The sequence below is a fragment of the Salvia hispanica genome, chromosome 3 (assembly GCF_023119035.1).
Source record: "Salvia hispanica cultivar TCC Black 2014 chromosome 3, UniMelb_Shisp_WGS_1.0, whole genome shotgun sequence".
NCBI lineage: Eukaryota > Viridiplantae > Streptophyta > Magnoliopsida > Lamiales > Lamiaceae > Salvia > Salvia hispanica.
Genome location: NC_062967.1, coordinates 6,317,576 through 6,444,644, shown reverse-complemented (window position 1 = coordinate 6,444,644; position 127,069 = coordinate 6,317,576). Strand labels below are relative to the sequence as shown.

Sequence of the window (127,069 nt, the reverse complement as noted above, 5' to 3'; positions counted from 1 at the left end):
AATAATAATAATAATAATAATAATAATAATAATAATAATAATAATAATAATGTTAGTATTAGTAATAGGTTTAAGCGTGAGATCTTCATTCTAAATTGGATTAGTTTTAAAACTAAACTAGTACTTTCTCATTGTGAAATTTTCAAAAGGGTACGTTCGCAAGTCGAGTTGGAACGAAAGATTCAAGTAAGGAAACTAAACGACCAAGGTGAGCTTTCTTATACTAAAAATACAAATTATATTTTATGAAAACTCGAACACATGTTCGTGATTTGATGTTGTCTTGCCATAAATGTTTTGTGTATGATGCCTATCTGTTGGCTAAGGCCAAGTGAATTATGAATGATGACATATAAGTCGAATTCGGGTCCTAGTGAGGGTGGTGTCCCCGCTCGGACTAGTGTACACGGGATACCTCTGGCCGTGAACGGACGGCAGAGAAGGTGATCGTGGAAGGTGGCCACCTTCTCGGCACAAGGATACCTCTGTCATGATGGGCAGGGAAGGTGACCGTATGAGAACACCATCCCAGCGGCACAAGATGATCAGATATGGCAAAGTACAGGAAAATGGGCCCAAATGTTAATATTTTAGTAAGCTCAGGTCTTTTAATAAAATCCCTGAGTGTTACTGTAGTAATGGCTTGACAATATTTTTTTTTTTAAATGTATATGTGTATTTTTTCGGCAATATGTTCACTGAGTACCTTCGTACTCAGCCCTGCATATATTTCTAAATGTGCAGGTTGATCGTGGAAGGGTGGATCAAGTGCTGTGGAGGGCAGACTAGTAGCTATATAAGAATAAAACTCTCGGAGGTTCATGTCTCCACACATGAACCACGTTCTTTTGTTTCCGTTGTGCCGTTGATAAGGGCTCGCTTATTGTTAAATTTCTAAACTCTGATAAGTCGAACTTGTAAGAACAGTCTCTCGAGTCCCCTTGATCGAATATATTTTGTTATAAGTAATATCCTTTAATATTATAATTGTGTATCTCCTTATGTCTCGACTTTAATCTCCCCTAATTTCTATCCCCGCTTCTTATAATCCCTCCTTACGCGATAAACCGAGTTATGCTATCCTTAGCTAACTGCGGTCGTGACAGGCTATCTCCTTGAAACACCTGACTCTCCTTCCCTTTACTTGCCTGTGCGTCGATCTCCAGTGACGGTCCTTCATAGCCCCTCCCGGATCTCAAGGTGATATGACTAGTGTTTGCTCGGTCGGGTGGCTTGACCGTGGCAGGAAGTTTTCCTTCATTTCCCCGCATCTCATTCAAAGAAACCGCGATCTGGGACAGCTGTTTTGCCATCATTTCCATGGCGGCTTTATGTTCAGACTGAGCGTCTTGCAATTTGTGCACCACGTCGTTGTTGGAATGCAAGTTATTCTGCATGAACTGCTGTGAATTCACTAGGTCGTGGACCATGTCATCCAAACTCATTTGTGGCCTAGAGTTGAATTGATTAGAATTTGATCATTGACCTTGATTCTGTCCTTGGGTTTGCCGATAGTTCCCCTGATTTCCTTGGTGGTTATTGTACTGGTTGCTAGACCCTTGATTCCCTTGGTGATTTGGCTGGGAACTCTAATAGTTCCCTTGGTTATTCCTCTGGTGAGGAGGCACATAGGAGCTCCCCTGGATTGTTCTGATTCCTGCTTCCCCAATTAGTATGGTCCTGATTCCTGTATCCCCAGTTGCAGTTGCCCCTCTTGATTTCTCACGACCAGTTGGACTGCCTCTCGGAGGGTGTGCATAATTTGTGAGCTGCAGTGGGGGCGGCTGACTTTGATCATTGTCAGTCCATCTAAAATTGGGGCGAGTCCTCCATGGGGCTTCCTTTTGTCTTCCTTGGTTCCAACTTCCATCCGGATTCCAGCTTCCCATTGAATTTGTCTGGGCTTGGCATTCCCCTTCACAAGGTTGACCGTAATAAGGTTAAAGTTGTCTTTCCTCTAGACCAGGGGGTTTCTCATTTTCCGATGGAGCATGAGGGTTGTACTTCTCAATTGCATTCAACAGTGCTTTCTCTAATTTATCTATCCTGTCCTCCACCTTCTTGTCATCTTGTTTTGTTACTGCATTGGCCGATCCCCTTCTCAAAATGCTCTGGGGGTTATCATAGGCCTTCTTCGCCTCGATCAATCTTCCCAAAGTTTCTCTGGCTTCACTTGCTTTATTCTTGGTAAAATTTTCCCCACTCGAGGAATTCATCAAGTCTTTTGATTCAGGGTTTGCACCTTCGTAAAATAGATAGTAAGTCTCTGCTTCAATCATCCTATGGTTCGGACAAGCATCCAACAGTCCCTTGAACCGGGACCAATAAGAGCTCAGAGACTCATCATATTCTTGCTTGCACTCCTGGATCTCCTTCTTCAAGGCATTCGTCTTGTTGGACGGGAAAAAAATAATCCAAGAACTCCAGCTTGAAGTCCTTCCATGTGTTGATCGAGTCTGGTGGGAGCCTCAGCAGCCAAGTATTAGTCTCCCCTTTAAGGGCAAACGGGACTGCACGCAAACGGTAGTCCTCCTCAGTCGCCTCGTTGGGTCACTTTTGAATGCTGCACAGCTTACTAAACTCTTTTAGGAATTCGTAAGGACATTCGTTCCTTCGTCCAGAGAATGTGGGCAAAACTCCGAGCACATTTGTCTTGATATAGATAGACCTCCAGCGCGGGTTTGAGACTATGGCATGGGCGGGCTCACCGTCTAGATGCGCGGTGAGTGAACCTATCTCCGGATCGGGATCCACTAAATGTGCCATATTTGGGTCTTCCTCCTCCTCAGTCTCGGAATGCTCTGTTTCTGTGGACGACTTCGGGTCCTCTTCTCCTGACGAGTTCCACTCCTTCTCACTTTCTGATTCGAACGGAAATAGGTCTACTGTCCTTAACCCTGATCTGGTAGTGACAGTGGACGTAGACTCCTTGACTTGCCACTTGTATCGGGCGTTTCCTGACCCAGATGAACTAGCCCAACTTCCAGAATGGAAGCCCGTGTTCATAAACTGTCAAGAAAAATAAAATAACATAAATTAAAGTATTAAACTATTTACACCAAATCCTCAAACGCATAAACAATTAACGTCATCCATCCCCGGAAACAGCGCCATTTGAAGCTCAACTTTTGGTTTAGACTGTGTGCTCAGTAAGGAATATCAAGCTTCCTAGGTCCAGCGAATCCACTAGATCACAGGGTTTAGGAACTCATGGATTGTTGGAAGATCTCGGTCGTCGGACACACGAGAATACCTCTTCAAAACCCTCAACCACGTATACTAAAATTAGCACAGGGAAGTAGGGATCGATCCCACAGATATGAATGCGCAATTAAACATGTTCAAGGATTGGGGACTATTTTTGGGTTGGCTGCTGCCACGCAATTTGGGTTGAGGAAATTAAACTAAACTTGGAGTTGAAATCTCCTACGCTAACACTAGATCTAGGGCAGCTTAAACAGAAATCATGCATATAACTGGAACGAGCGAGGCAGTTACTAGATCTAAAAAAAACTATTCCCTAAATTACCTAGACCTGGGAAATAAACTGACGGTGGGGACCATTTGTTGAAAAGGTAAAGTACGGATGAAAAGTTGAAAAACAACTAACTAAAGTACTAACCAAAGCGACATCATCTTCTCCAATAATTTGCATAAAACTTTCAGTAAAAACAGAGGTAGGACGTAAATCGAAACGAAGCGGAGACTGAATTTAAAGCAATTAAACGAAGAACAATTAAAACTAAACAGATATGCGACTACTAGACGGAGTAAAATGAAAAGAGAGCAGAAAATTCATGATCCATACACAACTCGGTTTCCCCTGTTCAGATCCACACTTCAGATGCTAAATCCACTCCGGATCCAAGCATCCGAAACAAACTCCGTCCAAATTTATGTCCATAGCTACAAATTCGCCGATCAACCACCGATCAACAACAACAACACAGATCCACAACCTATTTCCCAGATCAAGCACAGAAACATCCAAAACAGAGAATAACATTCAACTTCTGAAATTAAACCTCAAAAACTCAGAATCAACGTAAATCAACACAAGATAAACATCATTATGACATAAACTAAATGCATAGATAATCGGTAAGTAGCCAGCAACTAATCGACTTTGGAAACGTTGAAGTTCGACAGAATAAAAGTGCAAAAACTAAATGTAAGCTGATTGTATCTTCGCCCTCCGTGAGGACGGTGTTACCACTAACTTTCTCCGAAGATAAACCCTTAACTACCCCAGAATTCCCATTTTTCCCAAGTGTGTGTAAGTGTGTGAGCTGAGAGCAAAATCATGTGTGTATCGTGTGCTGCATGCTCCTCTTTATATAGGCGTAGAAGTGGGTCCAGCAGGGTGTGAATAGTCTTCGTTACCCTCGACTTTGGACTCCCTTCGTCTAGCCATTTTTCTCTTCAACTCTGCTCACTTTCCTTCGCTAGTCCATTGCCTCCGGCTCTTCCTGGATCTAGCGATTTCCTTCACACACCTGGCTTAAAAATTGCGTTACACCCAGTAAAATAAAGTGTTTTCCACCACATAACCGATGCATGAAATTAGTCTTATCACCACACATAAACAACTTTCTATGATTTTGATTCCGCCACTTTTGTTAGGTATTTCCTTCACAATTTTTAGGATTCTTACGTATTTAGATATTTAAAATATAATTTTAATTCTTTTATACAATTGATACAATTATTATTATATTATAAATCATTAATTAATATTTTAAAAATAACAAAATTATGATTTGTACTTAATTATAATAAATAATAATAAATAACTATAATTATAATAATTATTATTATACTAACGCTTAATAATTATTATTACTTTATTTCATCTCTTACTTTATTTTCTCTACTTTTATCTCTTTCCTATACTTTATTATCTCTTCATTTAATATATTTTAATATATCTTTCTTAATTTCTGTATCGAAAAGGAGTGACTCTACTACTATGGAATAGAGGGATTAATAATATTATTATTGTTATTATTTATTAAAATTTAAAATCGTGAATTACATACCATTACTAATAAATAACTATATTTATAATATCATTTTTTATTATGTTACATAACTTATTATAATAAAATCTTAATCTAATAATTTAAATGATGCATTGTAATAATATAAATAATATTATAATTATCACTAATGTTTTTAATAAATTAATTAGTAGTACTATTTTCATTTCAGTGTTTAAATTAAAAAATAAAATTTAAAATCTTGGTTTTTCTTTCAAACACCAGAAATTAAAACCGTTTGGAATCATATTTTTTCATAATCCTGCTTTATTTTATTTGCCAATTTTACTTTTCCATCAAACAAACATGACTAAAGAAAATAAATTACTTACTTATCCATATTACCATTAATTGAAAAAAAGGCAAATTAGAATAAATTGAAAATTCCAGGATTTCAAGAATCAATAGCTTATAAATAGGGCTCTCCCTTATTTTAGATAATATATTCATACAAACATTGTATAATCTTTTACAAATTACATCAATATAATGGGAATAGCTAAGCTCTTGCCATCTCTCTTGCTAGGACTACTGCTTTGTGCAGTTGTTGTATCAGCTGGTATGCACATATTTTTTATTTCTCACATTATTATTCTATCTTTTCAAAGATATACATCGAATAAAATAGTTTTTTAAATTTATATTCGTCTCAAAATTACTTTTCTTATATTTTTGTGATGATTTATTGAAATATGATATTTACAGGTTCAATAGGGGTAGAGAAAGACCAAGCAATTTGCCAATTAAACATTAATTTTGCATGTCTGGTGGGAACACGTGGATTTTGTCAAGATGAATGCACCGGGGCGTTACTAGGGCGTCGTGTAAGCCTCCTTGATGCCCATTGTTTATCTACTGGAAAAAATGACGACACTTATTGTGTATGTTACTACACATGCGAATAATAATAGTATTAGCATAGTAAACTTGAATAATAATATTGGCCAATCATGCTGCATTTTTCACTACATCTCTTTGATATCGTCAGTATTACTATTCCTTAATACTTAACATCATGAAAAAGAAAGGGTGCTTCATTTTTTGACTCGCCTTTCTTTTTTATTCTGACGTCAAGATTTTACTGAGAAATGTACGTTCCAATCCTTACCTTTTAGTATATGGTTATTTCCAAGTTACTGTATTTTTATTTTTTATTTTTTGATAGTAATTTATTAGATACAAATATAAGGAATAATCAATAAATCAATGATGAGAGGCATAAGATTAAAAAAGGTTTGTCAAACAAGCTGGATAATTGATACATAGAACATAAATAGAAAGATAAAAGCAAGCAAACAAACGGCTAGAGCAAAACCTAGCAAAAAACAAAAACAAAGCAACAAAAGAAAATGTCCCAAACAAAAATCCACACTAAATGAACTATCAAAACAACACCAACACAAAAATAAACCGCTCACTCAAAGATAAAACTGACAAGCCTGACGACCATTCTTCAGTTAGTTCGAAAGAACCGAACAAGCCCTCAGAACGTCACGACCAACTTCTCAAGAGCTTGTTCTGGAGAGAAAGGAAAATCATGGCACCAACGTAACCTTGAGTCCACAGGAAGACCACCTATTAAAACCGATATTAACTCTACTAACAATGTTTCACTTTAATCACTTATTTTATTGATATATCTTATATTTTATCAATTTCTCAATATATATTGTTACACTTCAATTACTTATTTTATTGGTTTATATTATATTTTACTAAATTTTTAATAAAACTCATGGCGTTTAATATGTAAATGCCTATTCATGTGATTGTCGAGATGAGCCATTTAGTATGTACCATATAGTAATTATGTGTCTTTTAAAATACAAGAAAAATATGATATTTAATGAAAATTTATTTTGTCTAAGAATTAAATTACTTTCCTTATTTTTCTATAATTAAATCAAGTAGGGAAATTTAATAATTGAAAATCGAATTACTTGTCGTATTTTCTCTAAACACGTTAACTCTACAATTTAGGATCAAATACTTTCAAAACACACTCTTTATCAAACAATAAATAGATGTACATAATTTGATAGTTTGATTTTATAGAGTCTGAACTCTGAACTCTCAATCTGAACGGGATAATTTAATTTGTCCTATTATAATTGGACTCATGTAAGTATATTGTCAATTAAGCCCATTTAAATTTTCTACAATATCCGTTACTTCATCACAATGTTCTTGGTTCTGCACTTCTGTGTTGTGAGTATATTTTTAAAAAGGTATATATGGGATAAATATATTTAATTCACAAAGTTTTGTCAGGATTTGAAAATATTATTTTTCTTAGTTGTCTTTATTTAAACAACACGTTTTGAGTACTATTAAAAATATTATTATGTGCACAGATGTTATGGTTCAGAAAATTGAAGCTTTAAAATTTAATATGTTGCACCTGGGCCCGGCCCACGGCCTCGCGCTTTGGAGGAGGAAGATTCGCGGTCTGAGCCGCGCCTGGGACGGTACTGGAGCACGCCCGAGGCTGCGCTCCGTTGCGTCCCGGCTCGGCGTTGGAGCCCCCAGGGCCGCGCCGTGTCCCGGCCCGGTGATACGGGTTGTTCGGGCCGGACCCTATCCCCCTAATTTTTTTTTTAAATTCAATTTTTGACTAATTTATATCTCATTTCTTCAACATTCTTCCACTAATTTCTCACTTCTATCCTTTATTTATTTCAATATTTTTTAGGATTTATAATTTTTATTTCAATATCCTCTCATTTTTCTAGGACTTGTGACTTTTAGATTCTAGGGTTTTGTAATTTTTATTTTTTAGAGTTTGTAGTCTTTTATTTTCGACTGAACAATGAATTTTTAGGAATAAAATAGCTAGTAGAATAGTGTAATTTAATAGTTTAGACTATATTGAAATATGATTTCCAAAATGACATATTCTTCTTTTCGTGGTTTTATAGAAATATGATTTCCAAAATGATTTCGATATTCGGAAACATCATAAATTTTGAGACTATAATATTGTTAATGTTAAATAAATAAAAGAAAGGCAAAAGGAGAATGATGGTACAAGTAGTAAATGGGTTGAATCAGAAACAGCGGTGTTTAAGGAAAAAGAATTAAATAACTTTTTTATTCTTTTATAATTACATAATTCAACTGAATTTAAATGGCCAAATATTAATAATTCAATAGATTTAATTACAGCATAACGTGTTAAGCAAATTGACACTTTTAGTGATATACTCCATTTTTTTATTTAGAGGTGTATCTTAACATAATCAAATACTGTATTAGATTATGATGAACATCATGATTTTATTCTAATTTTGAAGATCACATATAAAAAAGTGAAGAGCATAATAGTGATGTGTATTTGATTAAATGTGGACACAGTATATATACAATTATACTGTCAGTCCCATAACTGAATCAATCCATTTATTCCTCTTCCCATTATTCTGATCACAATCGCCCCATGGCCGCCTCAATCCGCCTCCGACGTCTCGCCGCCGTCGCCGCCGTGGCTGGCGGTGCGTACTTCACCGTCCTCGGCAACCCCCCAATCGCCGCCAGCGACCGCGGCGCCGCCCTCGCCAATGTCAAGCACAGAATTGCGGACCCCTCCGCCGCCGTGCCGTCGCGCGCCGTCCAGGAGTCCGCCCTCATCGGCTCCAGCGCCTCAAACCCCCTCGATGTCCTCGTCATCGGCGGCGGGGCCACCGGCTGCGGCGTCGCGCTGGATGCCGCCACGCGCGGCCTTCGCGTCGGCCTTGTGGAGAGAGAGGATTTCGCGTCCGGCACTTCCTCGAGGTCTACCAAACTCATCCATGGAGGTCTGCGTTTTTCATGATTTTATTTTCTGCGCTGAGTTGTTGTACCTTGGGCACTGAGAATTGTACCTTGATCACTCATAAAAACTGTCATGGAGCATCTGTGACTGTGTGCTAAAGTTACTCCGTTCTTTCACGTGAGCAAACTCTGAAATTTAGAGATGGTTGGTGTTGATACAAACTTAATAACGTTAAGGTAGAACTGATCACACAATTGGCAATCCATTAGCTAATATCTCAATGAAGGGAAATCCTCTTTATGCCTTCAATTGTTCACCCAATTTTTGAAATGCTTTTATGTTGGTGCGTTGAATCTGTTGCACAATTTTACTTGGGAAAGCTTAAGCATTGGCTGTTTGATTGTGTGGAATCGACAAAAGCTTATGAAATAAATGAGATGTGAAAGTTGAGATAAGCAACTGGAAGGGTTGTGGAATATAGGGTTTACTTCCATATACTGTAAGAATTAAGCCAATTATAATTGAATGTAATCGTGTTGGAATTACCAAGCCAAGCCATTGTGTGTTGAAGAGACTATCAAGAGTTGTCCTTTTCTTTTGTTCTGGTACTTAGTTGCCTATTTATTGCACTTGGTTTATGCTTGTAAAGTGATAGAGGAATATTGTCCTAATGAGAAGATTTCTTACAGAAGTTGCCTCTTTAATTACTTCTTAGTTTAGTTTTTAAACTATCGAAACCCACAATTTATCCTTTCTTGCTGAAGTGGCATCAAATTTAATGTATGTTTTACATTTTGTTTATGACTTACTTTTAAATCCCTGATTTCCATTATTTTCTATGACAATCTTTTAAATTTTGGCCTTCCTTGTTTATGTCCTTTATTGACTACTACGAGTCTACGACTTCAGAGAAGGACCTATAATATGTTTTAAAACAATCATTTATTACAGGAGTCCGTTATTTGGAGAAAGCTGTTTTTAACTTGGATTATGGGCAGTTAAAGCTGGTCTTCCATGCTTTAGAGGAACGCAAACAAGTTATTGAGAATGCCCCACACCTTTGCAATGCCTTACCTTGTATGACCCCGTGTTTTAGCTGGTTTGAGGCAGTGTACTACTGGATGGGTTTGAAAATGTATGATCTGGTAGCTGGTAGGCATTTGCTCCACTTGTCAAGATACTATTCAGCTCAGGAGTCTGTCGAACTCTTTCCTACTTTAGCAAGAAAGGGAAAAGATCGGAGTTTGAAAGGAACCGTTGTTTATTATGATGGACAAATGAATGATTCACGTTTAAATGTTGCATTAGCGTGTACTGCTGCTTTAGCAGGAGCAGCTGTAGTAAATCATGCTGAAGTTATATCCTTTCTTAGGGATGATGGTAATGGACGGATAATAGGAGCTCGGATTAGAAATAATATATCAGGTATGTATATCACTTTCACTTAACTATTACTAGCATTTATTTCAAGATTGTAGGATTCTCTTAATTTTATCTATTTATTTTATGACATGTTCAAACATGATCAATTCCCTGATAAAGTGTTTAGCATATTTTACTTGATCTGTGGCGCACTGCCTTTTGTGGACTTCACACATCATTGTGCCATTTTTCTTTATTATTATTTCCACACAAGACTCTGCATGAATATCAGGGTAGAAAGCTATAGCATATTTTTCACTGCAGTTTTGATGCATATGCATCCAAGAGTAAGTGGAAAGTGATTTTTTCTATCTCCTTGGGATGTTTGATTCATGTTGTTCTGTTTCTCATTGCGCAGATGCATTTCTAAGTGGGACCTTAATGTTGTTTCTGCATCTGAAGTCTCATTGCTATTTCATTTGTTGATCTTGGGGCCTTTGGTGCAATTGATTTGGCGTTTTATATTTTGCTTTGTCAACCTGTGCAGGCAATGAGTTTGATACTTATGCCAAAGTTGTAGTAAATGCTGCTGGTCCCTTCTGCGATTCTGTGAGGTTGATGGCAGACAAAGAAGCAAAGCAAATGATCAGTCCCAGCAGCGGTGTCCATATAGTGCTTCCTGATTACTATTCTCCAGAAGGAATGGGGTTGATTGTTCCCAAGACCAAGGATGGACGTGTTGTCTTCATGCTTCCCTGGTTGGGAAGAACAGTTGCTGGCACCACTGACTCAAATACCTCTATTACGATGCTACCAGAGCCGCATGAGGATGAGATTGAATTCATATTGGATGCCATTTCTGATTATCTTAATGTTAAGGTTTGTGAATCACCATATACTTAAATGTCACTTCCCAATTAACCTCAACTTACTTTTTTAACTTCATGTTTTTTTTCTGTTTATCGTTCATCCTTTGTGTTTACTCATCCAACAGGTCAGTCCTTCCTTTGTTTACCAAGAAATTCAACCCCTCTGCTTTCGCAAATTTTGGTTTCTCCAGAAATGGTTGCTAGTTTGCCAATTATTATTTTTTTCTTTCACCGACAATCAGTTTTGTCTTCTTTTTTATTTTGGTTCAGCTATGGAAACTTAAAGGTTAACTATATCGAGTGTAACAAATGCCAATATATTTCACATTAGAACTTAACATCCTCATATCATATGCCACTTTGCCTATTTTGCTGCTCTTGTGACTAAATGCACTGGCATTAATGTAGATACTGTGCTCTGGTAGCTTAGCCACAGTTTCCTAATAGAGTGCCGCATTTTACAGTGGTGATGAATGTTTAACTTTTTTTTACTTATTTGAGTAGGTTTAATTTCACTCGATTTACATTTTGACTTCTTTTATTCTCATGTTCGAGCTTTTTGATATATTTTGAAATTTGTAAGATCCAGAGGTAAGTGCCAGATGATCAAGTTAAAATTCTTCTTCATGCGCACGAGAGCTGTGGTTCTGTTATTTTGATAATCTAGTTCATAAGAGATTACATTTTGATAATTCATGAAGAGTCTTTAGCCAACGGCCTTATTCACATCCCCAGAGTAAAAGGAAAAAACAATATTATATATTCCTGTTGAAGCTTGAATTACTTTTAGTCTGGGTGGAATTGGTTATTGAAAGGTGCATGGATGATGACTCTCCTTTTATTTTGCTCTCTCCCAAACCTTAATTTTTACAATCATTATTTTTCAAGGGGAGGCTGGAGGTGTAAGTAATATTTAAGAATGATTATTAGGTAAGGCGCACGGATGTCTTGTCTGCTTGGAGTGGCATTCGACCATTGGCTGTTGATCCTAGAGCCAAGAGCACTGAGAGCATTTCCAGGGATCACGTAGTGTGCGAAGATTTGCCTGGTTTAGTCACAATTACTGGTGGAAAGTGGACTACATATAGAAGGTAAATCAGTCAGTTGCATAATAAATTAACTGAACATATGAATATTTCCACCTTTTTTGGTATTTTATCATGTATATCTAGCCTGTTTACAAGCAGAACAAGTGGCACTCTCTCTTCAGACATCCATCTATGCTTAATCCTTCAATCATCAGATTTTTCCAGTAATCAGTTGTTTACTTAATCAATTCCAGTATGGCAGAGGATGCTGTTGATCTAGCAATTAAATCGGGAAACTTGAGCTCAGCAAGCAAGTGTGTGACTTACAACCTACAACTTATAGGTGCCGATGGATGGGATCCTGCTTCTTTTACCATACTAGCCCAGCAGTATAAGCGCATGAAGACATCATATGGTGGGAAGGTTGTTCCTGGTGCAATGGACACCGCTGCAGCAAAGCATTTATCACATGCTTATGGCATTTTTGCTGAGCGAGTAGCTGCCATCGCTCAGGTTTAGTAGTCGTCTATGATTTTGCTTCTTATTGCCTTGGTTCCTACTAACATCCTGAAGAATATGCGTGTTGCATAGTTTTCGAAACATGAATAGGCATATTTGCTCTATATCCTAAACAGTTATTTTTATGTGCATCAGAATGAAAATCTGGGCAAGCGACTAGCCCATGGGTACCCAGTCCTGGAGGCTGAAGTTGCATACTGTGCTCGGCATGAATATTGTGAATCAGCTGTTGACTTCATAGCCAGAAGGTCTCGCCTTGCCTTTCTCGACACTGATGCTGCCAGGAGGGCAGTGTCCCGTGTCATCGAGATATTGGCTTCAGAACACCAATGGGATAAATCGAGGCAAAAGCAGGAACTGCAAAAGGCTCAAGAATTTTTGGAGACCTTCAAGTCATCAAGAAATGCTCAATTTCACGATGGAAAACATAAATAAATATGTAGGATTTGATTGTTTTTCTTACTTTAAATTATGACAGATATATCTAATATCAGAAATTGTTGTTTGAGCTGATAGTCTTCTTTGTCACAGGTACACAATCTGGAAAACCTCTTCGACAATTTTCAATACTCAAAGGTCCATAATTTCTTTTAAATTTTTAATTCATAGTTTGTCTCGGTATTTAATCTGCTACATCACTGGAGTGCTAGTGTTGCTGTGAAATGCAGTATGGGCTGCTCTCTTTCAACTTTTGCCCCCAGGCACAAGATTAAAATAAAAACAACACATCATTCTACCAAAAACACTGAGAATAAAAATGTGGATTTTGACCTTCTCATTATCAATGTTCTTAATTTCGTTAGTTTACGATGCTATGAATTGTAAATTACATGTATCCCAATCAAGTGAAGTTGTGGTCTCGAGTTTCTCTTTCATTAAAAAGGTGTGTAAACATATTGCGTTCATTTTTGTACTATCAAAGTAGTGTGATTTATATAGCATTAATTAATTAGATTTTTTTTGAATAATTAAAAATATTCAGAGCCATTAAAATTTGAAAGACGAATAACCACAAACCTACTAGTCCACTACTTTATGAGCTATAATAGAAATTTAACAAATTGTACTACCTACAGTTTTGTCAACTCTGTAAATTATCGTTGACCAATTCTGGAAAGGGAGTATCACTAAACTAGGGATATACTATTGATAAAAAAAATGTTTAAAAAATTGAATGAGAAATATAATTTAATTTGCAAATAAAAAAATATAATGTAGCAATTGATAATTACTGAACTAGTAATCTCAAAGAAAAGACGAACATATTCCAAAAAATATGAAAAATGAAGAAAAATAATGTAATTTAATTACATTATGGCTGTATAAATGACTCCGTTTTTGCTTAAAAAGCATCTTTCTTGTTTAAGATATGGTAAATACCGCTTATTGCCACAATCTATGCATATTTTTACCATTAGTATCACATTTTAAAAGAAAAATAAGCTAAAGAAATTATTTAGATCGAACAAAAATTTATTGCGGTGTGCAAAACTGGGCTGTAAGTCAACGCTTCCACCACATGTAATCTGACTACAAAGAAAAAACCCAAAAAAATTAAAGAAAATTCCACCACAGCTCATCGGAGAGCAATAATCAACCCCGGTATATACGCTTTGCTGCCGTCTCCGCCGCAGCTGGTCAAGTAAGATCACTCAAACATTCTTTCTTGCACAATTATTCCATTCATATCTTAGCATTCACTAAACTCTTATATTAGATGTGGGAAAATTTGATTGAAAGGTGACGAAATATACTCGGCAGCAATTCAAGACACAATTTTTCTGGTTTGTGGGTTTCTTGATTTTGTATCAAATGGGTCGCAAGGGGAGTGAAGTGGAGCCGGCGAGGTGGGGGCCTATGTTGCTTCTGTTGATGGGTTCGGTATCTTTCTGTATGGTCTACATTTTCATGTCAACTGTGATGAGACCCTCATCGTCTGGTGATTCAAAGATTGGTGCTTTAGCGGTTGGTGATGGTGGGAAGTCGGAGGTGGAGGTGAGGGGAGATGGAGGTTGTTGTAAAGGGATTCCGGATTTGGAGCTGTGGGGTGCTTCTGTGAAGTGGGGGACTGATTTCAAGGTCAATTCGTCCGAGCAGTGCTGCAACGCTTGCAAGGCGATGTGCACGGGGAAGGATGGGCCTTGTCTATGTGATTCGTGGGTGTTCTGTGGGAATAAGAAGGCTTGTGGGGAGAAATTTGGTGAGGTTAGTAGTTTTTTCTTTTCTTTTCTTCTTTCTCTTTCTTGTTTGTTAGTTCTGCAGCTTATGTCTTGTGATAGTGAATGATAGTTTGGATTGTGTTGATTTTAGATTGATGGCTTTCTTGGGATTGGCTGCTGTTTCAGGAGTTTTTGGTTGACTAATTGTCTTTGTTGTGATGATCAGTTGGATATCTAAGAACTCAAGATCAATTTTGGAATCTTCTTTTGCTTGCTGTTTGTTTCTGTTATATGAGAGTAGTAAGCAAGCAATTATATACTGATATGAAGAAAATTCTTGTTTTGATTCATGGATTTCTTCGTTGGTAGACAAATCTTGTTTTGATTCATGGATTTTCTGTTGTGAAGGAAAGTAGCATGCTCTCATCGCTTATAATATGTGACATGTATGCAACAGTCGAATTGATTGTCTATGAATCACATGTTAGAATATAGAATTACGAGGTTCTGTTAGCTTCTAACTATGTAACTGACATGATTGTTTGCTTTTGCTTTTGTCGTTTAGTGCTGGTTAAAGAAACAAAAGGATGTCCTGCATCCTGAAAAGCAAGATAACGGAAACACGATCATGTGGACATCAGGCATCGTCTTTGGGAAAGGGGAGGTAGGCACGATTGCCTAATGTCATGTAGTGGTTTGATGACAATTGCCCATTACAGATACATATGTATTCTGTGAATCTTTGAACGACCATTATTAAGACCAGTATATTGCCGGTCACAGTGTACACCATTTTTGTTGAAGTCCTTTTGTTTAGCATTGCTGCATTCTTGCTAATGCTGCTATTTGATTTAATCAGTAGTCACCACATAAGTTTTTGATATTTGGTTCCTTAGACTAACAATTCGCTTCGGTTTCTTCTTGAAGGGCATTATTGCGTTACAGACAGAGTATGGAACCCTTCACATCAAGGTAAAATCTTGTGTCCTTTGTATGTGGAATGAATAAACTACACTTGTTTTCATCAAAATATGAATCTCAGATGCTGAGATTATGACACTGTTTGAAGGAAAGTAGGGCCTCCTAATGGTATTTCTCTGCCTACATAATGCTTTACATGAGTTTAAAGAGAATCGTAGTTGGTACTATTTTTCTGTCAAACTATCATTTGCCTGATTTGAGCAACGCCCCACTTTAGACCATAAATTAAGCAGACTGGGACAGCTGGCCTGATATAATCTGTTTTGAAGTCGACCAAATACTATGTTTGAGGAATAGGCGAGTGGAAGTCCTGATTCTAGTTCAAATGCATTATATTCCACTTCCTCCTTTAGTTTTTGATGATTTTTCTATTTTGTTCACAGCTTTTGCCTGAATGTTCCCCACATTCAGTTGCATACATGCTAGAGTTGTTGGCTTTGCGACATTGTGCAGGTTGCCATTTTTATCGAGCAGAAAGCCGGGGCCAGTTCTGGGATATTGACGGAAACCACATAAAAGCTGTAAGACTAAACTCTTTTCTTCTTACATAACTTTTAAAAGAAGTTCAAGTCCTACTTTGCTTTCATAGCCATATTCAGCTATTAAGCCCAACATGGTGCCTTATGGATGCATCTCGTCTCGTATACAAGGCGTATATAAAATCTGTTGGATTATATAAGCTTATTTTTCTCGTTAAGAATCCTCAAATTTTCCTACTCTTAAACTTGCCAGGCTTCATATGGCCCTCCATTTGGTCTTATCCAAGGAACACTAGAAGCCCAAGGAGTGGAATTCGACCCGATTCCATCGGAGCACTGCCCAACCATAAGAAGGGGTTCGGTGGCATGGGTTGAATCCGGCCCTGAATTCTTCGTAAGCCTTGCAAATCATGAAGAGTGGCAAAAAGGGTACACTGTGTTTGGTTCTGTACTTCCTGAAGACATGGCGATTGCCGAGAAAATCGCTCAGCTTCCGACAAAGTCGGATGTTTGGAATAACATCAATGTCTCAGTTTTGGAGAAAACTGTACCTTTGAAGATTCAAAGAATCAAGCTTGGCCAAAGTGACCTGAATCTCAGTGCTGACTAGAAGGTACCTCGAACGTCTTCCAGTCCTGTATATTTCTTGCTGAAAATCAGGTTTTATTGCAACACTTGTCTGCTTCTAATGTTAACAACCCCCAAAAGATCCCACCCCGCTTTGAATGCTGAGTTTTGAAGTCATTGCCTCTCTCTTTAGATCCCTCCCAGTTTGAATGTTGTGTTTTGGATGAATTGTTTCTTAATTGCCTCTCTCTCTTATTATTTGATCAGAGTTGGATACAAGACAAGTGTAGATGAACAATATGAAGACATGTCAGCATGATTTTGAGCATATGAAGGGGCAGCCAAAGACCAACTGTAAAGCTCTGTGGAAGGTGCCTTCTCAAGAACTAGGAAAATGTTTTATTTTTCAAACACCTGTATTTTACTGTCAAAACCCTTCAAAATCATAGAAAAATAAACTAAATAATAATAATATCACAATGATGTCTAGAGTTTGCATATTGATTCATAGCTATACTAAATATATCCAAATAACTATAGCCCTTTCGAAGAATTGATTTTGTACTATTTTTTTTGTTGATCAACAAATTCACAGGCAAGCTAAACTTATTTACTCTTGTTGAGTTAAAAAAACCGAACTTTAGGTTTATTTGTTTTAAGAACTTGTGAATTGTTAACAAACAATAATAATAATGAAGTGATAGTATATTAATTTGAAGATGCTGCTGAATTGAAATGATTGTCCAATTCTCGTGTTGATTGGAATCATGATAACCCAATCTAACAAATCAAAGTAAATCGAAATCATACTACTAGTAGTCTACTACATACTCCCTCCGTCCACAAACAATAGATCACTTTTGCCATTTTAGAACGTCCACAAAAAATAGATCACTTTCTTAAAATATAAAGTTTATCTCTCATACTTTTCCCACTTTTTCTTCCCTCTCTCCTACTTTACTCACTTTTTCTACATATCTCTCTTACTTTAACTACTTTTTCTCTTCATCTCTCTTACTTTACCAATTCTACATTAAAACTCGTGTCATACACAAAGTGATCTATTTTTTTGTGGACGGAGAGAGTAGTAATTACTCCCTCTATCAATAGGAGAGTCCAATTTTTTCATTTTAATTCGTCCGCGAATAGGAGTCTCGGTTCATTTATACTATAAATAGTACTAGGGTCCATCTTCCACTAACTCATCTCACTCACATTTCATTTAAATTAATATACAAGTGGATCCTACTCACATTTCATTTAAATTAATATATACAAATGAGATATCTGTTCCACTCACTTTTCTTAACATTTTTTAAAATTCGTGCTGCTTATAAGTGAGACTATTAATGGCGGACGGAGGGAGTATTTGGTTGCCGTGGCGAATAAAATACTAGGAGTAATTAAAATTTGAAGTGTTGGTGTTGCAATTTGATAGGGCCCTACTTCTCTTGGTGATATAATCAAGTGGGCCATGTTTTTGGTGTGAAATTATGAAAAACTTTTCCATCTCTCAACTCACTTTATCAATTTGACACTGACTTCGATTACAATTATGCTATGATGAGTGAAAGAATATTTTGTGAACGAAATGCAGATATGGTTTTGATCCGACGTGGACTACTATTTCATTTTTTGGGAAGAAATTCAATTTTACGATTTCGTTTTCGTATGAAAAACTATATCATTATCAAGTTAGCAATCGCTTTTCTAAATTCTACTAATATGGATTCCAAATTTTGAAATAATTGCTAAATGTTGCAAAGTAGCAGTGGTGGATGAGTTAACTTAGTAACAATAACAATAATAATATTAGGACAAAAGGTGAATGCACAATAATTGAGTTAATTCGAGTAAAATAAGAATGTTGTTGGGATTTTATGTGGTGCGATAATTTTGATTTTGGTCATTTATTAAAACATTTTTTATTTTTCAAACGAGGAAGATCAAAATTATTCGTGAACATCATTTGTGAGAACTAATGTATAATTCTTTTAAATGAAACACCGCCGAATGAGAAAATTGAAACTCATAATTCAAAGCTGGAAATAATTGAAGGAAAAATTTAATTAAAATGATCATGTCCCACATTATAAAAATCTGAAATCAAACTTGCATTTATTGGTCAAACTTACAGTCAAATTCAAATTTAGTTATCTTTGATCGTTATTTTAATTTTATACATTTATGTTTAGAATTAAGAGTACTTAGTACTTTAGTAGTAGTATTTTTTATACTGACAAAATCTCTGATTATTTTTTGGTTCAACTTAGTTATAACTTATAAAGTTGTTTGCTAAATTGTACACTGGTATTTGATTATTTTTATACAAATCCAACTATCTCTTTAGCACATTAAAATTTAAAACCATCCATATATTGATCTATGAACATGAATGGTTTTAATCATTCAATACGCCATTTCTACCCAATTAGTCAGGTAGATAATTGATCGATTATTTAAAATTTGATAAGGGACATAATTATAGTAGTAATTATATTCAAAATTGAACAAGTGTTTGTAAGGCAACAGCCTGTGTTTCGCCGGCAACCCATGTTGCTTGTCACATGTGTACCAATTCAATAAATTGTAGCACAATAAGACAAAGTTACATAGTTACAATAATTTTCCTATGAATTTCAACTAATTTTAATCTCAAAAGCGTCACGCATCAATCAAATTATTGAGGCACACATTCAAAATTTGGTTATGAATTGTACAATTAAGAACCCTGCCAGATTTATAACTGCGGTCGAAATATTTAAATAGTTGCAAATAATATCTCCTAGGGTATAGGGGTCCAAATATCAATGAGATTGAGTATGAAATTACGAAGTTTTTGATATCTTAGTTTTCTTGACTTGTCACATTTAATTATATTGGAAAGAATATTTGGAAGCATAACATGTCGCTCTTCGTGTCTCCAACGTTTGGCTGCATTCTATACTTTTAAATTTTAAATAATTTATTTCTGACTAAGAAAAGAACAATACAGGTAATCGGAATTCCTTATTTTTTGCACCACTACAACCTTTTCTTTTTATTTAGGGATTAGTTTTATTTTCTAATTTCGATATTAGTATCATTTATCTGATAAATAATTTTAGTAATTTATATCAATAACTATAGGTCATTTAACAAAAAAAACATCTTTAACGACTACAAAAAATTGCGCATTATCTGAAAAATAATAACAACATTCCACATTAATAATAATCATACAAAAAAGTTACAAACTACCATATATTTAATGTAAAGATCTCATTATTGTATTTACAATGAGATATTCCAAGATGCTAAAAAGTAGTAAAAAATTTGGCACTTTTATTTTCTATTAATAAATACTACTTCCTCGAATTAATTGGGACAGTTATTTTGGATGCATGAATTAAGAGAGAGATTTTAAATTGAGAGAGAATCGAGAACATAGTGTGAGACAATAATAGAATAGAGTATAAAAGAGAGTTAATAGTTTGTTAAGAACAATTATTTTGAGATATTTTGAAAAGGAATACAATAATGCATTTGTTAAGCTTATAGTAGGAATATAATCTGGTAATTAAATGGAGTTGTCTTTATAGCATTGAATTGCCGCAGAAAGATAAAGAGCTTTCTTAAAGTGGATTGATAATCTGCTGACACAACTCTGAACAAACAAAAGTCCAAGAAAACGATTTCTCCTTTAAGCAATCAGATGGCAATGATATTTGAAACTCTAAGCCGGATATCATAAAAATGAAATCTTTTATAATTTTTCAAGTAATTTAGTTAGTGGGAAGAGTTGAAGCGATCGTGCCGGCCTCAATGTTGGACTTGAGCATTCAACAAACCAATTTCTCTCTCTCCCTAAAGTTGTTGTCAGCTCCATTTTGAGTTTCACATAGTGGAGGTGCTGGTGCGTGGAAAAGATGGCTTCTTTGGGGAGAACATCTCACAAGCCTGAGAGGCCCCGGCCATTGTCGTCGCCGTCTTCTGCTTCTCTGACCTCTCCTTTGAGAAATAATGGTGGAGGCGTTGCTCAGGCGCAGCCGCATTCTGTCCGCTCCAAAGCAGCGTCGTCGTCCAATTCCAGACGCTCTGTCACGCCAACGTCAAGAACTCCTCGCTCTCTCCCTCTTGATTATGACCAAGGTTTTATCTCTCTCTCTCTCTCACACACACACTAGTATGTGTATGCACACATTCAAATGTAATATATATTCACACATGTGTTTGAGGGTATGTGAATTAGAAATGTAAATGGTATGTCATGTGATTTTCTTACTATTGTTTGAATTTCGACCAAGGGAATTTTGAATTGTGGTTCATTTCAATGAGGGACAGTAATTAGACACAGTTATGAAAGACAAGATTTTGATCAGCTAAAACAGGAATTTGAAAAATGGTGAGAAATTTTAATTGGTTGTGATGTGAAAAACTGATACATTGTCAATAGAAGGTTATGTTGAGAGGTTATGTTGAGAGTGATATCAATTCTGTGATCATGATGTAAGGAGATATATAACTTGGTTGGTATGAATTCTGATGTGCCTCTTTCTCTTTCATACTATTAGAATCTGAAAGAGTGAGAGTTGCTGTCAGAATCCGACCTAAAAATGCCGAGGATCTCTCTGATGTCGATCATGCTGATTGCGTGGAACTTCAGCCTGAGGTACTGTTAGCGTATTACTAAGTCAGTGACTAGTTTTTCATTCTTTCTACTTGAATAGCTTTCATGTCTTATGCTGCAATGCAATCATGGCACCATTGATCTTTTTTTTACCATTATGCAGCTCAAAAGATTGAAGTTGAGGAAAAACAACTGGAGTTCTGAGTCTTACAGATTTGATGAATTATTAACTGAAAGTGCTTCTCAAAAGCGTGTATATGAGGCAGTAGCAAAGCCTGTCGTTGAGGTAACTTGGAAACCCGTATATTATGTACTCACGAGTTGCACTCTATAAGGAGATTTTCATTGGTTTTGGGATGATATAGCTAATTTTTGTTTCTGAGTTGATATTATAGCATGAATCTACTTGTAATTTTTTTCAAACAAAATGTATTATTGTTTGGATTAGATAAGGATAAGATACCTAAAAGCCAGGTTTTGATGATACGATAAGTTGTTAAGGTATTTGATTTGCTTCCTGCAGAGTGTGTTGGATGGATATAACGGCACAGTTATGGCTTATGGCCAGACAGGCACCGGCAAGACTTACACACTTGGCCGGATGGGAAAAGATGATGCATCGGAGCGTGGAATAATGGTTAGAGCTTTGGAGGACATATTGGCGGGAACATCAGCATCAGACACTGTGGAAGTCTCTTATTTGCAGGTAGTGAGATTCGATTTCGAAGTCGGGAACTGTTTGCTAGTTGGTTAATTCTTAAGCTTAGGATAGAGGAACGTATTTATGGAGATACTTTCGATTGTGAAAAGTAACTCAGATTTTCTTTATTTATGCTTCTTAGTTTTTCATCTGTATTTGGCAACAGTTATACATGGAGTCTATTCAAGATTTACTTGCTCCGGAAAAGACAAACATTCCGATTGTTGAGGATGCAAAGACCGGAGAAGTATCGGTGCCTGGAGCCGAAATAGTTAAAATACGGAAACTCGAGCACTTCTTGCAACTAATGCAACTTGGAGAGGCTAACCGTCATGCGGCCAATACAAAGATGAATACAGAATCTTCACGTAGCCACGCAATTCTCATGGTACAGGACAACATTGTTAGCAATATTTTAACTGGATTCTTATATAGTACGTTGTTCTGCAAATTAGTACACCCTTTGTCAATTCATTTTACTATTATCCTTTGCAGGTATATATCCGTAGATCTGCAAATGAGGACGAAGAAACTAACCAAGAAACAGGTATGGCAGCAGGTAGACAAGGCCATCATGTGTTGACTATCCGGAAAAGCAAGCTGCTGATAGTGGATCTTGCAGGATCCGAGCGAATAGGCAAATCAGGTTCGCCTTTTACAACTCGGAGTTGAATAATCAGTTCCTTCTCTTGCATCTCGTCTCCGGACTAAAAATTATTTTGTTTTTTGTCTTAACTATCATCCTTAACACTGTTTTTGGTACTCAAGTGATCATTCATTTTCACTGCGGGTTCACCACCAACCTGTTTATTTATTTGGTTTTTCCTCATTGTAGGGAGTGAAGGCCACGTACTCGAGGAGGCCAAATTCATCAATCTTTCTCTTACTTCACTTGGGAAATGCATAAATGCACTAACTGAAAATAGTCCACATATACCAATTAGAGATTCAAAACTAACAAGATTGCTTCGTGATTCATTTGGAGGTCAATAATCTCATCCTCATATGCCCTGTTATCTTTACAATATCCATGTGAGCTTTAGGCTGCCTTGTTGATTCTGGATATATAGAGATGAAACATATTTAATTTGGCATAATATAAATATATCTATGCTATTGATGTTTTTACTAAACATCTACTCTATCAACTAGAAGAATGCTGCTAGGCTCTATGCTATTGCTGTCTTCTGCTGCAAGTGATTTTGAATGATATTATGCAGCTACAAATCTATATGATAGAAGTTGTTTTTTGTCATTTTCTCATAACATTTATATTAATTTATTACTCGATAAAGCAAACAGGAAAGTTTAACTAGTATACATAAAATCGATGGGATTTCACTCTAGTATGTACAGTTTGAAATGATACAAGTTTAATGCAACAGGTTCTGCAAGAACTTCACTCATTATAACAATCGGACCATCTTCTCGTCATCATGCAGAAACTGCAAGCACTGTAATGTTTGGACAACGGGTGAGTTAGTGTATATTTCTTCTTCCTGGCCACTCAGACCATTTCTTAACTTGTGACATGTGATAACCAATATGTTGGCCTGTTTGTGGATTCCATTGTCCAGTTCAACTTTATCCGCACTTATAAACGTTAAAAATGATTGTTCAGGATGCCTTTATTTGGACCTTTCTTATCTGCATGCTAAAACTATTCTGATAAGCATTATTAGGTACACTTTTGGCACTAGAGAGCAGCAAGGATAGATTAAGAAACTATACATTGAAATGCTAGATAGTTTATTCATGCATCAAACAAACATGGAAATGATCATGCGCATAAAAGAGTGGACATGTATCTATATTGGTGTGATACCTTTTGGTGTGACTGATTTCTGCAGGCCATGAAAGTTGTAAACACAGTGAAGCTGAAAGAAGAATTTGATTACGAAAGCTTATGCAGGAAGCTGGAGACTCAAGTCGATTATCTTTCTGCAGACATTGATCGGCAACAAAGGTTGAGAGAGAACGAAACAAATGAATTGAAGAAGTTGCTAAAAGAGTTCGAAAATTCTTCTGCTGAAGCAGAAAAGAAATTTTCTGTTAGAGCTGAGGTATATGCTTCTAAAAATTCAACTTTTTCTTCGTTTTCTGTGTCATGTTTCCCTCAACAATATGTCTGGCTGCAGTTACTACAGAAGGAAAATACTCATTTAACGTCAAAAATAAAAGAACTGCTCCAAGAACTAGATAATCAGAAGGAAGAAAACAAAGTATTGATCGATGAGGTAGCTCGCTTGGCAACGAGTTTAAAGGATATTAAGGTACCAAAAGTCTAATCCTTGCAGAAATTTCAGCACCATTTTCTTGAATCTCTCTACCTGCTTTCTTATTCAGTGCTTGGAGGAGGAAAACGATCGTCTGGAACATGATTTGACTGATGCTATGAATGATCTGAAACACCAAAAAGATCAAAACATTATCTTGTGTGACAAGGTTGCACGTCTAGAGATGAATTCCCAGCACGACAAGGTACAGACATTGCTGTTATCTGTCCTTTGGCATAATGACACTAATTTTTTACAAAAACTGGTGACCACATAACATATTAGGCAATGCATATTTGATGTGTCTCTTACCTTTACTGAAAAGAAAAAGTTAAAACAAAGAAAAAAACTCCTCTCTCTATGCATAACATTTTCCAAAGATATAATGCTATTTGTTTCTCTGGTAGTAGCAAAAGCAGCTAGAGGATTCAGCATATCAGAGAATACTTGCTGATACAACCCAAATGTATGAGGAGAAAATAGCTGATTTGACTAATAAGATACAAGAAGAGAACGCTCAAAACAGTAGTGCTGAAGAAGAAATAGAGAAGCTGAAGAAGCAAGTAGCTGATTGTCATCGATTGCTTGAGGTGGATTATTACATCTTAATGAATGAATACTTTCTTGATGTTGTTACACTGTTTCACGTACAAAAATTACACAAATACACCTTCACTGCCTAGAATCATGATCTTATCAGATAAAAAAGAATCTGATATTTTGATTTGCTCCACCCTTACAGGAAAGTCAGGTCGAGAACTCCAGATATCGCAAAGCACTTGCGGACACCACGAAGATGTATGAAGAGAGAATAGAGTCATTAAATCAACGGGTTGAAGATGAACGTTTACATGCTGGCGAGCTTAAAGAAGAGTTGAATTCAACGAAAAACCTTCTTCGTGAGCATCAAAATTCATCCAAGGTAAGTGTGCATTAGATCCTTTCTGAATCTTCTATCATATCTTGTTGCCTCTCTATATCAACATGGAATTCAATATTTCCTCCTAATGATTATTAAGTTCGTTTCTTTTCATTGATCAGTTATTTCTTTTGCTATTCTAGGTTGGGGCAGAGAAAGAGATGGGTGAGCTACGAATAAGATTGCAAGAAGTGCACCAGCTGCATGAGGCAACTACCGATGAACTTAGATTATTACACATACAAAATAAGAATCTAGAATCAGAAAAGGTATTTTGGACATTCGACTTTTACCTCATCGACAATGCTAATTCACTCTAGTTACTAATACATGCTTAACAACACTTGGCAGGCGATACTTAAAAATGAACTTTGTGCAGTCAGATTAACACTTCAAGAAGAGGAAAAACTAAGAAAAGAAGCTGAAACAGAGCTAATTCACTTAATAAAGGGTGTACCAGAAAGTGAAGATGGCTTTGAGGTGAATAGGTTTCCTCTTCATAGAACTTGCAAAATTCTCAAAACTATTTCTAACTTGCTTATGAAAGAAGGGCTTAATTCCCATATGGTTTTCTTGGTTAAAGAAAAATGAGGCTTAGTTGTGGCTAAGGAGCTTTTCATGGTAGATTTGGTGGTTTTGATTTGACATTATGATTTTATACCATATTAAATTGCAGGAAAAGGTACCTTACGTGAATGAGAATATAACCAAGTCTTCAGCTTTACGCAGTCCACAAAGCTCACACAAGTCTAGCCGGTCAAGAGAAACTATCCTCAACCAAAGAAATACAATTACTAAAATATGTGAGGAAGGCAAGCTCTTGATTCCTACATCTTTTTAATCTATGTCCTGATTGTCAAGTTAATGTGCTTTTGCGACACGTCTAAAATTTATGATTATATGTTACCAATATTTCGTTTCCTTTTCTTATTACTTGAAACTTGTGTAATCACGCAGTTGGTCTCCAAAAGATAGTGTCACTGTTAGAGTCTGAAGATTTAGATGTTCAAACTCATGCAGTCAAAGTTGTTGCGAACCTTGCAGCTGAAGGTATGTAATGGAACGATTTGCTTGGCCATAAAGACCACATGTCCTTCACCTTTAAAAAATGTGCTTATTAGCAATTAGGCGTTCCGGTTGTACTCTTTAAAATGAGCATAATAAGCCCATATCTTTCTTTGAGATGTCAATTTATCTCTTATAAGCTCATGTGGTTGCCTACATGGAAGAAAGGGACTTTATTTTGACTGAGGGTGCTCAAAAACTGCTGCTAGTGAAATTTTTTGTATACTTACTATATTTTACACTTCCAGTAAATGCTTGAGTGTCTGAGCAGTGGCTTAGGATCGAGTGTCATCTCTGACTAACATTTCAATTTCAGATATCAATCAGGAAAGAATCGTACAGGAAGGTGGTTTAGATGCCTTGCTTAAGTTAGTGGAGTCGTCACAGAACACGACGATACTGAGAGTTGCTTCTGGTGCCATAGCAAATTTAGCAATGAATGGTATCCCACAACTCACTTGCTTTTCAATCAACCTCTATAACATACCTGAAGCTTCCTCTTCTGTCTTCAGAGATGAATCAAGGTTTGATAACAAATAGAGGAGGCGCTAAACTTCTAGCCACTGCAGCTTCCAGAACCGACGATCCTCAAACTCTTCGGATGGTTGCTGGGGCTATTGCAAATCTATGTGGAAATGGTAAGCTGTAACTGGTTTCTTTTCATTAGATTTTCCCACAGGCTATATTTGTTATACCTATATTTACGTTGAGGTGCCTTCTCGAATGCAGAAAAGCTGCACATGGTTTTGAAAGAAGATGGATCCATCAGAGCTCTATTAGGAATGACGAGATTGGGGAACACTGAAGTGGTTGCTCAGGTTGCGAGAGGTTTGGCTAACTTCTCCAAGTGTGAGTCGAGAAGAATCATGAAAGGTATCATAATTCACATGGTTTACTTGACTATGAATTACATTCCTCTAAACATATTTGCACCAGGACATTGGAGGGGTCGTTCGTTACTAATGGAAGATGGAGGTCTGTCGTGGTTGGTTGCCAACTTGAAGACAGCGTCTGCCTTGACCAGACGCCACTTGGAACTTGCCATTTGCCATTTAGCTCAAAATGGTAAGGGCTCCTCCATTTTTCATGCATGGTTAGACTGCAATGTTTGAGCAAGATGAGAACTGGCATTGTGTTCAACTATTTATGCACGAAAGGAATGTAACTTTGCCCCATCATGTTGGTTTTTTTTGCAGAGGACAATGCAAGGGATTTCATAAACTGTGGAGGGGTAAAGGAGTTGGTTGAGATCTCCAACGAGTCGAGCAGAGAAGACATTCGGAGCTTGGCCAAGAAGACGCTTAGGTTGAGTTCATTGTTTCGAGGGGGAGAATGATGGTGCGAAGACTTGCTTGAGCAATTTTTCAACTGGTTGATACTAGTTACGGGCTAATTACTCTGAAAGTTCTGATAAATTTGTAAATAAAATTTTGGATGATTATTTGGTATAGTATATAGCAAAGGACATATATGACGTATACATACGATCACGATTAGTGAAATATTACTCATGTTGAACACATTGTAATTGAAAACAGTATTTGTTCCAATTCTTGCAAACTAAAAAAAAATGTTCACATAATAAAACACTATCCATTTCAAGCTGTTAGATACAAATAAGCAGGGCTAACTCCATATATACTCAGATAAAATCTGCTTTGCTGCCAAACAAATCCGATGATACAAAATTGAATGTACATAAGAAGAAACAAAGACTAGAAATCATTTCATGTTTGTCTGTCTGAAAGAATCACTCACAAAATATACGTAAAATTGCCAATATATATACTAAAACTGCAGATGTGAGCTTGCAAATATTGATTCATGCTGGAAATTTTTGAAACCAGCAATGCAGATAAAGAAAGGTCGGGACCCTCCATATTCCTTCGCATCAGTTTCATCTGCAACCACAAACTTTACGAGTTCCTTGCTCAAGGTGAGAACAGTGTACAAATTTTGCAATCAAATTTTCAACTAGGCAAAATCTCTGCTAGACGATCATGAGCGTCCTCGGGAATTTCCCTGCCCGGGACAAAGACTTTCAGAAGATTCATGTACCTGCCAGCCAAAAAGTTTGGTTACAAATGATGGATAGTAGAATTGGAGATCTATGAATTTCGAACTTGTAAAGATAACTCACTCTGCAGCTGAGAAAAGGTCAACGTGCTCTTGAATAAATGCAAGCAATGCCTAAAGAAAACACAATACAAATAGTCGGCTAAACATGATTGTTTGGGGTCAAGAAGGTAGATACAGATATAAGGTAGAAATTGCAAGCAGTGGTTTCAGATAGTTTACCTCAAAGGGCATGTTTAGTAATTCGTAGTATGTCCGAACACGATCTAATCTCATTTGCACAACTTCACTATCAATTGAAGAGACAGCAGCCAAAGCCTGATGAAGCTCAGAAAAATTATCAGTTGTCCTTTCATGTTAACCCAAGTACTGTGCTTGGAACCGAATATAATCTCTCTTCCATTAACCCCACACCACCGCCTCCAACCACCACAAAAATATAGAAAGTGAAAAGGCAAAACAAGCATGCTAGCTTGAGGCATATCACTTTACTATGACACTGATATTTGTTATTGAAAATCTATTACAGCTATTCAAGTGACAGATTAACATTGAAATTTTGTTTCCCATTGCTTGAGGACTTGTTAACATTCTAGACTATGAGACTTACAAGTTCAGAATCATCTGAAGCATTTTTTTACGAGATCCTAGAAGCGAATGGAAGAGCACGAGGAATAGAGAGAGGAAGAGTGAAGACACTGACCTGTTCCAATGCAATTGAGTTACGGCAAATCTGTTGAACGCCAAAGAGGTTGATAGACTTCATCTCAGCCAAAGCCTAAGTGGGAATATTGATTTTTCTCATAAGCATAATTACGATCAGTCTTTTTCTGTGCAATTTTTCAATACTCAGTACAAATTTTAATAATGAGCAAACCTTTATAGACCAATTGGCAGCAATAGGGCATATCCCACCAAATATGTAATTCCGTTTCACATCCGCAACAAATGGTGTCATTTCCTCGTCTCGACGTGTTATCTGGGTTGCATAAATTAAAACTTCAATATGTGTACGGTTATTTTTCAAGATTAGGCCACATGACAAATAGGCCTGTTTTATTTCACAGTTTTTATGAACAGAAGCCCAAACCATGTACAGATCAAGTGACAAAAGATAAAAAAGAAAAGATACAAAAGCAAGTGTTAGGTAACCCAGTTCCTTTTGACGACTATCCCTTTAAGATTATAATCTGAAACATGATGATCAAGAACAAGGCCATAAACTTAGTAGTGTTTTTTTTCCTTAGGCAGATGAAAAATATAGTATGCTAAAGTCCATAATAAGATACTTTATGATTGGGTGGTAGGGTAGCAGAACATTTATACAGGTCTAAATTTATAAACAAACTCCGCTCATCTTAAGCAGGTCCTTGAACATTCCGGTGATTGACCAATAAGGATATCTCACAGACATCGGCAACTAAATATTGAAAACAATACACTAACTCATCTGAAGATAGTGCAATGTCTAAGACAAGAGAATCCCCATAAAAGAACTCCGTCCCAAAAAATATTTATAGAAAAGGTCAACTCTTTTGACATAAATATATAATAAATGCTACTACCTCAACCTTGTCGAAAATCCAGGAAAGTTACACAAGCCAATTAACTCAAAATAGCTTAGGTATGGAATTATGCGACTTTAGTTATACTATATTCTTTCTTTACAAGAGGATGATGTATAAGAGAAATATATGTTCTCTACAGTTATTGAAACTGCAGGGCGAATGAGATGAACATGAAGAAATGGAACACTAGGTTAGTCCAAACCAATGATTTCCCTATGAATAGACAACAAATAAGGAAGCAAAACTGCCAAGTTTCTAGGTATGCATAGTTGCATACTGGATATGGCATGTTTGAAACAATATTTAACCTAGTGTCTTAAAGATGAGATCTCACCTGGGAAGTTAATGATATAACAAAATCATCTGGCTCCTCTGCATCTTGGTCATCCAAATACTCCCTCTTTGTCATTTCCTATATCGGTTCACATTTTGCAGAAAGAGTTACTCCCTCCGTCCCACAATAACTGTCACTCTTATTGTGGGCACGGGTTCTAAGAAATGTAAAGAAAAGTTGGTTGGAAAAGTTAGTGGAATGTGGGACCCACTTTTTTATATTGGTTTTATAATAAAATGTGAGTGAAGTGAGTTAGTGGAATGTGGGACCTACTTACCATTTGTTGTAAAAATAAAGTGTGACAATTATTGTGGGACGGACCAAAATGGAAAAGAGTGACAATTATTGTGGGACGGAGGGAGTATTTTGTAAGAACAGTTTCCTCATGAAGGACTATAAAAATACATCACCTTATCAACTTTTTTGGTAAGGGAACAGAAATGTCACGTACCTGCAAATGAAAAATTGTCTCCAACTGCATCTCTATTCGAAGAACTTTAAGGCAATCAATAGCCAGTTTCCTATAGTCTTCAGCAAATGATTCAAGATCTTTTGGAGGTAAACTGCTTGTTCTAGCATGATGGGGTTCATTTTCTACCACTTGATTATAAGCTTTTGAAGATGATTTCCCTAGCCTATATGAGAAGAATAATAAATGATAAAAAAGAAAGATACAGAAGTATCCACAGGAAGCTAATTCCATCCATCCCAGTTTCTCCCGACACATTTCACTTTTGCATATACTTTCTAAACATTCCAGAATTTTTTACGATGGAAAACTAGGTCATGGACCGCAATGCAGAAAGTGCATTTAGCATTCTAAAATATTTTAGGAACATATATTAAAATAACAGATAACCACGGGTACCATTTATCCAGACATGTTATGTTAACTGACAATCCAGAAAAATCTAGTTAAAAACACATCTTTTCAATGACTAAAATTTTGAAGGTCTTGTTTTGTTAAAACTAACAATATCCACAAATGACATACATAAATGCATAACTAAAAAAGGCATTCCAGCCTCTTTCTTGAGCAAAGATTCCGTCATGATGTGATAAGTTAACCGAAGATAGCTAAAAGAATCAACCAAATCGACCATGATTCAATGGAACATGAAGCAAGTATAAGCACATGTACAGTGAGAAACAAATAACAAATGGATCACAAATCTGATAGTTAACTCGCAAGTGAAATAAATATAAAAAGTTACCTCTCAATTGAATCTGCGACATATTCCAATGAATCACTCAATGAAGCTAATAAGATAAGTTTGTTATCCTCGCGTATTAGGTTTTCCTGCAGAAATTAACCAAATGGAAAATAAGGTACAAACACCAAGATTTGCTGTGAGTCAAAATGGCTTCTACCTACATATACATCACAATATCAATAAGGGCATGAATACCTGCTTGATAGGTCTCAGATTCAGTAGTATATCACTTAGTTCCATTTCTACTCCATTTGATTCAGCATCCAAATTATTGGTTTCTAAGGTTCCATCATCTATTGAATTTGGCAAGTATGCACTTGCCGGATCAAGTCGCAAGAGATTGTCTACGTCATGTCTCCCAATAAGCATGTAACTTTGCTTCTCAAGAACGGCCTGATATTTCAACCAAATAAGAGGTTAGTATTTTAAAGTGAAAACAAATAGGAGCTGTACCCTGTAGAAGATCAAACATGAAGTATGAACCTCCATAGTACTATAGGTTAACCCTTTTCTGACAAACCTACATCATGCCAATATATCCTTCCAGTTTCCATCATTAAGACGTTCCTAAGTCATAGAACTTCAAATGGTAAATATAGAATTTCCAGGAAAAGGTTAATATAACATCTTTCAATCTCATCTTTTAAATAACTAAGGGGCTCGACAAACAGCGAGTTTTGTGTCTTGATCCGGAAATCGTCCAGCGATTGGATCATGTGCCGCCGAAATTGAGCTGCTAACCTCAGGAATCTGGGCTTTCAGCACCGATATGAAAAGTGCCAGCCGATTAATCGGCTTCGAGAATCTGCAATCACCTTCGCTCGAATTGTCAGCAATCATGTCGATTAGGGAAAACCCGATGGATTTGTTGGCTGTGGCAAAGTCGTGATGGCGGCGGGAGATGTGTGTCGCAGGTTAATGGGTTAGGAAATTGGGGGAGTTTTTGGAGTCGAGAACTGATATGGGGCTCGTAGTTTCTATATCAAGATTGGATTTTAAGAGTAACCCATTGAAGAAAGATTTAATGGGTGAGCAAGAATTCTTGGTGGGAGAGAGAAACAAGGGAGTTTGATATGCACATCGCAGGAGAAAAAAAAGAGTACAACTTTTCCAATCCTCTAAAGAACAGAACAAAAAAGAGAGAACCGTAAATTTAATTATGTTAAAATATTAATTACAACATAATTTAACCTACTACTCCGGTAAAAACGATGTTGACTGTCAATTTTTGACAGTAAGTTAAATATGGACCACATCATATTGTTTAGGACCAAAAGCTATCACATTTATTGTGTAGGAAAACAGTTAATTTGGGCAAATGTACATGACCAGTTTTGGACTTTAGACCTAAATTTGTATTAAGGAATAATCCAAGTTCTTCTAGTATTGGCTCCCAGATTCACGAAGCATACAATTCAAGTGTGATAAAGTTGCAGAAAGCCATACCTCCATATACGATGTCCGGCATCTTTCATAGGTTCTTTCCAAGAATGTCTGCACATAGTTGATTAACTCACCAGCAAACTTTGGCATAGCTTGAGCCCACATAAGCACCTAAATCAATCATGTAAAGGTTGAGAATAAATAATCACTTATTTTTCTTCTTAAATTATGGACGACGACGTGAGGAATACCTCTTTCGCTAAGCAATCTATAGCTAGCAATCCTTGTAAAACAGGTCGTCCCTTTCCAATTGATGGAGTGTACGACACAGCTGCATTAGCTCGTGGCCGGAATGCAGCTGGACCTGTATACAAGAGGGAATCCAAAATTAGTAAATTTAAGGTATGCTAATGAAATTATCAGTACATGATTAGCAAAAATAGCAAATGCACCAGAATAAATATTTAAACCAAGTCAAACAGGAAGAAGATCCAACACCCAATTTCGTAGATATTATCATATCCTTATTCACTTTTTAAAAAAATGTGAGGCTGCATTACCACAGCTTGAATGCTGTTCAGTTAGAGTCGAACAATCCCTAGAGTCATATGCAGCCACTTAGCAGGCAGCCACTAACAGACAATGCATATTGGATCTATTATATTACTACACGGATAAAATCATACTGGAACTCGATTCACATCAATCCATAATACACAAATGAGCATAAGGTGTATGGAAATAATGAAACTAAGCACATTCATCAATAACCAGGAAAAAAACAATAGTTCTTAGACTTGCTTGATATGGCTTGCTGTACGCTTTTCCGATAATCCACAAACATAGTTGGCAAAAAGTGATCCTTCACAAAGTTCTCTGTGAAGGCAAGCAATCCATCATTTCTGCAGAATTTCATTGACCGGTGGATAAATGGTCAACACGAAGATGCATTAGGAAAAGACGGATAGAAATAATAGGATCAGAAACAGAAAAGACAAACACCTTTCCAAAAAATTCACTTGTGCTGAATCATATATGACATAGATAGTGGAATTCAATAAAGGAAAAGGTTACAGGAAACAATTGATGGGAAAAATGTTTCTTAGAAGAGGACAAACCAATGGTGGGAAATAAAATTTCAAGAAATCTCATCATTTTTATAAGAGCGGTGTCTCAACTGAATATCAAGAAGAAGAAACTGTGTTATTCCGATCAACCTATGCTGTTTCAGATGAAAAGCTAAAGTACTAAATCATAAATCATTCCACTTATGTACAAATGAAAGTATCACCAGTTATGTTGTACTTTATCTTTCTTGTGGGAGGAATGCCACCTTGAAGCTGTTACTTTTTGGGAGTCCAGAACTAGACTTTCTTCTCATGATTTTCATTCAACTACATCACCATGTCCTAATCATTCCCCTAAAAAAGCCATAATCATATTGTGACTAATTGTATATATCAGTTTGCTCAACGACTAGCAGCTATCCCATGATAATCTCAATCGTAAGTACCAAAGAATGGTTCGCTAAGCAAACCGATAGGTAGAGATATCAAAGATCTCCTGACAAACATAACTGTTTTTGTGGGAACAGAAAATCTAAGACCTCCAAGGTCTGCCAACAAATACAGAAAATCCCTGATTTTTACTCAATACAACATGTCCTCAGATTTTTTATAATTTCACTTCATCTTATAAATAAGTTCATACGAGCTGATCAACGGCATGTCAATGAAATCTGGAAGGTATCAAGAGTATATTTGAGGCTTATACATGTCAAGGGGTCATTTCTAAGTTCAAATTATTTTAAGCAATTATATACATTACTGTATGCCATACGCTGTCGGTTTAGAAATTGCAGTTGAATGAGCTCACCCAAGTTGAGAGAACTTTTGAGGAAGCATTGATGTAACTTTGTCTGTGAACTGCAGAAAAAGAAAATTAAATAATGCATTTTAGCCATGAGACCCTAGAGAACAGACGAGCATTCAATTTACTTTTTCCTTTGGCTGCACTCTACCCATACCTGAACTACTGGCCTGTATACTGATGCTGCTAAGTATATCCCTTGCTCTGGTAGCACGGCTCCAGTCCCATAACCTTCTTGCACGACATTTGGTCTTCTCCATCCTTGGAAATATAATCAAGCATAAATAATTGCAAGGATCAAAGGCCCCAAGACAGATGTCATTTAATATAAATAAGTCAACAACCAGCCACTGCAATCATGCCCAAGGCCTAAAATTACAGGCAATAATGTGCGTTGTTACTTGTTAACATTGCAATTTTAAAAAACTGTGTTGAATCAGCAAATTTGGGAAAACATGGTGATTCAAAATGCAACTAACCCCTTTCTTTTGGAGGTCTGGGGATAAATTTCAGAAACTGATAATGATCCAACAACACAATATTTAAATCAGGAGGAAAAAAAGTTCATATAAAACTAGGTTCTTTAGGAAGATTCACTGCTGGTTACTTTATTTTCTTCGACAAAATGATTAATATTGTTAATGAGAGAACATGTATTTATATTACTACTTTATATGCAGATCATGATAAACTTCCAACTGATATTTCATCTTATCAAGCCATCAAAAGGTTATGCCAAATCTGACATCCTATGGGTAATCAATAAAGCACCACTTTCTGCTACCAGGGGTGAGGTATGATAAAAAAAGTCTTGAGTGGCATGCATGAAAAAAGTCAAAATAGAAACAACTGCATCAGAACATATTCCTCTTACCCTGGTTAGCAGCGGAGGTACTAGCATCAGTGAACCGGAATGCAAAAGTAAGTCCATCATCTGATCCATCCCTGTAAACAAATTGGCAGAAGATGGGGCGATTACCTTATGTTATAGACAGTTAATCAGAGTTTGAATGTATGATGAATTCAAATAGTTATCAATGGCTGATGTATATCATCTTAATGATGCATGGAAGGCTATCATTCCAGTTCCAGTGTGATAATGTCTTCCCAACCAAAGTACATTTAATTGTCAAATAGAATCTGCGGAAGAGCCATTCTAAGTTCATTATCAGATACCAATATCCTTCATCCATAACCCTTCACAACACTAATCAACGTCACCAAACTTTTCGTGCCAGCAGCAGGGAATATATATGGTAAAAGCAGAATTCCAACATCACCATCCAAATCAGTCACAGCATCAGATGCAAAATATATGCACATTATCGGGAGATGAAAATGAGCGCATTGTGGAAACAAAGAAAATAACACCAAAGCATCAGCGTAAATCACGTAGAGAATGTAGTTGACATGAAACCAAAAGTACAAGGACAGGAAAAATGATACTAAGCACATGAGCAATATGTAAGATGCACAGAAATGAAGGAACATGGCATGTCCTTGCCTCTTGTCTTTAGAAGGGTTTTTGCTGGCAAGTCTAGCTGTTTGCACAGCAGCATCTGCAGATGTAGCTTCAGGGGTTGCTCGTAGGATCTCACATATAAGTTGCTGGCACTCACTCTACAATTATATGAGAATATATTAATGAAAACATCACAACTTTTTGAATAGTGTGAGATTGAAATGCAAAAAGGGACCATTAAGCGACCTGTAGAACATTCAAGGAAAAACCAATACTGAAGCCGCCAGTATCATTAGAAGCATCAGAGTCATTACTCCAACTGACATCAGCAGTCATTGTCTTTGGTGTGTTCATATTAAGTTGCTGTGAAGATTTTGACTCGAGCAACTCTCCAACAATAACATGATTTTCTGAATAATTCTTCCACTATCAAGAATATGGAGATAACAGAGTGCAGAATTTATATAATTTTCAAAAAAAATTTATAGCAATAACATACCGAATATCCGAACAACTGTGTCCAGTACAGAATCAAGTAGGTCCCTTGCTGAAATTTGGGCTGTTCCAGAAGGAGACATTACATGAGAGACAGGGCTCACAGCTAAAGCTCCAGTTGGTGATACCCCATTTTGACGTTTGTGTTTTGCTAAGTGGTGTTCCAGCTGGTCCTTTAGATAGTGTAGACCTACGACTGTAGGCAAGGCAGTGTGGCCGAGACCAGGCCTTGGCCCACTGGCACGTCCTGCCTGTGCTTTGATCTTGGCAGTAATGATATCATGGATTGTAGAACGTAACCGTTGGCTATGACCATGGAAACATGAGAATAGAGCAGAAAATAAGTAAAGCTGACAAAGAGTACTGCTCAAACAAAAAGTGAAATTGATATGAGAATGATTGATACTTAGTAATCCTTTTGGATATGAAAATGATTGATACTGAGTAGTACACTAGTACTCCCTCCGTTCCATAGTAATAGAGTCATTTTGCCATTTTGGTACGTTCCATAGTAATAGAGTTATTTCCCTTTTTAGTAAAAGTCAACATATTTTTCCACACCTACTTTACTCTCTCTTACTTTTTTCTCTCTTCATCTCTCTACCTTTTTCATTTTCCACTTCACTCTCCCTTTACTTAACTCACCTAACACAATTTTTCTTAATCACCGTGCCGAAAAGAAACGCCTCCGTTCCTATGGAACGGAGGGAGTAATATATTACATTGATTCATATTGATAAAAATCTATCTTAAGCTACTGCTTCCTTTTGCAGGTCATGTCTCAAAAGTGTAACTGCATCATGAATAATTAGCATAGTAGAAGGGCATGAACTCCCACATACAGGGAGAAGGTTGCATATAAAACTTCTTATTTTCTTCTGGAGAAAATATGTGTAAATTTTGACTGTTTACTACAGTACCCTGAATAACATCCAGAACTATGCTGAAGCCTGAAGTTTCAAGTCTATTAAGACAAGAGTATATCCAATCCTATGGGAGCCAAACTTGATAGCATACCATATAATAGCACCAGCTGCGGAAACTTTTCCAAGCATGGAAAGACACTCAACCATAGTCTGCAAATATTTCACATGCTCAGGAGCATCACTCTTTCGCATCGCTTCCTGCATCAAATGTCATATGCAATTGAGCTTATAGGTGCAAAGAATCAAATTAAGTTCAAGAACAATTCTACTGTATGAGTAGAAGCATACGACAAATTCATCAGGAGTAGAATCTGATAGCCACACTGGAATATGACGAGAGAACATTCTTGCATCACCACCGTTAGCCTTCATTGTAGGAGTATACCCATTAGGTGCAGCATCATCATGCATATCCAAGGTGCCATCCTCATTGTGGCCATCAAATGATGAACTAACACACAGAAAGAAAGAGACAAAAAGCTCAGAAGGTCTAATTATTGAATAAATTATGATATATGACTTCTGCAAATTCAATTCAGGATCACAAACTAGAATTACTTGGATATAGTAATAAAAAGATGCATCGTCCAATAGGAATTGGAGGTATGGCATTGAACACAGAGAAAAGAGTGAGTCTTACAAACATCCAATGACATCTTACACATAAACTTTTTAGTTTGGAACTTCATCAAGGCAAGAAAGAGGATTGTATGGTTCCTGCTCGATGAATACTCATCTAGTGAAATCTAATGTACGCAAATAATCTGTTATGTGCTTCTTCATTGATTTTATGTGACAACTGAGAATGATGAACAAGAACATAAAGTCAACAAGCACAGAAAATCAATCAATGAGAGAAATGAACGAATATAAAATTTTAACTCCTAAGGGGATTAGGACTCACATCGCCTTAGCTGATAAATTTTTTTATTATCAGAAGAAAAATTCTAACTTGATGCAACATGCAAATTTAGTACTAGTATCTAAAAAAGCTCATTTCTTACCAAAAAAAAAAACTAAATTTGATTCATTTGAAAAGAGAATTATTTTACCACTTCATCCAATTTGAAAGAGAAATCAAACTGAATTCCAGGGCACAAACTAAATAATGTAATAGAAATAAGACATCTCACCCCCCATCAACTGAACTGGGCCTATACACTCCATCACCATCTCCTTTCCTGGTTCTTCGCGAGAGAGAGTGTGAATAATTCATGGAGGACGTCACAGCTGTAGCAGTTGGAATTGCATCATCACTTTCAAGCATACTTGAGACATCTGAGCTGCCACAAGGAAAGGTGGAATTAAAAATAAGATAACCCAACCATATACCAAAAAGAAAAGTAAACTTTTTAAAACAAAGCTTGCATTCCAGGTTCAGAAGCAAAACGAAAAAATGCAACAAAATAAAATGCAAACTCCCTCAAGTTGTGAAGCACATAAAGTTAACCAGAACCACAATCCTCAAAACGATTCTGGCCACGCATCATATATGATATGCTTCAAAGGCTTAAGTGATACGTTCTCAGAGGAAAGGCTCCTTAAACATGTGATGCAATATTTCATCAGCTACCACTCTTAACTTTTGCAAGCATATTAGCATAGTAAGTAAACCAAGCACAAGAAAGACTTTGCATGTCTAGAGGTTTGTAATCTATGAAGAAGATTGAGAATTACCTGTATTCACCCTTATTGTAGAGATGAGAATGTAGGTCTTCCAAAACTTTATAGAAAAAGGCTCCCCGCAGTTTTGTCAATTCTGACCGTACATCTTGAAGAGCACCCACCTAACCCAAGTAGATCATCAGCTATCAGAGACTGCCTGATTAGAGATACTGCCTATTGCTTTCAACTTGAACCAGAAGTTGAAATTTTGGAACTGGAGAACAAATTGTGGTGTTCGCCAAAAAAATAATACTCCCTCTGTCACATTCAAGATGTTCATCTTTCCTTTTTAGTTTGTCCCACTCAAGATGTCCACTTTCTATATATGGAAATAAATTTGTCTACCCTCTCTCTTTATTAAAAATCACCTTTTTCACTCTACTTTTATCACACTCAATTACTCCACCTAAAATCCCTTGCCATTCAAGAAGAATGTGGCCATCGTGAATGGTATGGAGGGAGTAAAATTGTACTTGTTAACAAAACAGTTAGGAGAAAATAAGCTTTTTGGGGCTAAATTGAAACAGAACTGTCAACTTCTGGGGACCTGAAGTAATGTGTGAAAAAGGTGTGAGGATGTATCTGGTTAAAAAAAGTTAGGACAAATTAATCAACTGGTAAAGGCTCATCTGTTTCCATTACTTAGCTTAAACAGAATATATATTTGAAGGATGAATGGTCTGTAATAGATACTAGTGACTGCGAAAATTGGATTTGGACCAAACTAAGCAAACTAAAAATTATTTAACAAACTCACATTTTTTATCCAGAAATGTAAATGTTTAGCATAAATAATAAGTCATAAGCTACAAATCTAAATCAGATACAGGATAGAAAAAGGAACCATGAATACACGAAATCTTATACTCCCTCCATCCTCAAAAAATAGACTAGTTTTACCATTTTGGGCCGTCCCTTATAATTAGACCAAGTCTAAATATAGAAAGTTTTTAAACACACCACTAATAATGTGGACCCCACAATCCACTAACACTACTTTTACTACATTTTCGCTCTTTCTCTTTACTTTTTCTCATCTCTCTCTTACTTTACTAATTACACATTAAAACCCATGTCATTTACAAGTTTGTCTATTTTTTTAGGACGGGTGGAGTATAAACCAATATCAAACAATAAAAGGCTCAACAAATAACAAGTAGGATTACTTCAGTAAGCCTGTTATAATGGGGTAGGATGTATCAACTTGACAAGATCCATATCGAATAATTACTTCTCAACACAATTTCTTTCAAATTCATTACTCCATCCGTCCCACAAGAATATGCACTTTTGGTTGGGCACGAGGTTTAATGCACAATTGGTAAAGTAAGAGAGAAGTAGAAAAAAAAAAGTAATTAAAATATTGTAAGTGGAGAATGGGTCTCACCTCATTAGAGAGAAAAGAATTTCCAAATGTAGAAGTGCATAACATTCTTGTGGACGGACTAAAAAGGAAAGAGTGCATATTCTTGTGGGACAGAGGGAGTATGATTTCTTGGGATGATTGTTGAGTTCAAGCAGAATACTCATGGGAGAAAAAAACTCAAAAAGAAACTAACAAAAGTTGCATAAAAAATAGAACAAAAAACCAACCGCTTGGAGGCCCTCTCTCTCAAGCATTAAACTTGACTGGACATGTAACTGTACTGCCGCATAAAACTGCTTTTCAGCAATAAGCTTTTCAATACGAGCTGGGACCTATATGTTTGCAGAAATAACATTAAAAGCACAAATGACTGAGTTATATGTGTTGCTTGAATGCAGAAAAAAAAAATATAACTAACATAGAAAGCTACTGGCAATATTTATAAAAATCCATGACAAAATTATAACATGAAAAAACATATTGAAAAAAGAAAATCTTTTGTGTTTCTGAATGAAACAAGATCTTTCAACGGAACAGACTGACCTTGGCTATGCCTTCAACTTGATCTAATAACGAGATTATGTGTCGCAAAGTAACTGACCGGTACCACAACTGATGCAATTGTTTATTATGGGCGCCAAGAAGTTTCTTTGCCTGGGCTAAATCAACCTTCAACTCCCCAAGGCTTTCAGCAGATTCACTGAACAACCGCAAAATCTGAAGGACGTAGATATTTACATTATAAACTTTAGGCATACCTATAAAACTAGTATATGGCTAACCATGGGCAGTAATGCCACCGAAGAGAGAAGACAAAAGAGAGAAAGACGGAAAGAAGGATGCAGCGCCTCAAATTCGATAGTGTTAGCAGCTACATTAAGTTCCATAAAAGCAGACTGCATTTCTTACATAAATTTCTTTTGCATGAAATTTTGATACTCCTTTTGTAATGGAATAAGAGTAAATCAAACTGATCTTGTAAAAGATCCCTTATAGCAATATGTCCTACAGCTTTTCATACACTTTTTCTTTTTTTCTTTTTTTTTTTTTATTTCAGGTGGGGATTAAGAACAAGAAAAAAGATCATACAGTTTTACATACTTTAAGTCAACAGAAGTAATACTTACAACATAAAAAGAACATCATCGTATACACAAATAGGCTATATGATCTAAGCTTCCTTACACTATACGACACTCAAAGATTGCTTCATAGATCCTATTTCACAATATTCTCTCTGACCTTTTTTGGCCTATTAAGGTATTTATGCATCCATAAAAGAAGTATAAATGAAAATCAAGTTAGCAAGATTACCCCATAACATGCCACCAAAAAGTAAATAATTAATTAATTAGTTAACAAAATAAAATCAAATAAAAAATAAAAAATATAGATGGAAAGTGCATAAAACAAGCTCTACCAAGCTATTAAAAACGTAGATGGAAAGTAATAGGCAGGAATGAAACCCGAAATAATAACTGTAGACAAACCTGGGAATAATTTTGAATTGCTTTGTTGAAGCCGCCATGATATGCATGAACAACTTCATCAACAACTTCTTCAATGATATCACTTTGCTCCTTTAAGACCTTCACTTCCCCTTCACCATCTTTGGATGTTAAAATGTGCACAACATGAGGTAACGAATCAAAGCGCGCTGCTGCCCAACTTTCATCTATTCTCGAAAGTTCTTCCTTTAAAAACTGTGAATACCACGGCACAATAATAAACATGACTTTCAGCAACCCAAACTTAATTTTGTAAAGCTGATGCTTCATCAATACAGCACGAGATGTCCAAAATGACAAAAACATAGAGAGAGAAACTCCAAAGAGTAGGAACTTAGGGAAAAAAGGGGACAAGCAAACTTAGAATTTTGGGTAGGGTCATTCTGCTATCTAAGACTGGAATGGATAGTAGTGTCAACACAAAGCATATGGAGTTCTGATTTTGCAATATAAATGGGAAATATCCCTCAGTAGTTCAGGGAAACATTGAACATGGAAATTAACAGCGGGGTCCCAACTACTTTAGCCATAAAAGAATCAAGTTTTTATTTAGAGACGGTATATGGTCCAAACTCGGAAAATCATAAATCACCACTACAAAGACTCACTAAAGATCAAAGTAAAACAAACATTTGAAATAAAATTAGAACCTAAAAAAAGCACATTGATCAAAATCCTCAATCAAGAGAGCGCTATCAAACTACCAAACATTTTCCACCATTTTTTCCAAATTAATCCACTTGTCTAAAGAACTAAAAGCATTTTGACCGAAAAAGGCTACCTGCGCATATGAAATGTTCATAAAAAATCAATCCAGCGCTCAATTGATGCAAATTTTACATCACTAAGAAAAGCATTAACGAAATGGCAGCTGCGCTATACTTCAACACACATAAATAAGCTAAACGTACACACGGAAAAAAAAAAAAAAAAAAAAAAAAAAAAAAAAAAAAAAAAAAAAAAAAAAAAAAAAAAAAAAAAAACTCACCGATTTGTCTTTCGGAATGGGGAGCCCGTCGAAGATTGACATCTCAATCCAATCAGCTGAATTACAACTCCTACAAAGCAGAATTATGCACAAAATTGAAGGAAACAGAATATCATATTCCAAATTGTTGAAATTAAACAAATATCGGGAGAATTAGAAGTTAGATACAACTTGGCGGTGTGTGTATACACTCACACACACGCAATCATAGAAGGGAAAACATGTTTACTGGATCTGTCAAATTATGGCTTGAAGAAAAAAATCAGATAATTGATTTAATTTCTGCAAATAAATGATTTCGGACATTTAATTCTGAGTTTTTTCAATAATTTTGATTACTGAAAACGAGTGAGCTGGAAAATGTTGATTGAATCGATTTGCGAGAGTAGGGGTATAGACGTCTATACCTCGCGTCGATGCATTGTGGTGTTGTACCAGCGTGTACTATTTTTGTTTTTTTGTTTTTTTATTTCAAATTTTGTTGCTAAAATAAAATTTCTAAATTCTACTACAATAATAAATGGAAATCAAAGTCAACATCTACAATATTTGGTCCTTTGAGTAAAAATAAGGGTAACGTAATCTCAAAATATTAATATCATCATATATCAATTTGTTGCAGAGATTAAACTTATATATGCTTTGTGTCACTAATCTAAGCTATTTCTACTATAATTCATTTGGTGATATGTTGATCATCTTAAGGAGAGAGGGGGGAGAAATGCATGTAAATTCAATAAGAAATGTTTCACTAAAGCTAGTATTTCCAACATTGGTAGGAGTATATTTTAGTATTTGGTTAGTATTGTGCTCAATATAATTTAGGACTGAAATTAAATAACTAGACATTATCAGATTCACATAATTATTTATCAACCAGAAAATGTGCATTATAGTATTAACTCAAAGTTTCAATCTCATAAGAAAAACAAGAACACGATTTTAAAAAAATGGTGGTCATGGGACCAACTCCTGCTGCTTAACTAAAACTAAACCTTATCTATCCAAATTCTTTCCCCTTCTTTGATCCTCAGCACCACCTGCCCCTCCCAACCATTCTTCTAGTTTCGCTTCCCGATCGGCCTTGAACTCGTCGTAGTTCTCATACAACGACAGAAAATGCTGATGAGACAGGCTCTTACTCAGCTGCGACTCTTCTTGCAGTTCCCTGCCATTCTCATCCGACGACGGTGAATCCAAAGTCTCTTTCTCTGCTACCATTCCAGAAGGCCTACTACCTGATGTGGTGGCGACTGCAGGACCAATATTCGAAGGACGCTTCCTGTTCTTGGACTCAAATGCTTCATCAAAGCCCGACTGTGACCGGTTGAATCTCTGAGCTCGTCGTGTCACCGACTTAAAAGCACTGGACAGGTAACCAGGGCTCCTGCTGCCATCCTGCTGCGGAATACGACCCCACGAGGCTGGAGACCAGGAGCTTGTTCTTGCAAGAAAGCCGGTGTTGGAGCTATACATTAGCCCTCTTTTTGGCTGCTTGGCCGATATGATGGAAAGGGATTTTCTTATATCTCTAAGCATTTCATCTGCAACTGGAATACCACATTCCTTCATCGACTTCAACATTGTCATGGAATCGTCGAGATCTTCTGTATGCAAAGCTGTCTCGCGTGATTTTTCAGAGACTTTGTTCTTGAGATCGAGAACGTTGGGAGTTACATTCTGAGTGTGGTGCTGGATATAATAAAGCCCCACAGAGGGCTCGTTCGCCACGAATTTTAACATGTCTGCCAATTTTTCGTTTATCTCCACAAAGCCATCGATTGAGGAAAAACCATGCATCTTCTTGAAGGCAATTGGCTCCTCATCACTAGATAAAACCATAAGAAACATATAGTTTTAACTACTAGGGGTTCGTTCACTTTGGTTGTAAACTTATCATGGGAAAATGAGAGAAGAAAACCTACTTATCTATAAAAAAAAAAGCCATAAAGGGGTAACGCCCCTCTTATCCCTCATTTTCACTCCATTGACAGAAAATGACAATATTTTCTCTCAATGGAGTGAAAATGAGAAATAAGAAAGGGTGAAATTCTTGTTTATGTATAAGGAGAGAAAGGAAATGAGGAATTTAAAGGATAGAAAATGCACAAATGGATACTCATCCTCCGAATTTCCCCACATGTCAGGACAATTAAATCAGCGTACTACCCACCTCTCCCCACATGCCTTCCACTATCTTAACAATCCAAGATTTGTCTAATTGGGGCCAGTAGCCAGCACACAACAAGAGAAAATAGGAAAGACTAAGAAATTGATAATGTCTATCAAGGGAAAGGTCTATTGTAACGAAGGCATGACCTCTTGACGTTTATTGCTAAAGAAAATTTAGTAATCTCACCATTTGGATCAATGAGCATGTATAAAACTAAACTAATGGTTATACAGAAAATATATAAATGAAAGCAAGTTAAGAGTTTGGAAACATTGATGAGCAAGAGAAGCAAATATCAATAAGTCAAATTCAAAAATAGGAGACGTCTAATATATTGTTCTAAGCTGCAGGCTCATAGCTAATGTGAGATAACTGAATTTTCTAATTGTTTCATTTATATCATATCTGTATAACCTTTACTTTTAATTTTAAACACAACCATTGATCCGAATGGTGAGATTACTGTACTTTTTTTTAGCAATAAATATCAAGAGGTCATACATTCATTAGGGCGGACCTTTTACCTTTATAGGCTTCATCAATATGTCATCAGGTTGCAATCTTCTCCCTAAACTGAACTACAAAGTCAAGTTACATAGATATCAGACAACATGAACAATAAAAAGCTACAGGTGTGTCCAATTACATGAAGATCATGTTTATTGTCTCAACATGTGCAAAAGCATCCATCCAAATTATCAATGAAGTTTCCATTTACGCCTCTTATATCATCATTATGATGCAAAGTAATAACATCTCTTATAACAACATAGGAGTAGTACACATTAACGATGGGGCCAACAGTACGGGAAAGCAGAGCATTTCTACGGTTAATACACTTCTCTAGCAGGATTAGCTAGATACAAGAAGAAGTGAAATCTTACATGCTAAACTAAAGGGTAAATGCTTCTAATATTACATATCTTCAATTAAATCTAGAAACTACAATTGAATAGTACTAGTAGGAAACATGGAAATATGATGACAGTGGAGTCCCAAATGCCAAAGCCATAACAGAATCCAGATTTTATTTAGAAACAGCATATCGCCCAAACTCGGAAACTCATAAATCATCACCCACTAAAGATTGAATTAACATACAATTTGAAATCAAATAAGAAGTTTAAAAAGCACATTGATTCAAACCCCCAATCAAGCGAGCGCTATCAAACCACCAAACAATTTCTCCCCCGATTTTTCCAAATTAACACACTTTTCTAAAGAACTAAAACTTTTTGGCCAAAGAAAGCTACCTGCGCATATGAAATGATCACACAAAATTCAATCCAGCGCCCAATTGACACGATTTTACATCACCGATTCATCTTTTGAAATGGGGAGCCTGTCGAAGATTGGCATCTCGATCCAATCAGCTAAATTGCAACTCCTACCAAATGGAGCTATGCACAAATTGAAGGAAAAAATATATCAAGCACAAAATTCTTGAAATCAAACAAAAAATCGGTAGAAATAGAAATTAGATACAGTTGCGCTATTGTAATTGTTTAAATTTTGAGTGAAGCGCTTTTCTGAAGCGTTTTTTCTTTCCGTAATTGGACGCTGAGTCAGACACCACGTCATCAGGTTAGTTAGTTAGTTAGTTAGTTAAATGTTGAGTCAGACGCCACATCAGCAGGCTGTTAAGTATAGCACAACACAACTTCGAGTCCATAATATTTTGTTCCTTGCCAAGTCATGAACAAAATGTTGCTACAAATTACTTATTATACTTGTAGCTTACAAAATTTCCTCCAGATGATAGATAATGCAGAGATAATTTATTGCACAGTGTGCTTGATTTCTAGAGCACCTACCATATTTCCAAACACCAATTTTCAGGAAAGTACACAATCTTGCAACAAATTGAACAACTGCAACTAACTATTTTGATATTGATTCTGAAGCCAGTTGGAGAAAGATTGGAGGGTGTTCATGTCAGCCCTATAATGTTTTTGAGTGAATTCAAGTAGGGTTGGCCATGTGAAATCTGGATATACTCTTGGATTATCAGAGTCCACTAATTCAGATGGAGGCTTCACAATCTTATCCATTTTCGGACATAGAAAGAATGCAAGAGATTTCCTAGGACACTTGCTGTTCACCACTGCCCTGTGCAAACAGCTCTTGTATCTCCCATTTGATAGTGCCTAATAACAACAATAACAAGAAATTATTATCAATATATATATATATATAGTTTATTTCCACAAAAGAAATAATAATCTGATTTTGATTGTTATACTTATATAGTACCATGAATGTGTCACCAATGTTGACCACAAAGGCATTGGGGTTGGGAGAGATGGCTCGCCATTCATCGTCAACAAACACTTGGAGCCCATCGACGTTGTCTTGGTGAAGGATGGTCAGCGAAGTCGGATCGCAGTGCGGCCCCGTTCCTAGGGTTAGGTCCGGCTTCTGACACGGCGGGTAATAGTTTAGTCTCATTATTGATTCGTTGTCGTTGAAGAACTCCTTGAAGTGAGCACGCGGCACACCTAGGCTAACGGCTAGGAGTTCCATGATCCCCATCGAGAGTGCGCTCATCGCACGACAATACTCTTGATAAATACTCCTGCACATAGTTGAATATGTCATTTTTTCATACTTTATTCTCTTTCGTGCTTTATTGTCGGGGGATGGAGTTATTAATTGTAGAGGTGGTATTTCATTTGTGACCACCTTGTACAGTTGATTAGATTGTCAAATCAAATTAGAGCCGATGACTTTTGTCTATACAACTATTCTATTTCTATATAATAGGAGTACTACTTTTTATAACATATTGTCACCATTAGCCCAACATAACCTCTAAATTCTACATTTTCTTTTTCTTCAAATTTCATCAAATTCATGATCTTGATATGAAGTCAATAAGTCACAAGCCACATATAATAAATATAGAAATATAGAAGAAAATTAAAGTAGTTGAAAAAGTAAAACCAAATAGTAACATGATTGCCATACCCCAAGTGTGCAAAATCTTGACCCACAGTGGTGCGAAAGTAGTGTTCAACACTAGTCGAAGAGCCCTTTTGAGAAGAAGAATACTCAAACGAGAGAGTCTCCTTCCATGGCAGCTTCGAAGAGAATCTCCCAATGAAGCTACTCGCATAGCCACAGTGCTCACCCCTCTTCCTCTCAGCCCTAATCTTCTCTTCAAACGGCCGCTCGAAGAACTCGCCCATGAAACCGTGGGCGTCCGCGATGAGCCCCGCGTCCACACCATGGTTCACCACTAGGAAGAAGCCGTGCTTCGTGCATGCCTGGCCAATTAGCTCTGCCGCTTCCACAGAAGCGGCAGAGTCACCGGCCAGGAAGCCGCCTATGTCGACCACCGGTGCGTGGAGCTGCGGTGGGTTGGGCGAGGGCTTCTCGTCGTCCGGCCATATGAACTGCGGTGGTATGTGGGATTGATGTGGAGAGACTAGATCGTCCAAGGTTAAATTGTTTTTGTGTTTTTTGTTGTGGGAGGTGGAGGTTTGGTTCTTGATCATGCAAGGGATGGTCATATTCCTATGTATTTAATTTTTTTTATTCTTGGCGGAGAATGAGAAGAGGAGGATTGAATGGAAAGAAAAGGTATGCAACTTTACATGGGAACAAGTGTAGGTTTATAGAAGTATATATAGGGAGGATGGATGCTTGGTTCTTCTATTTGTGTGTGTCTAGTTGTTCTACTATCATTTTACTATTTTCTATGTACCTGAAACATTTCTTTTAGATACGATATTTAAGAAAATTGTGGTATTTGTTACAAAAGATCTGTACTAGAAACATTTCTTTTAGACACGAGATTTAAGAAAATTGTGGTATTTGTGACAAAAGAAATGACTCAGCTATAAAGTGACATTTCAAAAAAGAATATGGCTCAGCTATAGACGAGGGAGTATAGTATTTGGAGAAAGTGTTAGGAGAGAGAGGTGTGGGAGCATGCATGGATTGAACGGAAAAAGATTTTGTATGAATTCGAAACAATTTAAAGGTACATCCTTTTTATGCATGAATTGTGATATTTTGATATAGTTAAAATAATATTAAAACAAATAAAATGCAATAATTAATAAATAAAAAAAGTAAGGAATCTTGATAGTAATAGTCGCCTGACCTTCTAATATTGTCTGTAGAAGAAACAACAAAAAGTATTATTTGAATGTGTGGTAATAACAATGGAGGCACACGTGCATGGACCCAGCACTATTAGTAGAATGATAAAACAAGGCTAATAAATCTATTCACCGTGTTTGTTTCTATTTTCAGTATGTTTGGAACCAACTTATATAGTACTACAACTCACTATTTTGCAAGAGCGCACACCATGCTAATTAATATCCAACACTAATTACAGATTAAATTTTACTAGTATAAGTATTTCTCTTCTAACTACTAATAAAATAACCTAAGATGTGTGTGATATGCAAACATGTCCTCATCCTGAGCGACTCAGTCGGATATGAAGGTGGACAAGAAGGAGAGGGGATGATGTGCTTGGGCATCGGGCTGAAGACATGTGGAACGAGTTGGGTGAGCTGCGCCATGCCATGTCTATCAGGCATGGCACTGAGCAAGTGTGTCAATAAGCACGCCATACGAGTGTAGAACGCCCTAGGTCGATTGTGTGTGATCTTACGAGGTAGTTGAGGTACCACTATTGATCCTCTTAAAAAGAAGAAACTGTGCATGATCGGACAAAAATCTAATGACTCACTCTTCCAAAAATAATTCTCAGATGTATAATCTCCGCATCAAACTACCAAATATTTCTATATGCAGTAGAGAATTTGAATTGGTAGCCTATTTCTAAGCTTATTATGTCACTCTGTAATTGAATTTAAATATCCTAATTATATTAATCAGGACTAATCAGTATGTGGATCTTGATTGATGGATAGTCAAGATTGATTTTCAAACAAAATTGGGCATTTAACTTTTTTATATATCCTTTCTTTCTTCTTCAATAATCCTACCCCCTATTTATAGATATCTAACTCTCATACTCATTCACATCCTGCCAGACTAGCCATGGTAAATATGTTGAATTTATTTTATGCAAATTTGTTCCATATAATCGATGTTTGTACCGATAATATACTCATTTATGTTTAACCATAGCATAATTTTTGTTTTGAATCAAGTATATCATATCGTTCTTAACATTAAAAAAACAATTTCAAAGTTAAAAAAAACGCAAAAAATCTCAATTATGAAACAATCAAGATCAACTGATGATATAGGTGATGCTACCTAAAACTTGGGTATACTATATAATCTTATTCTCATAATAATAGTATACTACTACTTAGTAGTAGTAAAAAATAGTATAAAACATCCTTTTTGTATATTCAATAATTAATTTTCTGCTCCAATTATATTGAGACAACAGTAAATGAATATCTAGTGTCCCATTGCATGACAAACAAAAACTTATATCAACATCTCATTTCTAGTTCACTTTTAACTATTATTATCTCAACACCAGCAGTGCGCTTAATTGATAATTTGAATAAACCCACCCTTACCCACGTGATCATGTCTACTTACAGTCATACACATTATAACTGAAGAAGTGATAAATTTATATAAATTTTAATTATATGGAGTACTACTTAATATTTTAAATTTTGAACGGAATCGGAACGATTTCATTTCAATTGATTTTATTATTTCCATCCTAATTTGCCCATATTATATTTTCAAATATGTATATTAATAAGATAGTAAGTATTTTATTTATTGCCATTCGTATGAACCATGAATTACAGTTAGTGTAGAAAAAACTCAATTGCCTATTCTTTTGGGGAAACAAATCTCGAGATTACAATTTCCTAGATGATATGGAATTATATGTTGCATTTTAAAGTAATGTTGATTAACTGGTATTAAATGCAAAATAAATGAAGAGTTCGATTATATAAAAAAATCTTTTATAATACCTAAAATGACCCATAAGTATATCTAATGTATGTCTTATGGTTATACTTGTGTTATTTCAAGTCAAAACCAACTTTTTAGCTCAGCTTCACAATCAAATAAACGTTTAAGTGCGGAAAATAGTAAAAGTGATTGATAATCGCCAAACATATCTAAGTGCTACCCTTAAAAATATAAACATATCTTCGTGCTTCGACTAGTAGATTTGATTGATTGTCAAACCAGATGTATAAAAAGGTTGTAAGAGCATATACAAGTTGGTGGGGTTACCCGGCCCATATAGATCTATCAATAATTATTCGTATAAAACGCATATTAACCAACGATTTTTGAAATAAAAATAAAATTTGAATTCGTGTTTTTATATGTTAAAACGAAAAGTGCAAAGCACCAATAGAATTATATTCAATGTTTTATTTTATTTTTGAATTTTAAAGTTATGATAGAAAAGCACACATATGTGTGTATGATTAAAAAATATATTGATAATATCAACTTTTCATTGACATATTACATCAACAATAGAAAGAAGGCAACAAAAAGCTACTAGTACTAATATAAACGGAATTTTGTTTTGTCGATAGTAAAATTCAGTTCAAATGTTAAAACTGAGGCATCAAAAGTTAATTTGACGTTTGGGTAGTTTGGTTCGATTCTCATTAAATTCACTGATGTATGACCTATATTTTCATTTATTTGAATGAAAAATTAATGAAATATAGTACTCTCTTCGTCCCAAATTACTTGAATCATATTTCTTTTTGGATTATCCCAAGTTATTTGGGTCGTTTCTCTTTTTGGCTAAAAACAAAACATCTAATCACACCACTTTAGTATTTCTTTTACTTTACTTTCTCTCCTTTCTCTTACTTTATTCCTTCTTCTACTTTATTTTACTTTATTTAACTCATTAAACACAACTTTCTTAAATCATGTGCCGAAAAGAAACGCCTCAAGTAACATGGGACGGAGGGAGAATCACTTTTTTATATTGATTTTATAATATTATGTGAGTGAAGTGAGTTATTGTAATTCTAGACTTAATTACCATATATGGTAAAAGTAAATGTGACTTTTATTGTGGGACGGATCGAAATGATTAAATATGACTCCTACTATGGAACATAGGGAGTAATATGTTTTTACAAATTTCATTCAATTTATATATGTATAAGTGGGTATTTATACAAACTAACACGGACAAGTTAGTACTAAGTCACAAACTTGACTCGACACGATGACTATAATTTATAAACAACTTTGGAAGTAATTAACAAATGTATCAAATCAACTGATAAGGCAGCCCAGCTGTTACCACATAAAATGGAAACCGATGCCCCTCATTTGATTTATACAGTTATAGTATAATCATTATTTTGAAATTTGATTACTCTATGATTCCTCAAGTCATCCAAATGGGGAGGCATAATACTTTCAAGGTATAGATGCCTCTTATATGTAAGAAAAATGAATAGGAGAAGGATGTTTGCCGAAGCTATTCAAATTAGAGAAATGAAAAGATCTGTTAAAATTTAGAACAAAGTATATGTATAGAAGGATTAGACTACAATTACGAATCATGAATTCCAAATGAAATATGTATGAATTTGTTGTGAAAATACAATCCAAAATTCGCTCCTTAAGAGACAAGTAGTATTTTTAAAATGAATTCTAATTTAGTCAATACCCGCGTATGCATACACACACGTTATACTTGCACACCATAAGCAAATTGCAAATCGATTCTTTTATTTTGCACGCAATTTATGAGACTACTAGGCATAAATATATCAAATTTATGACAAAGATGAACCAAGATATACTTGAATGCGTATACATATGCTAATTTGTTATAGTTCTATTGTCAAATATCAGAAATATGTGTATAGATATGTTAATTCTTTCATAGTTCCATTGTCAAGTAATATTTGATGGCAATTTATAAAGAGTGATGTTAACACAAACTCACATTATAACTTTTCAAACAAGATAGTACTTTCTCACTCCCAAGGAAAATGACACCTTCATCGGGCAGCATAGGTTTTAAGACAACTTTATTTTGTGTGTTAAGTAAAGAGAGGAAATAAAATAGAGATAAAAGATATTTCCATTTTTAGTAATGAGTTATCTTGGTTAAAACAAATAAAAAGAAAGAGTCATCTTCATGTGAAACGGAGGAAGTATTATTTTTTAGATTTGTAAGTTATATTTATAAATTTAGGTTTTAAACTATAAATATAGATGGAAACAGTTGAATAATATTTAATAATTAAAACCATTACTATATTTATTAAAATTAGTTTATGCGATCAATTATAATATGATTGGATAGTATTATTGATTAATAAAACCACGTTGTGAAAAAAAAAAGTTAAACATGAGAGATACCTTCCTTTCAAAAATGAATTAGGAATCTATAACTAGTCATGCAATTGATTGGGCCCGCCACTTTAACGTTTCTTATTTTCTGCTCAATTATTGAATCCAAGCATTTATAGTATATATAAATAAACTGAAAAGGGGCAAAATTTTAGTGTATATAAATAAAGTGGATTATGATAACACAAGAACACATGGGTCACACGTTAATACTTGATGATGAAATGAAGTCACATTGAATTATAGTAGTGTATATATTAAAACATAAAGTGTGAATGTATGATAAAAGTAAGTAACAAAAGAAATTCCATAAATAGTACTATTATCAACAATTTTTATCATTCGAAACTCTATTATTAGGACAACCAAACAGTGTGTCAATACTAGGCTTTTGCATCTCTATTTATTAACATAGAAGTCGATTGATTGCGACTACATATCGAGCTAGCATAAGCATGCATATTATAGTAGCGTATTGAATGCCTTACCAAAGATATGAAAATATTCTATAAGCAGCAAACTGATGCGGAATCATAGGGCCCTACTAATTTTGTCTCCTTTCTAATTTTTATGAAAGTAATCAAACTTAGGTACTACTTTTCTTTTATTATTCTGGCCAAACAACGAAAAAGCAGATAGATACATAATTGCGCAGCTTCAAATCAATTCCAAGTTCTATTTCACCTTTCAACAATTTTAACCTAATGTATACAGTAGAAAAATGGTCCTATGTATTAAAAGTGATACTACTAAACATGATTATTTATTACTGTATTACGCAAAAACAGTGAAGAGTCAGAAACAAACTGTATAACCAAAGGCGCTAACCATGTGTGTAATATAAATTGAATATACAATACGTGATCCAAGTTTGAAAATTATTTGGTCAAATCAAATGTTAACCTATATTATTTCTATATATTTAATATACTGTATCACCTAAATTTAGCAACACATGGGAACTATTCCTCGTAAATCTTAAACCTTGTCCAAAATTTGACCCAACCCGACCTTTTGGTACATAACAACAGCAAACATACAAGGATGGACACTTAATTTAACAGGCTATGGTAAATTTGATATGCAGTGAGAGAACATATATGGCGATGGGCAAACCCTTGGGAGAAAGAGGTAAAAAAACAAAATATGTATTATGCCAGCTTCATATGTTATATGCTAATTCAACCATGATCGAGCCGAGCCAACAGAATTACCTGGGATACCTTTGCCAGGAATAGAAAGATAAGGTGATGTGGGGGAGAGAGAGGTCCACTGGTAAAGCAACTAACATGGTGGAGGAATGGCACTATATTTCATGCAGACAAAATTGAAGGTGGGACATAATTTCTTAAGATCCCACGAAACCGTCAACAAACAGCTATTTATTTGGGATCTCAACTCAACTCAAGAGAACAATACACAAATTCTACATGATTTGCTTAATACTGTCAATTTTTATCTATAGCCTAGACCATCACAAGTAAATTTCAAAGACCACAAGATTAGCCTCTCCTATAATGAACAAAGATATACTCCGTAGATCATGGATCCACTACAGTATTTCTCAGGTATAGACAAAAAAAGCACATATCTTTAGATTCGATCCATTTGCTTATCACAGAAGACGTATTGCCATGATTTATTTGGTGGGGTTCATGATGAAATGGTTTTTGATGTTATTTTGGAATGGGGAGCAAGCACAATCTGCCCTTGATCTTGGTCTGGGGCTGATTGTAAAGTGGTTTCAAAAGTCTGTGGCTGTTAAGGTAAACTGTTTAGTGAAAGCAAAAGAGGTTTTGTCCGCACAACATAAACAAGGTTTCCCACTAACACGTGAAGCTGTTGGCTAGTGGCTGCTTATTGGATTAAGTACCATCAGATCAACAAATTTTATTAGTTTCTGAATTTACTTCAAAGCTAGTATCATTTTGGGTCCTATAACGTGCAATATAGTCAATAAAATTGAGTTCCTACCTCAACTTGAATCCAGCACACTTTTAACTAAAAACTGACTATAGTACGAAAGAACTAAAATGGCATGTTGGTAGACTTGTGGGTAGAGGTTTTCAAAGCTTTGTTCACTCTGTCTACGATTGAAATTTGTTTCTGGTGGTTTTCAACTCAAGTGCAATATAATCATTACATTAGTTGATGAACCCACCACCCCAAGCTTCGATTATGTGCAATATAGTCATAGTTTATGGCTCTCATGTCAGTATAGTGTCAGGATGTTATGCACTAAGTCCATGTGCATTGTTCGGAATATGACTATTTTCATTGACAGCCCCCACCTCCTCCAGAGTGGTTTACCAAGTAACGAATGCAAGAATAACTAGATCAGTGATAGATTAGAAATTTACCTTCTTAAAAGCCAATCATGCTGAATAAGTGCCAAGGCTCCATCACAAAATAGGTTAGACAGCCCGTTTCAGCTCCATACAGTCCGTGAGTTAACTTGGCATTGTTCATCTGAAAAGAACAAAGACAGATCAAAAGAAAGCATAGAATAAAACAAAATAAAGCTATATTCGAAGATGAAGATGAGAGGTGGGATCATGCTCGTGAACCTTACACAAGATTTCCCGTAGTTAGTGGTCTACATACACCAAGTGCACTTATTTGATGATATAAGGGCAAAACAGCCCAAAGAAAAAAATGAATTTGACTCTTTCGAGTTGAAATGCAGGGCCCAACGACAAGATACTATGCAGCAAACACAAAGCCACACACGCACACAACATACGAATTAATATACAGTACTTACAAGTGACTGTGTCCAACTGATCCTGGTCATCGTTTGCCCATTAAATACCACAACAAAAAACTATAGATATTTTCTGCATTCAAAACCAATTTGTAAAAAAGAAAATGAGAGTGACATCAACTCATAGAGAGCACTAATTAGTGCCAAATTCATAAGGATCATAGGTTTGTTGATGAAGCTAGGGCTCTGTGAGCATCTTTAAAATCATTAATCAAGATTTCAAGTACAATCGGGATCACATTTAAGGGTCAGTATGGCATCTTCACTGGACTAAACTTATAAAACTGAATGAAAGTAATAAAGAAAGGTATATAACTACTCATCCTAGAGAGAGAATTACTAAGAAGGAAAAACAGGTCCATGAAACACTACTTATCAGTTATCATCCAAATAGAAGTAAATGTCAAACATGTTACCATAATAAGCTAAAGATTCATATCAATGACTGAAACCCAATACTATTGATGGGGAATCTATCATTATAGTACATGAAGGCCATAAACTGCTAAGCAAAAGGGCAGTCATGCAACCACAAAACAACACAGGATAAATTTTGTAATCACAGCACATCCAATTTCAACATTTTGCCTTCACCATTACTTATCCTACATAACTGTCATGAGGCTGTAAGATGTCCATAAGTCATCTCTTGTTTACAGACATTTTATAGGTCGAGAAAGCCAAGCTTCGTAATCACATCGAAGAAACCAGATTATCCTGTTCGGCAGTCAGTTGTGAGAGTGACCCCTTCATCCACCTCTTCAGCATCTCTAGTGCGGCTTTAGGCTGATCCATAGGAACCATGTGTCCAGCATCATGTACCTATATTCAGAAAGGAAATTGTATGGACAAATGAAAGAGCAAAATGTAAATCAGCATAGCAGTGAATCTACATATTAAAATCTGAGAAAAATAGGGGAGGAAAGGAGGTAGAAGACCTTTAAGAAACTCAGAGGACCATAACTTGTCAACAATCCTGCATCGGAACCATCAACTTGAAAAGGGACTTCGGGGGATGATTCAAAGTCATTCTGACCACTCCACTGCATTGCATGTACCCATCTTGAATTACCTGTTCATAGAAATGATTCAACACAGTTTTGTCAATGAACTTCAATCTGGATAATGTCACTTCTCCCTGATCAGGAAATAAAGTAGTCTCACCAAGCCAGTTGCAGATCAAATCATATTCTCCAGCATACACCAGCATCTTTATTCCATCCTCAAGAAGAGCAGGGATACCAGTTTCAAGATTTCTCATCCAGTCCATGAGCATTGCCTGGTAAACAGTAGGACTGCACGAGACAAACTCTATATCTCCAACTCCAAGCGCTGTCCTCACAGGTTTTTCATTGAGGAACTTCTCCAAGTTTGAGAAGTCGTAGCATAGACTGCCTATACACTTCTTTCTGATATCATAATACTGCAGGAAGAAAGAGTGAAGCATCATCCAAAAACTTCTAGCTTGAGAAGGTAAAGACCTAATTTTTTGAAAAATTATATGCAATGCACAAAGCCTCTGTCTGAAGAAAGGCAGAAAGCCCATGTCATTTCAAAGCTCAAAGATGCTTTGGGACATGTTTTATGAGTATCATCAATGAGTTCAATTGGTTGATTTAATCCAAGTTCATCCCAAGAATAAATTAATACGATTACAGGTAAATGTTCCTGCTGTTATTATATACTTTATGCACAGCAGTTATAAATCAGGAGATAACCCAGACATAGACGAGTTATGCTTCTTACATTCACATCGCCAGCATGTGAGATAATTGAACTGAATATTGTGTTGCAAACAAAATAGGCCGCCATGCAAGATAAAGTTCCATCAGTGCCTGAAACAAGTGAAGGAAAAATGTTTAAGCTAACCAACAACATAGCTACAGAGTGATAGAGCCACTCCAAGCATATAATAAATATTGTCCTAACTGATTTACAAATAAGGCTTAACAGCTTAAGCAATGACCACTCACAGAAGACAAACAGACCATACTCAGAAAACACAAAAATCATTGTAACATAAAATATCAAAAACAGGAGGATGTATGGTACCACAGAGCTTGATCGCTGCTTCACATAGTGGAAGCACTTTGTTGATACGATCATGCTCAGATTGCGTAAGTATTCCCATATCAAGAGCATAATCAGCATATGCAGCATACTGGATTCCTGGATCCGTTAGACCATTTCCCATTGCAAATCCCTGTTTAGCTTAGATCAGATAAGATATTCAACACAGCCACATAAACAATAAAATTAACAATTCAGTAATACCTTCAGATTCACATGAATTCCTTCCCCTTCTTTGTTTCCACGGTGGACGCGACCAGCAAAAGCAGGAATATAATGTCCAGCATATGACTCTCCAGTAATGAAAAAATCATTATTTGCTAGTTCAGGATGCTCCGTAAAGAATGCCTACAGCAGAACTTAAGAGTGAGAACTCTATTCAATATTTAAGTTTTATTTTAGTCTCTCATCTAATGCAATTCCACATTAATCGTAAAAAGTGGAAACCTGTGTATAGTTATGCACTGTACAAAAGCTTCATAAAGCGTCGCAACACATTATTTCTTCCATCACTCATCAGTAAGTGATATTCAAATATTTGCTTTTGGTTCACACTACCAGAACTTAAATCGCAGAGAGCTTCAAGAATAATTATCATTATACACCTCATTTACATTTTAAGTTATTGAGAGTTGCTATGGACGAACAATCATTTTCTTTGAGATGAAACATATCAAAATCAATGCCAGTATTTACTCCTCCACAATCCACATGCATCATCATCAGGCACAACTAGTGAATCTTTTGAGGGTTAACTTCATAATGAAACAACACTCTAAAAACCTGAATTGCCACATTCTTTGTCAATGAGTGACAGCAGAAAGCTCTTGGTACTAGGCATTTAATGGCACTATTATTTGAATTCTCCTTTGTCAGACAAAAATCTTTCCACTTGCATGACTAATATCAAAATTACTAAGATAGATGTAGATACATTCAAATTCTTTCTGAGAAATAGGAAGCATAACAAAGATCAGATGCTCTTGTATGAGAGGGTGCAAGAGGGAAACAAAGTAACAAAACTAACCTGTATAAAGTCATATAGGTCATCGCTGACATCATGTTCATTATGGCGAATGTCACGTTTATCAGAACTATAGCTAAATCCAGTTCCAATAGGTTGGTCAACAAATATAATATTCGAAACCTGCAAATTCATCAAAGAACTTTATATATCACAAACAAGTGTTTCTGAAGCTAGATATTTAAAAGTGTGAATAGATCCTCGACGTATTAGGAACAATGTAAACCAAATTCAGCAGTTCAAACATGGCACCAAAAAGTTTAGAACACAATACATTAACAATTAGCATAATTCCCCTTTCAAGGAAAAAAACAATTAGCTTAATTCAGATAATATATCTGCATAAGAATTGTAGACATAAGGATTTTATCAAATTAGGTAGGTAATAGTATATTTTTAATCACCAGAATTAACCAAGTATAATACCTGGTCCCACCCATACTCATTTCTCACAAGAGTTAGATTATCAGCAATAGTGAAGGGGCCATTTTCGTAGAAAAGAGCCATCTCACTGCTACAACCTGGCCCACCAGTCAACCAGATGACAACAGGATCTGTGGTGCTATTACGAGACTCAAAGAAGAAGTAAAACATCCTGCAACCATAATGCCAATAGCGCCACAGTTAGAGCATTGGGTATAGTGAGAATATCAGAGGCTGCAGAAAATCAAAACATTTCCATAGGAAAATTTACAAACATTATGTTTGAAATTATAAAATTTAAGGAACATGCTCTTGAATATAGTTAATCAGACAATTGAAAAATGGAATCCCCACTTGACATTGCTCATGAGGTCAACAAAGTTAATCCCAAGACATATGATCACCTGTATTCTAATTATCAGCTAGGTCATGGCAACAGAAAATGTTAAATGTCCAAATTAAGATTCAGGACATAGTAACCTTGCATAAAATATCAAGGCTATGCAAGGCCAGCGCATACAAACCAACTAAACATATCCAAATATCCACATTTAGCGTCATTAGACAGAAATGCAAACAAACATATCCAGTGAGTGTAAAAATATGATACAAAGTGTTCTCGGTAAATAAGTAGCATCAAATACATTCCTAGAAAGTATATGTACAATGTACGAGTAGAACAGTGACTGCACAGAGAAAGCAGCTCTACCTCAATTAACTGCTGGTAAATGCGAATTAATTAAACACATGTATTGAAATGGTCATCGCAACAATGTACAATGATACAATCACGAAACGTAGCAAAATATCAGTCATGGTGCCTTAACTCGATCAATGTGAGCAAACCACGTTTTCCTCACTCGCGAGTCGCGATATAGCACACAATAAAAATATCTATCACACGCGATTAATCGATATAACATGGCGGATAATCGAGGAAAATTTGTCAACCAACCGTCATATTTCTATAAATTGGCTGCTTATGCAAGTCAGTTACTGATTACGAATTAATAAACGTCAACAAAAAAAAGTTCGACAGCAAGGAACTTGTAACTTAAATTCAATTTCTGAATAAGCTAACCTGGCGGCATGAGAATGCTCAATCTTATAGTAACCGGCATGGTGACCTAGTTCCTCAGCTGCGATGGGATCCACCGAATTCGGAAACCTAAATCGCCTCTCCACCAGCCTCGCAGCGTCGGGAGAAGCAACCTCATCGTCGATGATGTTGATCGGATGGTTCGGGAACAAATTGAGGTCGTGAATCAGCCGCTCAACCGAAATCATTGACAGATTCGGCGGCGGACGGAGCAGCCCGACGACGGAGGCGATCGGCGAGAAGAGGACGAGGACGACGACGACGATAGAGAGGAAGCTTTGAGAAGACGAAATCATTTTTTCGTGAGCTTGCGGTTCCTATTTGCTAGACTGAACTCATGCGTTTTTCGTTGCTTTGTTTGATATTTATACTACCAGAATATGTAATCTCCAGTTTCAAGGCGTTGATCTTAGATCGTGGGGTATGATGGGTCCGGCAAAGTGGAAGATCGAAGGGCTATAATCGTGCTCATGCTCTTTGCGATTTATGTGGTCCCACAATTTAGCATTAATATTTAATACTTAGAGGTGCAATGAAAATGATGATATAATTATAAAATAATTCAAATATTCTGTATATATAATAAATGGGGCTAACAAATTAGCAATTTCAAACTAAAACTAAATTTTAGCCATTAGATTAGAAGATCTAGTGGTTAAAATGATGTTACACGTATTATATTTTAATTAAAAAAATTAATAAATAAAATTAGAGGGTATTAATGTCAATTTCCTCTCATTAAAATCATCTTAAAACTTTAAATTTTACGTAACTCTCTCGATTTAAATTACCTTTTCACAAAAAATATATCAAATTAAAAATAATTTTATAAGGATTTCAACGAGATCTCAATTGCATATGTTCCGACGACGTTCGGATGATGAAGTTTGATATTTTTTATTTTATTTTTTGTAAATGTTGATAACCAGATTTTTATCAACAAATACATAAAAAAATCTCAATAAACCATGTAAAAATCTCAATAAATATGTGTTGATATTTTCTTGTACTAGTGTTGATATTCTTATATTAATACATTATGTTGATATAAAAAAACATTCACGAAAATTATCATATGATAACATAATGACGATATTACCTCTTTGTTGATATTTTGTCTACTATTTATTGAAATTCGAAGATTTAATACATCCACTCATTTTAAAATCTAAAAATAGAGATTTGGTCTTAATTTTAGATTATGGTGCTATAAGCATTAGAATATGATACATAACTATAATAAATATATTTAAAGTGTAGTAAGATATGGTTTTGAACCTATTTGAACTGTATTAATGCGACTTCAATGAGAGAAAAAATGGTCATATGTCGTAATTTGTGTTAAACGTACTATGAGATATACTAACGAGTGTACTAAGTGGTATGTTATATTGTTAATTATTTAAATTGTTAACTCTACTAACTCATCAATGTTGTGTATTAAAAATATCAATACGGTGATATTAAAATGTCAATACATTATATTGAATTTCAACAAAATTATGTGTTGACATTTTTAATACACTGCGTTGATGAGTTAGCAAGTTTGCAACTTAAGAAAGTTAGCAATTGATCACCACCCAGTGTACTGGGGTGTGTTATATTGCTAACTATTTAAATTGCTAACTCTATTAACTCATCAATATTGTATATTAAAAATATCAAAACATATAAAAGTATTAAAAATGTAACATATAAAAGTAGTGTAGAAATTTGAAGTCTTAGTGCAGTATTGATTCGTGTCAAATTATTAAAAAGGCATAATTGTAATATTTCATGATCAAAGAAAAAACATCCCTGCTGATTTAAAACATCGTGAATATGAAAAAGTATTATTCTATATATATAGGGGGAGAAAGAACGATAATTGCATATAAGTTCAAAATTCAAAAATAGTAGTATTAGGCATTACACACCAACATCTGCAACATTTCATGTGTTCATACAAATCTAGTTGCTAGCTCTTCTACATTTTGAGAAGAAACTAAACTAACAACTAAGATTGAATTATCTATATATCAAACTCTTACTACACTCTAACAACAACTAAAATTGGAAAAAATAAGCCATGCTCAATCTTCTCACCTAAGCTATGCAACACATGGCACTTAATCGACAACTCGAGATGTAGCACTTTATCCCCCACAGAGTGATTATTGTTGTAGAACAATATATAAGCAGCAGAGCTTATCGACAACGCAATGCATCATTAAGAAGCATAATCAAGCTAAAAGTATGTTCATCACTATTTAACAACAACATCTGATGTGGTAGCAGAAGCTGATGAATTATCGGTGTGAAGCCTCTTCGATAAGATAATCTAATCAAAAAGCCCCTCATCATGCCAGGTATCAACCAAAAAATCTACCATCTCCTGCAAAATTGTAAATGCATCTATATTTATCAACTTGTACTAGAGAGGAGTTCAAATATGGTGTAGCGTAGAGTTTAACTTACAGGTAAAGGAATTGGCTTAGGGAAAGGGTCATTGGTCGAGAGCAAGTCTTCATACGTCGTTGACCAGCTGCAACAGATCTCACGATGAAGAATCAATGCACCATCATAGAATTACTAGAAACCAAATGTAATGCAAAAATCAACTTAACAATGAAAACTAATAGTCCTGAATAACTGATAGGACAGCAATTGAGAATCCAAATTTTATCGGTGATCATCCAGAACAAGATGAAGTCTCTGTCTCTGGATTATATTACCCCAGGTAGCCATAACTGGTTCAACTTCATCTTCAGGCATATAAATTAAAGTATTAAAACGATCAAAATATAACTACTACATTGGATTTTCATGGAGCAGAGAAGAGAAGGAGATCTCAATACCTTATAATTGGATCATTTTGCATTCCACGAGGCCCCTGAGATATATCTCCAGTCCATTTCCTTCTGCTCTCTTCCCATTCAATCGAAGCTGGATTAACATATTTAGGCACAGAAAAACCAAATAAAGTTTATATGCATCGGTTAGTGATACAATAACAAGGACCATTGCGATAAATGGAAGATTCTCTTTTGACCTGACACATTGGTGTAATCATTATTCATTATTTACGAAGAACTAGATATGTGGGGTGCAGATATTGGACCAACAAAAGTACAAGTATGAAATATTGTCGCTCCATTTCCAAAATACGAAGCAATGAAGATGGAGATACCAATAAATAGATACATTTCTCTATTATGTATGCAGATAAAAGAGTGAAGAAAGGCTTACCATGATTAACGAATCGAGAAGTGTCTGGGCTGTTATCTGCTGCCTTTTTCTGTTCATTACGAGACGTTGAAGGTTGCAAACATCTGTTTTCATTGCAATGGGAAGCTCTACCATTAACTTCTGTCATGTCTGGAATAAAGGACCATCAGTTGTTAATGCGTACAGTTTATCTTAAGCGAATTGTATGTTTCAAATGTTTTTCGATGTTGAGTTAAATCAGAATAGGTTTCACAAACACACTCCAATCAAGATGTAAAAAAATTCCTTCTAGTACTAATCATTAGATGCAATATAATTGGAAGGAGAAGATGAATATCAATTCAATTGATACATCCCAAATTTGTTTCACATCAGAAAAGCCACTGTTCAAGCTACCCCATTCGGATCAATCTGATAACGAAGTGAAATGTGGAGGCTATTTGCTTAAATCAGTTCTCACACAGAAAGAACTGAAAATCTAGAGAACTAAGGATTAGCCTAGATAATTACACTTTGACCTTTATAGCAATGGTGCTGCTCAATTTAAAAAGTTATATTCAATTTCATATGTTTGATCACAAATTGCAACTTATCAAATTACCCAAATCAAAAGCATGACTTATTAACCTTTAGAGGGCTTTTACTATTCAAGATTAGCCTAGTAGCTACTCTATTGTTTACTATGATGAGATTGGAACTTTGGGATATCCTAAGAGGCCCCTTGATAATTCCTACAATTTGAGTAACTCACTTGATTCTTATCCAATTGAAAGAGCTACAATTGGAGAAATCGCAGTGATGAAGACAAAAAACACTCAGTCATGTATAATAGTAGTAAACTCCACTGAGAGGCTTTGAATAATACATATAAGAACCAACAAAGAAGATATTGAAATGCGAACAACTCATCAAATGTCCACTAAAAAAGGCCAACAAACAAGAAAACTAACTTATACTCCTAAATAGCATTCAAATATGCTCTGTTTCGACTTTGAGATACAGGAAACATAAAACCTTGAAGGAGAGGGCAAATGGTCAAAATTTCTTTCATATGTACAAACTCCCAAATTCCAAAATAAATTTCAGTTCCTTGATGATAAACATGCAGCAGCATGGCAAATCATAGCAACATGAGAAATTCTAACTCAAAACAAAAAAAACCCATCACTGTTTCAACGTCCTTAACGAAACCACATTCATGTATATTTGACAATTCAAAAAGGAAAAACAAAGACAGCCAACCAGAAGTTGAAAGAAAAAACAAAACAGTAAAAGGAAGGAAACGGAAAAGACGCATAAAAACAAGGAAAGGTAGAAATACGCACCTTTAGTGGAAGGCAAGTAGAAATGGGATAGAAAGGAAGGAATTTGAGAGGGGGGGAATGGCGTATATATAGGCAGAAAAGGGAAGCATTATGTGGGCTCAAGAATATGCAGCGTCGTTTTCTTTGTTTGGTGGCATCCTGTAAACTGTTTCTCCAGTTTCCTGATTCTATTATTCTCCCTATCTATCTTTCTCTATCCATCTCTCTCATCGCCGATGTGGATTTGGTGCCATTCTAGAATAGCACTTGCATGTTTAACACGATTACCAGCGACTGCCCTTTGGCTGCCCCGGAGATTTGCATTACAGGTTTGTACCTTGAGGGCATTACGGTCATTATGTTGGCGCTGAAGATTCTTGTACCTTGTAGATAGTACCAGTGTACCACGAGGAGCACGCCGCACCGGCCTTGGATAAAATGGAGTAGTACAAGTATTAAAGGAAAGGTATATTTGATAAATCATGGAATAATAGCCATTAAAATAACGACGACTATGTTGCATAAACTTTAAAATTGAAATACTAAATTATGAAATTTCAATTTTTTTTTTAATTGTCTCATTCATTCACAATTTTTGATCAAATTGATTTGTACATGGATGAGATAATTGAGAAAATTAAAACTTCGTGATTTAATAATATTCTAATTTCAAAGTTCATAGACAGACTAGAATTTTACTGAACTTTATATTTTAACTGACTATTAACCCATAAATTATACTCCTACTACCTTCGTCCACCTCTAATAATGTGCATAATGGACTAAATGAGTTATGATACAAAATTAATAAAATTAGAGAAAGATATTAAAAAATGCGAGAGATTGGATCCTCTTTATATGAGAGAGGAAACTTACTAAAAATAGAACAATACTGGTTATTACATCAAATCGACGAAGAGAAATAAGACACTTTAAAGGTGAAGTGTTAAAAATATGGAGTGAAGGAAGATCTAAAATCCAATCTAGAATGACCATGAAATAACTAATAAGTATATAGTTCAATCCTCATACTCCATATCTCACCTACTCTCTAGAAGAAAAAGGAAAAAAACTCGTAACTTCATAATTTTATAACTCAAATAATTACAATAAATTGTTCTATAAGCTCGCAAGAAATTAGGTTGATCCTATACATGATTCTTGGGTTTATACATGTTGTTTATAATTAGTACTATAAAATTCAACAATGAAATGGATAAAATAATATTCTATTGCTAAATTTGCTACTATTATAAAGTATGGTTTCTAATATTGTAGTACTAGTAAGTAGTAATTACAACGTGTCCAACAGCAGATATTCATAATTCCAAAGCAGCTTGTAAATGTATTTGCAAAATTTTGAATCATGTTGTAGAAGAAAATTTAGTGAATATTCAATGAAAGTAGTCAACTTCAGAGGCGTTATTTGTTATTATTGTTTTAGTTAGCCTAAATTTTACAACCGACCTTAGCTCAGTTGGTAGAGCGGAGGACTGTAGTGTTATAATAGCTATCCTTAGGTCGCTGGTTCGAATCCGGCAGGTCGGAATTTTTTTTAATTTTGAATTTTTCAGTCTCGAAATTGAATTCTCCATTTGTTGCGTTGTGGGCTTCCTCTGTTAATTATAGCTAAATCATTTCGATCAAGTCCAGTTGAAATACATTTCAGACACATAAGTATAAATGAACTTAATGAAGGTCCACAAACCATATCAAATAACAAAATCCTTATATTAAAATCAATATATGGTCACCACAAGTTTGAGAATTTTGAGCAACTATAAGCTTTAAATTACATTATGCCACACAAACTGACTGTAATAATATTACCTAACTAGGAGGTCATAACGGCTGAAACCATTGTGTTCATCCCACACATACCGTGACCGCGGCATAGCTTGTAGTACCCATGCTCTCCCCACCGCTTCCCCCACGAGTTCTTGATGATCCAGTACGGTTGGTACCCGAATCGCAAGATGGAGTAGCCTTTCGACCCATACCCCACCAGAAGCACACCATGATTGATCCATTTCTTGCCACAAATAAGCGGGCACGACACACCACCAATGTATGTTTGCATGAAAACCGCATTCAGCCCCACTGCATCCCCACATTTCAACTGTAAGAACTAATAAACTCCACATAGTATTTTTCTATACGTTACATCTCCAAATCAACGAAGATACCTGCGAGGGGGCCGTGATGGACCATGTAGGCAGCGATCTGATTCTCATTCATCGGAATTGTGGTGAAATTTGCAACTTTCACAGCTACACTGTTGGGTTGGAATTTGCATTCCCCGCGTTTCCCAGTATAAGGGTACGAAGTCTCTTCCTCTATGCCTCCGGCCTCAATCAAGTACTTGTAGGCATTCGTCATTAAGCCACCCGAGCATCCATTATCACAAGCTTTCTTTTCCTTGGCATCACACTTACACACGAAATGACATACATATATAATCAGCTAAAATGTAAGTACTAGTACTACTATCTAAAATGGAGTTCAAATATCAATCATAAGTGATGATTCCATTTCATTGAGACATATATCTACCGCATGATCGCAGTCAACCAGCTGTTGCTCGCTAAGATTTAAAAGCTTCCCAGTTGCAATGAAATTTGCTCCTTCGATGGCTCCAGTTGTGCTAAATGCCCAACAAGAACCACAACTGCCCTGTATTTGTGAAATTTAATGAGTATTATCTAAATATTAGAAACAATAATTTCTTTTTATAAGACATATCAAACTTTGTATTACTATCTATTGATCCGTGTCCAAAAGAAAAACTTCAATCAACTTGGGATAGAGGGAGTAATACCTTCTAATTAATCCCAGACAAGGTCAAGGAGTACTTCAAATTAATGATAAGGTTCATTAACTTAGTAGGAATCAGGAGAAGAGAAGTACATAGTTAGTACTCCCTCCATTCCACAATAATAACCACAATAATAGAATCATTTTGCCATTTTGGTACGTTCTGTAATAGAGTTATTTCCCTTTTTAATATAAGTAAAAACATTTTTATACACCTACTTTACTCTCTTACTTTTTTCTCAATTCATCACTCTACCTTTTTTTTTTTTCCACTTTATTCTCCATTTACTTAACCCACCCAACACAAATTTTCTTAATCTTCATGTCGAAAAGTTTCGCCTCCATTACTATGGAACGGAGGGAGTATAAAACAAAGTGCTAGTTTGCATTTCTGATTAAATAAAGGTCATTGAGCACAAAAACTAAAATAATAAATTCCGACTAAAAAATTGGAGAAGAAATCAAGGAAAAAAGAAAGAATGACCTGCATCTTAACATCAGTAACAGCCCCTTTCTCTCTCCAATCAAAGCTCTCCGGCAAGTCCTCCGCCTCGATCTCCTCCGCAGCCACTCCATTCTCCGATGGCTGCGCGGAGCCGCCTCTCACCCCCATGTACATGCCCTCGAATTCCTCCGGCGAGAGATCAGAAAACTGCGTGACGCCGTGCTTGGCGGTGGGGTCCAGAACCTGGTGCTCCGCCGCCCTCACCAAGTTCTCGGCGAAGACGCCGAGGCGGTGGAGGTACTCGGCGCGAGTGGAGTACTCCTTCCCGTGCTCCTGGATGAAGCTCTTGAACTGGTGCTCACCCGCCGTGCCGAGGAGGTGGTGGTTGCGGCGGTTCCCGGTGACCTGGAGGATCTTGGGGTCGAAATCGGGGTCGGCGTGGAGGCTGAGTGCGCAGGTTAAGAGTGTGGCTACGGCTGCGAGACACGCTGCGTACGTTAGTCCTCCTCCTTTCATTTATTTTCCTGTGTTTCGGATTATAGGTTCTTTGTTTGGCTGGTTTGCTCTGCAAATACTGCTGTGCATGATATAAGGATAGCGGTGGACTTTTCTTAATTACTTTATTCGATTTTACCCCTTTATTTTCCGATATTTTCATTTTTCGCACTTAGAAGTTAGATAGTCATATAGTAGTATTACAGCGATCCTAAAAAATGATCTTAGTAGTTAGGAGTTAGGACTATATGAATTAGTTAAAAATTGCTAAAATAAAATAAAGTTAGAGAATAAAAGTGGCTATGACTATCTTTAATAAATAAAGTTAGAGAATAAAAGTGGCTATGACTATCTTTAATGGAAAATGAGATTTATTACAAAATTGATTAAAATAAATAGAGACTAATAAAAAAAGATTAATATGATTATTTTTTATTGATGGAGACAGTAGTAAATAATCAATTGAATCGCATACATACATAATGCGTGATCTATTCTATTTTACATTTATAGTGAAGTGAAATGTGAATCTAAAAGGCTAACATGTTAAATTATAACAGTGAAGAAGATTAATGTCATTATTGATATTAAAAGGCATTTATATATGAATAATAAAGCGTGAACGAATGATAAAAGTGAATAACAATTTTGGTGGACTGAGACATTACTATTGCACCGTTTGATAAATAACCTAAAATAAGATCGAATTTAGTAAAGATTTTCATTCTCATAAATTGATCCGGCTCCAACCACACTTTGAATTATTAAGTGGAATATAATAATATAATGTAAATAAAAGGGTATGTGGGCAAATAGTGGAAGTTAAATTGCTCCACTAGTCAGCTCCCATGCACAACTATTCGTTGGTAGCGTGACACGTGTGTGTGGCTTTCTACACGTGGTGCAAATTCATGACGACTTTCAAGAAGGGATGCTGATGTAATATATAGAAAAAATGAGTCAATAGAAAATTTAAAATATGGTTTAAAATTTTAACAATTCTGAGCGAAGAGTGATTTTGGAAGCCGGGCCCATAGTAGAAATTGGGGTACGCTGGCGGCCCCTTTGAACCCAATATGGTTGGCCCAGCCTGCTCCAACTCCTTCGACTCGAATAAACGAAACAAAAATATTTCGCTATAAGAGTGTAAATTTTGGTTAATTATTTGTAAGCGGTACATAAATAAGCTGATAAACGGTAGTAGTTCAAAGTTGTACACCTAAACAAGGTGGAACAGAATTCTAAAAAAGTTACTTCCTTAAAAAAAAAAAATAGTCTCATTTTTTAACGGCACGCCATTAAATAAGAAATTTGATAAAGTAAGTGAGATGTGGAAAAAAAGTAGTTAAAGTATATGTAAAAGATAAGAAAAAGTAGATAAAATATGAGAGAGACCTTCTATTTATAAAAGTGAAACTATATTTTATGGATATTCAAAAATGACAAAATGTGACTATTTTTTATGGACGAAGACAATATTTTATTATACTATTTTATGAAAATAAAATGGTCAAACCAAAGAAGATGAGGAGAAGTTCACCGAGAAATAAGGCTCATCGCAAGTCCTTCCAACCAACCCAACCCCCCCTCCCCCCCAAAAAAAGAAAAGAAAAAAACACCACACAAAAACTCTAATATTTTTATTTCATTGAAGCAAACATAATATTACGTTGTTATTGTATATAATGTAATACACTCTTGATCACCCAGCGTTCAAACTTCGCAAAGGTATTGTAATTTATGTTCAACCTTTAGTTTATGGAGTAGTTGAAGACTTGAAGTTAGCGTTAAAACTTTTTGTACAAATGATAAATTGATTTTTACTTTTATTTTTAGGGTTATCAAAATAGCGTGAAGAATTTTTTTTGCAAATGTATTGTTATTTATTTGTATAGGGATGAAAGATGAGTCATAGCTAAATTAACTCATTCCTCTTTATTGTGTGTTATTTGAGGAATCGATTGCTAACTATGCTTGTCATAAACCCGACATATTATTGCCTTTTGTTTTCATTGTTATGGAAAAGCCTCCCAAATTAGCTAATTGAAACAAAAAAAATTAATTTATCTTTCTTGTTATTCAATTGGTCAACTGTCTTCTTCCCCAATCACTTAAACTCATATTTGAACTGCATTGATGTTGGCTTATCAAAACACCAACTATAGGTGACTAAATTAGTGGAACTGATAATTATGTGGTTGAATTTCAATCGGTGGAAAATTTAGAAACTAATTTCCGGCCGGATTTCACTTTGTGGAAAATAATTTCCGGTCGAATTTCAGTGGGTGGAAAATGTTATGATTCCAATTTTCAACCGTATACAAATTAATATGAAAATTGTTGCAAGATTTGTTATCAATTATCATGCTCTGGCATTAAAAATATTACACAACATGGGATGCTATATTTTTTTCTTCTTCCTTCTAATTAGTAGTGGGAACATAATGGTTGAAATGTACTACTTGTATTATTGCTTACTCAATCGGACTATACATAAGAGTACTCTGTGCATAGTCTATATTTTGACTAAATATCTGTGCAATTTTCTTATGTGAAATTTCTAACTATTTTATTATACGAAGCATAACCTTTTGAAATATTTGACAGTGCCTTAAGTTTTCGGTCATTGACTCTAGATGCGACATTGTAATATTCTTTGGAAATTTGGTGTTTAAATGGAGTAATTAACATCGTCTTATATACTCATGTGACATATTTCCAAGTGGATTTAGTTAATCAATTTTTTAATCATCTTTCTAGACCCATTAAAATGTGATTGATAGATATGTATTAACGTATATCACACGCACGTATATTAGAATCTTCCATGCCTTTGCTTGTTAGTTGGAATCTATTTAAATTTAATTTTTTGATTGGAGTGAGAAGTTTATTTGAAGTTGCTAATGTATAAATATTTGGGTTTGCGTGTATCTATGTATCATTGACTAGGATAGTATAAAAGATGTATGATTAACTGTTATTAATTTGATAAATTATCAATTAGGTTTGGTGATAAAATTACCTAATCTGGATTTGAGAATTTTTATACTTTTGGTTAAGATTTAAAAAGATGTGAAAAACTTATTTTTGAGAAGAAGTCAAGAATATATACGACATCATTTCATAAGAAAACTATGTTAAAAATGAACTAGTAATATCTAATCTATTTATTAATGCTTTGAAATTTTGAATACGCACGTGTGAGTCTATATTTGGTGTCGCATGGTTGAGCTTAATTTCTGTTATGTGTTTGTATGCAGAATTCAGAAATAATGTATAATCACTACTATATTATATATTTTAAATAATTTTTGAATGAAGGGCTCATACAAAAAATAATCTGCAATCGTAAGCTGCAATGTTTCATTCAAATTTGTTTAGTAAATATATGTTGCCGCATAATTTTATATGTAAATCATTTATTGCTACGTACCCACCATGTCATAATCATTAATGGCTCAATATTTTGTTTCAGTTTGAAATTGATACATAGGATTAGGGTTTAATGAGTACTTATTGAGCTCATTAATAACACGATTGTTCAATCTATAGGTATTCGCTGTCACATAGGGAGTAATATATTTCATTCGAATTGTTAATTATCTCAATTTTATATTTTTATCTTTGTGTTGCATGTGGGGGAGATGTATTGGAAAAAATAAGTACTCCTATAGGCTATATGATTTGAAAATGTAGCATAGATAATTTTCTACTCCATCCGTTCAATAATAATATCAATAATAATAGATGCATTTTATTTTGCGCACTCATTTTGAAAAAATAATTATAAATAATTAAAATAGAGAAAAAGTAAAGTAAGAGAGAATATTGTAGATAAGACTATTCTCTACATTATTCTTTTTCTTACTTTACTCTCTCTTCACTTTAACTAATTTAATGGATCGTATTATTTTTTTAAAATGAGTGGAGAAAATGAAATGTCTCTATTACCGTAGAACAAAGTTATATAAAGGTCAGTTATAAAGATTAAAAGTCATCGTTTCGACGTATTAAAACATAATTGTAGATTTAGAATCCACACGCATGTGCTAAGGGCAATGCATTAAGTCAATTAATAATGTTAATTTGACTCGCAATGTTTTAATACTACAAAGTCGGTTAACTTATCATTTTTATTTCCAGTTGTTACAAGCTAAAAAAATGAATAGATTCCAAATGCTTTACCTGCTCATTTTTCACGTAAAATTATATGATCCGTCCCACGTTATTTGAAGTGTTTCTTCTCAGCACGAGATTTAAGAAAGTTGTGTTTAGTGAGTTAAATAAAGTAGAAGAAAGAATAAAGAAAGAGAGATAAGAGATGGTAAAGTAAAATAAGTATGATTAAATGTTTTGTTTTTAGCTAAAAAGAGAAATGACTCAAGTAATTTGGGACAAATCAAAATGGAATACGACTCAAGTAACTTGGGACAGAAGGAGTAAGATACTAACACATTTTTTTATTAGCACAATTATGATTAGACACCGAATATGCAGAATATGATTTATGTTCGCCGATATTATGTTTGGGTTGGTGGCGTCCAATTTCACTCTTGTGTAATTTTTGTTTTTGTTCCTAGTTTCTCTTTTTGGCTCTTTTGTAATTTTCAGATCTCGGTTTGATGAGTTTGTATCGCTTGCCAGTATAGCTTGATTTTGTTATGTGCTGCAAGGGTGATACATCTCGTGGGTACCAGATATTATTGCGTGAAGTTGCTGTTAGTTTTTGTTAATATTTAATATACTTTTATTGGTGTATTTGCTGGCTACCTTTCTGCTCGCCAATTCTTACTTGAGCATTTTCATTCATAAAAAATGATACTATCATCATACAGTCGTCGACTCGTTGCCATATACTATTATTGCTAACGACATGATAAATTTTGCAAATAATTTAGTTACCAATATGATCTATAGCAAATGTGCTCTGTACGTGATCGTATAGACATATACTAGTATTTAGTTTAGTGATTATATATAGATGTTCATATTGTCGACTGCGGCATACGTTTGATATTGTCCGGGTCAAGCTTGCACGGATTTGCTTTTGGGTCCCAAAAGGCCTCAAACAAATTGGGGTACAGGCTCCCGATGTGAGTTTGTACTCAACAAATCTCCCCCTCAAACCAGATCACATCAGGAACAACGAGTTTGTACTCAACAAAACCTCCCCCTCAAACCAAATCACATCGGGTCGATTGCAACAGACGTTTGATATTGTCCGCTTTGGATCAAGTCCTCACGGATTTGTTTTTGGGTCACTCCCAAAAGCCTCAAACAGATTGGGGTTGGACAAGAATTATGTCCGCCTTCCAACTTCCCTCAGACTTCCATCTCGATATGGGATGAGTCTGTACTCAATAATAGATAACTAGTAGAATTCAAATTTTAAATTGGACCTTGTCTTAGATTAAACTCGATTTAATTAATTAAGTGTTTCTAAATTCGTTCCTTCAATTTTTTTGCACGATCATAGACCTTAAAACTTAGTAATTTTTAATTACAACTCATAGGAAAAATTATTATGCTGTGCCTCATCGTTTTAAAATTTTAAAATTGGTTAAAAACTTTTGAAACTCATCCATGTCCGTTGAGTCACATGAGTGTCAAAAATTGCAACTCAAACTAGTACTCCCTCCGTTCCATTGAAGATGACTCACTTTCCTTTTTGGTTTGTCCCAATCAAGATGACTCATTGCTTAAAATGGAAACCCATTTATCTCTACTTTATTCCTTCTCTCTTACTTTACCCTCTCCACTTAACACATAAAATAAAGTTGCATAAAATCTCGTGCCGTCCAAGAAAGGGGTCATCTTCCTTGGAACGGAGGGAGTACTATATCATATATTGATATTGCATTACACTTGCCAATAGAATAGAAATTACAAACATTGGATGCCAACTACCATCAAATGAGCAAGACTCTCCTTCCCATAGGCCGGTAATGTATAATAATAATAATAATAACTATAGTAAGTTTATCTCAATTCGAAGATAGATCAGAAGAAGAGTCAACGCTCAGACCATTCATTGATACTCCCACAATTGATAACTAATGTAAACAAATCAAACCAAACAAGGCAGTATTCAACCATAGTATATATTTTAACTATCTCACACAAACACACCAACACATACTTCAAAGCAGAAAATGCGGTTATCAAACATTAAAAATAGGGTAATCTCCATGAAGTTAGAATATTATTTTATACTACTAATCAGTATGACAGCCCACTTTTTATATGCATTCTCCTTCTCCCTCCTAATTATTGCTTTGAAGTTTTTTCCTCATCTTAGACTTTACAACCAATTTTTTCTCTCACACTGATGTAGAAAAAATATCTCGTGAACTCTATATTAATTTTTAACTCTTGTTGGAGAATAATTTTTAAGTGGTTTGATTTACTGAGTTGTGGATTTTCACAAGCAATTTGTACAAATTTCAGGGATTTTTTTAATAGGTGCTTAAGCCTCAATCTCACTCAATGTGTGTCTGCCAATAAACCTTGCTCTATTGACTTCTAAAATACTATATGGACTGAAAAATCATATATGGATATTCAATTAGATATGTCATTATTGAATCATAATTAAATTCGAACAAATATTTTCCTTTCGATGTGATTTCCAGGAACCAGTACGTTGCTCTATGATTAATTTTTAGAATTATTCAAATACATATGACTTATGAGTATATCCTTCCCTTTAATTCACTCTAATTTCCTAGAACCACAAGTACGTTTAGAAAAATGGCTGTCTTGGGTAATGATTATATATTCATGAGGTCAAATAACTCAACTTCATAATTTTCAAATGCCTCCAAAATCGATTTTGCCATGATTGATTTTTGAAGTGTGAAATTTATACTTATAAATAGAACGGCAAGGACCAGTTTCATGTTATATTTTCATTTTGCCTATCAATACACAATATAAGACACGGGTCATATTAAAATACATGTAATATCATCTACAACTAAGACTAATTTTGCGCTATTAGATCTTAAAATGAGTGAAGGAGATTAAAGTTTACAGATTTCAACAAATAGCAGACAAAATATCAATAAAACGGTAAGATAGTCAATCTGTTACTATATTTTTCTCTATTACAAATATCAACATAATAACATGAGAATTTCAACACAACCACCCGAAAATATTAACACAAATTTATTGATTTTGCACATGCTAATATATTTTTCCTTATAAATCAATAAGAATTTTAACAAATATCAAAATTATTATTATTGTTATTTTAGAAAGTTACAAGATGACCAGAACTTAACCAATTCCTGTCAATATTCATTCTCAATATTCCTTTAATTTACAACAATATGTGAAGGATATATAATTATACACCTTGCAGTCAACTATTAAGTCATCCTCCAGATCACACCTCAGGCACCCCCCGCCCCCCTCCCATTATATCGGGTACACACTATAAATGACCCCACTTGCGCCACATATATATACAAGCCAAACATGCACATATAAGTACTACCATACTCATTCTCCAAATTAATGTTCTTGTCCTAGTTAGCGGCGATGCTCAAATAGGATATCTTCATCACTCATAAATCAAAATCCAAACACAAATTTCCATATCCATACCTTCTACATATTTATCCAACATAACCATGGTGGCCGCATCCAACGGAGGGGCTGATTTCGGCACCGCGGCCTTCGCGTCTCAGGTGATCACGGGGCGATGGTTCATGGTATTCGCCACCACCCTGATCATGGCCGCAGCAGGGGCCACCTACATGTTCGGCCTATACTCCCCAGAGATCAAAACATCTCTAGGGTACGACCAGACGACCCTCAACCTCCTCTCCTTCTTCAAGGACCTCGGGTCAAACGTCGGGGTCCTCGCGGGTCTCATCAACGAGGTGACCCCACCATGGGTGGTCCTCTCGATCGGCTCGGTCCTCAACCTCTTCGGCTACGTGATGATCTGGCTGGCCGTCACGCGCCGCATCGCCCGCCCCCAGGTGTGGCACATGTGCCTCTACATATGCATCGGCGCCAACTCGCAATCCTTCGCCAACACCGGCGCACTCGTGACCGCGGTCAAGAACTTCCCCGAGTCCCGGGGGGCCGTCCTCGGGTTACTCAAGGGGTTCGTTGGCCTCAGCGGCGCCATCATCACCCAGATCTACAACGCGGTCTACCACAACGACCCGAGAGCCCTCATCCTCCTCATCGGGTGGCTCCCTGCTGCCATCTCCTTCATCTTCCTCCGCACCATCCGCATCATCAAGGTAATTGATGATAAGATAAGAGGCGAGACTTATACAGTGGTTTCAGTTGTCTCGTATCTAAAATTCTTCTTTATTTGCCAATAGGTGGTCCGCATTCCCCACGAGCTCAAGGTCTTCTACAAGTTCCTCTACGTCTCCCTCGGCCTCGCCGGATTCCTCATGATCCTCATCATCCTCCAAAAGCAGCTCAACTTCACCCGCGCCGAGTTCATCATCAGCGCCGCCACCGTCGTCGGCCTCATCTTCCTCCCGCTCGCCATAGTCTTCAAAGAAGAACTCTACCTCCTCAACAAGAAAAGGCAAGATTCATCAAACCTCCCTTCACAAGTCCAAATCGTCGAACAAAAACCACCGCCGCCTCCACCGGCGGTGGCGGCACCACCACCGGAAAATCTGGAAATCTCATGCTGGAATCCGAAAAGCATGTTTAATCCACCGGCGCGAGGCGATGACTACACGATCCTCCAAGCGCTATTCAGCCTCGACATGCTTATTCTGTTCTTCGCGACGATTTGTGGCGTTGGCGGAACCCTAACCGCCATCGACAACCTTGGCCAGATCGGAGCGTCGCTAGGCTATCCGAAAAAGAGTATTAGCACATTTGTTTCGCTCGTGAGCATATGGAATTATCTCGGTAGGGTCGTTTCGGGGTTCGGATCGGAGCATTTTTTGAAGAAGTACAAATTTCCGCGGCCGATGATTCTGACTCTAACCCTCGTGATTTCATGCATTGGCCATTTGCTGATCGCGTTTGATGTTCCGAACGGGTTGTACGTGGCGTCCGTGATCATCGGGTTCTGCTTTGGGGCGCAGTGGCCGTTGCTGTTTGCGATCATTTCGGAGCTGTTCGGGCTGAAATACTACTCGACGCTTTATAATTTCGGGTCGGTGGCGAGCCCCATCGGGTTATACTTGCTGAATGTGAAGCTGACGGGGCATCTGTATGATAAGGAGGCGCTGAAGCAGCTTCAGGCTGCGGGTCGGTCTCGGGTTGAGGGGGAGGAGCTGAATTGCGATGGCGCGGTGTGTTTTAAGTTGGCGTTTTTGGTTATTGCGGCGGCGACGGCGTTCGGCGCGGTGGTTTCGCTCTTTCTGGTGGTGAGGACGAGGAAGTTTTATAAGAGTGATATTTATAAGAAGTTCCGGGAGGAGGCGGACGCGGCCGCCGACGAGATGGCGCTGGCTCCCGCCAACGGTAACGCCGTTGTTTCCAAGTAATACCTCTGTTTATGTGTATGAGAGAGAGAGAGAGTTTGATTTGATAATAGAGAAAGTATATAGAGAGATAGGGTTGAGAAATATTTCTGAAGATTGTTAATTTGTTCGCCCCAAATGGAATTTGATTCTTGCACCTGCATTTACATTTTCTTTGTAATTAATTTCGCATTTTTTTTTTCATATTCATAGTATAGTGTAGTACTTTTTCTTGAACATATTGCCATGAAATTCCCACTTGGTTTTTATCTCTCATAGTATAATTATCTCATTATAAGTAGAAGAAATCAATTTAATTTAATGACCGTTGGAGTATTAATTAATAGATCGAATCGGACTCGATTGATCTGATCCAAACTATTTATATATGATAAGTTTACACCGAAATATCTGTCCTTATTAAAACACAATCTGATGGGAACTCAATAATTTGTCAGATCTTTTGAGAACTATATTTAGATATTCACTCTGCAAGAAAACCAACTGTTGTACAGTAAGTTGAGGTCCCCCACTTTGAAATATGGGAATGAATGATTAATTTAAAGTTTTACTGTAATTCACAACTTAGTACTTTGACTAAGGAACACGATCAAGTCCAAATTTTGGAAACTATATCCACATACAGACCTATTATATTCTCATTTCTTTGTCTCTCTCCGATTTAAACCCCGACAAGTTTAATTTTATTATTACAATAAATATCAAGTGGGTGAATAAATGTCCCCTACTATATAGTTTCGTTGCTCGGACTAAATGTTCCTGTTGAGTATAAACTCATCTCACCTCGAGAGTTCTTGTCCAATCTCAATTAGCTTAAGATCTTGTGGGAAGTGATCTATAAATAACTCTGTGTGAGCTTGACCCAAAGCGCACAATATCAAATGTCTGTTGCACTCGACAATCCGGATAAGTGTATCAGAGCTAGGTTAAGTGGGACTCAGGATGACTCAAGTTAGAGTCAGGCCTGTAAAGTCTCAATGTGTCGATTGCGTCTCTCTGTTCCCGATGTGATCTGGTTTTGGGGGGAGGGGGTTTGTTCAATACAAACTCCCGATGTGATCTGGTTTGTGGAGGAGGTTTGTTGAGTACAAACTCATCCCACATCAGGAGTTTGAAGAAAGTTGGAAGGTGTATATAATTTATGTCCAACCCTAGTTTGAGGGGAATGTTTATTGAGTATAAACTCATCCCACATCGGGAGTCTGAGGAAAGTTGGAAGGTGTATATAATTCCTATCCAACCCTAATTAGTTTGAGGCCTTTTGGGGAGTGACCCAAAAACAAATTCGTGCGGGTTTGACCAAAGCGGACAATATCAAACGTTTGTTGCAGTCGACAATCTGTGCAGTTCCACTGAGCGAGTTGTGTTACATGTAAACGAATGAATTTAAGAAGTACTATAAAATAAAGGATCGAGATGAAAAAGTTGATAAATATAAATCATATATTAATATTGATTTGATAATAAAACTGAGAGTAACATGTATTGGTGGAATATGAATTGTATTTATTAAAAAATACTAATAAAAATAAAAGGATAAATTGTCAAATAAATCACGAAGAATGATCAAATTTTATCTGTCTAATACTTTTCAAAATCGGAAAAATAAATAATGAAATGTGAAATTTTCACAATTATCTCGTCGTTTCATTTTCTGGTGAATTACGCATAGATGTGACAATCAACAATCTGGGCAGTCCCACTGAGCGAGTTGTGTTACATGTAGACGAATGAATTTAAGAAGTACTATGACAATCAACAATCTGGGCAGTCCCACTGAGCGAGTTGTGTTACATGTAGACGAATGAATTTAAGAAGTACTATAAAAGAAAGGAGATGAAAAAGTTGATAAATATAAATCTTATAAATCATATATTAATATTAATTGATAATAAAAATGAGAGTAACATATATTAGTGGAATATGATTTGTATTTATAAAAAAAATATTAATAAAAATAAAAAAGATAAATTGTCAAATAAATCACGAAGAATGGTCAAATTTTATTTGTCTAATATTTTTTAAAGTCTAAAAAATAAATAATGAAATATGAAAATTTCACAATTATCTCGTCTTTTCATTTTCTAGTGAATTATGCATAGATGTGACAATCGGTTTAAAACATATGACATTTCTTATTTGATAATATTTGCTTATTTGGCAAATTTCTCAAAATAAAATGTTGCATTTACAAATTAGGTTTATAGAGTTGTGGGAACCCACGTTCTTAATGGGATTTAGTCCATCGGGATATATTAAATGGGCCGTCAAATATATTTGACTATTTGTTCTATAGTTATAGCAGCAAAGTTAATGAGCCTTAAAAAAAACATCTTTCCTTCAACAACAACGGTCTTTTTGAATTTCTGATCTTAGGAGCATATGTTTCACGCACAGTATCATGATTCATCTATTTTATTCACTTCGTTATACATCCCTAATTGCAATTTCATATATGAATCAAACATCTTGATTCGTTGAATTCGTAGTGTTTTTATTCCTGATGGTTCAACTCTGTTTATTTTCGATTATAATTCTTGATTTAGTTACAGCCGGTTACAATGACTGAGTGACATGCAAATATTGGTTAATTTTAAATACAAATCCTTGCATAAATTACTATAATATAAGTTCGACAATAGTATAAATTTAGATTATGATTAGTATATATATTGATAAATGAAAATTATTTGCAACAACCACATTGTATACAACTGTTCAATAGGCTGGGTAAATACCTTATCTCAGATGGGTAAAATTAGGATAACATTTACCAAAAAAAAAATTGTTGTGAAATTTTTTTAAGAATATTATCCTCATACATTATCCCTATTTAATACATTTGACTTTTCTTTTCGTATATACTGGAACACTTGAAAGTAGATAATATTAAAGGATAGAAGAAAATGAATACTGAAAAGGAAGCCGTGGAGAGCAGCAGCCACTACAATGGAAAATCAAATTTAATGGAAACCATATAAATAAAGATTTAAAGAAAAACAAAAAACTAAAAACAAGCCCTAAGCCCTCAATTTCCTCGTCGGCGGTGACTTAATTCAAATCATATCCGTTTCTTCTTCTTCTTCTACAGCCTCCGCCTCCGCCTCCGCAAAATTGGTGCTGCTTTGAGAGTGAAATTACTTTGATTTGCTCTCTAACTCGTGGATTCTGCAACGCGGCACTGCTTTCTTAGTTCGACGGAACTGATCGGGTACTGGCTTTGTTCGCGGATTCCTAATCGGTTTTCCTAATTTCTCAAGTATTTCTCTGCTATTTTGTTTCTGTCCAACTGTTTGCGATTTTGCACAAGCACGGATAGTAGGGACGAGCATATTTTTCTACTTGATTCATACGGCAGAAGCGTTTCTATGTTGTTACCTGTTAGTTTTAGTAATTGATCATACCTTAATTAGGTTTCGAGATTGCGGGCCCAGAGTTTTACCACCATCTGCTTTCATTGCTCTTGTAGTGGGAGTTACTGGAAGAGCAATTAAAATGTGAAGTTGAGTGTATGTGGGCGAATGAAGTAGTGTGATAGTTTGTAGCTTTAGGCGATTTCTGTTCCTGCAGTTTGTGTGATTTCTCTTTCCTGTTTGGGTTGAGGATCACAATGTTGAACAAGATAATGAAAAGGGGGCAGAGGAAGTCCTGGAAATCTGAAGCAATAGAGGCCCCCATATCCCAGTCGTCGTCTGCTTCTAGTGTGACTGTCAATCATGCGTCTCGACTGGCCTCTGCAACACCTCAGCATGTGACCCTTGCCAACATCCCGCTGAACCCGGGTACTGTTGATGTTTTGCCTATGTTGAGGGATGTTCCAATGGCTGACCGGCACAATCTATTCATTCGGAAACTTCAAATATGTTGTTTCCTATTTGATTTTACTGATCCGACTAAGTCTGTGCGGGAGAAGGAGATCAAGAGGCAAACTCTGGCAGAACTCGTTGACTTGGTGCAGTCGGGATCGTGTAAAATGAATGAGGTGATGCAGGAGGAATTGATGAAGATGATATCTGTGAATATTTTCCGGTGTTTGCCACCGGCTGCACATGAGAACACTGGCTCAGAGGGTGGAGATCCTGAGGAAGATGAGATGTTCATGGACCCTTCGTGGCCGCACTTGCAATTTGTATATGATTTACTTTTAAAGTATGTGGTGTCATCAGAAACTGACACTAAGATTGCCAAGAAGTATCTTGACCACTCGTTCGTACTTAAATTGCTTGATTTGTTTGATTCAGAAGACATGAGGGAGCGGGAGTATTTGAAGACAATTCTTCACCGCATATATGGGAGATTTATGGTTCATAGACCCTTTATACGGAATGCGATAAACAACATTTTTTATCAGTTCATATTTGAGACCGAGAGGTACAGTGGGATTGCTGAGCTTTTGGAGATTCTCGGAAGTATAATTAATGGGTTTGCACTGCCAATGAAAGAAGAACACAAGTTGTTCCTTGTACGAGCACTTATTCCATTGCACAAGCCTAAATGTATTTCTTCATACCATCAGCAGTTGTCCTATTGTATAACACAGTTTGTTGAGAAGGATTACAGATTGGCTGATACTGTCATTAGAGGAGTGCTGAAGTTTTGGCCTGTCACAAACTGTGGTAAGGAAGTTCTCTTCCTTGGGGAACTAGAAGAGATTTTGGAGTTTACACAGTCTGCAGAGTTTCAGCGCTGCATGGTACCTCTGTTTAGACAAATTGGACGAAGCCTCACTAGCTCACATTTCCAGGTCTGAAGATCTTCCTGGACTTCGTGTATTTACATTGTAATATCTACTTAGAAAAGGGTTCTTTCAACTAGTTCTCTTTGATATATAGTGTTGCTACCATAATATTTTCACTTTCCAGAAGTAAATAACATCGATGAATGTTATTGTTTAAGCAGCAATGTCGGTGTAATATCAGGGAACATGACAGCTGATTAAGATGATTAGGTATAAGAAATACGAAACTGAAGTAGATAAGTGTCTTATCATGATGCGTGCAGTGGATATGTTTGCTCTCCTTATGGACTGAAGTGGACATCTGTAAAATCTGCTGTTGAATTTGTGCGCTGCTTACAACCCTTTTACTTCTGCTGGTTATAGTTTTATTGTGCACTAGGAGTTTCTTGTAGAGGTGTATATGGAATATGAAGAAGAGTAAGAATGAGTTGGGGGATGGGGGAGGTGAATTTACAATGTTCTGGTGGAGTTCTGAATTAATGTGAGTAGTTGAATATATATCAATGATCTTCCTCTCCTTGTGGTTCTAAAGGTTCATAGAAACTTCATGACATACCATGCTATATGCTGTACAATGCTCTATGATTTGTGGCTGGGTTGTGAAGATTTGATATAGCAATTTTTAGGGTTCATTGCTCTATGAAAATATCTTTATTTGCTAACTCTTGCACATACACATCCAGAAGCATGTGTTTTGCCCATCTGCTTCCCTTAGATGTCATCTTCCCTTTGAGAATACTTTTCATTAGATGACAAGAGCATTTAAATGATTAGTGCAGTCTTAATTTTTGTTGAATTATTTACTTCTCTGTATGGTTGTTGTGATCCAATTCATTGTCTGCACAGTCTTAAACCTCAATATTAACCGCCATGATTTCCTATTTGATAGGTAGCTGAACGGGCTCTTTTTTGGTGGAACAATGAGCACATAGTAAGTCTGATTGCAGAAAATCGGAGCGTTATTTTACCAATCATATTTGATGCCCTAGAAAAGAACATACGAGGCCACTGGAATCAGGCAATCATTGGCTTGAGCTCCAATGTCAGGAGAATGTTTCTAGAGATGGATCCCGAGTTATTTGAAGAATGTCAGATGCAGCATGACGAAAAGCAAGCAAGAGATGGAGAACTTAAACGCAATCGTGAGTTAACTTGGAAGAAACTGGAAGAGGTTGCTTCTCAAGTTACTGGTGAAGAAAGCATGATCGTCATTTAGTGGAATTGAAAAACATACAGCTGAGGATGATTGTGAAACAATTTCGCAGCCAGTGGCAAAGCTCCTTCACTTCTTAAGAAGTAGGAGCAACTCATGGGAAACAAAATGCTTGGAAGGAAAAAGCTGGAAAAATTGAGGTCAGTATGCTACTCTGCTTCACTCAACAAATGCCATTCTCTTGTGCTTGTGCTTTGCAACATTTCATTTTATTTTCCATCCTAATAATGATAGTTTTTGTAATCTATAATTATTTTCTGGTTTTTGTATTTCTAAACTTAAAATCAAGCTATGAGGCTTCTGATGAAAGAATGTATGCCCCTTTTTTTTTGGCGATTATTCAAATTTCAACTACTTGTCTCATTTGTTAACTTTTGCAACTGGTTTAGATTCAGGAATCAAACGATTGTCCCCACAAACATGGTTTTTTTTGCATGCACCTCAATATATAAAAATGAATGATGTTGATCATAGAAATCCACCAGCAATGGTGGAGGAGATATACAGTATAAGAATAATTAGGGAAGACAGAAACAAATTGCTGGGCAGTGATGACTCTCTCTGGGCTGCGCCTGTAAACGTGATGGAGCCACCACCATATGATACACCGGTGTCCCTGAATTATAATTTCATCAGAAAAAAATTCAGAAATTCTGCCGTGTCTTGTGAAAGATGCAAAGATTCATGTGTGTATGTGTGTGTACCTTGTGCCACCAAGAACACCGGCATTCATGGTTAGTTGGTCGATTTGGTTAACCGATATAGGGTCGAAGCTTGAGGCCTTGGCATACTGCGGCTTAGCCCCATCACCGGATGGCACGAAGAATGCACCGTTCAACATCAGGTCCCCATTCGACCTCCAATTCCAGTTGGCCCACTCCCCCTCACTGGCATCCTCATGTTTTGTCACCTATTGTACCGCATACACACAATGTAGCATGCATATGTTTAAATTTGCACAAAATAAATGGCAGAAAATTCAACCAGCAATGTAAGCAGCATTGTACCTCCTTAACATTGTGATCATCTGATGCAGTGAAGCGATTACCCTCGCTATTCACAGTCGGGTTAGCACTTCCTCCAATCGCGTACATTTTCCACTTATAATAGTCGTTGTTCACCACGTGGATGTAGCCCCTCCTCACCCTCGGCAACCTCTGGACGAGCCCCTTTCCAAACCGGTTGAATGCTATAGTGACCTACACAAACAAGTCTCTGTCATCAGTTTCACATCAAGAATTCAAAAGGAACAGATTGTATTGTTTTGCAAAAGAACCAACCTGCATCCCCGAGTCGGGCAAGAACTTATCATCATGCCCGAGCAGCATGGCCTTGTCGTGATCAGACAAATAGTTATTCGACACAGTAATAGCTGTAGATCCCACGGTGATATCTACCAATCCATCAGTGCAATGTGACAACGTGCAATGATCAATCCATATGTTCCTTGAACCAAAGATTGTTATGCCATCACCATCCGATACCCCCCTGTGGCCAAAATGTGTGGTGCTTGACCTAATATTAGTGTTCCCAGACAGCATACAGTTGTACACACGCACGTTGTGGATGATGATGTTGCTGACATACTGCAATGTGAGGCATCCATTCCCCGTGATCTGCACATTGGCACCACGGCCATCTATGGTCTTGTGGCTGTTGAAGATGAGCTCATGCTTTAGCTTGATGACCATGTTTGAGTTGAAGATGATCCAGAGGGGTTCTTCTTGGATGACAGCATAGCGAAGGGTGCCAGGGGTCGGGCTGACTGTGTCGTGATCAGAGGAGTCCGTTACCACATAGAAACGACCCCCTTTGCCCCCCATTGCACCCTGCCCGAAGCCAATGGCGCAGTCAGCCAGCCGTTGTCGGTTGTTTCCCCAGTTGGGGTCGCAGCGCCAGCAGTCATCTATGGGGTTTCCAGTCAGGCACTGTGACTGTGCCTTGCTCAAGGGGGTTTCAAGAATTGGGCGACGTTTCGATATGGATTCATTCACACTCCTGTCATGAATTTAACATAATATTAAGTACTATGAGATAATGCAATGTTTCATGTAATTATAAAATCACGCAACAAATATATGCATGAACTATAACTGAAAATATGAAATCTCATAAATAATGTAATTCTTCAAAAGTAACAATTTATTTTATAGTAGTAGTAGTTTATAGTAGTTGATAAAGTGCACATATTTGAGTGTTGTGTGTGTGTTTACCTTGTGACTTGTAGAGCCACAAAATCAGGATTAGGGTGGTGATGAGAGAGGGTAAGGTTGAAGAAAGTGGTTGCTCCAACAGAGAAAGGTAAAACAAGGCGAAGCAGCAGCAGCAGCAAGATAATGTAGGTGTGATCAGGAAACACCATCTTTGAAATTGGAAGCATGAATTTTAGGAACCCGGAACACTAATTACTGATTTATTGAAAAGGTATTTTATAAATTACCTCATAATGAATTCAAATATGACAATCTAGCCTTCGATACCTAACAACATATACCAATATTACATTAATTCATTCAAATAAGATCTCTCCTAATTTTAGGAACACGAACACTAATTACAATGAGACGATTTACTGAATCCTTACAATGAGGGGGTTTTTATAATGAATAAAAAGTTAATTTTAAAGATCACCTAATAATGAATTGAAATATGGTAATATGTACTTATTTAATAACTAAATTGAGAAGTCATATTTTTTATTTACATTTCCTTTCTTTAAAAGTAGAATTAATTAGAAGGAAAGAAGGTAAATTTGAAAAAGGTACCATACTTACCAATTTCTATTGGCGAATGAACTTTCGTAAAAAATAATAAATATGGTAACTATTTGTATTTCTTATGGAGTAGGAGTACTATAGATACCTCTTCCCATGTTCATATATTTATAAGTTGTGGAGTAACTAATAGAATCACCCTAACCCTCATTATTGTACTTAGTGATCAAAGGCTAGATCAATGGCCTTGCAATGGGTAGTGGCAATCATGGTCCTCCTCCTCCTCCTCATGATGACACGGAAGAGGCTAACTGGCATGGCCCGGAGTCTCCTTGTTGTGGTGCCCTTGTGCCTCTTCCTGGTCCTGGCAGTACGAGACTCGACCCACCTGCCTGCAGCTCGATTGGTGCTCGCCATCGGAGCGCTTCAACCACCAGAAATCCATCATCAAATTGCACCTCCTCATCGCATCGCTGCTCTTCTTCTACTGGCTTCTTTACTCCACCATCGTCAACATCAACACCAAGATACAGAATCAGAACCGGGACTCGTGATCATTCGGAAATCAATGAAATTTCCGAATCAAAATTTTGTTTGATTCTTTCACTCTTTTATTTTTACGTATTAGTCTTTTTATTATTTGCGATTTATTTTCTATCAAAATCTTTTCATATGCTGTAACAACATTTTTTATAAATAGTGTAATTTTCTGACATGAGTAAATTTTTAATTAAATTTCATATGTTTAGAGATACAGGTGAATAAATAAAAACTACAGAGCTAGAATATAAATAAATAAATAAAAGTGAAAAGTTGAGAGTCAATTTTAACTCCTCTCTTGAAATTTTAATGTTTTAAAAAGTTCACTAAATTTTGACGTATGATGATGATCAGTCTTTTATTATTGGTTACTTATTAAACTTAGAGGTTGTTGATTTTCAATTAATTGTGACTACTGCTGTTAGTTAAAATTCCCACTTATGAGATTTACTGATTTCTTGTAAAGGCAATGGTTTTGATAATAAATAAAAAAGTTAATTTTAAAGTTCAACTAATAATGATTTCAAATATGATAATCCATTTTCAGTTTCTCACATATTAACTAAACCACTATTATATTAGTAACATACACACACAATTTATTTTCTAATTAAAAGCATCACCCAAAAACTACAAAATATTTACCGGCTCAAGCTTCAAATTTAATTTTCACCAAAATATCAATTTTCAACATATTGTATGCTATTATTCCTATATACGATTAGACATTAGTGATTCCTGCTTCTAAGTTAATTCCCTCTCATTTTTATTTATTATAATACATCATTAATTTATATGCCAATGGTAGAAGCAAGATCAAACAACAATTTCATTGTCTATGAGAATCGATCAGCACCAAATAAGATTAGTTAGATCTTTCATATCCTGGTTAGTAGTATTTAAATAGTAAAAGAATAGATTATATCAAATCAAAAGGCTTACTTGCACATTATACCTATTCACATAACAAGATTTTGTTAGTTTTAAAAACCATACATCTTCATTTCTAAATAAAGCAAGATCTCAAAGTGTATTATTTATTGATTTGGAGGATGAAATGAGTTACAATATTCACCAAATAGCCTCTCTTTCCCCCAAAATATAAACGCCATCGTCTTTTACTATCCAAGTACACATATTGCCGGGACACTGGTCTAGTCTCTCATTTGAGTCATAAGATTTAAAACTTGTATGTTTGAAACCAGCTTGAATGTAACATGAGAATGCAGTATTATCGAAGAAGGAATTACAGAAACTCCAACTATACTCCTCCCCTCGAGAGAGTGTGTGCACCCCAAGATCATCGTGAGCAGATCGGCAATGCAGTTGCAAGACTGGAGATGAAGATGATAGGCTGTTATGTACTTTAACAACAACTTTAGGAGTGAAGATAGTACACTTGCTTTTTGCAACCTCAATGCTTCCTATTATCAAAACAATTAATAGGATAGCTTTTTGGAATTTGGTATTGTAATCCATGGCTCACGATGTATTGTAGTAGTATATGATGATCGAATGAGGTCGTTGTAATTTTTTTTTACATTGGGGTCTAATTTATAGTGGTGAAAGTAATGTATACTATCACCCATTTACAGAGGAAATCACATGAACATAATTTTAACCACTTAATAAGGGTGCATTTAGTGAATACATTGAGCTATAATTGGAAATTTGTATAAATATAGAAGGGTGAGTAACAACCAAGTGACCATGTTATGTACTATTGTCTATAAAAAATCACAATGCATCTAAAAGTAGATAGGCAGTTAGTTACATTGTTGGTCAAATTCAGCATGACATATATAACTTCACGTATTAAAATTACTAATTAATTTGCAGATACATTAAATAACAGATGATTCAAGAAAACTAAGTATTAATTGGTGTGGTACACTCATGATCACACACACATTTAGCATAACAATATGTATTAAGTAGTAATATGAGAGTAACCGTAGAACTTCAGATCTCATCTTTCATATTGATTCAAATCCATTCCTTTTTTGTTATCTGCAAAAGTAATGGAATTAGCAAAACGAGCGGTTTCGACCTTTCTATGTTTCCGAAGCTACTTCCATATTTTCTTTTTTTATTCAAATTTTATTCCCTTTCATATTTTACATTTCTTTCTAATCTTTTTTCTACTTTATTTTTTTCCTACTTTGTGTTCTCTCTGATTAATCTTTAAACATCAATTTTTTAAATTTTGTATCCAAAAATTGTTTCAACTAGCTTGGACAGAGAGAGTACATGAATAATTAAATTTGACATTTGGAGTTTGAAATATGATTGTGCTCGCAAGTCTAGGGTTCAAGAGTTAATTTTTGTCTACGAAACTTCAGACAAGATATTCACAAATCAATTTAGTATTTCAAGCTCCAAGACGACGATGATACATAGAAGTCGGTTTTCATGTTTCAAGCTCTGTATAAGATTATGCTCCCAAGCTAGTTTTCGGTATTTTGAGATTTAAACGTGTATATGCTCCCAAGTTAGTTCTTATTTTTTCAGAGATGCAGACAATTCTAATTATTTAAATTACTCCCCCCCGGCCTACAGAAATAGTAGGTTATTTGGGGACGACACGGATTTTAATTTGTAATTAGTAAAGTCAGTAAAAAAGTTTTAAAAATAGTAGAAATAGTTTTAGTTAATGGTGGGACCTATATTATTAGAACTAATAGTATTTTGTTTATATAAGTTTTGACATGGATTAATTCAATGGGATGGACGAAAAAATAAATAAATATGGTCTATTTCTATGAGATCGAAAAGAGTGTATTGATAACGGACAACCACTACATAAATGCATAACTAGAGAACCCGAATTAAGTTCACAATAAAAGCGATTTAGTTCACTATAAAGGCGTTTTAGTTCATAGCACAAATGTGAAAACACGGAGTGAACCAAAACGCCATTATAGTGAACGAAATATTTTACAGAGTAAATACTTCACTATAAATTAGTATAATCTAAATCACTCTTATAATGAAATAAAATCGTTTTCTCTAGTTATGCATTTAAGATTAGTTATACTTTAATCATCTCTTAGTTATACTAATTTTGTGAACTAAATCGCTCTAACAACAATATGTCCCCAATTAAAGGCAAATTTTTATACTGATATATATACTGCAGTGAAGCAAACTCTTTTTAGGACATTATAAAAACAATATAAATAACAGTACAATATTAGTTAGCTCTACAAACCTTGAACAAAAACTTGCACATTTTATACTATAGAGCGAGGTTTGAATACCATATGTACATATATAAAAAAAATAGAGAAGATTGAATTCAATCCCATATATACTCTCCTAACTTACTCCTAAAATATTATGATTAGGAGCAGGGCTAAAAACTGCCAAAACAAAGTAAAAAAACTATTTACATAATTCAAAGAATGTCGTGAGCTACTACTTAGAAAAAACACTACAGAAAATATTTTCCTTAAAAAAGGAAATTTTATAGTACATACAATGGTGAGTCAAAAATGCCCAATTGTGGAAGGTCAATATTGTATAGTATAAAAAAAGAATAATTCAACCTTCCGAAATTAATATTGGAGGAGAAACGTCCTGCCAACTGAGTTGCGTATCAAATCAGCGGTTAAGTGGTAATGGCTGAGCCATCCGGTTAGGGCTTCTCTCATCATCCGGCGCCGGAAGATTGAGATCCAACGACAGCCAGTTTCCGCCCTTCTTCCTCTCCTCCGCCTCCGTCTCCGCCTCCGCCTCATCATAAACTATCGCTTCTCGAATGTTCGTCGGGACCGGTGGGGCGGCGCCGCCGCGGTGCTTCCTCATGTGGCCGCCGAGGGCCTGCCCGGAGGCGAACTCGGCCCCGCAATAGGAGCACTCGTGGACTCTCGGCGACTTCATCGCGGCGGCGGTGGCGGTGGTGGAGACGCTGCTGAGCTGAAGAGAGAGAGAGGTGGGAGAGAATTTGTTGAAATCCTCCTCGTCGGAGAAGATGGCGTACCGCTTCTCGTTCTTGGGCTTCTTGTGGCTGGCGCGGTGGCCGCCGAGGGCCTGGAACGACTGGAAGGAGCGGTTGCACGTCTTGCATGTGTACATGGCGGCGGCGTCGCGGCGGCTTTTGGCGATGGGGATGAAGTGGCCCTGGGAGAGGAGGATGAGGCACCTCGCGGTGTCGGCTTCCTCCGTCGTGGTGCTCTCCTCCGAGGCGGCGCGTGGCGGCGTGATGGTGAAGGAAAAGGGGGAGTTAGGTCGTTGTCGCTTGGTTCGCTTGCCTTTCGCGATGACGTCGGTGTTCAAGCACGGCGTCACCGCCACGGCCGCAGCCTCCTCCGTCGCGGTCTCCATATGTATGTCCCAACGCCGCCGTGGTGTTTCGGTGTGGTTATTTTACGTTCTTGAATTTTTTTTTGTAATTTTCTTTTTTTTCTCTCACATTCTAGAGAGGAGGAGATGGAAAGTAGGAGGGAGTGGACGTTGGGGAAGTTTCAGTATGAAGGAAATTAGTGAATGTGAGAGATCTTGGAAGTTAATTGGCTTTATATATGAGCAATTCGTGGACTAAATATAGAAATTCAGATAGATATTTGGACTGACTATATTCGAGTAAACCGATATTACACGAATAAAAACTAAACCATCAGATAAAATTTTCAGTTAGATGTGTGAGTGATATATAAATCCCACTATTTGGTGTTAGCATAGAAAACCATTTTTCAACGACATATTTCCAAAAGTTTGTTGTTGATTTATCAAGTCCATTCCTTCGCTAGGGGTCTACATTTCATAATTCATACTCATATATATACGCGTGTTTAAATATATGTATATTAATCCATTTCTTATTATTCACGTGAGCTATATATGTGCGAAATGGCTTTTGTAAAATAAAACTCTCTCCGTTCGTATGAAAAAGCCTGAAATCCTAACTCCTTTTTTATTGTTAGAATAGTATATAGTCATGGAGATATGAAATGCAATAAGTTTTTGGATCACCATATCCAGTTAATTTAATTCTCATCAATATTACATTTAATTTTATATTCCCCGGCCCGGCAATAATTATGGCAAATACATTTTCTATCACGAACGTCTTTGAGTTTGTTTAAGCTAATACTCCGTCCGTTCGCGAATAGGAGTCTCATTTCTTTCTACCACGGGTTTTAAGAAATGTTAAGAAAGTGAGTGAAAAAAAGTTATTGGAATATGAACTAAGTTTTAAATGATATGTGAGGGGAATGAGTTGGTGGAATGTGATATTTTTTACCATTTATAGAAATAATAAATCGGGACTCCTATTCGCGGACTGACTAAAATGGCAAAATGGAACTCCTATTCGCAGACGGAGAGAGTATAACTGTATGGCTTTGTCCATACTCATTTTTAGGTACTCCATCTGTCCCTTAAGCAAGGCGCTTCTTTTAAACACGTGATTTAGAAAAATCATATGTAATGATTAAAGTGAAGAGAGAAAAAAAAAATAGAGAAGAGTGTCCCGATATCATTGATATCCCGACAAAGCTGCCTTTTAATAAACACTAGTGTCACGCCCGTACGATGTACGGATGGAATTAATTCCATCACATTAAATTTATATTTTGAATTAATTACTTAAAATCAGTAAGCAAGGGTTAAAAATCACAAACATGTAAAACAATTTAAATGTACATTGTCAAAACATAAAATTAAACAACTTTAAAAATCAATCATGTGAATACACATATTTTCGGTAACTGTACAAAAGTTGCATTATTTATGAAATTATTCAAAACTTCCAATAACTACTTTCTTATCTCTAATACCACAAAATAGCAACCATAATTTTATATTTTATTAATGGACAACACAAGCACTTTAAAATACCACTTACATAAAAAATTTAATACACAACAATAGTCATCAATACTAAAGAATATAAAAATATATAGAAGAGTAACTAAATATGTAGTACATAAATAAATTTATATGATGACAATACCGTATTAGTTCATGTTTTGAAAAATTATATTAATAGTAAAATCATAAGTGCCATCCACGGAAATACAAATTAAAATATGCAAAATATCCACACAATATCTATCGCATTTTGGAAAAAAGATAGTACTATGTTGTTTGCAATAATTATACATAGAATTATTTCCAAGATAGTACTATGTGTTTGCAATAATTATACTTAAAACTCTAAGCACAAACATAAAAGTAGTTACAAATTAAATAAACAAAAGAAATCTTAACCAAACAAATATACAACGTCACATCTTCTTCTTCACTCTTCCGTTCATTTCTTCTGCAATCCACTTCCGCTGCAGCCTACGCATCAACCAATTTATTCCTTATTCTCGATCAACTGACGGTCCAACATCAAATTGCATTATCTCGAAATGAAGAAAATGTTGACAACTAAATATCAATTCTCGAAAAAAACTACAAATCTAATACAAATGGCTATAATTTTATGAGTAAATAATTGAATATAAATAATGCTTTGAACAACATGAAATTAATCATGAAACATAATATGATCAAACACTTCCATAACTGGAGTGATTATGGAAAAAGAAAGCTTCCTTGAACTCTTCTTGATTCAGGGGCGCAACTCCAACACTAAGAATTTGCTTCCCCTTCTTTCCTTTGTTTATGGATTCAGTAATGTGTATGATTTTATGGCATCAATATTTATAGGTGACAAATTCTAAGCTTTTCCTTGAAAATGGCTATTTAAAACTATATATTAGGAGCGTTTCTTTTATTAAGAGTAGCGGACCGATTTCATAGAATCATAGGAATTAATTCTCTTAAATTCTAACGGTTGAATTTAAAATTATAATCATATATAGGCGGACTAAGTTGATTACATTTATGGAAATGATATAATTGCTTAATCTGTTATAATTATTAATTGAATCAAAATTATATTCTTTGATTCTGGTAATAAATTGGTTAATTGATTATAATCACGAGTATATATTCGGACGGCTGATTAAAATATGCATTATGCTCTGAATTGTGTTTCATTTTTTTGTTTTTGTTTTTGAATCATCCACCAAACTTCATAAGTTCTCTTATTAGTATTGAACTGCCGTTTATTGCACATTTGTAACGTCCCATTTCAAATACCCCGGTACCCGAAAACTCACAAATATTTGTAATTGCTATATGTAATCTAAATTCATTAGGCAACGGCGTTTATAGCCTAAATCATTTCATGACATTTATTTCATATAAATATTTATTACAGTTACACTTACAACAAATGATCACATAACTTATAATTATTATAGAATAAGGACAAAACTTATATATATTTTCAAAAAAGGTTAAAACTCGCATTTTATATATGTATAGATAATTGAGTAGAACACAATTTCGGTATCCTATTTAATCACATAACCTTTTTTTACATTAATAGTAGTATACTTATAACATATTTGGTAGGGACGATAACTCATCTGAGGATGAAATTTTATGAACAAAAATGTCATTTGATAATGTATCTTGAGTGGTGCAGATTGCAGAAGTTGGAGGGAGCTTACTAGTACATGAATAGTATGCTGTCTTGTGAATGGACATCCACTTACAAATTCTTCAAGAATTCAAACTTACTCCTATAATATTGCAGAATCCGATATGAATGTACTACTCCCTCCGTTTCTTCATAGTTGAGGCGGAACTTTTCGGCACGGAGTTTTAGAAATGAATGATGGGTGTGTTAAATAAATAGATAAAAAAGTAAGAGAGAGGAAACAGTAGAGAGAATAAAGTATAAAGTGAATAAAGTAGAGAAAGTAAAGTAAGATAGAGGAAAAAGTTACCATATAAGGAAACGACTCAACTATGAAGAAACATCCCGAAATGGTAAAATGACTCAACTATGAAGAAACGGAGAGAGTATAATATTGTAGAATCTGACATGAAACATGAAACATCCACAAACAAATTCTTACTGATCTTCAAAAAAATGAGAAATATCTCATTAGTGGACTCTTCTTCTCTTTTGCAAACCTAAGATTTTTTATATAATGCTTGTTGTTAAGTACTCCTATTACATTCAAGTGGAAATGGCATGCAGTAACTAGACTTTCGTTATATAAAGTGATAATACACATTGATTTGTAAAGCAATAAAAGGAGTACATTGCAAGTGTAGTGTGAAATCAAGCACAAATTCCTTGTTCCCAAGTGTGACCCCTAAGTATTCCAGTCATATATTTTATTTAATGAAGTCAGTTGGGTATGATTGTTGAAATAAATACCATCGCTTTTTGCAACCCACCAGTATTGGTGCACGGTTGACCCATACTTGCCCTGATTATACACTTCGAAAGCTTTTTCCTTTGATCCCCACCAAAAATGACAAAAGAATAACGTACCCGGGAAAGAATTCTCACAAAAATCCCAGTGAAAATCTTGGTTAGCATATAAGACGTGATTTCCAGTATCGTCATTTTTAGATGCACGATGAATCATAAGTGGTGCATAATCCGGTGGAAGATTGCTAACGACATAAATAGAATGTTTTTTTGTCAAGAAACATCCATTCACAAAATCTAGAAGAAACAAGGTTTCCACTAGTAAGAATAACAGATGAATCTTGTTCATATTGACTTATTGAGGTTCTCCTCTTCAGATATAGTGATTACATGTTGTTAGTTTTCTTATTTATACTAACTTCTTTTTTTGTTAGAGTTGTTTTTTTCCCACAATATATGGATCTTGGTTGAGGTATTCAATACTGAAATGCGCATATTCGAAATTGGAATCCTCGGCACAATACAAGTTATTGCTACTAATTTTTTTTATAACTCAATTTCGATAGATTATACTTATTGTAATTAAAACAATTAAGTCGAAGTATCGGGCCAGCACAACTAGTTCCGAGCCCACAAGGCCGAAAGGAGTATTCATATAATATCGGGTTGGAATTCTATCAGGACATACTTAGGCCCATGAACTCCTTTGGACCAGTCCACATTTACTAAGAGCAAGCACAAATAAAAATCAACACTGAAAATATTGAAAATAACAAGCACCAACTGCACAAGCAAAGCAATGTGGAAAGAGAAATAGAAGTGATAAATTACTGGGAATCAATATACAAACATATACATTATGATGCATTTGTACAGATATACAAATATGATTCCTTCATGGAACTTTGGGGTGTACAAAACTGCCAGCTTGCAAAAGATTAAACTAATGTAATGAAACAAACTACCTTAAATTTACAAACCACCAAGGGATGATAACTGTTTTATTCCAAAGATTCAGATTATCATCATATTTGAGTCGAAGGGAATCTGCAAAAAAAACCGAGCTAGTTCGAAGCAACGCTGAGTTTTCAACTAGGAGCAGCAATTTCCATTGTCTCCAACTTGCTTTTGCTTCAAAATCTGGTTCTTTACATTTACGGGTGTAGATCCTTTCTCCAGCAAGCTCGGTACGTCCATTATCTGTAGAAAAATAAACGCGCTGGATCGTAAGACAATGAGATGATGGAATTTTCGATTTGATGAATGAAAAGAACCTTAAGCGTGAGGTCCTTGAAACATTGCTTCACGTTTGCTTGAGTCTTGGCACTGCACTCGAAAAACAAGCACTCGTGCTCTTGTGCGAGAGCCATCCCCTCTTCCGTGGTAACAGCCCTCTCGTTTTCCTGAAAACGGCCATCCATCAGCGAGATATGTCGTTTAGAAAGACACATGCATATGTAACTTACCCTATCAACTTTGTTGCCTACTAGTATCTTGATACAATCAGGATCGGTGCAGCAACGCTCTAATTCCTTGACCCAGGTCTTCAATAGGCTTGTAAAGGTCTCTCGTCTAGTTACATCATAGACTGCACAGAGGAATACAGAGTTTATTCGAAATTCTTAATTATCATAAGAGAAAAAGGGCACCAACAACAAAACTAGAGTGTTGCGTACCAAGGATGATACCATGTGCTCCTCGGTAGTATGAACTTATTAATGATCCAAACCTTTCCTGTCCGGCTGCATTGCAATAATGTAATTGTACACGTATGCATGAGTTCTTAACATAGAACGAGTAAAAAAAGATGAATACACGGTTGCCAGTGAACCAGGGGAAGTATGAAAATGACTTCAATTAATGAGTAAGATTAATCTAATTCCATGTCCTATTTTGGTGTACCTAACAAATGCATTTGTAATTAATGATTTGAAACTCTGGCTTCTCAGTCACAAGTTCATCATAGAACTGAAGTGTTTTCTACACAGTTTGGCATATTGATCCCATTAACATAGGAGTATTAATTATGAAATTCATTCTAAATATCTGACAAAATTCAGTGTCTCATTAGTCATTGTATGAAGTTAAATGATCATAAAAATGACCAAAACTTTCAACTAAATTACCAGACCCTATAGAAAAGATACTTCAACCACAAAGCTAAATCCTCACCAACATAAACCTATTGAATCCCAATTTCCCATCCATCCTTATTATTCATAGCAAAGGCATCAATCCTTATTAAACAATATCCAAAACTAACCAAATTTACTTGAAAGGTTCTACCAAACCATCTCCATTCTGATTTGACTGATTGTACTAATTCAAATCAAAATTTAGTCGGAAAAAAAAAAACCATTACCCCAACATTAAGGTTTTTACAATCCACAGTTATAATGAAGGAGGTGTTATACCTGTATCCCAGATTGTAAGTTTCAGTCTTTTTCCAGCAGTGGTTAGCATCTTTATCTTGAAATCTACTCCTGATAATTCAACCACAACAATCAAACATAAACCTACACTAAATCAAATCAAATCAAATCAAATAATCCAAAACAATCACCCAAACTCAAACATGATTTGCCTACCACCTTAAATGATCAAGTTTAAGGCCATAAAACCATATAAAAACTAAGACATCCATCTTCAACAGCCTTCAAAAAACTTCAAAAGTCACAAATTCAGACAAAATTTCCATCATGCCGATGCATATCACAAATATTCCTCATTGAGTAATTCAAGAACAAAACTTTATCATCAAAAACTAAGACATCCAGCTTCAACTGACTTCAAAAAACTTCAAAAGTCATAGGCAAAACAATCACCCAAACTCAAACATGATTTTTCTAACACCACCTTAAATGATCAAGTTTTAGGCCATAAAACCATACAAAAACTAAGACATCCATCTTCACAAATTCAGACAAAATTTCTATCATGCCAATAAATATCAGAAATAGTCCTCATTGAGCAATTCAAGAACCAAACTTTATCATCAAAAATGACCACAACACAAATCCCACAAATTCAGAAGATTCAAGAATCATCAGACATCAAAGGCCAAGATTGTCTAACCTACATAATAAAACTATTAATTCAAACAAAATCACACTCACACATACCAATAGTAGGAGAAAGGTCATGAGGAAACTGCTGACAATTGGAGATGAAACTGAGCAAAAGGCTGCTCTTTCCAACACCGGAGTCCCCAATCAACAGAACCTTAAAAGAGTAATCATAGTTGACGCCGCAGCTACTCTTTCTTGAACCCATTATTCATATATCCCCCCCTTCCAATCACATCACCGTGCCAGCAGCTAAAAAAATCGTTCAAACCAAGAAAAGGAGAATGCCCAAATTAGCAGACAAGGTTGTTGCGAAGGGGTTAAGGTTCTTGCATCATAGCCACTTAGTACAAATGTCTCGTTTTCATTGAGACGGCTGTACATTTGATTGTACACGCGCCGGCACCATGAGAGATCCCTGTGGGTACCCACTTCACGTCGAGTCAATGTCATTTTTCGCGGTATTTTATTTTTTTGGGATTTTGTTTTTTGGGGGAAAAAGTTTGAATCTTGAAAGAGGGCTTCCTTTTGTATAAGCGGAATTTGAAATTGCGTGGGGTCGTAATGAAAAATGTAATCTTGATTTGTTGGTTACCTAATTATTCAAAATGATACCCAATTGCGCAACGCCTAAGATTTCTCGTTTTCAAATTTAAGTGTTGATTGAAAAGGGCTATTTTATAAGTGAATTCTAGAATTATCTATCATTTATTTAAGTGAGTGGATTACTTTTCAGAAAACATTCTTAATGATTTTTATTACATTAAGCGAGCGATAAAGAATAATGGTAGTAGTAGTATTTTGAATTATTCATGGGATTGGAAGATTAAAATCATAGCAGCTGGAGTATTTGGTGCAAGCAATATTATGATAGAGAAATATAAATTGTGCATTAAAAAACCCGTAGTTATGACATTGAAATTGGGGGTGTGGTGATCAACTGCTAATTACAACTAATTTAAAGCCATAGGATTTAAGAAAACATGTGGTCTATAATTTATCATGTATAATTTTCATTTTTATTAATTAAATCGAAAAAGATTAAAAAAAAAGAAACTTCAAATTAATATTATGGATGAAAATGTCAATATAGTGTTCCGAAAATATCAGCACAATGCTTTGAGAATGTCTACACAATGCTTTAAGAATGTTAACTCATTGCTTATATTGACATTGTACATGTATTAGATTGGCATATTTTATATAGTATGTTGACATTTCTGCTTGTACGAAAAAATTTAAAAAAATTAAAAAAATTTGACGTTGGAACATATGTATGTATGATATCGTTGGAATCCTTATGAAATTATCTTTAATTTGATATATGTTATATGAATTTAAAGTTTTGGGATTTCTTTTAAAAGTTAGTTATAACTAAATATGTAGTTAATTGACATTAATACCCTTATTGATATTTTTTTGAATTAATCCTATGGCCTTATTGACGTTTTTCGTTGATCGTATTGACATTTAGGGATTAATGATTTAAGCCATTAATTTGAATATCTAATGGTTATTATTTAGTAGTAGTTAGCAATTAAATTATGGGTTAGCAATATAACACTCTCCGAAATTAGGAGTTGTAAATTATTATTATATACTTTTCCATATGACCGCTTCCAACTAGATATCGCATATAATGCTAATTATTGTTATGAGAAAAACAAATGTAGCAATGAAAATAAAGAAAATTTGTATATTGAGTTGGGCTTTGACGGTAGGAATCCCCTATAACAAACCTAATATAGGCCCAACTTAATTAATAGTTAGCCCATCAAGCAGTCATTGGCCTATCCCACGAAATTATGATTATTTAATTAAGTGATTTTCTTTGATATAAATTTCGTTAACCTAATTTCCATTGTTTAGGCATCAAATAGTCACACCAAATCATGGTATATTCTATATTGGTAGCTATCATAGATACTTGTTACTCTTATGAAGTTGATCGTGATTAACAAGTACTTAACGAATATTGACCAATACGCCTAAAATGTCCTCTTTCTATAGCACGTTAAAGCAGAGTTCTTTATTTCTCAAATCAAAATTGTTATATAAGGAGTAGTAAGTAATTACTACATACGTTGAAATAATAAAGAATCCAATTAATGCATGTAAAGTTAACTATTTTTTGTTTCATGCTTCATCAATCAAGTACTTATTGTGTGTTTGCCATAATTGATTGAATCATCAACCTCTTCCATTATGCGAACTAATAAAATAAAGTTATACGTAGTACTATTTTTTTAGCTTAATTGGTGTGTGCCTATTAAATATAAAAAAGTTACGATATTGTTCTTTATAAAAATTAAAAAAAAGGGGGAAAAATTGTTTTTTATTATCCTCACTAAAATATTGCATGCGTAGCAAGAAAAATCTTTGGATGATTGGATCCAAAAACAGATGTGATGTGGTATTGAACTATTGATAGCAAAAAAAAGCGTGCATTTCAATTATTTATTGTCCAATGGAAAATGCAATTGCACCGACCTTGTATTACCTCTCCCAGAAGGAAAGGCAACCCAATAAATTCAGAAATATAAATACACATTATAACAATAAAATATATATGTCATATTAAAAGTGATAAATAATACTCCTGCTACTAGGAATAGGATAAGTGAGAGTAACACTTTTCAAAATGAACTTGGAATATTAAAGTAAGGCGGCCGTACGCCACAGTAATATTTGACTAGTGCTTCACACGTGCGAGATTCACTCGTGCACGAGTTTAACTTCACGAATCTGTATCCCTAATTATTTTAGTTTGTATTGACACGTTGATATATATTTTAACATGATTTTCAGTATTTTACGTTTTCTTAATAAGATTTTTTTTGAAATAAAAAAATACTGTACTCCACAAATTAAACTTAAAATCAAATGTATAGTGAACAGGCCGAACCAAAACTAGTACTCCACAAAACATTCAATTGGAATGTATGAAAATATCAATAATTTTTACGGTTGCTACAAACAATTGAGATATCAGTCGCATACATTTATATATAGAAAAAAAATTAAAAAATGAGTGTATGATATTGAGGAGAGGTTTCTTAACGGATGGGCAATGAATTGCTTTACTTGTACTCAATTCTTTTTTAACAGCCATCCTTATTTATTTCTCATTGGATTTGTTCTTGCATGTTGACTCACATGCATATGTCCCTTTCCTTTCTGGGCCCCACTTGTCAGCATATTCAACTTTTTTTTGATATTCTTCCATTTTCTATGAATAGAAAATGTACAGTATACATTTTAACATACGTATGGATCTTGTATGGGTCTTAAATTACTGCTCCAACAGTATTCGGAGAGCGTGATAATACTGTACATTCTTTTTCTGTATTTGAAGTATTTTATTCAATTGATACAACGGCTCTACATACACACGCACAATTATAGTAAGTGAGAGAGAAAATTTCTCTTTACATCTTTTTTAAATAACAATTTTAAAATAATACAAAATTTAATATATAAAAAATATTGATGGATGTATTGTTGTTAAGAAATGAGTCTTTATCTCATTAGAAAGATTAAATTTTTCTAAAATAAAAATTGTATATTTTTATTTTTAAAAGACTAACCAAAATATATATAGTTGTTATTTTTAAGAATAAATTACATGAATAACATCTGAACTTTGAGGTTTGCACATAAATATTCTGTGAAACTTAAAAATATTGCTTTTATAGTTTTTATGTGCAAATCTCAAAGTGTAAATATTGCTTTTATAGCTTACTTTATTTTTGAAAGATGAATAAAATAATATAATTTCGATCTAAATTAGCTGAAATTAAATTTTAGCATAGATTTTTGTGATCAAACTCCACCACTTCCCAAGTAAAATACTCCAAATAATTCCGATTGAAATCAACTTGGCTAATTAACCAACAAATGAATATGGTTGCAATTTTTTCGCATGAGTTTTCTTTAAGTCACATCAGATTTAAGTTGAACAAGTAAATTAGAACTCAACAAACAATGAAAAGATAACAATCTGAGTGTATGGCTGTCATCTTTGCAGAGGTAGTCACATGAGGAGAGAGCCAAATTGGACCCCAAATATAGAAAAGCCAGTCATGTTTGGATATTGTGATGCAACAATATTGAAAATTTGTTGAATCACAGTGTGTAAAAATGTCATTTCCCTTTATATATAGTGTTGCAGATAGCTTAAGCAAAGTGGTACTATCATCTGTGTGTCTAATTCTCACATGGAAAAATGATAAAGTTTTGTTTGTTTTTCAAGAAAAAAGTCAAAGAAGTATTGCTGCTTTGCTTATCTGAATCTACTTTTTGAGTTGCAAGTAACATGTTTCAATAGGAGGGTCAACTTTGGTTTCTTGCTTTGAAGTTTTTATGAAGTGGTAATCTTACTTTTTTATTTTGTCATGTTATAATAATCTCAATGAATTTGATTTGTATGAATGTTGGGAGTTATCTTTTTAGTGTTATATACTTATATTATTGATGTTTTAGTTAATTATCTTTTTAATCTCAATATTTTATAGATTTGTTATACTATATATTGTTGATGTGATAGATAAAGATGTAAATGGATAATGAAATGCCAACCATAAGGGTGAATGAAGCACCGTTGTTTTAGTTTATCATCTTATTAGAAAATAGAGAAAAGATTTAGCAATTAAAAAAAGACAACACAATTTATTATATGCACATGATATTCATTAAAATGATTATAACATTTATAATAGATTATTGAAGGATAACTTCTTAGAGTTTTCTACAGGAAATGATAAGAACAAAAACCTATCTAAAACCCACTAATAAGTTGCTTACATTATTTTTACGTACATGGTATGAATGAACAATTTTATTTTATTATATTGGTATATGATTGTTCATGTATTGTTTTGCGGCATATCGATCTTTTAAGTTCTTAATTGTTATTTCATGTGAGATGTGTTGTATCAATTTTAATTAATATATATAGTAATGGATGTTTTTGACAAACTACTTTGTAAACCTATAGTATCGTGTCATGATCTTTTAAAAAAACATAATGGTGCCACACAAAAATGATTGGTGTCACTATTTACCCACTTGGAATATTTATAACATTAATCTCTCATAACACCACTTATCCAGCCACCAATGTTTATCACAACCACAAGCACATTCTACAGCAAAAACTGAATTCCTTCTTTCTCACAAGTCACAACAAAGTACTACTGATTTAACGAAATTATTGCGCTTTTTATTAGACAAATATTTAGAACTAATTTTGACATTTATTCAGTTTATTGTATTTATTCAAGAAATAAACAAGAAGGGGGGCCGAAGAGAGAGAGACGCTTCAGCCAAAAGCAAGCAAAAACTCATGGACAAAAATAAATAAAATAAAAAGAAAAACAATGTACAACAGCTAAGCCGAACGCACTGCCCTCTCTTCTCAACTTCTCCCTTTCCGATTTTTCGATTTCCGTGTCAAGCAAGCATCCACTCTCCTGCATTTCTTAACCCATGGGCAATAACCAAACCCCAACTCAATAAATCCCCCTTTTTCTTGCCTTCTAATCTTCTTCCTCACCCACTTTATCCTCCAATTGATTCGATTCTCCTCGATGAGTTTGTGTTGAGTTTGCGGGAGCACCATCACTCCACTTTACCCACCCTTTTTCTTCTTCTCTTTCTATTCTACCTGCGGGAAATGGGACAGGAGGTGGCGGTTGTGGCCACGGCTGCCGGAGCAGCGCCGTCTCCGACCTCTCTGGCGCCGGGCTTCAGGTTCCACCCCACCGATGAGGAGCTCGTCAGGTACTACCTCCGGAGGAAAGCTTGCGGGAAGCCGTTCCGCTTCGAAGCTGTTATTGAGATCGATGTCTACAAATCTGAGCCCTGGGAGCTTGCTGGTATATCGTAAATGCTAATTTTTTAAAATTCGTAGCCTCCTTCTTTATAATTTGTTGCTTTGTATGTTTGGTTGATTGTTGAAGAGGTTTGGTGGAGTATCTTTTATGTAGCGTTGTGGTGGCGCAGCTTCTTTTCCTTTTCCTTTTTTTTAAAAAAAATAATTAGATCGATTTTTTTTACTGGTTTAGCTTGTGGAGTATGTGGTGTATGTAAATTTCAGTTTTGATTTGCTGATTATTTGGTTGGAGATTTTGGGGTTTGCATAGTCTTTTTATCTGTTGAAGCAAGTAAGCTATGAAGTGAAGTGCAAGAAAACTATAAAAAGTTGTATGAACTTTGAAAAGGCTGTGGTTGAATTCAAGAGAGGATATTAATGTGGATCTGTTTGTTTCAAAACTTGATTGTTGATTTTCTTCAACTGATGTGAGTTTTTTTTTTGCTTTGGATAAGATTACTCGTCTCTGAAGACTCGAGATCTCGAGTGGTACTTCTTCAGCCCCGTGGATAGGAAGTACGGGAATGGGTCTCGGCTGAATCGTGCCACGGGTAAGGGGTATTGGAAGGCGACCGGAAAGGATAGAGCGGTGCGCCATAAGAGTCTTACCATAGGTATGAAGAAGACGTTGGTGTTCCATAGCGGGCGGGCGCCTGATGGAAAGCGGACCAACTGGGTGATGCACGAGTATAGGCTCTGCGATTCAGAACTGGAACGGGCTGGAGTGACACAGGTGTGCTAGTTATATGGAGTATGATTTAGCCTATGAATCTCTCTACTTGCAAAGTTGTGGAATCTTGAGATTAATTCTGCTTTGTTGCTTTGTGAGGAAAGGATGCGTTTGTGCTGTGTAGAATCTTCCAAAAGAGCGGCCTAGGACCCCCCAATGGGGACCGGTACGCCCCTTTTGTCGAAGAAGAATGGGATGAAGATGCAGTGGTGGTGGTGCCTGGGGGAGATACCGAAGATGATGTGGTGAATGGTGATGAAGCACGAGTCGAGTGTACTGATCTCGATCAGGTGTGTTTTGCTTGTGGTTGTTTGCTGTAATGCTTCCTATTTCGGATTACATCACCACTGGCGTGATTGGTTCCGTACTTCCGTAGTTAATGCTCGATATTTAAAGGTTAAAGTATTTTTTGACTTAGCCATATACTCAATTTGATAATTGCATTTGATCTAACGTGTTAATGCAGAAAGATGCAATTATTTAGTTCAAGGCTTTTGTGTCTTTCCAAAATTGAAATAGTTTACAAGTCATGAAACTGATTTTCTTCTTTATACAATAAAAAATGCGCCATTTCTTCCCTTTTCGACTAATAAACCAGTAGAAAACGCCTAAGAATGGTGTATTTCTAAGCGGGCTAAATGTTTGGTTTACGTAGATTTCTTGTATTGTACGTCTTCTAGCTCTTTTGATTGCTCGTGGATTAACCTATTCATAGTCTTCTTGCATAATGGATCGAAACTTTTTATCATTACTATTTATCGAGTTGAGTTGTGATGAGCATGAGCTTGCTAAGCCTCGAATGTGTTGACAGGACACTCCGCCTCTAACGATGGCTCCTCCCCAGACTGAGAACACGACTGGGATGCAGTCTCTTCCGTTTTTGTGCAAGAGGGAGAGATCAGAAGAAGACCCCGAGCCACTCTCTTTAGCTCAGAGCAAACGGGGGAAGCCTGACGAAAATCCCAACTCGAGCCACGCTAATGGATCCGAAGATTCCACCACGACCAGCCAGGATCCTTGTACAGTGATGATGACGACAAATTTTACCTCCGGACTACTGGACTTTCCTCTATTCGAGCCCAAAGAGAGCCAGCAGCCCGCGAGCACACTAGCATTCGACTCCTCCAACCTAGAGAAGTCGGTGCCACCTGGGTACCTGAAATTTATCAGCAACCTAGAGAACGAGATTATGAACGTCTCTATGGAGCGGGAGACCTTGAAGATTGAGGTGATGAGAGCCCAAGCAATGATCAACATTCTTCAATCACGGGTCGAGCTAGTGACCAAAGAAAACGAGGAGCTACGGAGACGTGCCTAGGCGGTATCGGCATGTAATTTTCTTTGTTGGGGCCGGATTCCATCTCCATTGCATCAGAACTGAATTCTGTGTTCTGTTCTTGATGGGGGAGATGAGTAGTGGGTGTCGAGAGAGATTTTTGCCTCTGTATTATGTACTGTGAACTCTCCTAGTTTGGTGCGGACGACCTATGAATCTGTCGAAAATTCTCCTCCCTTTGTTTCAATAAACGATGATGTTTAGAATCTCACAGCTTCCGTTTTTCCTGTCTTCTCTCCCAGTTTGTTTCTCTTCCATCCAAAAAGTCGAATTTGCGTTACCAACTAGAATGAATTATCATTATTGATTTTCTTTAACAAAAAACCGCTAATTTTCTTTAACAAAAAACCGCTAATTAAATAATGGTACATCGATTTTGATCAGTTCTAAATATTTCTATAAACTTGAAAATTGAATCATAATAATATGACTTTTGAGTTTAAGTTCATTTTCAATAATTCCTAACTGATTAAGTGTATTTGTATTATTTAATTCCCGTACTTAATATTTTTCAAGAAGCTATGAGAACCAGAGATTCGATTTTCCGTTCAAGTATCGGTATTATTCATTGATCGTGTACTGAAATAAAATCCTATTAGAGATATTAAAATCGTCATATAATATTTAAAGCCAGTTGTAGAAATATGATTGTTAATCAATTAGGTTAGGTTCGAGCTCATAATGTTCACATTGAATATCCAACTTCATATAAATAAGTTTCCTAATTATAATCTAAATATTTTTAAAAATACATAAATTGTGAATGATAACTTCTCAATTTAATTTATACTAGCATAACAAAAACTTTCAAAAAAGTTCCAACATTTGAAAATGTGACATAATCATGTGTTTTTTTCCATGTTGCTCCGTATTTGAAAAACTAAAAACTGTTGTTTATAAACCCGAATAAAATTCGGATCCTCGGTGGCGACCCGTACCCGAAAGAAACTCAAGCGGCGCTGCCGTCAGCTCTAAACCCGAAAAAAATTCGGATCATCGAGATTTTTCCATTTATATAAATACTTTATGAGCATCTTCTTCATCGCCTATTCAAGTAGAGACTCCTTTTACATTTATATATATAGCTCACGCATCCTTCATTCCAACCCCAATTCTCAACCCTAAATCTTGGCCAATTGACGACTTTTTTAATGGAGATCGCCGTGAAGAAGAATTCCTTCAATACGCTGGAGCCTGGATTCCGTTTCCACCCCACCGACGAGGAATTGGTGCGCTACTATCTGCGCCGGAAGGTCTGCGGCAGAGGCTTCCGCTTCCGTGCGATCTCTGATATCGATATCTACAAGGCCGAGCCTTGGGATCTTCCAAGTACGCGTTTCTCCCATTTCTCTTTTCTTTTTCCTCGTCTCTACTTGAATTTTCGTTTGGGATGATTGAATTTAGAGTCGTAGATTCATTTCACGTCACTGGACTTCCTTTTCCTCGAAGAAGAGTCCTAATTTGTTTTTTAGAAGATTTCTACTGATTTGTCTGTTCACTAGGATTTGATTTCCAGTTGATGCGTTTTATACTGAGGTATTGTTGGACTAATCGCCGTTGAATTTTGATCTGAATCGCAGATCGTGTTGTGTCAATTCTGATCTCGAATTTCAGTTGTTGTTGTCATTCCAAATTTCTTGAAGGGCTTATTTGATACAGCTATTAACATTACGTGCTAAAGATGGATTTATGATTTTTATTGCGGACACTAGTCTTGTTGGTTAAATTTGTGTGTGTATAAATTCAAGCCTTATAGTAGTAATCTTTGGCGCATGTAGGCTTCTCGAAGCTGAAGACTAGAGATCTGGAATGGTATTTCTTCAGCGTGCTGGATAGGAAATATGGTAATGGAGCAAGGACTAACAGAGCCACTGAAAAAGGGTATTGGAAGACTACTGGGAAGGACAGGGCTGTCTACCACAGAGGGCAGATTGTTGGGATGAAGAAGACTCTTGTATATCATATTGGACGTGCTCCGAAGGGACAGAGAACCAACTGGGTTATGCACGAGTACAGACTCACTGACTTGGAGTTGGAGAGAGCTGGCATTCATCAGGTAGAATGTCACATTTTTACAGCATAAAATTTTCACTTACAATGTGAATGAAATAAAAATAATTGGGGTAGGTTTGAACTTTGGAAGAGTGAACATGATATGGGAACTGGTGGTGTAATTTATGCTACAAAAGTTTTGTATTCTATCAGGTGTATTATCGATTTTCCATCCACTAAGCATAGTATAGGATCACTCACATTTCTGTCTATATAGAAAACTGGATAGATGATTCACCTGGTGTGAATGTTGTAATAATTTTTCATGATCTTAGAACCGTTGACCTTTTATTTGCTGACGGTATGTACTTTTGTGGAAAAGGATGCGTTTGTGCTCTGCCGTGTCTTCCAGAAGAGTGGCTCTGGGCCAAAGAATGGTGAGCAGTACGGAGCACCATTTGTGGAAGAAGAATGGCTCGGTGATGACTCAGACTTGATTCCAAAAGCAGAGGCTGCAGAGGAGGTTGACTTTGGGGATGATGCTTATTTGGACGGCGATGATCTTGAGCAGGTTTGTACACGCCATTGATATTTTGTCAAATTTGTTGCCTCAGATTCTTTCTGATGAAAAAATGTGTATAAAAGCATGGATCTATGAGGGTATAAAAGATGTATTTTTTGGGATTTACTGGATTTGAAACTTAGAACTGTCAAGAACCGTATGATTTTTATATAATTTGCCTTGGAAGCTTGCGATCAGCTGTTTCCTTAACAATCTTGGGGAGTTGGGGTAGCATTCTTGGGAAAAAAATGCAGATGAAAAATTTCCATGAAGGAACTTAACAATATCTTTTAGATTATTTTGCAAATGATGTGGTCGAAGAGTAATGTAGGATTTTATAGTGAGATTAATCCTGGTGCTGCTTTAGCTTTTGCTACAGTGAATAGGAACTTAAACATAATAGTATTAGTTATTTGTCTTGTGCAACATCTTTTTATATAAGAGTAACCAAAACTTGGATTTGATGTAATGAATTTGATAATCATGTTCCCATGTGTAAACAGTTTTTCATTGTACACATTCTTGATTATTATTTAAATTTATAGTAACAATTACTGCATTTTGTGTTCTTCTTTAAGTTGAATAAGATTATATAATGATCTGTCTCCATCCTTAAAATACTCAATACAGTAAAACTTTATCTTGTAAGAAGCTCTGTTACGTGATAGTGTTATTTTCCGGGTCATATGCATTTGACTAATAGTTTTTGGTGCCAGATCCTTCGATCAGATAATCCATCTGCCGATTCTCCTCTTCAATCGAATTGTCAGCCGACAGATGGCAGCAGCTTTGTTGAGGAAACTGCAGAGTCCGTGGATGATGGCCCTAAGCTCTTATTGAGTGCTGGTGACCAGTATTGTGAACCTGAGCAGCATGAGGAGAATAACTTGTATGATATACCTGCTCCATTTGATATGGATGTAAGAGCAGTCAAACATGAATTCATTGGTGAATCCAGTAAGTCGGAGTATTCTGATGATTTGGATTTCTTACTTGATGAACCATTCCAAGAGAATCCACCAGATCTGCCATATGGTAATGCAAGCTTCATTGAAGGTAGTGCAAGCTTCATTGAAGGCAGTGATCTATCACATCCCATTGAAGGTAATACCTCTCCTGCCAGCACGCTTGAGGAATTCTTTTCGTTCTACGATGCCAGTATCGGCAACTCCCAAGACTTTGCATATGATTCCTTAGCAATGATAGAGGACCTTCTTCCTTGTGAACCGCTGCTTCCTTCTGAGGTAATATTACTCCCAATTCATTGAGTTTCTGTGCTCTTTTGGAACTAAGTGATCTAACTCATACTATCATGACAGGAACCAGAAGTTGGTGGAGAGCAACCTACTTTACCCAGTGCACAACCTCTCAACAACAATAATGGTGACGCTGGATCATCATCTGATAAGCTCGACTCCTCCACATATGAATCAGGTACCAAAATATTCCCTTCTTTTGACAACTACTGTATTTACTGCCAAGCCCTGGCGTCACTGGTATATTCTTACGAATGATTAGCTCTAAACTAACTGGCTCTCATGCGTAACAGATTTCCAATATCCATTCCTCAAACAGGCCAGCCAGATGTTGGGCAGCATGCCTGCTCCACCAGCCTTGGCTGCCGAGTTTCCTTCAAAAGGTGCTGTGCATCGTCTCAATTCTCTGTCACAACCTTCTACTTCAGTTCATGTCACTGCGGGCATGATTCAGATAAGAAATTTGTCTGCGGATGGAAATGGAGTAGACAAGTTACTAAGCAAGCCCACAAGCCTCAACATTGTTCTTTCGTTTGGCTATTCTCGAGGTGAGGATGGTTCTGCTCGTCTGGAATCAAGCGTAAGTCTACTTCCGGGGAAGACAATGACATTGCTCTCAAGGGAATGGTTCTACTTCATGTTCTTCTTGATCCTTTTGCTATCCATCAGCTGCAAGATAGGGAGCTGTATATGTGCAAATTAGTCTTTTCAGGGAAACTCCATGCCCGCTAACACTCTAATACCATCGCGTAAGCAAAGATCTCATCCGCATACTCATCGGATGCCGTGAGATTTGCTTTTGTCGAAACAGATGTTTAGTATGAATAGAATTTTCAATCTTGAAGCAATGTGATTGGAATCTATCATGCTGCAGTTAATGTTGTTGAAGTTATTGCTGGACTAAGTTGTGAATTACCACACACGACCTCTGCTGTCGCGACGTCATGGGTGGTTCTAAGGTGTTCCGGTCGGTTTCAGCTTGTGATTTTATGTGTCATCTTTGGACTCAATAACGGCGTCTTGAGTTTGGAAGTCTAGATCTGTTGAAACCTTGAGGTTCATTGGCGCCCTTTTTTTTTTGGAAAATGGATTGACCCTCTATTTATAGTTTCATATATTATCTTCTTCAACTTGCAATTTCCACGCCCATATTGTAGTTGAGATAAAATAAAATACTACACATCATTATTTCATTTTATTTTACTTGCACGCTCTATTCTCTAAAATGGTACTCCCTCTGTTCTATAGAAATATGCTTAATTTTCTTTTTTGCTCGTATCATAGAAATATTTTCTCTTTTACTTTTATCATTTATGGGTTTCATCATTTACTAGTACTATATTATTTCAACTACTTTTTTTCTTTTTCTTTTATTTTATCAATTATAATGCATTAAAACTTATGTTATTTTCAATTATCGTATTTCTATTCGACAGATGGAGTAAAAAAATATCCTTATTCCATTATTGTTTTAAACCAAAATTTCTTTATATTTTTTGAATTTCTATTTGACTTTGTAACGTTGGTTCATAATTCTTGACGGACTCATTCTTTATTTATATTTGTGTGCATTGATAATACATCTTATTTTATTATATTTTATTCTGACTCTTCCAACAATGACAATGAAAAACTTTTTAAGTTTAGAGAATACTGAATAGAGTGTGCAAGTGACAATTCATGTTCGAAAATCATAAATATTTAGAAGATTCCCCATGCTCTTCCTAAAAACTCCCTAACTTCTGCCACATTAGCACCAAAATTTATCCCCATTTGGAGGAGAACCCATCGACAACAACGAGTTCATCCACTACTGATTTGTTTCATCAGTGGGGTTGGGAATTTGCGGACTCGGCTCTTTGCCCTTACCTTTTCGGGGATTTTTTCTACTTGAACTCATAATTTTGAAGATTGAAGATTGAGATAATGAGATTGAAAAATTGAGAGAATGAAGATTGTGTGTGATGAATGGAGGAGGAGGAGGAGGAGGAGGAGGAGGAGGAATTATATATAGGTTTGGAATTATAGCCATTGAAAAAAAAAAAAACAAAAAAAAACGCTGATTTATCGCCGAATTGCGCCTACAGTGGGCGCCGATGATTCGGCGATAACTCGGCGATGCAGCGGGAGTCGGCGTTAATTAACGCCGAAACACTCCCAACGGTCAGCGATAACTCGGCAATATTCGGCGAAAAATCGCCGAGTGTTATCGCCGGACCATTGGAAATGCTCTTATCTTGTATTCCTGCACTATAATACCTACTTCTATACTCGTGTGCGCTGAGGATGGTTATAGATAAAATATTAGATTTTCTAATTGTATTAACTTTTTATTTTATTTTTTCTCTACTCAACTCGTAAAGTAGTATATGTATAATAGATATAATTATTTAGAATTTCTATTCATTAAGTAAAAATTACATGACCTGTGCATACGGGTGGTAATAATAGTTTATTCAGTTATCTATTTGATTACAATAAATTGATAATTATGGTCTCTAATTTAGTCCATCCCCAAAACTATTTCGCGGCCGAGCCCCCGATTCCAAAACTAGGGTTTTAGCAAACCCGCCTCCTTCCTCACGCCTATATATATCCTAACCTTTCCTCACCCTTCATCACACAGATTTATGTTGAATGCATCAGATCTGCAACTTCCTCTTCTCCACGATCTCTTTTACCCATGCTCGTGTTCGCTCTGCGATTTCTGTTTTTCGAATTTCCTAATTTTATTTATCTTCTGTTTTTATGTGCGTCGATATACTGATTACCTGCGCCGAACATTCAATCGGCGTTGTGTATGAGCCGACGCCATATTTTGATCTACCGGCTTCTGCTTTTCGATCTGAGCTCGCTCGTTTCGAGCTTTATTCTATCAGAACTGGTGAAATTTCATTCTCCAATTGTTACGTCTTTTTTTCTAAATACTGTTTCCATTTTTTGAAATGATTCTCGAGAGATGAAAGTGATGAATTTTTCCCCAGATGATTCGACGCTGAAATAACTGAGCGCTCCTTTATTTTCTCCCTTTGTGGAGAAAATCCAAGCCAATATTCTGATTCATCTCTTATTCTCAATTTAAGTTCTACCCCTATATTTTTTTCCCAATCTAATCAACATTTTCTGCTTTTACCCACACTATATAAACTGTGTCTTTTATGAAATGTCAATACTTGTTGTGATGATGGTTTTATACTGGAATGATTGAAGTGATTTGCATAGCTTGTTTGAATGGAGGTGATGATTTTTTCCCCAGATGATTCGACGCTGAAATAACTGAGCGCTACTTTATTTTCTCCGTGTGGAGAAAATCCAAGCCAAAATTCTGATCCATTTCTAAATTCTCAATTTGAAATTTCTTTTTGTTTTCTAATTAAATTAACATTTTCACAATGAAATTATTAAATAGGAGTGAATTTCAGAGTACCTTATTTGGATGGAGGTGATGAATTTTTCCTCAGATGATTCGACGCTGAAATAACTGAGCGCTACTTTTTTTCTCCCTTTGTGGTGAAAATCCAAGCCAAAATTCTGATCCATCCATCTCTTCATTCTCTATTTAAGTTTTCTATTTTGTTTTCCAATCAAATTAATGTTTTCTGCTTGTTACTGCAATAAATAAGCTGCCATCCTGGTTATTGTTAGTTTTTGTGATTATTGTTGTGCTGAAATAACTGAGCGCTCCCTTATTTTCTCTTACTATGGAGAAAATTCAAGAATATTATGATCCATCTCTTTATGTTCTATTTTTATTGTTCTCTTCTTCCAATCAAATTCATATTATACATACATTATAGTAATCTAATTCAAGCCAAAATAAATTGTGTTCTGAAAATCCAACAAATAGTTTTTTTTCTTTCGCCGAGTTAGGGCTCGTCTGGTAGGTGGGTAAATAATTAACATGGATGTATGGTTATGGGCTTGAGTTGATAGGTAGAGTTGTTAGTTGTTTAGTCCAAGAAATTAGTATAGCCCAATTTGAAGAGTTTGGTTGTATGAGAGTAGGGCTGAAAACAATTTTCACATACTAAACTACCCCTCTTTAGCTCTCACATGCCTAGCAATCTTAATCCCCAAACATCACCATTCCTTCTCCGTCCTCATCCTCTCCACTGCCTTTGTCACCTTCCTCTGCCGCCGCCGCCGCTTCTTCTGTCACCTACCTCCGCCTCCCCTCCCCCCCAAACTCTTGCCCGAACTCCAACTGAGCATGATCGCAGATTTCCCAACTCCCCTACCCACCCTAATCTCTTTTCCGACACTAGTTTCACCCCTACCAAGCTCTTCTTCGAAACCCCTCACCTTAACAATCTTAATTTTCAACAATCCCTAGCTCAAATCTCGCAGAAGTCAAACATTAGAGATGTAGTTCTCGATTTCTTTTGCATTTACGCGTTTGATATTTGCTAGAGTATGAGCATCCCATTTACTTCTGCCACACCACCGTTGCTCCTACCCTCTGCGTTCTGATATACTGGCTGCAATTTCACGAGGACCAAAATGAGAGAATATTTATCTACTGCAGAATTGAGAAACGAGCTGCCCTTATACTTCTCAATTCTGCATAAATTGAGAATATTAACTCTTGATAGAGTTAATATTTTTAAAATCAATCACGCTTTTCTAAATACTCCATAAAACATGGGAGTACTTATTTGATTAGTTTCACAACGTTTACTTAAATAACTTTGTTTAATACTACTACATTATGATTGAATATTTCAAACAATAGGTGTTTCTATTAGCAATACATGAAACATAAGCAGTGTGCATGTTCCTTGTTAAAACGCTGACTACTGAACATAACCAAAATCAGATCAAACAATAGGGGACTACTTAATAAATTGTAAGTTATCCGTAACAAACAAACACCTTCCATTTTTCTCATAATGCCAAAATAAATACCACTAGTTGCAGAAAGAGGGGCATCTTTTTAACCTGATCAGATGAGAAAGAAAGCAGAGTTTTTTCACATTCTTGTTCAGTAATTGAAGCAACCATCTGTGATATCATAGAGACTCTACGATGTGAATAGCTTGTTGAGACCCCGTGATGGTAACTTTCCTACAATAAAAGCAGTGTGGGTATGGATTGTGCTTCGATTAGCTTGAGCAGAAATATTAGAATTCTACGTGTATGTACCTATCTCTGATATCCCGGACAAGAAATTGCCTATCTCTGATATCTTTATCCTAGCTCCACCAATCTGCAGTAGTAAGAGGAACATCAGTTCTAAGAATCTGCCAAACAGAGCTTTGGGACCTATCTACAGACCTGGCTCATCTCCATAACATTCCTTCCACCACGACCGATGACAATTTCAATATGTTCGTCTGGAATTCCAATTGTTACTGAACTACTTCTGTCGTCCTGTGGCTGCACGTACACTTATTGTTCATGAACACGCATAATTCTAGGAAACATCCAGACAACGAGGTTGCTTTTAAAATCTTAGTCATGTATCTAGAAACACTAATAATGATTCAGGATGTGATCAATTACACCAGTTACGATTATCTTATACATATTGGCACAAGGATTTAAGTTGTAAGAGTCTTGCAGCAGAGTATAAAATATCATTACATTTACTCACACATTATATGAAAGAACAACAAGGACCTTTAAGTTAACAACTCTTTGCAGTAGTACGAGTACTGAGTACAAATTTGTAACCACTTAATTTCAAACTACTGATTATACATCTAGAAAACCATGTCAGTACAAAGTAGCTTAAACAAAATAAGATATTGAGCGAAATGATTATACGTTGGGGATCGGTGGTGCACACCCGAGCTCCACATTAGTATGATATTGTCCGTTTTCTCAAAGCTTCACGGTTTTACTCTTGGGATACTCCCCAAAAGACCTTATACTAATGGAGTTGGGGTAGCCCATTTATATACTTAACGTTTGTTCATTCTCATATGTGGGATTTTGTTTGCCCTCACATTATATATGCTTACCGACCTTATTAGGTAACATGTTATTCTGATACTTCCCTCCAGCACCATTTGGTCCATAGTTCATCCCATTATATGCCACCGCTGAAATGGAGGTTATATGATACGTGCATAACTATTGGAATATCCCAATCTCTTTTTTAGTTAGTTAGTTTGATTTACCGTATCTTTAGGATATCTATTTTCTTGTTCGTTAAATAGCATTATTATAAATAAGGCTATTATTATCTTTGGGAAGCAATAATGAAATCATAATTATTTGTCTTTTATCTTTATTTATTTTTCCGTCTAGTTTACTAAAACTATCGATTGCCGACAGAGCAACGTTTTTCTGCAACTTTCTATATCTTCTTGTTCGTTAAATAGCATTAGTATTATAAATAAGGCTATTATTATCTTTGGGAAGCAATCAGTGAAATCATAATTATTTGTCTTTTATCTTTATTTATTTTTCCGTCTAGTTTACTAAAACTATCGGTTGCCGACAGAACAACTTTTTTCTGCAACTTTCTTTATCTTCTTCACTTGATAAGGGTTTTTTTCCTTATCAAGGGATGCTTTCATTGATGAAAGCATCTAAAACCCTTGTCAAGTGAAAAAAGATAAAGAAAGTCGCAGAGAAACCGTGTTCTGTCGACAATCGAAAATTCTAAATGGAAAACTAAATAAAGATAAAAGACATATTATGATTTCGCTGATTGAATGAAGAGAATAACAATAGGTCATGTTTATAGTATTTCTACGAATAACCTAAGAGTGTCCACTATAGGGGAGCCGCGGCCGGGCCACGGGAGAGCCGCGAGCCGCGGCTCCCTATAGTGACTGGGGTGGGCAGCCGCGGCGGGGGGGGTGGACACGGGAGCGCCACGATCGTGGCCCGGCCGCGGCTAAGTATACACATTTTTTTTACTTCATTCCTACACAAATTCTATAAATATACCCGTTTTTAATTAAAAATATATTATTTGGTGGCTTGGGCATGTCCACTATAGTGTAAAATATGGGCGTTGGTGGCACGACCACAATTTTATAGCTTGGCCACGTTTTGTGGTTTGGCCCGGCCAACTATAGTGGATACTCTAACTTGGCGAACAAAATATATGGGAAAGATATGCTAAATCATAATTGAAATAATGGAGATATGGGATCTTCTATAGATATATCCTTATCATTATAACAAATGATAACATAATCCAAAAGTACATGTATTCCGTGGAGCTTATGGTCGTCGTGCTAGATGCTCAAAACCAAGCCAATGGATGTTACTACTATTATTGTGTGTGTGTTTTTAATGTCTTTGTCCCAAAACAAAACCTCACACAGGCACACAGTTTTCTGAAGCATAGAATTAGAACCAAGAAATACATAGTACTAGTATGAAACTATACACGCTTTTTAACCAAAGAAAATTAAAGACTAAAAAAATCAACCACAATGAAAGATATGTAGTGGATAAAAGGAAAAAATAAAATAAAAGAAAAATTGCAAAAAATTTTAGTATATTTAAATATTTAAAGAAGAGACTAATTTTAATAGTAAAAGAAAAAAATAAGAGAAAAAAGACAATTTCCATGAATATCTCAAATGTAAATATGTTTTCGAAAATTAAATCACTTTAGCGCCAACACACTGAAAAATTTAAAAAGCGTTCACGCGAATCTATAAATAATAATCACCCACATAATATCCACCGTCAATTTCCAGATGCATCTGAACGGCAGAGAACTTCGATCCGCTACAATCTAATTCCACCAATCATATATCTCCCCTCTTTCCCTATAAAAAAAAGCCCTACTATACATTGTTTTGACATCTTCTCAACATTTACGCAAATTTCATTCGATTCCACTCCAAAAAATCTTATCCCTAGCTTTATCTCTCTGAAAATGGCACCCAAGGCCGAGAAGAAGCCCGCGGAGAAGAAGCCTGCCGCCGAGAAGGCCCCCGCTGCAGAGAAGGCCCCGGCGGAGAAGAAGCCCAAGGCAGGGAAGAAGCTGCCGAAGGACGGCGGCGCCGCTGCCGGAGACAAGAAGAAGAAGAGGAACAAGAAGAGCGTGGAGACGTACAAGATCTACATCTTCAAGGTGTTGAAGCAGGTCCACCCTGACATCGGTATCTCCAGCAAGGCGATGGGGATCATGAACAGCTTCATCAACGACATCTTCGAGAAGCTCGCCCAGGAATCCTCCAAATTGGCGAGGTACAACAAGAAGCCGACGATCACCTCCCGTGAAATCCAGACCGCCGTGAGGCTGGTGCTGCCTGGAGAGCTGGCGAAGCACGCTGTTTCGGAGGGGACTAAGGCTGTTACCAAATTCACTAGTGCTTGAGTTGAAACGTTGTTAGGTTTGGGCTGATTCACTAGTGCTTGAATTTGAAATGTTGTTAGATTTGGGCTGATTTTTAGGGTTTGAAGTAAGGATTCTGTAAATTATGTTTTTGTTCACTACTTCTAGTTAAGTAGAAAGGGCTTTTGTATGGTTTTATGCGCTTTATGAATGAATGTTAAATTTGCTAACTTTTTACACTTCTCTGTGTTTTGAACTTGTGATCTAAATACTGCTAATTTCTGTTTGATTCGTCCTATTGTACTTAAATTTGATGTTGCCTCGCTAGTGCTCTCATTTAACTATGGCAGAAGATTAGTTTTAGCCGTTTGTTGTAGAGTCCTGTTGTAATTTAAGGAGAAGATATGACCTTTGTGATTGTGTGTCTTTAGTAGAAATTTTTTAAGTTGCAAAATCTTTAAGGATTTAATGCACATTTGTCCACAGAACCAGAGCCCAATCCAAATATACTGCGTTTTTCCCTGTTTTCTTCTTCCACTTAAAGATAGAGTACAAAATGGGAATAAAGAAATAAGATTATCACATCAGACTAAAGAAGCTGCAGCCATTTAAACAATCTCACAAACAATTTATGTGAACGACAACAGAAAAACAAGCTATGTGAGGGAGTAATATGCATTGAGATTGCTTCTTTAACATCAATTAAGTGGAGTATTATCAAAAAAACGGGTGGAGGTTGACATGTAATCCTAATACAAGGAAGATTGGTTTAATTTGTTATAGTTGTCGATTGTTTGAAATGATTGACATGTGATCTTAATACAAGGGAGACTTTGAAGTTGCTAAGTAGATTTATAGGAGTACAAAGGGCTTTTGTTAATTGAGCACCATGTGCTTTTGCTGAGTTCCAAAACCAAGTCGCAATTAAAAACTTGACTGCTGTTTACACAAAATTGAACATTAAAAATTTGGACTGCTAATTGTCATTTACATCAAATTGTTTGTATTTGATACTGTCACATTTTTTGGTGATTTTAACACGATTCAAGCTTAATGATATTCTGATGTATTGTCATATGAGTAGCTTGCTTGCCATCTCACTATTTTGTTTTCTTGTCTTTGAGAAGAAGAAACTTAAATTGTCCTAAACACATAAGAAAATGCAAGGGAAAACAATTAGAAAACAAGTGTTTGGATTGAGACAATTAGAGTATTAAGAATATCATCTAATTTTGGGATACAAGATGATTAATTAGATCAATTGTCGACCTATATTGTAACAATTAATAAAATCTATGCAGAACCCAATAAATCTCAATATTAAGAGATTAAACCAAATCCGAAAGCATAGATATGAAACCCAAATTGTGCATTCAATTCACCAAATTCATAGTAATTCTTTACACAGACAGAAAACTTAACCGAATCATTCAAAAGAAACCCTAACAAAGCATTCAATTTAAGAGCTAGTGAATTTGGTAACAGCCTTGGTCCCTTCCGAAACGGCGTGCTTCGCCAGCTCTCCAGGCAACACCAGCCTCACGGCGGTCTGGATTTCACGGGAGGTGATCGTCGGCTTCTTGTTGTACCTCGCCAATTTGGAGGATTCCTGGGCGAGCTTCTCGAAGATGTCGTTGATGAAGCTGTTCATGATCCCCATCGCCTTGCTGGAGATACCGATGTCAGGGTGGACCTGCTTCAGCACCTTGAAGATGTAGATCTTGTACGTCTCCACGCTCTTCTTGTTCCTCTTCTTCTTCTTGTCGCCGGCGGCGGCGTCCTTCGGCAGCTTCTTCCCTGCCTTGGGCTTCTTCTCCGCCGGAGCTTTCTCCGCCGCAGGGGCCTTCTCGGCGGCCGGCTTCTTCTCCGCGGGCTTCTTCTCTGCCTTGGGTGCCATTTTCAGAGAGAGAAATTGCGGTTGAGATTGGAAATTGAGATGTTTGTTGGCTTGCGAGGAAATAAATTGGTGTTGGCGGTGAGTGGTTAGAAGAGACGAGGAGTTATTATATAGCAGAAGAGGGGCGTGCTGTTATTGGTGGGATGTGGTTCACGCGGATAATGATTGCTGACCGTCGATGAGATGGTAAAATGGACAGTTTGGATTAAACGCGCGGGTGCTTTGATTTTTGGATTTAGTTGAAATATTCATTTTGGCGGTAAACTCATGTTTAGTTCAAAATTTTGCGCATAATGTGTCTATCGTATTAATGTCTTTAATCTTACTTTTAGGTTTTTAATTCTTGAAATTTATTCTCTGAAAACCAATTATACTTTTATTATCTCAAACAGGCAGAGTTTTGAAAACCTTTTGACATTATGTATTTCAAATTATCTTTTCGATCTCATTTGGTTGGAATTTATTCTATCCATCCCATAATGTTCGTCCCAATTTGATTCGTCACGGATTTTAAGAAATTATTTAACTATGTATTAAATGAAAGTGTGTAATAGAATAAGGGTCCCACATAATCCTGCTTATTCGGCCGGTTCTGGTTCTAAGTGGATCGGTTGACCGGTTAAAATGTTTTAAATTTTCATAAATCTTGGAATCGGAACCGGCCAGTTAAGAACCGGTCGATTTTGGTTCCCTCTATTTAGAAAACATCTTGATACACATATGATGTTTTATGGATTTTAAAAAGTAATTGATACTTAGTACATTAATATACTAAGAGTACTTAATAGTACTCCATATAGTACATTAATAGGCTACTGTCAATTATTGGTCACCACACAATTTCTATTGTCATCACGGGGATAGCGTCAATTATTCATTTTCGAGTTTTAGAATTTGAGTTAAAATATTATTTGTTCACTATTAGTCAAACTGATAGAAGAATTGCGAGTAGGAACTCACCGCTTGACAAACTAAGAGATCTCGAAGCTCCGTCGCTGCACGCCGACTGAGATCCTACACAATGAGAAAGAGTGAGATTTAAAAGAAAAATCGACAGAGAAAGGGTTGATTAAGAGGAAGAAATGACAAAGAAGAAGATAACATAGAGAAAGAGTGAGTTTTAAAAGAAGAGCAAAAGAAAAATCTGAAGAAGAAACAAAAACGGATAAAAAGAGCTACATGCCGAAATGAGGAAGACCATGAGAGATTAAATAATACCCAAGGAAGACCATTCATGGATTTTAAAGTAATGGATAGTACATCAATATACTGAAGTGCGTAGAGGAGTGAAGTGTGTATTCAAATTTCCTAGATCCAGAGAATCCACTAGACCGCGGAGTCTAGGAACTCAGAGAATCCTCGAAATCACCTGTCATTGAGCAAACAATCACCTTCTACCTTTCAAAACCCTGAACCCGTTATACTAAAATAAAGATTAGCACAGGGAAGCAGTGATCAAATCCCACAGAGATGGATGCGTAAGTAAACATGATCAGGTCCGACTGAGGTTGTTTCCTTTTTCTCTGGAAGATGCAGCAAAGGATTGGCTGGAGAGTTTGGCACCAAGGTCCATTAGAACATGGGATGACATGGTCCACAAGTTCCTGGAGAAGTTCTATCCCCCTAGCGAGGCTATTAAAAGACAACACGAGATCATTGGCTTCCAGATGTCTCCTACGGAGACTATAAAAGATGCATGGGGGAGATTCAAGGCCCTGCTGAAGAGGTGCCCCAATCATGGCTTAACCCCAACAGTGCAAGTCATTACATTCTTCAAGGGATGTATACCTGAAGCACAACGGGAGCTAAATCTCAGTGCGGGAGGTAATCTGCTTAAGAAAGGAGAGCAGGAGGCGATGGAGGTGATTGAAGAACTTGCATCCAGTGATGAAGGATGGAGCAACGGAAGGAGTAAGGTGCATAGAGTTGCTTATACCACGGACCATGATACAATGAGCACTTTATCCGACAAATTGGATGCATTAACTATGAAGTTCGACTGCATGGCGATGGGGCAACCGTCTCAAGAACCACAAGGAAACATGGAAGATGCGAACTATGTGCAGCAAGGGGGCAACAGGTATTACAACAATTCACGCCCAAACTTTAATAGTGGAGGATACAACCACTATGGGAACAAGGGGCATCCCAATCTCTCTTATGGGAACCCCAATAATGCCTTGCAACCTCCCCCGGGATTTACAATTACTGATGGGATGGTCAACGATCCTAAGAAGATGACCACGGAGGACATACTTAAGTCCTTTATGCTACAATCCAACAAGGTGATGGAGCAGAACAATCAGAGGATGCAGAAGGTCGAGACGGATGTACAAGGAATGGCCACTCATTTGAAGAACATTGATGTTCAGATTAGCCAGATTTCCCAGACTGTGAGTACTCTTACTCAACCGGGAAAATTCCCGTCCAACACCATTGTCAACCCCAAGGACTGCAAAGCTATCAACTTGCGGAGTGGGACGAGCTATGAGGGACCCTCAATGCCCTCAGCGAATGCAGGGAAAACAGCAGAGAAACCCATTGAAGAGGAGGAGCTAGTCGAAGAAGATGAACCGGAGACGGTTCAGGTCACTATTCCACCTAAGGAGAACACAGTTCCAGCTCCGTCTACAACTCCTGCAGTTCACACTCCGGCTGAAGTGAGGATCCCTTATCCTCAACGGGTGCAGAAGAAGAAGACGGATGCTCAGTTTTCAAGATTCTTGGACATATTCAGAAAGGTGCAGATCAACATTCCTCTGGTGGAGGCACTACAGCAGATGCCCAGCTACGCTAAGTTTCTAAAGGATGTGGTCTCCAACAAGAGACGATGGATGGAATATGAGACGGTTAATCTAACGGAGAGCTGCAGCGCCATTATTCAGAAGAAGCTGCCGGCAAAGTTGAAGGATCCCGGGAGTTTTACCATATCTTGCATAGTAGGAGATTGTCAAGAGGGAAGAGCTCTATGTGATCTGGGTGCAAGCATCAATCTGATGCCATATTCTTTCTTTCAGAAGTTGAAAATCGGAGTGCTTAGGCCCACTACTATTTCACTGCAGATGGCGGACAGAACAGTGTCGTACCCGAAGGGGATTGTTGAAGACATCCTAGTCAAGGTCGGGGAATTTATTTTTCCAGCCGACTTTGTGGTTCTAGATATGGAAGAAGATAAACACGTCCCACTTATCCTCGGTAGACCTTTCTTAGCTACCGGGAGAGCACTTATTGATGTCCACAAGGGAGAACTCACTCTTCGACTGAATGAAGAGAGCATCACATTCTCCATTTATGACGCTATACTGAGGTATGATGATGACGATACGTGGAGGTTAAAGCAGTGCAAAGTGATCGAGGTGGTTGATGATTGCGTGAGAGAAGTTGCCCAGGTTATCTCGTGTCAGGACAGATTGGAGCAATGCCTTTCACAGGCCATAATAGCTTCGGACATCCTGCAAGCGCCCGAGCTCAATGAGGAGATGCTTCATTTTGTGGGAGCCCTTAATTCTGGTGTAGAGATCTCAAGAAGGAACAACAAATTTCTACCACTTAGAGATCCGGCGGAAGAAGAAGAGAAAGAAGAGAAGAAGGAGGAACTTAAACCGCTGCCCTCACACCTCAAGTATGCTTTTCTAGGAGAGAAGGAGACGTATCCGGTAATTGTCTCTTCATCACTTACTCCTACTGAACTCGATAAGCTGCTACGCGTGCTTAGGAAGCATAGGGTGGTCCATATCGGACCTCAAAGGAATCAGCCCCACTGTTTGCATGCACAGAATTCTATTGGAGGAAGGATCTAAGCCTAAGGCGCAGAATCAAAGAAGGTTGAATCCGATAATGCAAGAGGTGGTCAGGAAGGAGGTATTGAAGTGGTTGAAAGCCGGAATCATATATGCGATATCCGACAGTGATTGGGTAAGCCCCACCCAAGTCGTGGCCAAGAAGGGTGGGATGACTGTTATACAAGGTGGCAATGATGAAATGATAGCCACAAGATTGGTGACCGGGTGGCGAGTTTGCATAGACTACAGGATACTTAATGCAGCAACGAGGAAGGACCATTTCCCTCTCCCATTTATTGATCAGATGCTTGACAGATTGGGGGGGTATGAGTACTACTGCTTCCTAGATGGATATTCCGGATACAATCAGATCTTGATCGCTCCGGAGGACCAACACAAGTCGGCCTTTATTTGTCCATACGGTGTCTACGCCTTCCGGAAGATGTCTTTTGGGCTTTGCAATGCTCCAGCCACATTTCAGAGATGTATGATGTCCATCTTTCACGACATGGTGGAAGATATTATGGAGGTGTTCATGGATGACTTCTCGGTCTTCGGATCGACTTATGATCAGTGCTTGGATAATCTGACGAGAGTATTGCAGAGATGCGAGGAGACCAACTTAGTGCTAAACTGGGAGAAATGTCACTTCATGGTACGTGATGGTATTGTGCTTGGGCACAAAGTATCTGGTGCAGGTCTAGAAGTCGATAGAGCCAAATTTGTGGCGATTGAGCAAATGCCACCACCATCTAATGAGAAAGCTGTGAGGAGCTTCTTGGGGCACGCGGGATTTTACAGGCGATTCATCAAGGATTTCTCTCAAATAGCTCGCCCTCTGACTAGCCTGCTGGCTAAGGATGTCAAGTTCCATTTCTCCGAAGACTGTCTACAAGCCTTCGAAATTTTGAAGAAGGCGTTGGTGAGCGCCCCGGTGCTCATAGCTCCAGATTGGTCTCAACCTTTCGAGATCATGTGCGACGCCAGTGATGTAGCTGTAGGTTCGGCACTGGGGCAGAAAAGAGATAAAGTGTTCAGAGTGATTTATTACGCAAGCCGGACTCTAGATCCAGCTCAGGCAAACTACACTACCACGGAAAAGGAGATGCTAGCTGTGGTGTATTCCTTTGACAAATTTCGCCCATATCTCATTGGAGCGAAAACTATTGTGTTCACTGATCATGCCGCCATCCGCTTTTTGTTTGCTAAGGTGGATGCCAAGCCTCGTCTGATTCGTTGGGTTCTTTTGCTACAAGAATTCGACTTGGAGATCCGAGATCGCAAGGGGTGTGAGAATGTGGTAGCCGACCATTTATCTAGACTGGAGCATTGCTTTGAAGGCGAGAATTTGAAGAGGCCGATAAACGAAGAGTTCCCCGATGAGCACCTCTTCTATGCTCAAAGTTCGTCGCCTTGGTATGCTGACATTGTGAATTTCCTAGTAGCCAAGGTGACCCCAGAAGGCCTCAACAAGTATCAAACGAGGAAGTTCTTTCATGATCTCAAATTCTATTTTTGGGATGAGCCGCTCCTATTCAGAAGATGTGCAGATATGGTCATTCGAAGGTGTACACCCGATGAACAATGGGAAGCTGTGATAAGAAATTGCCATTCAAGCCCCACCGGAGGCCATTTTGGAGCAAACCGAACGACGATGAAGGTGCTCCAATGCGGATTTTATTGGCCAAGCATTTATGGAGATTGTTAGAAATTTGTTCTCCACTGCAATGAATGCCAGAGGACAGGGGGTATCTCTAAGAAGAAGGAAATGCCGATGACTACTATTATGGAGATAGAGCTTTTCGATGTATGGGGGATCGACTTCATGGGCCCCTTCCCGCTATCCTCCGGTCAACAATACATCCTCTTGGCGATTGACTATGTCTCCCGTTGGGTGGAAGCAATTCCCACTCCGATAAATTCTTCTAAGGTGGTGATAAACTTTGTGAAGAAGAACATTTTCACGAGGTTCGGGGCGCCAAGAGCCTTAATAAGTGATGGGGGGTCTCATTTCAAAAACAAGTGGCTGGAAGTTGTATTGAGTAAATATGGTGTCAAGCACCGAATCACTTCCCCTTATCATCCTCAAGCCAATGGTCAAACTGAATTGGCCAAT

At 36.3% G+C, this 127,069-nt stretch overlaps 19 protein-coding genes and 4 non-coding genes across 39 annotated transcripts; 13 read left to right on the top strand and 10 right to left on the bottom strand.

The window, feature by feature from the left end:
- The first annotated feature begins 8,388 nt into the window (after positions 1–8,388).
- LOC125215308 (glycerol-3-phosphate dehydrogenase SDP6, mitochondrial-like) lies at positions 8,389–13,431 on the top strand. Its single transcript, XM_048116690.1, has 7 exons — positions 8,389–8,833; positions 9,742–10,215; positions 10,700–11,031; positions 11,952–12,112; positions 12,304–12,562; positions 12,704–13,007; positions 13,100–13,431. Exons 1-6 carry the CDS (start codon positions 8,476–8,478, stop codon positions 13,001–13,003), a joined length of 1,884 nt encoding a protein of 627 aa, XP_047972647.1. The 5' UTR covers positions 8,389–8,475; the 3' UTR covers positions 13,004–13,007; positions 13,100–13,431.
- Positions 13,432–14,044: 613 nt separating this feature from the next.
- Positions 14,045–17,254, top strand: LOC125210889. 2 transcript variants are annotated; one of them, XM_048110515.1, is made up of 7 exons: positions 14,045–14,210; positions 14,309–14,773; positions 15,293–15,391; positions 15,655–15,699; positions 16,092–16,229; positions 16,441–16,800; positions 17,022–17,254. In XM_048110515.1, exons 2-6 carry the CDS (start codon positions 14,381–14,383, stop codon positions 16,795–16,797), a joined length of 1,032 nt encoding a protein of 343 aa, XP_047966472.1. In that variant the 5' UTR covers positions 14,045–14,210; positions 14,309–14,380; the 3' UTR covers positions 16,798–16,800; positions 17,022–17,254. The 2 variants fall into 2 exon arrangements, with proteins under 2 accessions (XP_047966472.1, XP_047966471.1); XM_048110514.1 differs by having other exon boundaries at positions 14,286–14,773.
- A 3,186-nt stretch (positions 17,255–20,440) lies between these two features.
- Positions 20,441–27,873, top strand: LOC125210973 (kinesin-like protein KIN-UC). The gene is made up of 22 exons (XM_048110635.1): positions 20,441–20,885; positions 21,308–21,405; positions 21,527–21,649; positions 21,887–22,069; positions 22,230–22,451; positions 22,559–22,709; positions 22,899–23,048; positions 23,449–23,537; positions 23,914–24,126; positions 24,202–24,336; positions 24,410–24,544; positions 24,750–24,929; positions 25,082–25,261; positions 25,402–25,527; positions 25,610–25,738; positions 25,935–26,070; positions 26,216–26,308; positions 26,640–26,765; positions 26,836–26,961; positions 27,053–27,196; positions 27,260–27,388; positions 27,520–27,873. Exons 1-22 carry the CDS (start codon positions 20,663–20,665, stop codon positions 27,657–27,659), a joined length of 3,231 nt encoding a protein of 1,076 aa, XP_047966592.1. The 5' UTR covers positions 20,441–20,662; the 3' UTR covers positions 27,660–27,873.
- Positions 27,874–27,962: 89 nt separating this feature from the next.
- On the bottom strand, positions 27,963–43,531 carry LOC125210974 (exocyst complex component SEC8-like). Of its 2 annotated transcripts, none has more exons than XM_048110637.1 (27): positions 43,407–43,531; positions 43,178–43,247; positions 42,172–42,384; positions 41,225–41,398; positions 40,909–41,013; positions 39,328–39,437; positions 38,784–38,933; positions 37,939–38,101; positions 37,742–37,848; positions 36,729–37,030; positions 36,476–36,639; positions 36,272–36,387; positions 35,642–35,712; positions 34,925–35,028; positions 34,774–34,823; positions 33,700–33,800; positions 33,150–33,262; positions 32,962–33,069; positions 31,711–31,908; positions 31,516–31,601; positions 30,753–30,936; positions 30,302–30,379; positions 29,277–29,378; positions 29,103–29,177; positions 28,622–28,717; positions 28,464–28,513; positions 27,963–28,381 (listed from the first exon to the last, which is right to left on the bottom strand). In XM_048110637.1, the coding sequence occupies exons 2-27, from the start codon at positions 43,217–43,219 to the stop codon at positions 28,294–28,296; spliced, it is 3,150 nt and encodes a 1,049-aa protein (XP_047966594.1). In that variant the 5' UTR covers positions 43,220–43,247; positions 43,407–43,531; the 3' UTR covers positions 27,963–28,293. The 2 variants fall into 2 exon arrangements, with proteins under 2 accessions (XP_047966594.1, XP_047966593.1); XM_048110636.1 differs by having other exon boundaries at positions 43,373–43,519.
- Positions 43,532–44,045: 514 nt separating this feature from the next.
- Positions 44,046–46,830, bottom strand: LOC125212269. 5 transcript variants are annotated; one of them, XM_048112382.1, is made up of 3 exons: positions 46,604–46,830; positions 45,875–45,928; positions 44,046–45,005 (listed from the first exon to the last, which is right to left on the bottom strand). In XM_048112382.1, the coding sequence occupies exon 3, from the start codon at positions 44,975–44,977 to the stop codon at positions 44,174–44,176; it is 804 nt and encodes a 267-aa protein (XP_047968339.1). In that variant the 5' UTR covers positions 44,978–45,005; positions 45,875–45,928; positions 46,604–46,830; the 3' UTR covers positions 44,046–44,173. The 5 variants fall into 5 exon arrangements, with proteins under 5 accessions (XP_047968339.1, XP_047968340.1, XP_047968335.1 ...); XM_048112383.1 differs by having other exon boundaries at positions 45,875–45,923; XM_048112378.1 differs by having other exon boundaries at positions 44,046–45,928.
- Positions 46,831–46,995: 165 nt separating this feature from the next.
- On the bottom strand, positions 46,996–48,960 carry LOC125215301 (gibberellin 20 oxidase 1-D-like). The gene is made up of 3 exons (XM_048116676.1): positions 48,318–48,960; positions 47,604–47,925; positions 46,996–47,497 (listed from the first exon to the last, which is right to left on the bottom strand). Exons 1-3 carry the CDS (start codon positions 48,860–48,862, stop codon positions 47,228–47,230), a joined length of 1,137 nt encoding a protein of 378 aa, XP_047972633.1. The 5' UTR covers positions 48,863–48,960; the 3' UTR covers positions 46,996–47,227.
- A 7,906-nt stretch (positions 48,961–56,866) lies between these two features.
- On the bottom strand, positions 56,867–61,391 carry LOC125214381 (serine carboxypeptidase-like). The gene is made up of 9 exons (XM_048115383.1): positions 61,023–61,391; positions 59,945–60,113; positions 59,522–59,641; positions 58,699–58,842; positions 58,477–58,627; positions 58,171–58,259; positions 57,589–57,847; positions 57,363–57,496; positions 56,867–57,246 (listed from the first exon to the last, which is right to left on the bottom strand). The coding sequence occupies exons 1-9, from the start codon at positions 61,334–61,336 to the stop codon at positions 57,118–57,120; spliced, it is 1,509 nt and encodes a 502-aa protein (XP_047971340.1). The 5' UTR covers positions 61,337–61,391; the 3' UTR covers positions 56,867–57,117.
- A 1,523-nt stretch (positions 61,392–62,914) lies between these two features.
- On the bottom strand, positions 62,915–65,942 carry LOC125212054. 5 transcript variants are annotated; one of them, XR_007174605.1, is made up of 5 exons: positions 65,262–65,371; positions 64,269–64,397; positions 63,878–63,965; positions 63,498–63,611; positions 62,915–63,414 (listed from the first exon to the last, which is right to left on the bottom strand). XR_007174605.1 is itself a non-coding variant. In XM_048112088.1 (5 exons), exons 2-5 carry the CDS (start codon positions 64,393–64,395, stop codon positions 63,361–63,363), a joined length of 336 nt encoding a protein of 111 aa, XP_047968045.1. In that variant the 5' UTR covers positions 64,396–64,397; positions 65,573–65,942; the 3' UTR covers positions 62,915–63,360. The 5 variants fall into 5 exon arrangements, 4 of the variants coding, with proteins under 4 accessions (XP_047968045.1, XP_047968044.1, XP_047968043.1 ...); XM_048112088.1 differs by lacking the exon at positions 65,262–65,371 and adding an exon at positions 65,573–65,942 and having other exon boundaries at positions 63,498–63,564; XM_048112087.1 differs by having other exon boundaries at positions 63,498–63,564; positions 65,337–65,420.
- Positions 65,943–67,013: 1,071 nt separating this feature from the next.
- Positions 67,014–67,099, top strand: TRNAY-GUA. Its single transcript is given in 2 exon segments — positions 67,014–67,050; positions 67,064–67,099. It is a non-coding gene; the product is annotated as a tRNA-Tyr (tRNA).
- Positions 67,100–67,263: 164 nt separating this feature from the next.
- On the bottom strand, positions 67,264–69,365 carry LOC125211390 (probable cysteine protease RD19D). Its single transcript, XM_048111152.1, has 4 exons — positions 68,850–69,365; positions 68,105–68,224; positions 67,738–67,981; positions 67,264–67,651 (listed from the first exon to the last, which is right to left on the bottom strand). Exons 1-4 carry the CDS (start codon positions 69,324–69,326, stop codon positions 67,386–67,388), a joined length of 1,107 nt encoding a protein of 368 aa, XP_047967109.1. The 5' UTR covers positions 69,327–69,365; the 3' UTR covers positions 67,264–67,385.
- A 7,419-nt stretch (positions 69,366–76,784) lies between these two features.
- On the top strand, positions 76,785–78,923 carry LOC125214767. The gene is made up of 2 exons (XM_048115912.1): positions 76,785–77,566; positions 77,651–78,923. Exons 1-2 carry the CDS (start codon positions 76,943–76,945, stop codon positions 78,782–78,784), a joined length of 1,758 nt encoding a protein of 585 aa, XP_047971869.1. The 5' UTR covers positions 76,785–76,942; the 3' UTR covers positions 78,785–78,923.
- Positions 78,924–81,746: 2,823 nt separating this feature from the next.
- Positions 81,747–85,086, top strand: LOC125214768 (serine/threonine protein phosphatase 2A 57 kDa regulatory subunit B' beta isoform-like). Of its 5 annotated transcripts, none has more exons than XM_048115917.1 (3): positions 81,747–83,525; positions 84,409–84,450; positions 84,567–85,086. In XM_048115917.1, the coding sequence occupies exons 1-3, from the start codon at positions 82,392–82,394 to the stop codon at positions 84,600–84,602; spliced, it is 1,212 nt and encodes a 403-aa protein (XP_047971874.1). In that variant the 5' UTR covers positions 81,747–82,391; the 3' UTR covers positions 84,603–85,086. The 5 variants fall into 5 exon arrangements, with proteins under 5 accessions (XP_047971874.1, XP_047971873.1, XP_047971872.1 ...); XM_048115916.1 differs by having other exon boundaries at positions 81,758–83,243; positions 83,334–83,525; positions 84,409–85,086; XM_048115915.1 differs by having other exon boundaries at positions 81,760–81,992; positions 82,251–83,525; positions 84,409–85,086.
- A 114-nt stretch (positions 85,087–85,200) lies between these two features.
- On the bottom strand, positions 85,201–87,094 carry LOC125209140 (probable pectate lyase 5). Its single transcript, XM_048108750.1, has 5 exons — positions 86,946–87,094; positions 86,013–86,730; positions 85,740–85,931; positions 85,437–85,642; positions 85,201–85,348 (listed from the first exon to the last, which is right to left on the bottom strand). Exons 1-5 carry the CDS (start codon positions 87,092–87,094, stop codon positions 85,201–85,203), a joined length of 1,413 nt encoding a protein of 470 aa, XP_047964707.1.
- A 4,128-nt stretch (positions 87,095–91,222) lies between these two features.
- LOC125214770 (zinc finger protein ZAT5-like) lies at positions 91,223–92,406 on the bottom strand. The gene has a single exon (XM_048115918.1). It carries the CDS (start codon positions 92,310–92,312, stop codon positions 91,590–91,592), a length of 723 nt encoding a protein of 240 aa, XP_047971875.1. The 5' UTR covers positions 92,313–92,406; the 3' UTR covers positions 91,223–91,589.
- Positions 92,407–97,015: 4,609 nt separating this feature from the next.
- LOC125211597 (ras-related protein RABC2a-like) lies at positions 97,016–99,593 on the bottom strand. The gene is made up of 6 exons (XM_048111462.1): positions 99,336–99,593; positions 98,628–98,696; positions 97,890–97,955; positions 97,680–97,801; positions 97,488–97,616; positions 97,016–97,413 (listed from the first exon to the last, which is right to left on the bottom strand). The coding sequence occupies exons 1-6, from the start codon at positions 99,484–99,486 to the stop codon at positions 97,306–97,308; spliced, it is 645 nt and encodes a 214-aa protein (XP_047967419.1). The 5' UTR covers positions 99,487–99,593; the 3' UTR covers positions 97,016–97,305.
- Positions 99,594–104,656: 5,063 nt separating this feature from the next.
- On the top strand, positions 104,657–107,443 carry LOC125213848 (NAC domain containing protein 50-like). Its single transcript, XM_048114602.1, has 4 exons — positions 104,657–105,154; positions 105,606–105,883; positions 105,985–106,170; positions 106,692–107,443. The coding sequence occupies exons 1-4, from the start codon at positions 104,953–104,955 to the stop codon at positions 107,196–107,198; spliced, it is 1,173 nt and encodes a 390-aa protein (XP_047970559.1). The 5' UTR covers positions 104,657–104,952; the 3' UTR covers positions 107,199–107,443.
- Positions 107,444–108,259: 816 nt separating this feature from the next.
- LOC125213893 (NAC domain-containing protein 78-like) lies at positions 108,260–112,235 on the top strand. 3 transcript variants are annotated; one of them, XM_048114682.1, is made up of 7 exons: positions 108,260–108,545; positions 108,995–109,272; positions 109,591–109,779; positions 110,487–110,727; positions 110,827–111,014; positions 111,090–111,204; positions 111,320–112,235. In XM_048114682.1, the coding sequence occupies exons 1-7, from the start codon at positions 108,368–108,370 to the stop codon at positions 111,727–111,729; spliced, it is 1,599 nt and encodes a 532-aa protein (XP_047970639.1). In that variant the 5' UTR covers positions 108,260–108,367; the 3' UTR covers positions 111,730–112,235. The 3 variants fall into 3 exon arrangements, with proteins under 3 accessions (XP_047970639.1, XP_047970638.1, XP_047970636.1); XM_048114681.1 differs by having other exon boundaries at positions 110,487–111,014; positions 111,320–111,775; positions 111,901–112,235; XM_048114679.1 differs by having other exon boundaries at positions 110,487–111,014.
- Positions 112,236–113,985: 1,750 nt separating this feature from the next.
- On the top strand, positions 113,986–114,090 carry LOC125217184. Its single transcript, XR_007175604.1, has one exon. It is a non-coding gene; the product is annotated as a small nucleolar RNA Z103 (small nucleolar RNA).
- Positions 114,091–114,257: 167 nt separating this feature from the next.
- Positions 114,258–114,360, top strand: LOC125217182. The gene has a single exon (XR_007175602.1). It is a non-coding gene; the product is annotated as a small nucleolar RNA Z103 (small nucleolar RNA).
- Positions 114,361–114,462: 102 nt separating this feature from the next.
- Positions 114,463–114,566, top strand: LOC125217188. Its single transcript, XR_007175607.1, has one exon. It is a non-coding gene; the product is annotated as a small nucleolar RNA Z103 (small nucleolar RNA).
- A 4,230-nt stretch (positions 114,567–118,796) lies between these two features.
- LOC125216882 (histone H2B) lies at positions 118,797–119,513 on the top strand. The gene has a single exon (XM_048118664.1). The coding sequence runs from the start codon at positions 118,873–118,875 to the stop codon at positions 119,314–119,316; it is 444 nt and encodes a 147-aa protein (XP_047974621.1). The 5' UTR covers positions 118,797–118,872; the 3' UTR covers positions 119,317–119,513.
- A 1,115-nt stretch (positions 119,514–120,628) lies between these two features.
- Positions 120,629–121,247, bottom strand: LOC125210590 (histone H2B.3). Its single transcript, XM_048110126.1, has one exon. The coding sequence runs from the start codon at positions 121,169–121,171 to the stop codon at positions 120,734–120,736; it is 438 nt and encodes a 145-aa protein (XP_047966083.1). The 5' UTR covers positions 121,172–121,247; the 3' UTR covers positions 120,629–120,733.
- Positions 121,248–122,760: 1,513 nt separating this feature from the next.
- Positions 122,761–124,971, top strand: LOC125209138. The gene has a single exon (XM_048108745.1). The coding sequence runs from the start codon at positions 122,761–122,763 to the stop codon at positions 124,969–124,971; it is 2,211 nt and encodes a 736-aa protein (XP_047964702.1).
- The last annotated feature ends 2,098 nt before the right edge of the window (positions 124,972–127,069 follow it).

Excerpts from the sequence above, each read along its gene's own strand:
- LOC125210973 (XM_048110635.1), top strand. The coding sequence starts at position 20,663 with ATGGCTTCTTTGGGGAGAACATCTCACAAGCCTGAGAGGCCCCGGCCA. Across the intron at positions 24,127-24,201 it reads AATTTTCTGTTAGAGCTGAG|TTACTACAGAAGGAAAATAC; the intron begins GTATATGCTTCT and ends GTCTGGCTGCAG. Across the intron at positions 26,962-27,052 it reads TGCAAATCTATGTGGAAATG|AAAAGCTGCACATGGTTTTG; the intron begins GTAAGCTGTAAC and ends TCTCGAATGCAG.
- LOC125212269 (XM_048112378.1), bottom strand. The coding sequence starts at position 45,028 with ATGTTTCTTATGGTTTTATCTAGTGATGAGGAGCCAATTGCCTTCAAG.
- LOC125209140 (XM_048108750.1), bottom strand. The coding sequence starts at position 87,094 with ATGGTGTTTCCTGATCACACCTACATTATCTTGCTGCTGCTGCTGCTT. Across the intron at positions 86,731-86,945 it reads GTGGCTCTACAAGTCACAAG|GAGTGTGAATGAATCCATAT; the intron begins GTAAACACACAC and ends AATTCATGACAG. Across the intron at positions 85,643-85,739 it reads ATGATCACAATGTTAAGGAG|GTGACAAAACATGAGGATGC; the intron begins GTACAATGCTGC and ends GCGGTACAATAG.
- LOC125211597 (XM_048111462.1), bottom strand. The coding sequence starts at position 99,486 with ATGGGTTCAAGAAAGAGTAGCTGCGGCGTCAACTATGATTACTCTTTT. Across the intron at positions 97,617-97,679 it reads TAGGCAACAAAGTTGATAGG|GAAAACGAGAGGGCTGTTAC; the intron begins GTAAGTTACATA and ends GGCCGTTTTCAG. Across the intron at positions 97,414-97,487 it reads TCAAGGACCTCACGCTTAAG|ATAATGGACGTACCGAGCTT; the intron begins GTTCTTTTCATT and ends ATTTTTCTACAG.
- LOC125210590 (XM_048110126.1), bottom strand. The coding sequence starts at position 121,171 with ATGGCACCCAAGGCAGAGAAGAAGCCCGCGGAGAAGAAGCCGGCCGCC.
- LOC125211390 (XM_048111152.1), bottom strand. The coding sequence starts at position 69,326 with ATGAAAGGAGGAGGACTAACGTACGCAGCGTGTCTCGCAGCCGTAGCC. Across the intron at positions 68,225-68,849 it reads TTACTGATGTTAAGATGCAG|GGCAGTTGTGGTTCTTGTTG; the intron begins GTCATTCTTTCT and ends TCACAAATACAG. Across the intron at positions 67,652-67,737 it reads CCATCACGGCCCCCTCGCAG|TGGGGCTGAATGCGGTTTTC; the intron begins GTATCTTCGTTG and ends GTGGGGATGCAG.
- LOC125212054 (XM_048112086.1), bottom strand. The coding sequence starts at position 65,298 with ATGAAAGAAATTTTGACCATTTGCCCTCTCCTTCAAG. Across the intron at positions 64,398-65,261 it reads CATTTGCCCTCTCCTTCAAG|ACATGACAGAAGTTAATGGT; the intron begins GTTTTATGTTTC and ends CCTTTATTCCAG. Across the intron at positions 63,966-64,268 it reads TTCTCGATTCGTTAATCATG|CTTCGATTGAATGGGAAGAG; the intron begins GTAAGCCTTTCT and ends ATGTTAATCCAG.
- LOC125214770 (XM_048115918.1), bottom strand. The coding sequence starts at position 92,312 with ATGGAGACCGCGACGGAGGAGGCTGCGGCCGTGGCGGTGACGCCGTGC.
- LOC125216882 (XM_048118664.1), top strand. The coding sequence starts at position 118,873 with ATGGCACCCAAGGCCGAGAAGAAGCCCGCGGAGAAGAAGCCTGCCGCC.
- LOC125215308 (XM_048116690.1), top strand. The coding sequence starts at position 8,476 with ATGGCCGCCTCAATCCGCCTCCGACGTCTCGCCGCCGTCGCCGCCGTG. Across the intron at positions 8,834-9,741 it reads TACCAAACTCATCCATGGAG|GAGTCCGTTATTTGGAGAAA; the intron begins GTCTGCGTTTTT and ends CATTTATTACAG. Across the intron at positions 12,113-12,303 it reads AAGTGGACTACATATAGAAG|TATGGCAGAGGATGCTGTTG; the intron begins GTAAATCAGTCA and ends AATCAATTCCAG.
- LOC125210889 (XM_048110515.1), top strand. The coding sequence starts at position 14,381 with ATGGGTCGCAAGGGGAGTGAAGTGGAGCCGGCGAGGTGGGGGCCTATG. Across the intron at positions 14,774-15,292 it reads GTGGGGAGAAATTTGGTGAG|TGCTGGTTAAAGAAACAAAA; the intron begins GTTAGTAGTTTT and ends TTTGTCGTTTAG. Across the intron at positions 15,392-15,654 it reads TCGTCTTTGGGAAAGGGGAG|GGCATTATTGCGTTACAGAC; the intron begins GTAGGCACGATT and ends TTCTTCTTGAAG.
- LOC125209138 (XM_048108745.1), top strand. The coding sequence starts at position 122,761 with ATGGTCCACAAGTTCCTGGAGAAGTTCTATCCCCCTAGCGAGGCTATT.
- LOC125215301 (XM_048116676.1), bottom strand. The coding sequence starts at position 48,862 with ATGACCATCCCTTGCATGATCAAGAACCAAACCTCCACCTCCCACAAC. Across the intron at positions 47,926-48,317 it reads CAAGATTTTGCACACTTGGG|GAGTATTTATCAAGAGTATT; the intron begins GTATGGCAATCA and ends AACTATGTGCAG. Across the intron at positions 47,498-47,603 it reads ACATTGGTGACACATTCATG|GCACTATCAAATGGGAGATA; the intron begins GTACTATATAAG and ends TGTTGTTATTAG.
- LOC125214767 (XM_048115912.1), top strand. The coding sequence starts at position 76,943 with ATGGTGGCCGCATCCAACGGAGGGGCTGATTTCGGCACCGCGGCCTTC. Across the intron at positions 77,567-77,650 it reads GCACCATCCGCATCATCAAG|GTGGTCCGCATTCCCCACGA; the intron begins GTAATTGATGAT and ends ATTTGCCAATAG.
- LOC125213848 (XM_048114602.1), top strand. The coding sequence starts at position 104,953 with ATGGGACAGGAGGTGGCGGTTGTGGCCACGGCTGCCGGAGCAGCGCCG. Across the intron at positions 105,155-105,605 it reads TGAGCCCTGGGAGCTTGCTG|ATTACTCGTCTCTGAAGACT; the intron begins GTATATCGTAAA and ends GCTTTGGATAAG. Across the intron at positions 105,884-105,984 it reads AACGGGCTGGAGTGACACAG|GATGCGTTTGTGCTGTGTAG; the intron begins GTGTGCTAGTTA and ends TTGTGAGGAAAG.
- LOC125213893 (XM_048114681.1), top strand. The coding sequence starts at position 108,368 with ATGGAGATCGCCGTGAAGAAGAATTCCTTCAATACGCTGGAGCCTGGA. Across the intron at positions 108,546-108,994 it reads CGAGCCTTGGGATCTTCCAA|GCTTCTCGAAGCTGAAGACT; the intron begins GTACGCGTTTCT and ends TGGCGCATGTAG. Across the intron at positions 109,780-110,486 it reads ACGGCGATGATCTTGAGCAG|ATCCTTCGATCAGATAATCC; the intron begins GTTTGTACACGC and ends TTTTGGTGCCAG.
- LOC125210974 (XM_048110636.1), bottom strand. Across the intron at positions 42,385-43,177 it reads CCATTCCGAAAGACAAATCG|TTTTTAAAGGAAGAACTTTC; the intron begins GTGAGTTTTTTT and ends TGGTATTCACAG. Across the intron at positions 36,640-36,728 it reads CACAGTTGTTCGGATATTCG|AAAATCATGTTATTGTTGGA; the intron begins GTATGTTATTGC and ends AGAATTATTCAG.
- LOC125214768 (XM_048115915.1), top strand. The coding sequence starts at position 82,392 with ATGTTGAACAAGATAATGAAAAGGGGGCAGAGGAAGTCCTGGAAATCT. Across the intron at positions 83,526-84,408 it reads TCACTAGCTCACATTTCCAG|GTAGCTGAACGGGCTCTTTT; the intron begins GTCTGAAGATCT and ends CCTATTTGATAG.
- LOC125214381 (XM_048115383.1), bottom strand. The coding sequence starts at position 61,336 with ATGATTTCGTCTTCTCAAAGCTTCCTCTCTATCGTCGTCGTCGTCCTC. Across the intron at positions 58,260-58,476 it reads AGCAGCGATCAAGCTCTGTG|GCACTGATGGAACTTTATCT; the intron begins GTACCATACATC and ends CACTTGTTTCAG. Across the intron at positions 57,247-57,362 it reads GTCCTCTGAGTTTCTTAAAG|GTACATGATGCTGGACACAT; the intron begins GTCTTCTACCTC and ends TTCTGAATATAG.